Source organism: Conger conger, chromosome 1 (genome assembly GCF_963514075.1).
Source record: "Conger conger chromosome 1, fConCon1.1, whole genome shotgun sequence".
In the NCBI taxonomy this organism is placed as follows: domain Eukaryota; kingdom Metazoa; phylum Chordata; class Actinopteri; order Anguilliformes; family Congridae; genus Conger; species Conger conger.
This window is the reverse complement of record NC_083760.1, coordinates 86,823,488-86,967,666: the sequence shown is the minus strand read 5'-3', so window position 1 is coordinate 86,967,666 and position 144,179 is coordinate 86,823,488. Positions and strand designations below refer to the sequence as shown.

General features: G+C 45.6%; 4 protein-coding genes across 6 annotated transcripts in view; 1 reads left to right on the top strand and 3 right to left on the bottom strand.

Annotated features, from left to right (window-relative positions):
* Positions 1-15,776, bottom strand: part of LOC133129301 (hippocalcin-like protein 1) — a 58,788-nt gene extending 43,012 nt beyond the window's left edge. Inside the window, exon 1 of one of the 3 annotated variants that reach the window (XM_061243283.1) lies at positions 15,256-15,776. The gene's annotated coding sequence lies outside the window, so the exon portion shown is untranslated. Of the gene's footprint in view, positions 1-14,635; positions 14,656-15,255 lie in introns of those variants that run through there. The other 2 variants (XM_061243291.1, XM_061243300.1) reach the window with 2 other exon arrangements.
* Positions 15,777-29,842: 14,066 nt separating this feature from the next.
* Positions 29,843-36,855, bottom strand: LOC133138869 (G-protein coupled receptor family C group 6 member A-like). The gene is made up of 7 exons (XM_061257987.1): positions 36,635-36,855; positions 36,242-36,542; positions 34,363-35,175; positions 33,740-33,949; positions 33,070-33,187; positions 32,562-32,860; positions 29,843-31,818 (listed from the first exon to the last, which is right to left on the bottom strand). Exons 1-7 carry the CDS (start codon positions 36,811-36,813, stop codon positions 31,186-31,188), a joined length of 2,553 nt encoding a protein of 850 aa, XP_061113971.1. The 5' UTR covers positions 36,814-36,855; the 3' UTR covers positions 29,843-31,185.
* A 2,649-nt stretch (positions 36,856-39,504) lies between these two features.
* Positions 39,505-45,939, bottom strand: LOC133142109 (G-protein coupled receptor family C group 6 member A-like). The gene is made up of 7 exons (XM_061263098.1): positions 45,723-45,939; positions 45,330-45,636; positions 44,347-45,165; positions 43,759-43,968; positions 42,351-42,468; positions 41,843-42,141; positions 39,505-40,718 (listed from the first exon to the last, which is right to left on the bottom strand). Exons 1-7 carry the CDS (start codon positions 45,908-45,910, stop codon positions 40,086-40,088), a joined length of 2,574 nt encoding a protein of 857 aa, XP_061119082.1. The 5' UTR covers positions 45,911-45,939; the 3' UTR covers positions 39,505-40,085.
* A 15,174-nt stretch (positions 45,940-61,113) lies between these two features.
* apoba (apolipoprotein Ba) lies at positions 61,114-88,690 on the top strand. Its single transcript, XM_061242932.1, has 29 exons — positions 61,114-61,168; positions 62,566-62,610; positions 63,810-63,922; positions 64,179-64,324; positions 64,551-64,692; positions 65,558-65,710; positions 66,176-66,300; positions 66,867-66,952; positions 67,681-68,131; positions 68,363-68,480; positions 69,362-69,508; positions 69,803-70,029; positions 70,124-70,340; positions 70,580-70,759; positions 71,227-71,430; positions 72,194-72,361; positions 72,684-72,889; positions 73,390-73,572; positions 74,181-74,314; positions 74,744-74,954; positions 75,370-75,542; positions 76,164-76,324; positions 76,809-76,915; positions 77,134-77,507; positions 77,749-85,239; positions 85,338-85,449; positions 85,599-85,628; positions 86,172-86,355; positions 87,172-88,690. Exons 1-29 carry the CDS (start codon positions 61,114-61,116, stop codon positions 88,387-88,389), a joined length of 13,161 nt encoding a protein of 4,386 aa, XP_061098916.1. The 3' UTR covers positions 88,390-88,690.
* Positions 88,691-144,179: the final 55,489 nt, after the last annotated feature.

The following is a 144,179-nucleotide window of genomic DNA, read 5'->3' as shown; positions in this document are numbered from 1 at the left end:
CCTCAAAGAACACTATTGTACCTTTCAGGGTACTTTTGGGGAATTTGCTCACAGAAATATACCCCCGCTGTACCTTTTTTCTGAGAGTGAAGGCCCCAAGTTATGCCATACGGAATACACACACACACACACACACACACACACACACACACACACACACACACACACACACACACACACACACACACACACACACACACACACACACACACACACACACACACACACACACACACACACACACACACACACACACACACACCCTGAGACCCAACCTCAACCGAGCATACAGAGTCTTCCAGAGACCCAACCTCAACCGAGCATACAGAGTCTTCCATGGCCCTTATATACACTGTTCTCAGACCAGTCCTGGGATTCTCAATGAACTCTGCTCGACAAGCTAAAGGATCTGACACTGTTCTCAGACCAGTCCTGGGATTCTCAATGAACTCTGCTCGACAAGCTAAAGGATCTGACACTGTTCTCAGACCAGTCCTGGGATTCTCAATGAACTCTGCTCGACAGGCTAAAGGATCTGACACTGTTCTCAGACCAGTCCTGGGATTCTCAATGAACTCTACTCGACAAGCTAAAGGATCGGACACTGTTCTCAGACCAGTCCTGGGATTCTCAATGAACTCTACTCGACAAGCTAAAGGATCGGACACTGTTCTCAGACCAGTCCTGGGATTCTCAATGAACTCTGCTCGACAAGCTAAAGGATCTGTCTGGCTGGACCGCACCGCCCTGTTCCCCTCACATAAACTCTCCAGTTTCTGATTAACATCACTTTCCAATCCCAAGAGAATAATTACAAATAGGATTACTTTTTAAAAAAACTTTTGATGGGTGGCAGCGTAGCATAAAAGTATATGGGGGCAGCCTGTGGTCTTGTGGCTAAGGTACCTGACTGGGCCCCAGAAAGTGTTAAGATCTGCAGAGTTGTTGAGCCCTTAACCCTGCTTTTCTCCAGGAGGGGATTGTCCCCTGCTTAGTCTAATCAACTGTAAGTCGCTTTGGATAATAGCGTCACAAAAATTCTGAAATTATATCATGATGAAACAAGTGGACTAAACAGCAGGACTCGTTGATCCGGTTCTTGCCCTGGGCGAAGAGGAGTCGGCAGTCACGCGACTCCTAGTCTCACCATTTTCCACACTGCACCGATCCACACACAGCCCACGTCACCGGAGGAGAACGAGGCCAGCGCACTCTTAAGTCCGCGTGTCCGGAGGCACCTGGTCTGACCGGGAGTGGAGACGAGTGGTCGGCTAAACCCCCTATCGTTCCCCGCCGAGGTTGAGCGAAATGCCGCCTCGCCGACATGGACCTCCATCCGTAGCCGGCGATGACGCGACCAAGACTCACACACCTGGTCACGAGCCACCCAGAGCCCCCCCCAGCTATCCCTGGGGAAAGCACTTAACCTGATTTGCTCCAGTGAAATACACGGGCTGCAGGTAAATGAGTCAAAGAGTTTCTTCGGAAAAACGGTGTGTACATTTGAATGAGCTCCTCGAGCTGGACTCTGTCCCTGTTCGCTTTTGGGTTGCTGAAATGCCCCGTGTAAATGCAATGAATTATTACCATGTATCATATTCCGGTGAGCCTGAGAAAGGGGGGTTTAATGAAAAGCTGTAAGCGTTTTTAACGGGGTGCTGTGTAGCACCCAGGTCTTGGAGCCACACACACACACATAGATGCATACAAGAGCATACATACACTCAGTGAGCACTTTATTAGCTATTTATTAGACATATTCTTTAGGCTTATTGGTCTTCTGCTGCTGTAGGAGCATGCATACACACACACGAGAGCAGACATGCACACACACACACACACACATAGATGCATACAAGAGCATACATACACACACACAGGCTCAAACAAGCATGAACAAAGTACAGTATCCACATATTCACACACGACTGCACACACACACTCATTAGGGATTTCATTAGAATTTCACGACTGTCTTATCTTCCTGTCAGTTCCCCTCCAACAGTGTGGAGGGTGAGCCAAAGCCACCATATGAATCTTTTACCTCCCATACTGCACCATCTATAGTCACAGCAGAAAGATTAATATCTAATAAAAACACTCTTAAATTGTTAAAAATGTTAGTCCCTTTTGATCTCTCTCTGGGGCATCCTGGTGACACGTTGGCTTGCAACTAATCTTTCGTAGATTTTCATTTTTATTTCGTCAATATCGTATTTTTCAACACGATATTTCGCCACAGACCACGTCGCGTTCAGAGTAACAATAATTGCATCAATAAATATAACCGCACTCCCCCGAAAAAAAAACCAGGCCCGCCCAGGAACAGGGGAAAGAGATTCATCCTGGCCCTGACAGCGGCTGACCTTCCGGCTAAAAATAATCAAGGTTGCACCCGACCCCCCAGCCCCCACAAACCCCCCCCCCCCCTCCGGCTTCGCGTTCTCACCCCCCGCCGCGAGCAAATGAGCGGATATTCTGCCGCGCGGCGTCTTCCAGAGAGAGGCTGAGAACGGCGGGAAAGGTCACATGACGCGCGGCGGCTCCTTCTGCCTTCTCCCGCCGTTACGCCTGAGAGCGTGCCGGGTCGCGCCGGGCTATCGCAGGGCATTGTACTGGCCGTGCTCCTCACGCCGTTCTGTCTGCGCTTCTACGCCTCTCTCTCCTGCTTCCCTTCATCTGTCCTCCCCCAACCCCCAACCCCCACCTCCCCCCCGGTTTCGTTGTGTTCATCTGTTCCCCCCCGTGCCCCGCACCCACCCCCCCTCCACCGCCACTTTCATCTCTATATTCCCGTTTCTTTCGCACTTTCATCGCTCTGCCGACCCTCCCTTTCGTTCCTCAGTCATCGTCTTCTCCTCTCTCCCGACGCTGCCTCTTTCTGTCCGATTCTGCTTTGTTCCGTTCATCCCTTTGTTCTCTCTTCTATCCCTGCGTCTGTCTGTTCGGCGGCGCTGCCCAACGCTGTTCCTGGAGATCTATCGTCCTGGAGGCTTTCACTCCAACTCTTACAAAGCACACCTCATTCAACAGCTAGAGCAGGGCTGCTCAACCCTGTTCCTTAAGATCTATTATCCTGGAGGTTTTCACTCCAACTTTTACAAAGCACACCTCATTCAACAGCTAGAGCAGGGCTGCTCAACCCTGTTCCTGAAGATCTATCGTCCTGGAGGCTTTCACTCCATCCCTCACAAAGCACACCTCATTCAACAGCTGGAGCAGGGCTGCTCAACCCTGTTCCTGAAGATCTATTATCCTGGAGGTTTTCACTCCAACTCGTACAAAGCACACCTCATTCAATAGCTAGAACAGGGCTGCCCAACCCTGTTCCCGGAGATGTACCATCCTGTAGGTTTTCACTCCAATTTGTACAAAGCACACCTCATCCAACAGCTAGATCTATCGTTCTGGAGGTTCATGCCAACCCTATTTTGGCACACCTGATTCTACCAATTAGCAGCTCAATGAGATCAAAGAGAAAACCTACGTCCTGATAGATCTCCTGGAACAGGGTTGAGCAGCCCTGCTGCAGCTGCTGAATGAGGTGTGCTTTGTAAGAGTTGGAGTGAAAGCCTCCAGGTTGATAGATCTTCAGGAACAGGGTTGGGAGGCTTCTCTGGCAAAAAGCCTTTTTTCCTGTTTCCTGTCCCTAAAATTCCAATTTTACCTCACCCCCCCCCCCCCCCCCCCCAAGAAGTGTAAACAAAGGGGAAACGCTGGTGTACGTGGGAACTACATTTCCCAGAGGCCTGTGACCGTACACGGAAAGACAAACAGCACTTTGTGTGTGGAAACTTCGAGGCCCTGAGAGAGAGAGAGAGAGAGGGTGGGGGGTGGTGGGGGTGGCCATTGGGCAGTTGGTACAGTGGGAGAGGGGGTGTAGGCTGGAAGATATCATTAAGTTTCCACGTTATACTGCCAAAAAAAAAGAAGTCAAATAAAATCCAACGCAACAACATAGCCGCGTACGGCTCAGCGCAGGGGCCTGGCAGCGACACGGCCGTCCCCGCTTCCGGGCGGGGGCGCGGGCGCGGGCTGTGAGCGTTGGAGCGGAGTTTGGCCTGGCAGAGGCGTTCGGCTGCCGGAGGGGTGCTCGGGGGACCTCGTTAAGGCTTGGCAGGGTGTGCCTGCGAGCTTTAAACCCCGCCGGTGCCCTGCGTACGACGCCCTGAGAGCCGGCCGCTCTGCCCTGGCAGGCCCCGCCCGCACTCCCACGGATAAGATCTCGTGAGCACTTCTGCTTCCGAAAAGCCGCCATCTGATCTGATCTGATCTGATCTCCGCGCCGAGGTTTGAGGAAGCGGCCGATGCGCCCCGACTCGCTCTCCTGAGCGGCTGGGGGGGGGGGGGGGGGGGGGGGTGTTGCCGTGCAACGCGGCCAAACGCAGCGCTTCACGCCCGGCCTGCGATTGGGGTTTCTCCGGGGAATTATCGGCCAATCGCCACGCCAGAGCCATGATCAGACAACTGGGCCCCTCCCACCCTGCCCACCCCCCCCGTTCTCAGTTCTCATGAGTCTGAGAGTAATGAGAGAGTGAGAGAGGGAGAGAGAGAAGGAGTAAAAGGGGAAAGGAGAGAGTAAGAGAGAGGGACGAGGTGAAGGGAGAGAGAGGGAAAGGGACGGTGAGAAAGAAAGGAAAATAAAAACTGCAAGTGGAGCAAGTTCAACTCTCCCTTTTTTTTGTTGCCCTTACGGAAAAAAATCTGGCATTTCGTTCCTCGTGCCAAGTATGTCGCGGTTATAACCGAGAAGCTCCTGCCAAAAAAGGCTCCCGTAACACCGCTCGCCTTCAAAACGACAGTCAGGGCTCTGAAAGTGTTCGATTTCAATTCAATTTGTTCCTCTCCCTTTGTGTTGTTCTCCGTGTTTTGTTGAGTCTTCATCGTGGCGGAATGCCTGAGAATGAGCAAGGAGGTGCGGGGAGTGTGGTGCCATGGTGCGCCCACGCCAGCGGGCGCGTACTGTGCACGCCACCGCACAAACACGTCCCCAAACACACGCCCGGGCACCCCAGTGAACCCGCCCCCACCCCTCTACCCCCCTCTAGACAACCCCTCCGCCCCCCACCCCTCTACCCACTCCCCCCCTCTAAACAACTCCCCCCACCCTCACCACCACCCCTCTACCTTCCTCTAGACAAACCCCCCCACCCCCACCCCTCTACCCCCCTCTAGACAAACCCCCCCGCCCCCACCCCTCTACCCCCCTCCAGACAACCCCTCCGCCCCCCACCCCTCTACCCACTCCCCCCCTCTAAACAACTCCCCCCACCCTCACCACCACCCCTCTACCTTCCTCTAGACAAACCCCCCCACCCCCACCCCTCTACCCCCCTCTAGACAAACCCCCCCCGCCCCCCGCCCCTCTAGACAAACCCCCCACGCCTCTACCCACTCCCCCCCTCTAAACAACCCCCCCCACCCTCACCACCACCCCTCTACCCTCCTCTAGACAAACCCCCCACCCCTCTACCCTCCTCTAGACAAACCCCCCCTCCGCCCACCCCTCTACCTTCCTCTAGACAAACCCCCCCGCCCCCACCCCTCTACCCACTCCCCCCTCTAAACAACCCCCCCCCACCCTCACCACCACCCCTCTACCCCCCTCTAGACAAACCCCCCCACCCCTCTACCCACTGCCCCCTCCCCCTAAATAACCCCCCCACCCCTCTACCCACTGCCGCCCCCCCTAGACAAACCCCCCACCCCTTTCGTCTTCCACGGTCTATCTTTGCCCCATTGCGGTTATTAGCCTCCCGCCACATTAAAAATGCCATTGCAAATACCCCATGCATAAAACATCAGGACTATTAGCTTTTGTTTCTCAGCTAAAGCCTCATTAGAGGACCCAGCGTGTAAGAGCCAGGTGCTTGAAGCTGTCTGGGACCGGTAAAAAGAAGCGCCGGGCACATAAAACGGCGAGAATAATTTTTTAAATATTTATTTATCCGGGGCTGACAGGGATCAAGAACAGTCTAATGTGCGGCCTAATTAGCCATTTGGAGGATTGTGTGCATGTTCCCATGGCAGCTCCCTGCTCTGCGTAGTGGTCAAAGGGTACGCACATGAATTCCCCCTGCGCCAGCCTGCTCCGGGAATAGATCAGACAAAGAAATAATATTTTTAAGTACTCTGCGCTTAATCATAATCTCTTGTTTCGGAATGCAGATGGAATCTGGACATTCTTTCCCTCCCTGGGATAGAGGAGAGATGAAGGGGTCGGGGGGGGAACGGAAATACGGCCAAAAAAATGAAATGATTTTTGGGGGAGCGATGGGTTCAGTCCTTACAGACGGATGCGACGGTCACAGCCCACGTCATGTGACCTGTGACACGCCAAAACCACGGCCACTCGCCTGTTCCCGTTCTCCGCGGCCCCCGGGTTCCAGGAAAGGCCCCCCTGCGACAGGAACCAGAAGGATGGGAACCCTCAGGACGGCGGAATGACTGACGACACGGCGCGTGAGCACACACACTCATACACGCACACACATAGCCGTGCGGGCCCACACACGCAACGCCGCGTACGTCGACGCACTGAACACGGCTCGGCTTAGCACACGCACGCAGACATGCGCACAAACGCATTTAGACGGGACGCATCCATAACCACAAACACACACACACACACACACGCACGCACGCACGCACGCACACGCACTCGCACACACAAACGTTCGCTCTCGCACACATCCTCAGAAAACAGGAAATTGCCGGGCTTCCTCCTTCTCGCCCCGAGGCCACAGAAATAGCCTGGGACTGTTGAAACTTCACCGCGTCTTCAGACAGCGTGACAGGGACGGGGGGCCCCCGAGCCGAAAAGCCCGCAGGCCTGCCCTCCGCCCCCTGGCCTCCGGCACAGCCTGACCCTGCCACTGCTCCAGCGTCGTAATGCCGCCCCGCAGCCGTCTGTCCCAGCCCGACGGCACACTGCCCCAAACATCCTCCCACAGTCACCTCTCCCACGCACTCTCGGAAATAAAGGCACAAGAAGTGCCTAAAAAGGGACAGATGCTTGTCGCCGGGGCGGTACCATACGCGTGCATAAAATCGTACCCCTAGCCAGAAATATATAATTAATTTGTACCTTTTTGGCCTGGAAAACATACTCATTTGCACCCAAGGTGCCGAAAAAGGTACAAATGCTTGTCGCCCAATTAGGTACATATAAGCGTTCCGCAGCGATATATAATTAATTAATTTGTACCTTTTTTGCTTGGAAAACATACTCACTTGTACCCAAAGAGAACATTACTTCACCTTCAGGGTAGATTTTGGAAATTTGATCCCTGAAGAGCCAAAATGTACCTCCACTGTCACGGTATTTCTGAGTGCGTGTGCCCGTCACATCACTCGTACTTTGATAAAACGAGAAGATATGTCACTAGGAGGAGACGCAATGAACGATGGCGTAAGAGAAGCGCTAGCTTAGCATTTTTAAACATCTGTTACAGTTCACAACTCGGGCCTGAACTCGCCGATACTTCATAAAACGAGATGCCGTACACTGTGGTCGTCTGTTGTGAAAATGTTCCAGTGCACTCAAAACTGCTTTTTTTTTAGCTCGATAAATATTAGCTATCATGACTCATGAGTCAGCCTGCATTGTGGCAGTCAGGTTCTTCATGCATAATGAAGAGGAAAAGATTTCTAATCATTGTAATCAGGGTTCAAGTGGTGCCCGTAATGAAGTTCCCAAATGACTCCCATTCACTGTTTTTGTCCTGTAACACCCTGAACACTCCTTTATGAAATTACCCACAATCCACAGCGTGTCCATTAGCAGCGAAGGGAATGGATCTGCCAACTGCCGCTAACACTCGTTTCTATGAGCATTACAGCTAATGCTACCACCTGGCCGGTCTGTGCTAAAAACGGTCTCTGATGACACTCGACTCTCTCTTGTTTCCCAGGCTCTGATAGACAGGTTTAGACACATATCTCCCGCTGGATGTCTGCCCACCTGTCAAGGCCGCCAGGAATCTCGGCATGACTCTCGACCGCCAACTGCGATACACGGCCGACATCGCTACTGGAGAGCAACCCTGCAGGTTTCCACTTTGTGTCCTCCGGATCGGACCTTTCCTCACCGCGGATGCTGCCCAGCTCCTGGTTCCAGCTCATCTCTCGACTAACGTAAACCAGAAGTTAACATCCCCTCAGTGGAAGTTTTTTTCCCTGAGGAATGCGGTTTATGATTATGGTTACTTGACTATATCAGAGACTAAACTAACTAAACTAACACTTGAAACTGAATTGATGTGAATTGGACCAATAACTATAGAGAAAACAACAAATAACTGCACAACGTCCCTGTGTTCGGAAGACCGTGTTAGCTCAAGATGGGCCAAACACCGCCGTATAAGCCTGCCCAGTTGGAAGTCTCTCATTAGCAACAGCTTCCCCACCACAATGTCACAGTGGAGCACTATCACCATGTCACTGCATGCTGAAAACGGCTCGCGTATGTGACTCGTATGGAAGGAATGTACTTTTGCACACACACAAAAAACCACAGTTGATCTGGAAGTAATTTTTTTTTTGCTATTTGTCATGAAAGTTGCACTGTTGGGAACATGGCGAGCTAACTCGGTGTTCGGAACACGGGGAGTTTACGTTACTGCAAGTCCCTCCTGGCCAAGTTTCCACAGCACTCCACAGGCCCTCCGGCGCATCAAGGACACCGCAACCCGCCGGGTTTTCAACCCCGCCGAAAGTTTCCTACTTCACCCCCCCTCCCGCGTTCCCTCCGCTGGCTCCCGGCGGCTGCCCACATCGAGTCCCAAACTCTGGGGTTGGCTACTGAAGGAGCTGCTCCTCCAGACCTTCAGGCCATGGTCCGACCCCACACCCAAACCCTCGGTCTACGCTCTGCTACCACCGGGCAGAACCTGGTCATCACTCCTCCCTGGCCCGACTCTTCTGCCTACTGGCTCCCTACCTGCCCCCCCGCCAGTCAGGACAGCAGAGGGCCTCCCTAACCTCTGGCATAACCTAAGTACCCATCTTTTCAGGAAATACCCCACCCCCCTTCTCCACTCTGACCCCCATGCCCCTCTTCCACATCTTCCCCCCCACCTACCCTGTATTTCACCATCCCTAAACTCTTTTCTCTAGCTTCTCTTAATTCTAGTAACAACAGATTACTTATCGTCCGTCATATGGCCCGACCATTGCACTTCTCATTGATCGCTACTTGGGGATATTGATGATTCACGAATCCAGACCTTTTCTTTGCTTGCACCCATTGTATTAGGGTGGTTAAGGTAAATGACTGGGACCCGCAAGGTCGGCGGCTCGATCCCCGGTGTAGCCACAATAACATCCACACAGCCGTTGGGCCCTTGAGCAAGGCCCTTGGGGGGGGATTGTCTCCTGCTTAGTCTAATCAACTGTATGTCACTCTGGATAAGAGTGTCTGCCAAATGCCATTTATGTAATGTATTAGCACTGGATAAGAGCATCAGCTAAATTCCTAAAACATAAATGTAACATGTAAAGGTCTTTTAAGTCAAATCCTTTCAAGAATCCAGTACCGCAAATTCAAAGACCCATTAACACTGTACGAGGGATGTTACATCTCAAGAGCTGCTGACCACAAAACGGGAACGGAAACGGTTTCGACATCCGTTTTTTTCGATATTTCTCAGCGGGGGGAGCACAGATGATCAGTTGCGGACAGCGGGGGAGGTGCAGTGGCCCTCACTTGAAGTGACCGCTCGTGAGACACGCAACGGACGTGTACAGCGCTCGTACAGACGCTGGCACTCCGCCGGGCCGTCAATCCCAATCAGACATTTACATTAGCATTTAAATGAAGACCGGAGCCTGATATAGCATGCCGTGAATGTGGGAGCTGGTTCTACAGGAGCTCACAGTAAGTTCATTTAGTGAGAAATCATACAAGAACACATTTCACATCGCTGCTAAATGTAATACGTAATGCTTACGGATGCTTCGTTTAAACTTGTTTTGCACATTCAAAACAGCTGAACAACAGAAATAAAAATATGCATGTTGCATGGAAATAGTTTCCATAAATAAGTGGATATGGCAAACCCAGTGTTGATAGCCTACAAGAGGTGAGTCACGATACACCGCTATATTGATATTTCGAGCACAGTCCTGCAACCGGCTGAGAGCGAAGACTCAAATTGTTGTTACTATGGAAACCTTTTAAAGAATTCTGAACAATAAGTAATTGTCTGCGCCGTCCGTCCCGTTCGAAACAAAACCCACGTCATCCAGCGCTGACCGAGTCTCCGACACGGAGACCACACCCACACCCAGGCCCCTGGCACCGCAGTGAGTCAGCCCTTTTTTCTGTCAGTTAGAGCGGTGGAATGAAACGTCATTCAAATGCCGTTTTTCAAAAAAAAAAAAAAAAACAGTGAGTGAGTCAGTTCAAACGATGTTACCGCGGGGAACAGAGCCCCAGCTGCACCTGGCGCAGCATCCCAGATACTAAATATTCAAAATACCAAAAACACAAAGCAGAGACAATAACGTCTCGCTCATTCGTAATCATCATTACACATTCGTATCCCCGACTAATCCCGTGCCCATTTTATCCACAGCACACAAAAATCTACGGGCGAGGGCAACAGCAGGCTTTGATTCCAAAATACCCATTTTGTCCGTTTGTGACAACGCCAAAACTCCCCTCGAGTGTTCTGCCCGGGTTCTCGGGAGTTAGCGGAGAGCCAGCGCGGTTACCAAAAAAAGGGGGGCAAAAGGAGAAGGAAAAAGAGAGAGAGAGAGAAAAAATGAGTGGAAATCCTCTTGATCTCTTGACTGGTGAATCAGGATTCCAATGTGGTGCGACAGAGACGTTTCTCGCTCTGGTGCCATGTGCGTTCCAAGGAAAACTGCAAGAAAGCACTAGATTTTGCCCAGTTGCCACTGGCAGGATAGTTCACTAGAACTGGCCTGACCTGCAGTACACCGGAAAAAGGCAATTTCTGAATGACTCAATCTTCCTGTGCTGGAAAATACGACAGCTGTAAGAGAGAGAGAGAGAGAGAGAGAGAGAGAGAGAGAAAGGGGGGGAGAGAGATAGGAGAGAGATAGAGGGAGAAGGAGTGAGAGAGAGAGAGAAAGAAGGGGAGAGAAAGAGAGGAGAGAGGGAGGGAGGGAGAAAGAGGGTGAGAGCAAGAGAGAGAAAGAGGCAGAGAGAGAGGGAGAAAGAGGGAGAGAGAGAGGGAGAGAAGAGAGAGAAAAAGAGGGAGAGCAAGGGAGGGAGAAAGAGGGAGAGAGCAAGAGAGAAAGGGAGAGAAGAAGAGAGAGAAAGAGACAGGGAGAGAGAAAGGGAGGGAGAAAGAGGGAGAGAGCAAGAGAGAAAGAGGGAGAGGGAGAGAGAGAGGGAGAAAGAGGGAAAGGGAGAGAGAGCGAGAGAAAGAGGGAGAGGGAGAGTGAGAGGGAGAAAGAGGGAAAGGGAGAGAGAGCGAGAGCTAAACAACTAAAACAAACACATTTGACACTGACTTAAAAATGCGTCACGCACAAACCTGTTTTCACGTAACTTTGTAAAAACTTGTCTTCACTGGCTTGCACTGTGCAAACCTTAGTGTGACAACTGAGTGTACAATTATTCTTGATAGAAGTGACTTCTGGCATTAAAAATAAAGCTGCCATATGCTGGTTATAAGGGATGTCCACACACATTAGAAACTGAGTGTTGGGGGTTCCCACAAACCCATTAAACGTCTTGTTTGGTTTTTTCCCTTCCACCCAGAACAATTTGAGTGAAACATCCAGGGAGTCTACGCCACAGCGCTCTGGTTAAGAGTCCAAGGATCCAGCCAACTGCTCAACACTGACGTGCTCCTCAATAGTTGAAATTGGGCAGCAGGGTAATCTAGTGGCACGGCGGTCAGGTGTTTGACTGGCAACCGTAGGGTTGCTGGATTGAGACCCCAGTCGGCATAACAGGGATGCTGACCTGCCTCTGGAGAGATGAACACGGGTCCCTAAATTAAAAAAAATAACCCTGCCGTTCGGCCCCTGAGCAAGGCCCTCAACCCCAAAAACTGGCCGGTGGCTTTACCCCGGTCCTCTCTCTCGCTCTCTTGCCCCACATCCCCTTTTTGCAAGGATGCCCTCGGATCGTCTCTGGCATTTCTCCGAGGGCATCCTTGCAGAAAGGGAACAAGTTCTCGGTGGATCTCCGCCGGTTAATAAAGGCTTCGAAAAAATAAATAAGACACAAAATACACACTGTCCATTACGTTAGCACGGCAGAGAATCAAGAGGACTGTGTCGGCGGGTGAACGTCCTCCTCGGCTTGCGATGTCATCCCTGGAGAAGCGGTAAGAGCCTGACGAGCTCCCCTTGGCTGTAGCTCAGCAGGCTAATGGCGTCTCGCGGAGAACAGGGCTGCTGTGGGTGGCCAAGGCCGACGGCGGTGGACCTGCCCCGATCGCATCAGCTGACAAGGGGGATCTCAGCTGTTAGGCCTCGAGCGGCTGAACTAGCACAAGGGTCCACTTACGAGGAGTGTGAGTAGGTATGAGATCTCTCGGCCCCCGGGGCGAGGTTTTTTTTTTTTGACCCTGTTCTGGCACCCGAGCGCGCTTGACAGAGGCACTGATATAGACGGAGAAGACACTTCCACCGCACGCCATTCTGGCTCTTGCTGGAGGTGGCAATAGCACTCCCAGCGCATCGAGCATTGCGCCAGACCAGCTCTTGAGCGATGGAAATAACACTCCCTAAGCTCTGCAGCTGGAGCCATTCCGGCTCCTACCTGCGGGGAAAAGCGCAAACCTATGAATAACGCCGAGAGCCATTTCGGCTTAGAGTGGAGGTGGAAATACTACTCCCTGCGCGGAACAACTGGAGCCGTTCTGGATGTAACGATGAGATCTAGTAGATGAGAATAAAAAACTGAGGCCACCCACAGGGAAGCCACACAGTACAATCATGCTAATAAAATAATAATGCTTCTATTAAGAAATCAGAAATAAAGGTACGAAAAGAGCCGAAAAAGGTACAAATGCCTGTCCCTGGAGCGGTACCCTATTGTACCCCTAGCCAGCAATATATTATTAATTTCCCCTTTCTTTTTTGCTGGGGGACCGTACTCATTTGTATCCAAAGAGAACAATACTGTACGTTACTACGTACATAATACATCTGGGAAATTTGATCTTTCACGAACAATAAATGTACCTCCACTGTCACTCTATTTCTGAGAGCGCAGCAGCTGTGCACGTGTCCCCTCTCTGGAAGAAGCCAGATTGGCGACTATACACTGGGAGTTATTTACCTCTCTGTAAGGGCAATGGCTCCAGTACGAGGCGGACGGAGAGTTATTTATTTATTCCGGATTGAACTGTGGAAGGGTGTCAACATCCTTCCCTCAGCTATCTGGGTGGGGGCTCCATCTTCCACGCCGTTGCTCAGCACATACTGACACCCAGCCAGCCAGCACCTTCCTGCTTTCTCTCCCAGCACTGGGTGTTATGTCGTGGTTAGGAAACTAGACTTGCAACGCAAAAATGTTGTCAGTTTTATTCCAAGCTGGGTGCTGCTGCTATCATGTACCCTTGAGAAATGTGGCTATCCTTATCCTCATTACTTCAGTTGAAAAAAAAAAACATATGAATGGATAAATCCATGCAAACGTGATAAAAGAATATTCTAAATCCTGAAATGTAATGCGATTTACCCCTGTTGAGCATTTCAACAACAGAACATTGCCATGGCCATAAGATACAGCACTTTAACGCCGAGACACACAGTACACACAGAAAGAATATGAATAATATAAAGAACCGACTAGCAACTAGAGTATCACTTACTGAAATATTTTGCTGCGTAAAGGGTGCTCTGCCCTGTGACAATGCTTTGAATTGACTATGTTTCAGACCTTAATATCCTTAATATTTTCGGTTAAAAAAAAAAAAAAAAACAGGAACGCCCCACTCATTTGGATAGTAATTAGATTGGAAAAACTCACTCCGTGGGTAAGAAGACTATTGACGGACACAGTACTCAGAATGATACTTTATCGCTGTCGGCAATATATATATATATATCCTGGAGGCAAAGGGAGTGCCCAAACGTCCAGGAAATGGAAAGGAACCTTGTGCCAACAGCGTGCGCATGCATGGGGAAAAAAATACTACCCTGTGTAAGATCAGCAACTGCGCAAACCATAAACAACACGCATACACATTAAGGAAGCTTGTTAGTTATCTACAGACGTTACTCACCCACGCTGTCATAACCTGCCATGTGATGTCTCACCTACAGTATTGTACGCCAGCTATATCCTAAAATGAATCGACATGGGAACGGGCGAGATAATAAAACACTACTATAACCTAGCTAGCTATTGAAAAAAACCCATCTCGACTGGCCTGTTTTTGAAAAGATATAGAATGAAGTATTTTCAAACATGACCTCCTAACCTGATACCGCAAACTCTTAAAACACCTTCGTTGAGTTTACTTAATGCAACATTAGCTATACTACTAACTTTACCTAGCTGTACATCAAGTTTAGCCTATTCACCGCCCGACTCGCCGTCTCTGTTGTTCCAACACAGTCGCATCCAACGGATGCAACCGTTGCGACGAGACGTGGAACTCTCCTTGGGAAAACAGTGGAATATGCCAGAAGTTAAACTAACCTGTTCGTTGAAGAAGGAAAATAATGTCAAAGAAAAGCAATCGCCCTGCTAATTCACATGAATTTAGTCGTGGTTGCTGAAACCGCAGAAAAAACAATACTGAAAGTGCTTACTTCGACACAAAAAAACACACTGTTGCTTGTTGCTGTAACCAGCTAAGGTACGCTAACGTTAAGTTACTTCTGCTCTGTTCTCGATTGTCACAACCCTATTTATCCTAAACGAAAGCAGCAAACTACGGGCAATAAGTCAATCGTCCCGACTTTTCTCACGACCTATCAACGTTCAATTTCCATTCATCCGTCACGCAGTTTCGGGACCTGGCTAATACGTTAGTATAACGACGGACAACATCTTGGCACAGTTGCCACTTTCGACCAAGTCGAACACTAACAACTGCGTACAGAACCAAGCCAATCAATTGTTCTAAAGTGTTTTGCATCAACACATCCACTCCATACTGTATTAAAAATATAACACAATATAGAAACGAAGCAACGCAGTCATAGCTTACACATGACATGCGTAACGTTAGCCTAAGTTACACATTTCAAAGTTGTGGCATTACACGTTGTGGTTTATCAGCAACTGAGAAAAAGAAAAACTAAGGAAAAACTCACAATGTGATCCTCACTTCTGTTCGTCCGTAGCTAACGTTACTTCCCCCGTCTACGTTTTGGACGAGTGTTGCTCCTGTGAAGCGAGGCGTCCGTAGTTCTTCTTTGAAATTCTACTTTTCTATTATTTTCTTATTTCTAAGCGAAGGCTAGTATGCTACCTTAAGGTCTCGCATCTCTTCCAAAACGCAAAGGAAAGAATATCAGAAAAAGTGGATGACTAATCTGGTGTGTAACGTGGCTGGCTGAACGTGAAAGCGCAACAGTTAGCTAGCTAGCGAAATAGGAAAATGTACGCTCTCTCATTGCCAAGCTTGTAGCTAGCCAGCTCACCAGGCTATTCGTTTTTCAACTGAGGAGTGGCGCACTAGTTTGACTATGAGACAAAAACAGCATTTAAGCAAAATTTCATTTATTCCTATTGAAATGCTGTTTTAGCAACTTAACTCCACATTTGACAGTCCACCCGAAGACTTATCAGTTCCATCTCCATACAGACTTCGGCAAAGCAGCGCTCACTAAGCAATTCAATATAACTTGTTAATGGCCTATTCCAATCCAAATATAGGGGTCGAACTTATGGTTAAAATCGATTTACCCGCAAAGAATTCAGGCGTATTAAAAATTACTGTAAAAATAGTCGTTTATAATTATTCTCCATTCATCTAATTCATTAAGTCGGCTTACAAATATTTTCTATGAAGGTACAATGGGGCTACCATCTCCTATATACCCCTCGGTCGTAAACATAGATCTTTCCACACATGAATTCTACTCAGTACAGCTCTTAGGTACGGCAAACTGATCCAGTAGCCAATCGCAGTTTACCCTCGAGGTATAACGGGGCAGAACCATGGGTAGGTTCAGAGAGACGGTAAGAGAATTGATAGCGTTGATTTGAAATTCGTCTGGAACCTTGCACGTAGCTCGATATTTAGATACAGTCGCCTAGCTACTTGGCACTACACTAGGCTAATTCAATTTAGTCTACATCGAATACAAACACGCACCACTGGCCACTTCACGGTCATATCTAATGCCGACTCAAACAAGCTGCGTTACACTGTGCACGCACAGAAGAAAAGTTAGTGGAAATTAGCGGTAGGCTGATATAATTATGCTATGGGGTGTTATGAAGCAATATGAATTAAATTAATTTCGCCACGAGTTCAGTGTAGGCTAATCACTTTTCAGAATTGAACATGTTGTGCATTGTTCCCGTCAGTTTGCTGATAATTTTAGATGTTTTAAATCCGGATGTAGAGTAGCTACCAGTACCCTAGCAGTCACGATACATTCAAAAACCGTTTGATATCAGATTTGTTCTAAAAGGCAATCCTTTCTTCTCTAATGCACATGTAATTGAGGCGTAATAAACCTAAATAGGCTAAAATATCACCCGTAATAAATTCACAAATCATACAATGTCGAACGCAATTTATTTAATTTCGTCTTAAGAAAAAAAAAAAACCATTCCCTACAGACATGCATATAAGAGTATAGGGGTTTACTGTACCACCGTAGTGTTTTTGCTCCGTGAAAGACGCAACCCTGTGCTTATTTCTGCCAGGTAGTCTTAAAAGCTGTTGGCTTTTCAAAAAAGTCGTTGATAACTGTCAAATATCAGGTCAAAAAGAAGCATGGAGATTAAAACTAACAAAGAAGTGAGGTTTATCGTCGAATACTTTTTAGCGACTTCTTTGCCCCCTTCCATACCTATCCCTATGCTCACTAATCAAACACGCGCCGAAGAAAAAGACAGTCATTTTTCACACCGCATTGTCGTTGGACAATGCCTCTCGTAATTAACGAGCCGTTTACACGGCTCAAGGTTACAATCTCGCAGTAGTACAGAGTAATTTATTACCATGCCAACCCGTGGCCTACCACCACGTTGCAATACCACAAAATCCCGCAAAAGAAGAAGCCAGGACAACAACAAAAAAAATAAAATAATGATAATAATACTGTATATATAAACAGCTACAATAATTCCTACTCCTGCTACAATAGCATTCGAATCCAGAGGGCCGGGTATCAAATCAAATAGGTTATCTGTTTGCATGTCGTGTGTAGTTCTACGCAGCAGTAGCCCAGACAGAAGGAAATGAGAATAAGCGCTGAATTGATTGCCAGGTCCAGAGCGTTTATTAAAATCCTGCTGCTTGCTCACAGAAGATGGCGTTAAAAATAGGAATGACTAAGTCAAAAGCAAATAAACCCGCGCTGGTCTCTAGGGGGCCTAAATGCATGCTTATTCATAAACTCAGTTGGCCCGTATGTCAGACCTGTTACTGGATCTATTATGATGCAGGTTTCCATGCTATATTTATCAAGCTAATTCACTTCAACATTTCACAGAAGGAGAAATAAATCACTGCTGATGCTTACTATTTAATTACTATTTGCCACAGTGACTTCCAGCAAGAAAGTAAACTTGTCAAAACTTTACTTATTTGTTGAACGGATACATGTAAGTTAACACAACTTTTTCGAATGTGTATCTTGATAACACACACGTGCACGTGCACACACACACACACACTCTTCTTTGTTAGTTTTAATCTCCATGCTTCTTCTTGACAGGATTTTTGACAGTTATCAATGACTTTTTTGAAAAGCCAACTGTCAAATCACTTCATTTGGACCACATCTGTTCACAGTAGCTTGCAGATTTGTAGCTTGGTCTTTAAACTAAGCAGGAGGAGGGAGCTGAGGATAATAAGAATTGTCTGAATTCAAGCCAAGATTAACTATCATTGATGAAAAGGAACAGCAGTGAGAGGTCAGAGTTGTAATAATCTGTTACTGAGCCAGCAGGGTGGCCATAAATATTAATATTTGTTATTTAGCTGATGCTTTTATCCAAAGTTTCCAAAGTTATACAGTTGATTAGACTGAGCAGGGGACCATCCTCCCTGGAGCAATACTGGGTTAGGGAGCTTGTACAAGGGCCCAACAGCTGCGCAGATCTTATCACGGCTATACCTGGGTTTGAACCACCAACCTTCCGGGTCCCAGTCATGTACCTCAGCCACCAGGCTACAGGCTGCCTCCTGCCCCTGTCTTTTTGGACCTGCGTGGAACTAGATAGGTTGAAACTACCTAATGTGCTGATCAAAAGTATTGGCCCCCTTCCTCATTTCCTCTATTATTGTATATTTGTCAAACTGAATGGTTTCAGATCTTCAGACAAATGGGGATAATCGACAAAGGGGATATATCTCCGAAATCGGAAATCAGGATGTGGGGACTTTTTTCACGGCACTGTAGGCGGCTAATTACATAATTAGCCCTAACATTAGCCATTAGCGTAATTAGCCATCTGGCATTTAAGCTACATTTTCTCAATATGCACATGAAATATAGCTGAATGCTGGTCTTTTGTCTCTGTGTGATAAATAAATCACATTTTACTGTGGTTGAATCTACGAGTGAACCAGTTTTGGTGTGTACAGCTATTTTGCTAATTTAGCCGGGGTAATCGGTAGAAATAAATACCTGCACACATGCTCTCCAGGACCGGTATTGCCCACCCCTGCTCTTGGCTAAAGATAAGAAACCTCATGCCTTGGCATAGTGACGAGGGCGCTGTGATTTAGAAGGCGCAATCCTGCGGATCACATTTTAAATCGGAAGTCCTGACTCACCGGAGTCATTAAAGAGTAGCGGTCTTAACCCTGGTCTCCAGGCGAAAACCTGCCTCTCTACACCCGGTGACTCGATCATCCCCATATATCTGAGTGGCTACATAATCTCTTGCATGCGGTTTTGACTCCCCAGGTAGTTAGCGTGGCGAGATAACTTCTCAGATGACCTTCCTGCTTATAGAAGGGAGAATCATATGTGCAGTACATGCGATGCGCCCGCTGAGAAGTCCGGCCACAAATGCAGCTTGTAAGCAAGGGCTTGGTTGCCCTCCACTGATTATGAGTTTCCCTGCTTCCATCCGGTCAGTGTTTACTGAGGTATGTCACTGGCATACATTCAATTTCCAGCTCCTGGGGGCCGTATCATAAAGCAGGATTACTGATATCGCTGGACAACTGCACTGAGTAAAACCCAGAACCCCACCCAGAACCCACCCCTCCCCGACCCAAACGTGGAGCATGGACTGAGCACAACGTTTTACTCAGTGCAGTTATCAATCCACAGTACCTCGGGGGGCACTGTGCACTTGGTAAAGTGTGTCCTGACACCAAACTCTTCTTCTCAAAGACAGATTGAGGATAGTGTATTCCTTCAAACGTAACTTTCCATTCCTGCTGCTTGAGCCACGGTTGGGTTAAAGTCGAGAGGAAAATGTACGTCTCCGTCATTTGGCAGATGCTTTTATTCCGGAGCCATTTCCAAAGGGGCTTTCAATTACAGCACAAGACGGCTTCACATCTGCGTATTTAGCAAGCGATCCTCTTAGGATAAATAAGTACTGTCCAAATAGAAAGATTTGTTAAGGGCAAGAGCAGTGGTAAGGATGTTTTAATCTAAAAACAGCATTTACATAATTTGCCTAATTCCTTTGGAGAGGATTTACCTCACTCTGCCTTTTCAGTCATACTCCTTGCTCTGCATGTTGTATGGAACACATTGGACTCTTAAAGTTTGTGCTACATTAGAATGAACTAACACTGGATTTTTGTTACTGTGAGCTACAAATGTTTTGGAAGGCCCAATACGATTAAATGGTAAATGGTTGGCATTTATATAGCGCCTTTATCCAAAGCGCTGTACAATTGATGCTTCTCATTCACCCATTCATACACACACTCACACACCAACGGCAGTTGGCTGCCATGCAAGGCACCGACCAGCTTGTCAGGAGCATTTGGGGGTTGGGTGTTTTGCTCAGGGACACTTCGACACAGCCCGGGCAGGGGATCGAACCGGCAACCCTCCGACTGCCTGCCGGCCTGAGCCATGTCGCCTCTATTAGCTTCTATTAGATTAGCTCCTACAGGTTCGCCAAAAAGGGACAGTGAGTCCGTGCAGCTCAATTTCTTCTTCTCTGTATATGTCCAGTACCTCATCTAATGATGGAGTGTGAAAGCTTGCATGGGAAATGGTCCAGGAGTGATTATTACTGCATTCCAGAAGGATAACGGGAAGCGGAAGGTGCACATCCTTTAAAAGAACATCCCTGCGCAAGGACTTTCAGTTGATGACACTTGATGAGGATGGTGTGAGCAGGAAATTGTCTTCAAAGCTCTCTTTGGCCTGGCCCCTCCATGCATGTTATTGGAAACATGCCTCCCTTCCTAATTTTAGACTGAAGCCGCGGCAGCCTCAGGTGTTGCAACGCGGCGTCCAGTCATTTTTAATGATTCACAACCGGACCCCGGATCCCCAATCTTCATGCAATCGAGGGTTGAAATGGCACACTGTACACTTTATTACTAGTTATCTTTTCTCCCGGCTTCCTAGCATGAACATCTTGCAGTCCAAGGACAAGCACGGCGGGGATTTAATATGACCCAAACAAATCCTGCAGGCTCACTACATCCCAGCAGGCATTGCTATAGAATGCGACTGGGGCAGCACCATCATCGAGAAATGTTTTCATACAGCGTTAAACTGTGTTGCAGTCCACAGTGTAGTGGCTGTTATTTTGCCCATTTGACAAAAGAAGGGTCAGATTTTCTTTTTGTTAGAAAGAATATTTTAAATGGGAGCTAAATTACTGTGACGTGGATTTTCCAGGGAGCCCTAAAAGTCTGTCACAAGAAACATTAACACAAGTAGAGAGCCACGCAAATATGCACACATACACACGCAAACTTGAACACACGTACACACACACACACACACACACATTCATGCACATACACTGATATGTATACCTGCACAGACACACAAATGTTCATACTTTTATAAGCAGTACATGTGTATACATGCGTACACATGCACAAACACACACACACACACACATTCATGCGCATACATTGTCATGTATACCTGCACAGACACACAAATGTGCATGCGTTTATATACAGTACATCTACTCACACACACACAGAAACACAGAAACACACACACACAGAAACACACGCACAGAAACACACACACAGAGAAACACAGAAACACACACACACACAGAAACACACACACACATTCATGCGCATACATTGTCATGTATACCTGCACAGACACACAAATGTGCATGCGTTTATATACAGTACATCTACTCACACACACACACACACAGAAACACACACAGAAACACACGCACAGAAACACACACACAGCGAAACACAGAAACACACACACACACAGAAACACACACACACACACAAACAGAATAAGCGAATAGTTCCTTTTCTTCCATCTCGGCCCCATTTCCTGATTTTTCACAAATATATATATATATTTTTTTGTTGTTGCAAATGAAAGAAACCACCTCAGTCTTTTGGCTCGAGATTCATCCGCATCTTTTCAATACCCCTGGGACTGAAATTACCTGAGATTTGACTGGACACAGCAGTAGGCTTGTCAGCTGGCTGGAGCGAGATGTATTGCATTTGAGAGTGTGTGTACAGTACGTGTGTGTGTGAGAAAGGTGGGGGGATTCCTGTAATGTTCATGTAATGTTTATGAACCAATCTCACTTTGTCCTTCAAGCAGATACATCATTTGTTTAATCAGGGAGCTGATTTGTTTTTAGTTACGGTCTTTTTATTTGGTGTGAGATGTGAGATGTGTTTGGGGACTGTGAGAGCGTGAGACATAGCAACAGAGAGAGAGAGAGAGAGAGAAATACACAAAAGTGTGAGAGTTGGCAACCCAGTGACAGCTCTGCTGCTTACAGTAGGACCGTGGAGAACAGCGTCAGTTTAAAATAGGCCAGCTGCTTTTTAAATTATTATTCAAATTCAAATTCACCCGCTTGTCTCGTTCGCCTTGTCCCACGAAAAAACCAAAACATTATTCACGGACATCACGTTTCATTTGGAGCTACAGAGGATGACAGTGTACTTACTGTAGGTGCACTTACTTTGGATTTCCAACTTTATACAAACGCCTGTTTACATTTTTCCCCCATCGGTATGTTTCGTTTACTAATAATTAAAATGAACAATTCCTTTCCGACAACCAAGAATGACATGATTCTTTTTCGATATAGTCGTATGCGACTGTGTTTTCGCCCTCTCCTTCAGAAATGTAAGAAACACCAAAAACAGCAGTGATTCTGAGAGCAGTCAAGGCTAAGCTATCTTCCCGTCTGAGCGGCCAAGTCCAGCCAGTGTGACACTGCATAAGACACAGTGCCTTAGCGTCACCTACTCTTCCCATTCCCATTAAAGGTGGATATTGCTTCAGAACGCCGGGAACAATTCCCTCTCCTTTCGTCTTTTCACCCAGTGCATGCTGGGTACTCCCCCGGGAACAGTGTCGAGTGCTGGGATATGATTATGTTTTGTGATACCTCACTGTAGGCCAGGCGTGAGGGTCAGAATGAGCAGGTCTCCGTGGACAGACCAGAGTCTGCAGAAAATGAAATTGTATTTTTCTGCACCTCGGGGCATGAACACACACACACACACACACACACACACACACACACACATACAATAATTGTTACATTTTAATAGTCTGAGAGGACAGTTAAACATTCCGCAAAAAGGCCCCAAATTATTTAAACTGAGGGATGTCTTAGACTGCTGAACTACATACACACACGCAAGGAAACTAAATAACCGGTTTGCAGTGGGCCAACACAGATCTTAGAACTTAGCCAAGGACAAAAATCACGCTTAAAAAATCTCTGCCTTCTCTGCCGTTGTTAGTTTCAGTTTTGGGTCACTGAGAGCAAACAGGGCGGGGACATTAAGGGTGCTGTGTGAGTAAATATTTCACTTGCAGCACTGTGATTTGCCGCTATGCACACAACAGGGTTCATAGGCACGGGTGATGGGAACAAATGCTGTAATATTTGGAAATGTCACTTTTTGTTCCCCAGCCGTACTCATGCCATATTTTGACACTGAAGGCACAACTGCCAGGCTGCAGTGGTAACTCACAGAGGGTAAATGGTAAATGGTTGGCATTTATATAGCGCCTTTATCCAAAGCGCTGTACAATTGATGCTTCTCATTCACCCATTCATACACACGATTGGATGCCATGCAAGGCACCGACCAGCTCGTCAGGAGCATTTGGGAGTTAGGTGTCTTGCTCGGGGACACTTCGACCCAGCCCGGGCGGGGGATCGAACCGGCAACCCTCAGACTGCCAGACGACTGCTCTTACTGCCTGAGCCATGTCGCCCCTAGAGGGGGAGAATTAAGGCACATCAACTACATTTCGGCAATGTCCTCTAGAGACTGTGTGATGCACCTTCTATGCAACTGTAAAGGAGTTTGGTTTAAGAGTTATAAACCACCTGTGGGTACTGTGGTATGGTTTAACCCTCTAAGGTGTGAGATCACAACCATGTTACAGAGTCTTCTTCACTGAACATTCTAATTCTGATGTAACAATCACAGCTGGTAACTGAACGCAGTGGAGTTCTAGAGCACTGACATGACTGTGTTCTGAAAAAACATTCCAAAAAAACCTACTTCAAAAAGTTTCATTACGGCCAATCAGATTGGCCTCTTTGTTTAGCCCTGATGGAATTTTCATCTTGACACATCAACTGCGCCTCATGCAAATAACGTTGGTAAGATAGCTCTTTAATTGTTGTGTGTATACACCATCTTAGCACAATATATGTAAAATATTGTATTTTTCCTTATTATAATATGTATAATTTGTAGTATTAAAACTTGCTCATAGACTGCAATGTTGTTTAAGCTTACCAGACCAGAATCAGTATCTGCAATTGAAGAACTTACATCTTTGCCTGCTTAATGCTGTGCTTTATTTATCTCTTTTTTGCATTGGGTTACACAGCTCCACAGAGCTTTTCTGTGTGGTATATAAATATGAACTTGCCCTGTGTAACTAGGCAACTAATCAAGTTGTTTGTCGTAGCTTCTTTCATAAAGATGGGGACCATAACTCTAGTAAATCCTTTGATGACTTGTTGTGCCTTTTCTGACTTGACTAAATAAAGAGAAGTAATTTATTTCTCAGGGCTAAGACGCAACCATGATTATACAAAATGTCCTCAAAAACAAATCTCCCCAGGGTAAACTGGCAATCTTATTTTATCCTTTACTAAAATTGCTTTGATGCTATGCATAAACGTTCCTGTGGCTATTCTAGAAAGTATAAACTCAAAGCACTGATTTAATGCAATGATGAACAATAATGTTGTTTCAGCCGAGTTTTAAACAACTGCCCCTCTCTAACCTATTTATTTCAGGAATAATTTACATTTGATAGACATGCTTATTAATGGTGCATAAATGAACTCTTTGTGTTGTGTTCTGTATTGTTCATTTTATTGTACTGTACCAGAAAGGACGTAATGGTATCTATAATAATAATAATAATAATAATAATAATAATAATAATATTTATTTGTGAAGTGCTTTTTTCACAGTCATAGCCCTTCACAAATAAAATGTATGTTATTATTTCCATAGATATCATCAACAAGTTTTAGCGTTGCATTGTCTGTTGTACTCTATGTATTGGATTGTTGTGAAATGTTTTTATGTGCTGTGTATCAGATGTCTTCTTAAAAAGCTTTAAATGGACTAGAATACAATAAAAAGACATTCCTCCAATATTTTAAATTAAATATTTAATGAATATTTTCATTCCTTATCATGTCATATTTATTGTGCATTAAATGATGACATATCTGCAGCATTTTCTCTGATGAAGCTTGGATATGCAATAACTTTACAGCTAAAAGCAACATTAATTTTCAACGTTGCAACAGAATCTTCATGTCATCTGGTGACATACTGAGATATCTGCTCTGCTCTGATGCTGAGGAAATGTGCTTACAATTTCTTTTGCATCATGGGGAATTTGCATCCCAAAGAGCCTTGCGGTTACCCGTAGTTCCGGAAAACACATTTTGCAAAACACCAATATGCAAACCTTTCTCTTTTTTTTTTTAGATAGACGTCTTTGACACGCTCCTCTTTAGTCTTGAAGTCCTCAGTAAGGCTTCATCTCCTGTATTCACCATGTAAACTAGCCTCTGTTTTGAGGCCTTTGATGCGTAAGATCACAAAAACGTGATTGGAATGGTCTTGGCCGAACATTCCAATGGGGATGTCACAGTCACTATTGGTAATTGAAAGCCATGGAGCTGTAGAACACTGGGGAAAAAAAACCTTCTGAAAAACCCGCTCTTCAAAGGGCAGAGATAACTACGAGATGAAAAGGACCAAGCCTTACACTGACATCGCTGACAGTCCTTCACTTTCCCCCTCTGTCCTGTTTAATCTTTCAAATTGTAAGTAGCCAATCTTGCAGAGTGAACATGGTGCACCACAGACTAGATAGCTAAATCTCACTAACTCTGGCCTCATATGGATTGATTTTTATTTTTTTGCGTGGGTGTGGGAGTTAAGAGTGGGAGGGTGGGGTATGAAATGTGCAGTAATTCTTACAGGGCGAAACCAAAATGTGTAGAAATGAAGCTGGCAGAAGATGATCTTTTCTCTAACCTTTAAAACATCACACTGTAATAGTGGAGACGCACTACAAAGAGAACTGATAAATACGACCAAGCATCGCAGATTGAAGGTGAGACAGTGGGAAAAGGCTTTTCTTGAAAACCGGAAATAAGTAACGTGAACAGGTATAATAGATATTGTAACATTTTTAAAGAAACACATTTTTAAAACATCTCCCGTTTAGTGGAAACATGGTGGAAACAGTTGTAAGCATTTTTATTTATTTTTTTAAACTCTGAGGAAGACGTCATTTGACATGGAAACATCATTCTCACAATAAACACGGTGTGCTCCACCGTCTCTCATTTCAGGTTAGTCCCTGTGAAGCTGCCCGGGTAAGGAGTCTCGTGTGAGCTGTCCTGGCTGGTGAGCACCTATTGGATCCTCCCCTCTCTCGCTGGTTTGTCGCGCGTTTCCCGTTCTGCAGCTGTGCACGCGGCAGGCGGGAGCCCCGGGATTCGTCGTTCGTCGTTCGTCGTTCCCGCTCCGAGAGCGGGAAGCTTTGCGAGCCGGCTCGTCTCACTGGGAGGATTTGGGTGCCGCGCTCTACCAGATGTCACTCTCCCATGATTCTCGGGGGCGGGGTATTTTTCGGAGCTCGGCGCTGTCAGAACAGCGGAAGCCGCATAAACGTGACGTTTCCGCATAATCCCCAGATCTACTTTGATTGGCAGTTCACTCTTGCTCTTTCGGAGCAAGCGCAGACATATGGGCACACACACAGACACATACATACATACACACACACACACACACACATACATACACACATACACACCTGCACTCACACACAAACACACTTGTACTCACACCCAAACACACACACGCATGCACTCACACACACACACATATGCCCTCACACACACATGCACTCACACACAAACACACATGCTCTCACACACTAATCCACACACACATGCCCTCACACACACACACACACACATACACACAGTCACAAACACACTCACACACACATGCACTCACACACAGAAACACACACACACATGCCATCACACACAAACACACACACAAATAGACACGCACATACACAAACACACACATGCACTGCCTCACACACAAACACACACAAATAGACTCACACACGCATGCCCTCACACACACACAAACAGGTACCCTTTCTAACATATCAGAACTGCATTTCGCAACCCTTGAATGAAAGTTTGACAGACAGGTTTGTGTGGTTTTAGATCTAATCTCTGGAGAGGCATAAAGTGTGGGAGCTTATCTTTCCCCATTCACTGGCAAGGTCAGCAGTTTTTCATTTGTTAAAATACAGGAAATAGGCTTTAGGATTATCTACTGATTTCAGTCCATGATGGCAGCTCCGCCCCAACTACCCCCAACAAAGTTTACGCAAGTCCAGTTGGAGCCACACATACTACATTAGAGTTAAACGTACCCCGTGGTTTTTTCAGCTGAGCAGTTTGCTGTGTACACTAAGAAGTGTTGGGGCCTGAGGAACAGCTGTTGCAATGCCCAAAAGCCATTTGTTCCAGTGCAAACACAAGGGTAAGAAAAGGCCACCGTATTGATCCCACGACTGCCCTGGGTTTCATTTTTATAATGCTCCCAGGAAATTGCCCCTGGGAAGTGCATAATGATGCAGTGCAATGCTCCTGTAAATGTGCACAGGAAAGAAAATGTGCAACTTAACTTGCACTTGCCCAAATTCATCCTAAACTGGTTTAAGCTGTGTTTTTGCTGTTAGCTGTTCACCTGTTTAGCCAGCTTACTCTATCAGTTTAACCAGGCACTAGCCACAGACCAGCTCACAATCGGTCTTAGGTGGAATTTTCAGCCAGGTTGTGACTAATTGTCCCGACAACCGTTTGTTTATTAACTGGCGAGCTTCCTGGCCGTAGCAGCTGTGCCAAAATTCCTTTGTGCACGTACTAATTGCCCCGACCGTTGATAAGCAAACATGAGGCTCTTCGCTGTAGCGGTTTTTACATTTCGAAACATCGCGGCTGACGTTTGGGACCCAGACTATGCAATCTGTGCGAAATTAGCTTTCTGGTTTTATGTGCTCCGGGGAGGAACTGGTTGTTTGCCTTTCCAATCCCACTCGCGTGTTCTTAAGACCGTCTCCGCAGTGAGTGTAAATAACTTCAATAACTCCGCTACCTTGAACCTGGCAATGAATTCACCAGTTATTCTCACACTTCATCTTGGGTGCCCATCTATCGTCACTGCTAACACAATACCGTACAGCAGGGCTCAAATAGTCCCGATTTTGTGTAGCTAGAGTAGCCCATATGCCCACACGGGCCCAAGATTCAAATTTTGTTTGTTTGCGCTTGAATTGCTCCGGACTGAAGGAGGGTGCTTGTCTAATGTTGCTAACAGGAACGCCACCAGGGAATTCGGTCCCCATGAAAGGACCTCACATTGGAACCCACCACCGCAGGTCAAACCATCCCTGCACAATTACCACGTCATATTTTTCAAAGCCCCTGCCACTCATTGCCACTGGAATTATATAATTCAGTGCAGGCCCTACTGTGAGCAACCAAGGAGTTTTTCAAAAAGTAGAATGTTTTTGAATGGGCAATGAAGTTAATTATCCGGTGATGTCGTAGCAGAATTCGGGCAGTTATTGAATACAAACGATTCATTCATTTGTCCAATTACATTTGATCCTCTAAAATTGGGTGTCTATGTATGTAAAGGGCCGTAACTCATACACCAATAATTGTATATATGGATGTAAATACAGTATATACTTAAAGCTGAGAGTCTGTAGTTTAAACTCACATTATTATTATTATTTTTTTTCATTTTAAATCCAGTTTGCTGGAGTATAAAACCAGCAAAATTGTGTCACTGTCCAAATACTTACTCAGTGCACTCTAATAGATTTTTGTATGCTTTTGTGAAACAGTGTTAGTGCCTGGCTGCTGATAATTCAACGAGAAATTTAACTGAAATAACTTTCAATTAGTATTTCTGTTTGCTTTTCTTCCACGAAAAAATCTTTTGAGGTATTATTCAGAACAATATGAGAGAGAAGGTCTGTAATTGTTGCTAGGAAACCAAAGGGACAGTTAAGAATGAGGATGTATTGTCTTGTGTGTGTGTGTGCGTGTGTGTGTGCAGAAAAGAAAGGGCACTCTTGGGCACTCTGGTGTAGCGAGGAATGCGCATACTCCGAAAACGGGTTGGCAGGCAAATCCAATAGCGACCGAGCTACATCCCGGATGGTTTGACACTGCCATCTACTGGCGGCACAGCACAATACAATGCAATTTGCAGCAAAGAGAAACAGGAGAACCTATCGCGATGCAAAACACAAAACAATATCTACAAAAATGTTAAAATAAGAAGACATCCACAGTCAAGCGAATATCTCATTGAGTTTTAAGAGAGGAAATCCAGAATTAGCGGAATTAATTGGGGCGACATGTGGTGAGGTGGAAAGAGCAGTCGTCTGGCAGTCAGGGGGTTGCCGGTTTGATTCCGCCCTGGGTGTGTCGAAGTGCCCCTGAGCAAGACACTTAGCACTCAAATGCTCCTGACGAGCTGGTTGGTGCCTTGCATGGGAGCCAATCGCCGTTGATGTGTGACTGTGTGTGTGAATGGGTGAACGAGAAGCATCAATTGTACTGCGCTTTGGATAAAGGCGCTATATAAATGCCAACCATTTACCATTTTCCATTTAATTGACTATGCCTGCGTTTGAGTGGAATTTGTGCACATGGTAATGAAGGCGAGTAGAAATTATTCTATTATTCTTATTATTCTAGCATGAAAACCACGAGGCTGCTGACTGCATAATGGAGAGAATTAAAGCTCTGGATTGCATCCAGCAGTGTATGTATGAAAAATGGCCTTTAATTATATGATGTGAATTTTTATTGGATAGGTCAACTCGTTTCACAAACCTTACAAAAACCATCTACTTTCATTAACATACATTTAGAGATTTAACCTATGTAATAGAAGAAAGATATTATTAAATGCAATTAAAACAATTTAAAAAAAAAACCCTTTAAGCTTAACAGTTAAACTTTTTTGGAACATAAAATGGGTTTTGCTGCATCAATGGATTGAAATATTAAATGCTAATATTTTATTCTGGGATACTGTGAACAGATTGTGTGGTGCTTCATTTAAAGATCAAGTGCTATCCCTTTTTTTTTTGCCATTTCTTTTTATTAATTCATCCAACCCATCATATCATAAATATACATATGTAAATAGACACAGGAGGACATAAAAACACGATTTCAAAGCAAAATAAAATAACAAACACAAAGAAAGACCAAATTATGCAAGTAAGATAAGTACCAAGCACTGAAAATGAAATATGTATACAAACATGAGTGGATTCAGCTGTTATACACTCAGTGAGTACTTTACCAGGTATTTATTAGGCTTATTTTTTAGACTCATTAAGTCTTCTGCTGCTGTAGCCTATCCACTTAGAGGTTTGACGCGTTGTGTGTTCAGAGATGCTCTTCTGCGTACCACTGTTGTAATGTGTGGCTATTTGCATTACTGTCACCTCCCTGTCAGCTTTGACCAGTGTGGCCTTTCTCCTCTAATCTCATTCATTTTTTGTTTTTCGCACCACTCCCTGCAAATTCTATTGTGGGTGAAAAAAATCCTAGGAGATCAGGAGTTTCTGGGATACTCAAACCACCCTGTCAAGCACCAACAATCATTTCACGGTCAATGATCAAATTTCTTCCCCATTCTGACATTTGGTCTTGAAAAGAGCTGAACCTCTTGACCACGTCTGCATGCTTTTACGCTTTTAGTTGCTGCCACATGATTGGCTGATTCAGGATTTGCATTAAAAAGCTGGTATACAGGCCTACCTAATAAAGCGTTCACTGAGTGTATATCTGCTGAACTACACATAGCCAACATGTTTCACATTAATGAATGAGAAAATTAGTGAAGAATGAATTGTAAAACATGTAGATTCAAATACAGATATGTATTGGAGATCTGACAGTGTTTCCCTGTATAGATGTTAATTTAAATTTAACTTATGATTGGCAGCCCACTGGACAGTTCCACTCCTGATTGGTTCAAATGTAAAATGGCATGAAAGTGACCAATGACAAGTCCTCCTGTAGATGGCAGCATAAGAACTTTGTTGCGTTCAAGGTAAAATAAATAAAAATCAAGTGAACACAACAGGCTTTTATATAGTATTTGTTAGTATCTTAAGATAATTTGTATTAGGAGAGAACAATAATAACACATTCAAATAAAAACTTAATTGAATAACGTACGCATTATGTTATATGTCTATAATATAACCATCGAACTGTGCACAGGGTTTCTAAGTAAGAAAAAAAAGGAAAATAAAGGGTTTGCTTGTGGTTCACTTGTCAGTGGTGACAGGCGACACGCCCTTCTTCTCGTAATGCTTCCGGATGTACTCCAGGATGGCCTTCTCGTTGTTGAGCTCCTTCCTGAACAGGATGATGTAGCACTTGGGGCAGAAGTGGCAGCCCAGGATGCTGTAGTTGGACACCAAAATGGCTGACGCCTGCACTGCTTGCACATACTTCCCGGACGTATAGATGTAAACGGGGATGAAGAGCATCCAGACCACCAGGTCGATGAGCATGCTGATGGTGATGAAGCTGGCGTTCTTGTACAGGTCCGGCAGCCGCCTTCCCTTGAAGCCGAACAGGAAGCAGACGACGGCCAGGAAGGCGATGTAGCCAAACGACACGGCGAACATCACGTTGGAGCCGTTGTGGCACTGAATGAGGATGTGGTGCTCGGAGTGGACCGTCGTTTGGTGGGGCGGGAACAAAGTCAGCCACGCGGTGCACAGAGCCACCTGGACGGCCATGCAGCCCGTCACTATGGCCACGGGGTTGTTGAGTCTCTTCAGCCTGTCGCGGACCTTGGCCTCGAAGGCGAAGCCGACGCAGATCTGGAAGAGGTTGGCCAGGATGCAGGAGATGCAGAGGGAGAAGCTGAGGATGAAGAGTGGCAGGCCCGCCTGCAAATAGATAAAAAGATGGATGAATTATTGTATTTATATAGTGCTATAGAAGCCCCCTACTCTATACAATGACTGTCTTCTACTACAACGACCCTCAGCCTGTTTCAGACGCCTCTCCTGGATCACCCTTCTGCACTCCGCTCCGCTGATTGTTTCTCCCGGCTTTCGACCCACGCCCGGCTCTCGACTACGACTCAGCCCTGCCCTACTGTGCCAAGCCTTCGCGGATTGCTTACTCCACTGTTTGACCCTTGCATGGACTTGATTTTCGTACATGCTTTGTGTTTTGGCTGTTATTAAAATCTCCCGTGGGGAGTTTATTCTATATACTGGTCCGTGTCTGCATTGGGTCCACCTGCCAGACCTGGGGACGTCACACGATCAAGCACAATCAAAACAAGTTTTGCACATATAATTGCACAAAATTCATTCATTGCAATAAAATAGTTTAGGGAGGGATTGAGTAACTGTGAACATCACATTTATAGAAATGGTAGGGTTATAATTCCTGGAGATAACGATATTTTCAGATTCTCACTGAAACAGAGACATTGAGTAGACTGAATAGGAGACATAACAACTGTGGGAAATATAACCGATTTGAGAGAAGTGTCTTCTCACACAAACAATACAAGCTGTGCTGTTTTCCGTAGAATTGATGAGCAAGAGGAGGGAGACAAAGACATAATATGCTGAATTCAGAAGCAGAGGATTGGAGAAGCGTTTTGAGGATGAACTACCTTACAGGTGCGGTCCGAGAGCCTTCCAAAGAATGTGCACACGCTACTGAAGCTTGTGGCGAGGGAGATGAGGATGAGGAAGCACAGGTTGCCCCCGGTACCCTTGATGATGGGCGAGTCCCGATACTTGATGAACAGGGCGGCCACCAGCAGGGTGAAAATCAGCCCCGCCAAGCCAAACACCACCAGGACGATGGGGAATCCATCCGTCAATTTCAGGAACGTCATGGTTTTCGGCACGCAGCAGTCATGATCAGAAGACACAAACTCGTTGTCCTTACATGATCTACATGTCTTATCTGTGAGTTCAAACGGAGAAACCACAGGAAACAGACAGAGACAGTGCATTGTGTTAACCCTGCATTTAAAACAGCTCTATGCAATCAGAGCAGCTCTGATTCAAAGTTAAACCAGCGCACATTTGGCCCACCAGAGCTAGAGTTAAATCTGCTAGACTGACTCCTGCATTGTAGGTCAACACAACAGGCGGAAGAGTTGTCTTACTTACTCCCGCCCTCGGAATACTGATTGTCCGCACAGAAGTTGCAGATCTTGCAGCAGGTGTTATTATGAAAGCTCAGCTCCTGTCCATAAGGGCAGGCTTTGGAACAATTGTAGACGGTCACCTGTTGTGAAACAAATAAAGACCAAGAAAAAGAGGAACAGAAAATGGAAGGCATGTTGGACTGTGCTGTTTGTGCCATTTGCTTTTCACAGCCAGGTACTGTTCCAAGCAGTTGATTTTGCCCAAAGTTTGGCCTATGTCTTGGACTGTTGTTTTCTTATTTCTCAACTTAGTAATGGCCTCCTTGTTTTTCAGTGGTACAACTCTGGTCCTCATGCTGTCAAACACAACAGCCCAAAGGCAATCAAAAGCCTAATATCAAGACTAGATACTGAAAGCCCTACGGAAGCAAGTGAACACACCTGACCAATCAGAGATACCTGCAAAGCCAGTCATTTCAATTCTCATTTGCACTGACAATCTGCTGGTTGTGGAATCAAAGTGTTCAGGACGGTATGAGCATATTATAAGAATCAGTCCTGTGAAACCAACAGGAATTAAACCAGAAAAGGAGAATTACACCCCAACTCCTTCAAAAAAGAAGCCATGGAAACTTTGGTGCCCACCTTGGTGACCCCCAAAAAGAGCTTGCCCACTCATAAAAAGTACTCACCGTGATGTTGTTGCATTCACTGATAAGGTGCTGAGGCAACACAATGTCACCAGAGGGTGCATATTCTCCAATCGTCTTGACGATAACCTTACCATCCTCCATGTCCCAAGCCAGAATATCGTACCCTAAACTGGGGTCTCCATGCTGATCGAATGAAATGTTAGTAATGTTGTCCACGGTGAAATTAACTTGTTTGATTTCTTCTAGAAGCTGTTGAAATGAGCAGAGGCAGTAAAGGTGTTGTTTTAAGAAAAGTGGCACCTTGTTAACATAAAATCAAAGTTTTTTTTTTGGTACTTTTGTAAATATATTAGATATTCTAAGCCCTGCATTCCAGTTGGGGCACTGCTGTTATACCCTTGAGCGAGGATACAACCCATCTTGCTACATTACATTACATTACGTGGCATTTAGCAGACGCTCTTATCCAGAGCGACGTACAACAAAGTGCAAAGCTAGTGATATGCGCATAATTGTTTTCCATGGTATAGATATGCTATGTCTCGAAATGTGAACATAGGCCTAGTAATGCAAAATAAAATACTTTGCTTAATAACCACAAAGAGGTTTAACCGTTGTTAAGCCATAGTTAATATTAAAGGGAAAAGTATCAAGCATCTTACCTCCCAGGCAGTAAACGTTGCGGTCCTGTTACACTTCATATCGTCACATTTCAGCAGGCTATGCAAAGCTTGCGCTATGACTTTCACTGCTAGATAGATTCCGTATGATTCATCCCGGTCAATGTGCTGCACTAGAATATTCGTACAGTGAGCCATAGAGCTCTCCTCGTCAGCATTGTGGAAGGAACCGTTCTGAGGATCTTTGCCGGGGTCCAGTGAGCCGGTACAGGCTGGATTTCGAGTCAGGTACTCACTGAAGAAGCTGTCCTCCTCTGCAAGTTGTGCTGTGAAGCCACGCACATGCTCCTCAAACCCTGGGACCGTGTTTTGCTTCATTATAAACCCGTAGACTCTCCCAATCTGCTCAATGCCTTTCAGGCCCCGTATTGTAATGGAGGTGGACCAGCTGTCGCCTCCAATCCAGGTCTTGTTGATGCCAAGTCTGATGGCCTCTTCCAGGACAATTCTCACATTCGACGTCTTGGTGAAAATCACGATCACATCAGCTGTGGACTCTTTCACTGTCTGCATGAGGCGGTTCAGCAGATTCTGATGCTCTTTGCGAGAAACGACCGATGGTAGGAGTTCCTTAAAGTCTAGACACACGTTGGAGCTCATATGATCGATTAAGCTTTCAACGCCATATCTTCCATATTCATCCTCACTGCCGATGACTCCCACAATCTCCCAGTTAAGTGTCTCAATCAGCTTGGCCATCGCTTTGGTTTGATGAGCATCACTTGGGACTGTGCGCAGAAAGGAAGGAAACTTGGTCTTCCTGCTGAGAACTTCGCTTGTGGAACCATAACTGATCTGAAAGCACATGAAAGTGCAACAGATAGTTTGTTATCTGGGATCTTTTGATATTTCAAATTTGTTGATGATTCAACTTGGCCCAGACATAAAAAATGTAATTCAAAAGTAAATTTTACGGTAAAATACTGGAAACTGATTTGTCAGAACTTTACCTTACATTGTACAAAAAGAAAATCTTAATTTTACAGAAAAGATCTGTAAAATAACAAAGGTATGAAAATGTAAACGGTGCAATTGTTTTTTGTTTTTTTTACCTTAGGGATACGGCCTGTTAACATATGCTTTACATTTTTTTACCATGATATATATTGCTACACAAGGGTTAAACATACCACTTAGTACTTCAAAGGCAATAATAAAATAATGTAAACATGGAATGGTTGCAGACTTGCCCTGAAGGGGAGGCAAGTACAGCCGAAGAAGAAGACGAGGGAGGCCACAAAGAACCCAAGGACCACAATTTAAGAATGGCAGAGATTGGTTGCATCGTGGGGTGACCAGGTCTTGGAAAGGCTCCATAAAACACCACCTCCATACGAGCAAACTCTTTGCAAGGGAAGCATGAAGAAAGCCCTTATTGAGCACTTTACTGAGAACAAAACCAAGCATCTGCAATTTGCCAAATATGGAGGTGGGTCCAGGGGCAATATTTAATATCAAGATGAATTCAACAATATACCAGGACATCTTGGCAGAAAATCTGATTGTCTCAGCTTGGAAACTGAGACTAGGTCGTATAGTGGATTTTACAGAAGGACAATGACTCCAGAAGTAATTCACACAGAGCTGGTTAAGTGAAAACAATATCCATGTTCTGCAATAGCCAGTCTCTAGACTTAAATCTCACAAAATACCTGTCATCTGAACTGAAGAGGGCAGTCCAGAAGTGCAAATCCAATGATATCAATGAGCCAAAAATATCCCCAAAATGTGTTCTCTAACTAAATTATAGGAAAATGTATTTAGAAAATGTGTTGATGCCAGCCATTAACACAGACAGCATAAAAAACTAAAAACTGTGAGATAAAAGAATGAATAAAGAGCTCACTTAAGCTATCATTACCTGTGGGATTAGCGGAAGAGCAAGGAAGCGCGCAACGACGGTAGAGATTTCAGAATATCGTTCCCCGACCACCACCTTTGCGCCTGTTGAGGACGCATTTTGCTTATTCTGTAGAGACAAGCACTCGGGATTGATTCTGTCCTCCATCAGCCTTAACGCAGCTTTTATCGCCATGGTAACATCTCCGCACGTGTCATACATTTCATACCCCAGCGTCAGGTTGGGCAGCATCGGAGACTGGTTGATCACTCCAATTGAGTATATCATCACTCGGGTTCGGAGGAACGACTGTATGTTAAAGCTAAAGAGACAAAAATGAGTGTTACTTATGGCTACAGCTGACAGTGTTTGAAAACGCACACAACATTTGCTCAATATCTTCCTGTGACTTACCCCGCACAGTCCCCAGAAGTGCCATTGATCACTGACGTAGGTCGTTCGTGCAGCGGAAAAAGCCCACCAATAATGATGTCGCCAGTCCTGGAAACTCCACAAGGACCACCAGTAACCGAACAGGGGTATGCAGAGATGCGGGGAAGGTGAATGATCAACAGTAGTATAAAGGACCGCATATTTCTTATTTGAGCACAGAGCTCAACTTCATGTACCGTTTATAACTGAGTCAAATATCTCAAGCTAACCTGTCTTTACCAACAAGGAAGTTCAAATAGTTCACTTATTTGCATGCCTAAGAGTGTCACGGAATGCTTTGCATTTTCATAGAAAGCTTTGCTGAGTAGTTCAAGAATCAGCAGCACAAGAACTGAGAATACTTTTATTACCAAACTAACTTATTTCCTTTGCCTTCTTATTAATGGTACCATTGCTTGAAATGAACACAACAGTATGTTATGTAGTATGATACATTTTAGAGGCCATGAATGAAGGTTAATTTTGAACATTTCCACTGTGATATTGTTTTTTTTTTTTTCTCAATTCTGACTGGTTACACCCCAACTCCTGACTGGTTTTCATAATCATGTCTGGTGTTCTGTTTATATTCATTAGTCTTTGCACTCGTCTTCCCCTGTGATGTCTGAGTCTGAATGTTTATGAGCCCAGTCACTCCCCTGTCTGCGTGCCCACTATTCTGGTGTTCCTTACTTCCTGCTTTCTCTCCATTTCATGTTTGTACATAGCACTAATATACTAATCCCAACTAACATAGAATTTGTACAGTACTAATTATACTAACACACTAATTTTGGGTATTTGTAATTTAAATCACTTAACTAACTTACTAACGCATCTCCAGTTTCAATTCTGGTCTGTAACTCCGCCTCCCTATTCTATCTCTGATTACTTGCTTAGTTTCAGTGAAGTATTCGCACCTGTCTCTCCGTATCTCTGCATCTCCTGATTCTCTGCAATTGGCTACTCCCTAGTCCGGAGCCATTTGTATTACATGTGTCTTTGTGAATCCAGTCTGCGTTTTCATTTCCCCTTCGTTATTGTGCTATTACCCTTTCATGTGTCTCACCTGATGTTCAGTAGTTAGACCGCCCTCACTCCCATGCCCCGCCTAATTTGTCTCATTCCCCTATGTATTTATACCTGTCCTTTTCAGTTGCACCTGGCTAGTTTGTCTTGCCCTGTTTTTGAGTCCCAAGCCCTTTATTCCTTCCCCCTGTTCTAGCCCTTTGTTTTCCTGAGCCTTGTTTGTTTGCCCAAGCCTTATTTGTTTGCCCTTGCCCTGTTTCTTTTTGGATTTCCTGCCTGCCTGCTTTTTGGACTCTTCTATTGGATCAACCTCTGTACTTTTGCCCCGTGGAGTGACCCCCTGGTTTTTAGATTTTTTGGCCTGTTTGTGACTACGCTCTGCCTGCCCCTTCACCTGCTAGTAAACCTGCCATTTTCCACACCCCTGTGTCCTCTGTCCTCCCCGGCGTAACACCGACCAAGTATTGAGTGCACAAATCAACATACTTTTCAGAAGGTTGACATTTCTGCATTAAAATTCCCTTTTTGATTGGGAATGTGTAATATTCTAATACTTTGAGATACTGGATCTTTTCATGAGCTGTAAGCTTTAATCATCAAGATTAAAACAAAAAAAAAGGCTTGAAATATTTCACTTCATGTGTAATGAATCTAGAATATATGAAAGTTTCACTTTTTGAATTGAATTACGGAAAAAAATGAACTTTTCCACAATAACTTCTTTAGATGCACCTGTAGTACGGAAAGTTTACGAGCCTAAACTAATTTTGCATATCCATTGTAAACAGTTATCCAATGCTTGTTTGCTTTAAAGGATTTTCCAGTACTATTGTTTCAGAAAAAGAAAATCCAAAAATTGTGCAGATACTATTTTTCTTTTTTGGTAATGTTCGAACAGCATTGCAGTCATAAGAAGACGAAATTACAATGTGATGAAAATATGATCAGGATGTTACTTTCTTGACGGTGTGAATACAGAAACACCATAAGCAATATGTTAGAGATTTGCAGACATTTCATCGTCTCAGCTATTATGACAGATCTGGAAATGACTGCCCCAAGGTGTCACTAGGATAAGAACAGTCAGAGTCCAGGGTCTTCAGCCATTTTGTTGTGTTCTGTTTGACAAGTCTAGGGTCAATATGATATTAAATAGAGTAATCCCTTTGTGATTGTGGTTTGTGCACAAACAAGGAAATTGGGAGTGTTTGGAATAGAATACTTCCTGTAGAAGGAGAACTCACAAAGAACAATAGCTACCGTATTTGACAATCAAAGAGTGTGGTTTGACGCTACCATTGCTTGCTGTTTGATGTTATTGGGAGTTTTCTGTGTGAACACATATGTGTCTGCTCGACAGCTCTCAATACTGCAGGAATAAGAAACAAAGCCCCACCAACCAACAGTCGTAACTGCACAGGGTACACATTCAAATTTAGAAACTTGATTAAATTTTTTTTAATTGAAAATATTAATAAAATGTTATTTCAAATATAATTAGGTGCCAGGAATTTGTTATAACCATTTTAAGAGAATAATGATATCATAATAGAACCTTTAGATGAAAAAAAACTTAAAAGGTACAATTGGTAAGATTTTTGTATTAAAACATTGTTACACGACCATTCATTGAAAAAGGCTCACTGACATGTTGACTCACCCTCTGCCTGTGTTTATAGTCCATAAATTTGGGTTTAAAAGTGTACATTTGTCGGGCCGTCACTCTGTATCAAAACATTGTACAGCTGTACAACATTCAAGCTCATTGGTTGAAAATTGGTTCTAACAGCCACAGCCAATTGGTGGGGGTTTATTCTAACTAGTAATTTGCTTGTTGTCACTGATAGCGAACTGGTCTTGTTTTCTAACGAGATAAGCAATAGTATACAGAGTTTCAGTGATCGCTTGTATGGTGTGCAATTCGGGCAGCTACGCATTCCTTTTATCTTTTTGCATGTCCAATCATGCGTGTTTAGCGAAACCTTTATTTGTCTCAAACTGTAAGATGCAGTTGCATCATTTGTATGACACTATCATATCTTCGTTATATATCCAGTTACTTCCATAGCCACATATGTTGCTTGCTCATAATATGGTTGGTTAGCTAATGTGAAAACTTCAAAAAGACAAAACATATACATAGTGTTGTACAGCACACTAAAGTGAACATTCCATCAATTCACCTGTTCGGTGAACATTTTCTTCCTAGAACACAACGAAAAAGACGGTAGGCTCTGTCACTGTTAACTTTCCAAAACATGCATGCATGTTGTGGTTTGAGGGTGTTTGTTGCTGCAATTCCTCGCTTGACTGTTCGGAGTCCACAATTACCAATTGGACCTTTAATAGAAAAAACATAAATAAAAAGAAATAAAGGAAAAGAACTTTGTGGTTTGCTTGTGGTTCACTTGTCAGTGGTGACAGGCGACACGCCCTTCTTCTCGTAATGCTTCCGGATGTACTCCAGGATGGCCTTCTCGTTGTTGAGCTCCTTCCTGAACAGGATGATGTAGCACTTGGGGCAGAAGTGGCATCCCAGGATGCTGTAGTTGGACACCAAAATGGCTGACGCCTGCACTGCTTGCACGTACTTCCCGGACGTTTTGATGTAGACGGGGATGAAGAGCATCCAGGCCACCAGGTAGATGAGCATGCTGATGGTGATGAAGCTGGCGTTCTTGTACAGGTCCGGCAGCCGCTTTCCCTTGAAGCCGAACAGGAAGCAGACGACGGCCAGGAAGGAGATGTAGCCCAACGACACGGCGAACATCACGTTGGAGCCGTTGTCGCACCGAATGAGGATGTGGTGCTCGGAGGGGACCGTCTTTCGGAAGGGCGGGAACAAAGTCAGCCACATGGTGCACAGAGCCACCTGGACGGCCATGCAGCCCGTCACTATGGCCACGGGGTTGTTGAGTCTCTTCAGCCTGTCGCGGACCTTGGCCTCGAAGGCGAAGCCGACGCAGATCTGGAAGAGGTTGGCCAGGATGCAGGAGACGCAGAGGGAGAAGCTGAGGATGAAGAGCGGCAGGCCCGCCTGCAAATAGATAAAAAGATGGATAAATTATTGTATTTATATAGTGCTTTTCACACACTCAAAGCACAGTGACGAGGGGGAAACTCCCCTCAACTACCACTAATGCACAGCACACACATCAATGCATAGCCGCCATTTTACGCCAAGGTGGAGAGGGAGAGAAAACATTTTTAGGCAATTCAATCAGGGAATGATTAGGTGGCAGGTTGAAGGAGCCAGGTTGGAAATTTAGCCAGGACTCTGGGAAGCCCCCTACTCTATACAATGACTGTCTTCTACTACAACAAGCTTCAGCCTGTTTCAGACGCCTCTCCTGGATCACCCTTCTGCACTCCGCTCCGCTGATTGTTTCTCCCGGCTTTCGACCCACGCCTGGCTCTCGACTACGACTCAGCCCTGCCCTACTGTGCCAAGCCTTCGCGGATTGCTTACTCCACTGTTTGACCCTTGCATGGACTTGATTTTCATACTTGCTTTGTGTTTTGGCTGTTATTAAAATCTCCCGTGGGGAGTTTATTCTATATACTGGTCCGTGTCTGCATTGGGTCCACCTGCCAGACCTGGGGACGTCACACGATCAAGTTTTTTGCACACATAATCACACAAAATTCATTAATTGCAATAAAATAATTTAGGGAGGGAATGAGTAACTGTGAACATCACATTTATAGAAATGATAGGGTTATAATTCCTGGAGATTTTTCTCACTGAACCAGAGACATTGAGTAAACTGAATAGGAGACATAACAACTGTGGGAAATATAACTGATTTGTGTCTTCTCACACAAACAATACAAGCTGTGCTGTTTTCTGTAGAATTGATGAGCAAGAGGAGGGAGACAAAGACATAATATGCTGAATTCAGAAGCAGAGGATTGGAGAAGCATGCTGAATTTGTTGTGACTGAAGAAACTACTTATACTGTGTAAAGTAGCAAACTACTGTTTCTGTTTTGTGTTTTATCTTGTCTTGCATATTTTATTGCTTTTCTCAGCATGCCTGTGGTGTAACATGCACTGACGCATTTGTCCTACAGTTTCCATAAGGAAAATAAACCTGTATTATTTAGAAATAATAATGTTGAAATTGCCTCCAGTTTGGGAGGGATTTTGAGGATGACCTACCTTACAGGTGCGGTCCGAGAGCCTTCCAAAGAATGTGCACACGCTACTGAAGCTTGTGGCGAGGGAGATGAGGATGAGGAAGCACAGGTTGCCCCCGGTACCCTTGATGATGGGCGAGTCCCGATACTTGATGAACAGGACGGCCACCAGCAGGGTGAAAATCAGCCCCGCCAAGCCAAACACCGCCAGGACGATGGCGAATCCATCCGTCAATTTCAGGAACGTCATGGTTTTCGGCACGCAGCAGTCATGATCAGGAGACACAAACTCGTTGTCCTTACATGATCTACACGTGTTATCTGTGAGTTCAAACGGAGAAACCACAGGAAACAGACAGAGACAGTGTATTGTGTTAACCCTGCATTTAAAACAGCTCTATGCAATCAGAGCAGCTCTGATTCAAAGTTAAACCAGCGCACATTTGGCCCACCAGAGCTAGAGTTAAATCTGCTAGACTGACTCCTGCATTGTAGGCCAACACAACAGGCGGAAGAGTTGTCTTACTTACTCCCGCCCTCGGAATACTGATTGTCCGCACAGAAGTTGCAGATCTTGCAGCAGGTGTTATTATGAAAGCTCAGCTCCTGTCCATAAGGGCAGGCTTTGGAACAATTGTAGACAGTCACCTGTTGTGAAACAAATAAAGACCAAGAAAAAGAGGAACAGAAAATGGAAGGCATGTTGGACTGTGCTGTTTGTGCCAAAATATAATTATTGATGTGCATTTGCTATTCTCAGCCAGGGACCTTTCAGTCCAATGTGTCAGTCACGTCTGAGCACTGACGACTTCACAAACAGAACCAAGTCAAAGTGTGCAAGAACTCCCTTACAGAGCCTGTCGGGTCCTCGAAAATGGTCCTGTAGACACATGCACCTTTTTCCCATCGAACTTGGCCATCGGTAACCCGGCCATCCTGCAGTGTAGCCTCTGTAGTTCTGATTGTGAAGTCTTCAGTGGACAGAGGTCACTGATACAACCACACCTGCCTCCTGAACAGCAATTTTATCTCTAGGGATACATTTAGGTTTCTTTCTTCATTATGGTGAGAATTCTGCGGTCATCAACCATAGAGGTCTTTGTGATTACTGAGCTCACCAGGGCTCTCTATCGTCTTAATGATGTTCCAAACTGTTGCTAAGCCTAAGGTTTGGCCTGTCACGTTTCGTGCTTGTCACGTCATCTTTCAAGTTTGGTTACTATCTTTGTTATTTTATTGTCATGTCACGTATTATGTTAGTCTAGTCTCGCCATGTTTTTATGTTTTATTTCTTGTTACGTTTCATTGTCATGTCATGTTACATTTCATATTTGGTTCTTGTTACGATGTATCTTCTAGTCTTGTCATGTCACGTTATATAGTTTATTCATGGCACAGTTCACAAACTTATGTCACAATTTATGTTTGTTTCATGTTATGTTGTTCCGTTCCTTGATTAGCATACACTTTATCACATCTCTGTTGTCTGAGTCGTGCATTTTGGGTCCACATGCACCTGTCTCATGGCCTATGTCTTGGGCTGTTGTTTTCTTATGCCTCAGGTTAGTAATTGCTTCCTTGTCTTTCAGTGGAGAAACTTTGGTTCTCATCAATCAAACGCCTAATATCAAGACTAGATACTGAAAGCTCTCTGCCCTAAGGAAGCAACTGAACACACCTGACCAATCAGAGATGCCTGTAAAGCCATTTTTCCCAAATGCTATGGTGCCCTGAAATGGGGGGATTACTTTACAGAAATGGAATTCATACATGGTTCAGCTGATGTGGGTGTAACGTTAAAGCTAATACACAGTCAAGCTGATTTCAAATCGTACATGCAGGGGTCCGTAGCCAAACTGCAAATGTTTTGTCACTCTCCAAATACTTATGGACAGATTTGTAGATGTTCCCCCCCCCCCCCCCCCCGAGAAGGCTCACCGTGATGTTGTTGCATTCACTGATAAGGTGCTGAGGCAACACAATGTCACCAGAGGGTGCATATTCTCCAATCTCCTTCAAGATCACGCCACCATCCTCCATGTCCCAAGCCAGAATATCATACCCTAGACTGGGGTCTCCATGCTGATCGAATGAAATGTTAGTAATGTTGTCCACGGTGAAATTAACTTGTTTGATTTCTTCTAGAAGCTGTTGAAATGAGCAGAGGTAGTGAAGATGTTGTTTTAAAAAAGTGGCTCAAAGCTTCAAAGCTTTTTTTGGTACTTTTGTAAATATATTAGACATTCTAAGCCCTGCATTCCAGTTAGGGCATTGCTGTTATACCCTTGAGCGAGGAAACATGCACAATTCATAAATACAACAGCCCATCTTGCTAGTGATATGCATATCATTGTTTTCCATGGCATAGATATGCTACGTCTTGAAATGCGAACATAGGCCTAGTAATGCAAAATAAAATACTTTGCTTAATAACCACAAAGAGGTTTAAGGTAGCCTAATTGCGTGAATGCTGTGGCCATAGTTAACATTTACGGATATTTATAGACAAAGTATGAAGCGTCTTACCTCCCGGGCAGTAAACGTTGCGGTCCTGTTACACTTCATATCGTCACATTTCAGCAGGCTATGCAAAGCTTGCGCTATGACTTTCACTGCTAGATAGATTCCGTATGATTCATCCCGGTCAATGTGCTGCACAAGACACTGAATATTCGTACAGTGAGCAGTAGAGCTCTCCTCGTCAGCATTGTGGAAGGAACAGTTCTGAGGATCTTTGCCGGGGTCCAGTGAGCCGGTACAGGCTGGATTTCGAGTCAGGTACTCACTGAAGAAGCTGTCCTCCTCTGCAAGTTGTGCTGTGAAGCCACGCACATGCTCCTCAAACCCTGGGACCGTGTTTTGCTTCATTATAAACCCGTAGACTCTCCCAATCTGCTCAATGCCTTTCAGGTCACGTATTTCAGTCGCTGTGGACCAGCTGTCGCCTGCAATCCAGGTCTTGTTGATGCCAAGTCTGATGGCCTCTTCCAGGACAATTCTCACATTCGACGTCTTGGTGAAAATCACGATCACCTCAGCTGTCGACTCTTTGACTGTCTGCATGAGGCGGTTCAGCAGATTCTGATGCTCTTTGCGAGAAACGACCGATGGTAGGATTTCCTTAAAGTCTAGACACACGTTGGAGCTCATATGATCGATTAACCTTTCAACGCCATATTTTCCATATTCATCCTCACTGCCGATGACTCCAACAATCTCCCAGTTAAGTGTCTCAATCAGCTTGGCCATCGCTTTGGTTTGATGAGCATCACTTGGGACTGTGCGCAGAAAGGAAGGAAACTTGGCCTTCCTGCTGAGAAGTTCGCTTGTGGAAGCAAAACTGATCTGAAAACACATGTCAATTTAATGGATGATTCACGATATGCGATCTTTTGATATATCAATTTGTTGACGATTATATATACATTTGATGTACCTTGTCGCACACCACAAAGCAAATGTACATTTTCAGGTAAAATACTGGCAACTGTACAACTGCACAACCTTACCTGTGGGATTAGTGGAAGAGCAAGGAGACGAGCAACGGCTATAGAGATTTCAGAATGTCGTTCCCCTACCACAACCTTCACACTGCTTTCAGATGCGTTCTGCTCGTTCCCCAGTGACAAGCACACCTCACCGGGATTGATTCTGTCCGCCATCAGGCTTAACGCCGCTTTTAGTGCCATGGTAACATCTCCGCACGTGTCATACATTTCATACCCCAGCGTCAGGTTGGGCAGCAACGGAGACTGGTTGATCACTCCTATTGAGTATATCATCACTCGGGTTTGGAGGAACGACTGTATGTCGAAGCTGAACAGGCAAAAAATAAGCACATATTATATTATTGCCACAGGTGACAGTGTTTGGAAATGCACGCAACTTTTCCAATGACTTACCCCTCACACACGTCAGTAGTGCCATTGATCTCTGTAACTCGATGATGCAGTGAAAACAGCCCACCAACAATGACGTTGCCAGTCCTGCAAACTCCACGAGGACCGCCCAGAACCGAACAGGGGTACGCAGAAGAGATGCGGGGAAGGTGAATGATCAACAGTAGTATAAAGGACCACATGTTTTTCATTTGAGCACGGAGGCTGGCCGTGGTCTTTTGAAAACTTCTTCATGTAGGACTGCCAAGTAAGACGTGTAACGAGCTAACCTGTCTACCAACAGGGAAGTTCGCATCTTATTTGCATACCAGAGAGCGAAACGAAATGCATTGTATTTCTGTAGACGTCATTGCAGATCGTTCCAACGATCATCAGCACAATAACTGTGTTAGAATGCTTTTCTACCATACTACTTTCAAGTATTGTTTCTTTCAATTGTTTCTTTTACCTCAATTTCTCAACATTTTTAGAGGCTCAGAATTAAGATTAATTTGAAAATGTACTGTACAATATTAGTTTTCTTAATTATGACTGGTTCCAGCATTATGGCTGAGTTCACTTGACCTCAGCCACATAGTACAGAAATGTGTACAGAAATGTTGACATCCCTTTTGCAAGTGTGCCTAGGAGCATGTCTTGGGACTGTGGGAGGAAACCAGAGTACCTGATAGAAATCTACATGAACACGGGAATAAAATGCAAAGCCCATACAGAGAGGATCTGGCTGGTCTGGACTTCAACTCGGTACCTCCTTCTTGTGAGGCAACTGTAGTAACCGCTGTTTGGTTGGTTTTGGGGCAGCCTGTAGCCTAGTGGTTAAGGTACATGACTGGGACCTGGAAGGTTGCTGGTTCAAGCCCCGGTGTAGCCCCGATAATATCTGCACAACTATTCGACCCTTAGCCCCACATTGATCCATGGGGGATTGTCCCCTGCTCAGTCTAATCAACTGTAAGTCACTGTGGATGACTTACAGTTGTAAGTCCATCGAGTCTAACCCCCCAAAAAAAGTTTTAAAAAAATAGCACGTATGATGACTGTATTTTTTGTTTAGAATAGCACTTCATGTGTATTTTATTGTTATGGATGTGATGCATTAACTTGTGGAAGAACCTATGCACTTCTAAGTCGCTTTGGATTAAAAGCGTCTGCCAAATGACTAAAATGTAAATGTAAATGGATAAAAGCGTCAGCTAAATAAATTATTTACTTGTGGATTCTGAAGTCATGACTTTCATACCGTGAGATGGTGAGATAGCTTTTGCTTTCAGCAGGTACGAGAGCTGCATCTCCAAACCCTTATCAGCCGTGCCTTCAGCTCTGTGAGCACAATGGTTTTTGCTGTCATCACCATCTCCCTTTCCGAAAATATGAGATAAAACCAGAAGTACACTGAATGGTACAGTACTTTGCAGCAGAATACCAACTTCCCCATACATATGATTTGACATTGTTCAGGAGGAAGTGACAGAGACTTCGTTTTTGTGCATGTGGGCCTGCACCATGTAACACATTTTCCAGCTTTGGACAGTGTTTAAATTGTTTGACAGTGGCCACAAGTTTTGGGAAATTGGTTGAAAAAATATTACTGGCGAGTGGCACAATAACTACATTCACATGCACACAATATTCTGGTTATTTTCATTATTCTTAATAAGACAATATTCTGAATAGGCTGCTCAATAATGTTGGTCTTGTAATCAAATAAACATTTTTTTATTATATTCGCATAATTCAAGTAATTCAATAAGTTAGATACACTGTGTCGGCAAGGAAAATGTTCAGATCGGTTGTGATGGACAACAAATAAAACACAAAACATAGTTATCCTTACCATCTGGTGACCATGACCACCGATATGCTGTCAGTTGTCTCAATCAGTTCCAGAATTTTTATTTTATGCATAGTAGCTGTCTACGGCACATACAATACATTCAATTATTTAGCTGATACTTTTATTCAAAGCAACTTAGAGTTGATTTGACTAAGCAGGGGCCAATCTCCCCTGGAGCAATATTGGGCTAACGGCCTTGCTCAAGGACCCAACAGCGGCAGTGATGTTATTGTGGCTACACCGGGGCTTGGACTGCCAAACTTCCAGGTCGCAGTTAAGCAAGTTGGCAACTAGGCTATAGTCTGTAGCTGAAGGAAGGTCCCACTAGAGGTCATTAAACACTAACATTTATCTTGTATATATTTTCTTGCTTGCTGGAAAAGATCCACAAAAAAATAAGCCTAATTTTGCATAGGTCCCGCCTGCGAGCATCGATTGGTTTGCAAATCTGATTTTTCTTTTTGTCAGTAAATGGAGGGACATTGACAGCTGTTCCAAAGGCACCACTGATTTACAGGTCAAGTGGGGGATTTTGATCCCAAAAAGCCAAAAGCAGACCTATTTCCTGTCTCTCAGACCTATTGGGTTTGAAAGTAGTTATCTCCATTTTTGGTTCAGATTGGTTTTAAGATGATGGGATTACACCTGATTTCAAGTAACTAAATCCAATCCAATTTGCAGTTTACTTAGTAGTCAAACCACAGCACAGCACATAAATACTGAACTAACAAAAAAAGCTAATATTAATTCTGTATTACCCCTTCAATTACACGAGAAACACAATACTGCATTCATTTTATTATAGTCCCTTTTTTAATTGAGCAGAGCCAAACAGGAAAAACAAAATCAACGCAATCACATTTCTTTTTTGTAGTCTAAGTTCAGGTTAAATAAATACAGCTCACCCAATATTTTGAAAATAATTTACAAGGTCTCTGTTGACTTCCAAGAAATCCAGCAACAACAAATACTGCGTGGAATCCAGTGGTTCAACAAACTGATACCTTGCATGTCTTTTGTTGTGTATATAATTGCATGCAAATTGAAATAATGCATTAGATAAGCTTATACATGGATGGACTGTCTGGATTAGCAGGCAGGGAGGAGGGGTATATTTAACTCTCAGAAATAAAAAGGTATGAAAAGTCCTTAAAAAAGGTACAAATGCTTGTCGCTGGGACAGTAACATATAGGTACATATAACTGTACACCTAGCCAGAAATATATCATTAATTTGTAGCTTTTTTTGCTTGGAAAACACATATTTGTACCCAAATAGGACAAATAGTTTCTGGGTACATTTGAGATCATTGCAGAACAAAAATGTACCTCCATGGTCACTTTATTTCTGAGAGTGTACTTATAAGCTAGAATGGCATTGTTTTTTTTTGGTTTGTTTTTTTATCTATAGGAAAAACTACATTGAAAAGGTTGATTGCAGAAACAAACCGATATGTGGCATCTTATGCTAATTTCAAATATGTGTGTCTCCCAACAGGTATTACACATGCATTCCACTGACACAGTAGTTTGTTGAGTTCAAGTAATTAAAAATCAAGGCACATCCAATCAGACTGGTATCAGCAGTGATGTGGATACAGTAGGCAGTGGTATACGACTGCACTGCTAGAACAGGAACACAAATATTGCAATAAGCCAATATGATATGCTGACAACATAACTAGACTGAAGACCCCCAGCACATGAACTGTTAATGTTTTTACCTGGGTTAGACCGGGGGGAGTGAGGCTGTGCTGTATCGGATCACCCCATGTCATGTCATGTACTGTTCAAACACTGAAGTGTGGTGCCAACAGGAACTCATTATTTATTTATGAGGCCATCTCCCCATTATGAGGAATCTTTTTTTAACTGATTTCAAGCTATTTTAAACAATAGTGTGTGTGTGTGTGTGTGTGTGTGTGTGTGTAAGATTGTGTGTGTCTGTACATGTGTATGTGTGTGTGTGTGTGTGTGAGTCATTGGATCATTAAAGAGTAAAAAAAAAAAGATTTTGTCTCACTACCGTTTGAGTGTTTTTCTTCCCACTGGGTAGCATTCTGTATTATTTATTATTTTGTTATTCTTTTTTCGTACTGCTTTTTTTTTTTTTGGGTTCAAGTCTGGTTTTTCTTTTGGAAGTGCCTCGTGGCTAATTCTTCTCTGAAGGCATTAAACAACCTGAATACTCTCAATACTAAAGTCAAGAGAAAATAGGCAAAGACAACGTTTACAGTGTTTACAGTAGAGTTCAAACAATGCCAGGCAGACCTATCTCCATTCATTGTCCTAGCGGATACCCCAGACAGAGGAGAAGGCTTGTTGCTGAGATACAGGATGTCGTGGTAAGATTGGGGGGTGTTAATGCTTATCTGTCCTGATAAACTAGCTTTTGTTTTTCCTTTTGGGGCATTCTGCTCAACTGGATAACAGATTTGCCAAGAAGTGGGAATGCTGTGAGGACCAGATTGGGGTCAGTTAAGGTCCAACTTGGATATAGCTCTGTGTATTACATGACGTTCACACAACATGCCTTTGCTTCTGCGTGCTTTTTATCAGATTGCCCTGAATAATCTCCTTTGAATTGAAAGCCAGTCAAGGAGACAATGATTATGGTGGTACTTTGGACCCACGCTCTGAAAGATCTACTTTATATTTACTTTGCCCGCTGTTGATTCTGAAGAAGTTATGGCAACAAGAATCGGCATCCACAGAGGGGGGGGGGGGGGTCATGCAGGTTTTTGTTTCCACCAATTACTGAATGAGCAAACTGGCTACATATGCCAGTTTACAGATTAGCTCACAGTAAAACATTTCATGTAAGCACACAAGAACAGTGTTCAGTCATCATTCATGTGCTCGACCAATGTTTCTAAAATGTCAGTTGGCACAAATGTTAGGGCTGATTCAGTATGTAAAGCGGGAGAGCAGAAAACTGGTATGGCCCAACTTTGACTTTAACCATGGATACTCTACTCTGGCCCTCGAATAACGAAATCCAGCCCTTGTTTTCCCAATTAGGAAATTAATGTCTCCTGAAGGATAGTTTATCCTCTTAAATTCATAGTTCAGAGATCCCCACATTTATCCAAGAAAGTCTGGTGTTTGTCCAGATTGTTCTCCTAAAATATTTTAGCAAAGTCTTGACCAAGTATTAGCTGATTAGTGTTTTACTATTGGGCTGAAATCTATGTAAATCAAACACCCCAGGTAAAGTCCATCTCTGATGAAGGCATACAAGACTCAGTAATCTGCTCCCCTAGACCCAGGACTTTCAAATGGTGACCCAACCAATCCATCTTGGGGGGGACTTCCAAAAAGCTCTCAGCTGTGAGACTGAATGGAGCACACTTTTATGACCAAGCAAAGGTCAAATCCAACGTAGAAGGAAACTGTTCAAAGTCTGAAAGTGTGTGTGTGCGCGTGCGTGCGTGCGTGCGCGTTGGGGGATGAATGTGTGCATCTGTGTGCATGTATGTGTGCGAGTGTGTATGTATGTGTGTGCGTGCGTGTTTGTGTTAGTGTATGTGTGCGAGCATATGTGCACGTGTACGTGTACGTGTGTGCATGTACGTGTATGTGTGTGCATGCGTCCGTGTGCATATGTGTTTCCAACACAGAGGGAGAGCATGACACCGAGTGTGTCACTTCAGAACACGCTGATGCGTTAATGCGAAGCTCTTTATCAGACAGTCACCCAATTGCCTGCAGTCTACAGCTGTCCTGATAACAACGCTGAGTGACTGTTCCCCCACTCTGGCAGAGACTCATTTTATTTGCTGATTTTATGGTGGCTGACTGCGTTGTGTGATAAGTATGCGGTAATCCAGTGTACTATGCAAGCCTCGCACAAACCTCAGGTGCAGGTGAAAACAGCCAGGTTGGCTAAAGGTGTCACGTCTGCACAATATCCCCCGTGCATGAGTCCACTGCATGATGGGAACACAGCCGTTATTAGGCAATAAAGTAAATCCCCGATTAACGTTTCTCCCTATTTCACCTTGTATGACAGTCGTGGAAAACCCTGAGGCGCGTTCAAGATCGCGAACGTTAGATAACGTTAGCTAACGTTCGCGAACATATTCAAACTTTTTTCTGTTTGCCACAAACGATAACTAAAGTTAGCTAACAGAAATGGCTGTCGACGGGGAAGACGCAGAGAGAACACACGTTGACAATTATCTGACTGTTATAATATACGTTAATTAATGTACTATGTGTTCTTACCTTAGAAAATAAATCACAGATGAGCAACGAATCAGCTAGCTGGCATTGTTAAATCTAAGTCGCATCCATTTGTATTCAAAATGCGTTGGTGGTGAACTAAATGGAATGTTCATTAAAATCGTTGCTGAAAACATAGTTCGTTGTGAACTGTCGCTGTCTTGAGCGCAAGTCTGGTCTTTCTGAACCTCAAGGGCGGTATATCACGAAGCAAGACTACTGAGTTAGTTAGCTGCATATGTTCACTGAGTAAAACAGCTGTTTCTATTTCAGTCCATGTTCCAGTTTTGGGAGAGTTCTGGGTTTTACTCATCCAGCTATCCACGTATCCAGCTAACTCAGCAACCCTGCACTCTCAGAAATAAGGGTACACTGGAGGTACATTTTTGTTCTTTTAGGAACACATTTCTCAAATGTACCCTGAAAGGTACCATACTGTTCATTTGTGCACAAATAAATACCCTTTACAAACCAAAAAGTTAGAAATGAATTATTAATCCAGTGGCAATTAATGAAATCTTATGTACCTAAAGCCAAGGGTACCACCCCAGTGACAACCTATTTTGGCACTTTCCATTCCTTTTTTTTCCGAGAGTGTGCCTTGTGATGTACCCCCAGGGTCTTCACCCTAAAATCAGTTACGGATACAGACCCAAGAAACCAGGTGAGGCGAGTTAATTGTGAAATCGACTGCTTTCATTTATCAGATGGGGAGAGCTGAGTAATAAGAAAAGCCAGCCGGCCCGGGACTTCTTGGGTCGAGGGTCTTCCTCCCAGATTAATGAGTGAACTTGTGACAGATCTCATAGCTCATGCAGAAAACAAAGAGTGAAATTTAGGACTTGCGTGAGAGACTGGGGATATAACCTAGCCCAAGATCTGCATCAGAACCAGCCTTCCTCAGCACCTCTGTGTGGAACTGGAACTAAAAGTGTTTGTATAACACAAGCAGGGGTAATGAGTTATGTTTTTAAGCTCATAAATACTATATATATGTATTGTTTTATGAGGTGCTTCACAACACACTACAGAAGACGGCTCAGTCGTGTTATCATTGTGAACGGAGGGACCAAGAGTACTGGAAATACGTGTGGCAATAATTATGGGAAATGGATTTACCGATTTAAAAAAAAACGTTTTCTCTGTGCCATTATACTACAATGAAAGAAGATAGTTTCCCATGTAAATGAGCCTAAAATATACCTAGACCTAAGTCATTGATTTTATATAGCCATTTTATATAGCCATGGGTGCAAATATATTCTGGAGGTGAGATATGTAAGTGCAGAATGTTATGCAATAACTTCGCAGATGTGTGGAGATGGGTTATCCGCGTGCTGTGTCAGGGAACGCAGTGAGTGAATAACCCCAGACCTGAAGCACACTGTGACCTCTGACCCACTGTTCACTAGGGCAGTTTCGTCTTGACTTTCATGGCTTTTCACTGCTTTTTTTTTTTTCTGTGTCCAGTCGGAATCATTTTCTGTGGATTTCACTGGGACTACTGTCACTTTTTTTCCCCTCCCTCTCCTTTTGGACATTTGGGCCTAGATTTAATCAGTATTTGTCTCATTAAAATCACTCACTCACTCATAATCAAATTCAAACTCTTGGCATATTTTCCCTTTTCCTTGTTTTGAGTGAAATTCAGCATCAAAACCATGGTTGTCTTTTCCCCCCAATCCGAATATTTATTTACCTATTAGTTCTATTAATTTCTTTCTTTATTTACCCATTTACTTTTGAAAGTATGTCTATGAAAATAACACTCATACTGAATGATATGGCTTTAATTTCGACATGAATTCGACAAAGGCACAGGGCCACACTGCAGTAAGAGGTCGTTGACCTGAGGTTTAGTCATTTTAAGGACAGGTGTCAAGATTTGCATGAACAGCAGAACAATGCTGGGGAAGCAGTTTGTTCCCTGGAATGAAATCGAACTTCATATCTAACGTCAGTGTGTCAGCTACAGTCTCTTACATTTACTGCCCTCAGTCATTATCTTGGCACAATCACACAGTCTCATCAATAAATGAGCATTAGATTAGGTTTTTATTGTGCACAATATTTCACAAGATGAGCAAGGATTCATTTACTTTCTCAGCTCTTGGAAGTCTTTGGAAGCATATTGTCTGACCTCAGTTGAATCAGACGCTTGCTTGTAGAACAGTTTTGCTTGTCAGAGCACTAAAGCCATAGTTTCTCTGCAATTTATATACATTCGATTAACGACAATATAATCTCAGAGATTTTATAAAAAAGACACTAACAACGACAACATTTTTGTTATTATTAGTTGTTGCATATGGGTGTGTTCTTCACATTTTTTTATTAAATCCTGGGAAGAATGAACAATGAAGGGGTTCTTTCCAGGAATTAGAGAAGAGGAGAGATACGATCACACATATTCGCCCACATTCACCTGTATTCACCAATATTTACCTGTATTAACAACAATAACAAGTATGACAACATAACATCAGTGGCTGTACTGTGATATGTAGCCACTTGTTCTAACACACTCAGCTTAGAATCAGTGGATACATTTGCCTGGGATGCTTCACCAGTATTAGAAGACGGTAAATATTGAAATAACAGAATGTGCCCATGAGCACAAACAGTGCTTGCCTCGAGGTAGACAGTATTCTGTTCGAAATCAAAGCAGGTGACCTGCTATTTTGTCCTCCTGACTCCAAACAACAAACAAAGTGGAGTTTTTTTTCCTTCAATCCGCAGTAAAAGCTTATATTTCGCATGCTGAAGTTTCTGAGCGTGTGAGGTTGGGGGAGGGATCTGATTGGGATGTGCCAATTCCCCTGTCCATCATATGAGGATGCACTCATCACCATGCAAAAAACATGTCCACTGACCTGCAGATACAATAATTGTTATTAAATCTTTGTTTGACTAGGAAGTCACATTGAGATTAAAACCTCTTTTACAAGTGAGACCTAGAGAATGTGTTTTGTATCCAGAAATCATCGGCATCACCACATAAACACCTTCAAATGTTTATTATTATTATTATTATTATTATTATTAGTAGTAGTAGTAGTAGTAGTAGTAGTAGTAGTAGTAGTAGTAGTAGTAGTGTTTGGGGATATCTCTCAGATTACATGGTCCTAAAAAGCCATAGCCATGAAAATACTCAACCTACACAGTCAGGGAACAAAACAAAAAACATGCATATTTCTTCCTTTCTTGTGCTATCGTGCTACTTACTATGAAGTCTTGAACTATCAGTGTGCTGATAATGCTACTGTAACTTATCTGCATACAGCATACAGATTCAACTTCTAAAAGTCACTGGAGTGTAAACCTTTCACTAACACAAAAGAGCAATGTGCCTGAATGTTACTCGACCACAAATAAACAAAGTGTGTTATCTGAACACCACACTGATCTTAAAGTTAGAGAGTAGTGGTCATGCTTCTTTAATCCTGCTGGGGAAACATGCTGGTCACTGACCTTTAGTTGATAGTTATTAGAGGTTATTAGACTAAAATAAGGGTTGCAGGTTCAAATCAGAGGTGGGACATTGGTCCTGGGCTTAGCCCAAAGTTCTTCCACAAGCTCAGTGAACATCTTTGTGGTGAAAAGTTGGTGAAATTCCATCTAAGTACTTTTGTTTGAAAAGTGAACAATTTCTAGTTGACTAGGATATAACCAGGCTATATCCGGGTAAAACCTGCGCTATATTGGGGTTAACCTAGTCCATTTATGTAGAAACATCTCTCAAAGTAGACTTCCTAGATATCTAGATCCTGGCTTGTGTTCACTGGGAGTTTGCAGTTGTCTTATAAATGATGCACAGGCAGCTGTGTAAATATCAGGGAAAGGCAAAAGTCTCTCAAGAAATGCATGTATAAATGATCAAAATGTGATCAAAATGGTGGAAGTGAATTTGAATTTGGTTGCTTTGCTAATAGCACAGAAGTATAAACAGCACTGGTCTACATTTATTTTAACCCTTGTAATGTGTACAAAATATGTTATTAAAATGTCTGTAAATGAAAATTTTATTGCTGATGTAACAATCACTACTGGTGATTGAAAGTAATGGAGCTCTAGAACTCTGACTAGAACCTTCCAAAAAACTCTTATACACTGGTTTTATACTGCCCATTCTTGCTAGATGTTCTTGGTAGTAAATTAATTAATTGCGTCATGTTTTCAAGTATAATTTTATTTTGAGGAATTATATCCAAAACAGCCAGAAAGTGTGCCTTGCAATATAGAGAAGTGCTAAACATTTACAGTCGCTGTAAGCCGTGCAGGGTTACATAACGGCAGTCAGTGTTACACAGATGGAGAGGGTACTGTTCCCTCGGTAAGAATTCGAACCACGCGTCTTTATCGTGGCTACGATAACCCGGTGAACTTTTTCCACAATGCCAGGGGGACTAGATAAGATCAGAGCAGAATACGGTCGTTCAGCACTGCGGAGGGTACAGTAGGTTGAGATGTACACGGGACCTTCTTTATGAATATGGGGCAACGGTTGCGACACAGGGTCATGGCTGGAACTGAGCCAACTGAAGTGGAAGAACGCGATAGCTTCGCGTAATGCTTTTTGAGAACTGGGCTCGTAACTCAAAGGTTGTGCCTTGCAATTGCTTCGCAAAAATATTATATTACATTAATGGAATTTGGCAGACGCTCTCATCCAGAGCGACATAAAGTTGATTTGACTAAGCAGGAGACAATCCTCCCCTGGAGCAATGCAGGGTTAAGGGCCTTGCTCAAGGGCCCAACGGCTGTGCGGGTCTTAATACGGCTACACCGGGATTCAAAGCTCCGACCTTGCGGGTCCAAGTCATGTACCTTAACCACTACGCTACAGATACAGTGTTGATCCTTGGCTGATTATTGGTGGACAGGAGTCATGCTACAGTAGAACTGGGCCTTTATGCACAGCCCACCAACTATAAGCTCTAGATTAACATCATATCCTGTATAATGTAAAATGTCAGCTGTATAAATGGATTGTACGTGAAGAACAAAATCTGTGTATATTGCTTGGGATAACAGTGTCTGTTATATACAGCCATGCACAGTAATGTACAGTAAGGATGGAGAAGTGGTGTTGTGGGTACTGGTCCTGGTTGACGTTGAAATTTAATCGGTTTAATCTCCTATACATGGGTTTGCTATGAAGAGAAGGTGTTTTATCAACGCCTGAAACTTTGTCAGGTGGTTAAAACCGAGCATTGATATGTACATTTTTGTGAATGTGTCTTTGATTAGATCGGTGATCTGAAGTCCTTATCAATTCACCACTTTCGGGATGGTACCATAACTTTCAATTTGATTTTGTTTTGTTGAAATTCAACATTTGAATTACTTTTTTTCCCTCCCCAGATAATCCCTTTTCATTTAGTTGTTCTGTGTGCTTACGTCTGGATGAAACATTCCCATATCTTGCCTTGAAATTGATTGCTCAATGCAACAGAAAAATGGAGGAAATGTCGAATGGATTTACTTTGGATCTTTTGATAGTGGGCTGAACATTGCACTTTGACAGTGGACAGGCAATGATGGAGAATGGAGGCTGATGTCCAAATGTCTTTAACCCAATGTATGGATCCACAAACTTCAGCGCATACCGCCCCAATTAACCTTCTGAAGAGTGGGTTTTTTTGCAATGTTTTTTGTCTTCAAAATTCTATGTAACTGTTCTCAAACTCCATTGCTTTCAATTAAAAGCAGTGATTGTTACACCAGCATTGGAATTGGAATGTGATCATGTTGAGTAAAAATTACCATTTATTTGCCTGTATTGTAAATATCTAATACAAAATGTATTTATTTATTTAATGTTTATTTAAGTAGGGACAATTAAGCATCATTACCGCCAGGTTACACCAGGTTCATGTAGCTGATGTTCTGCATACAGAGATTATAGCGATTGTTAGTTTACAACACCCGTCCCTACATTAATTACATTAATGGCATTTGGCAGAAGCTTTTATCCAGAGCGACGTACAGTTGATTAGACTAAGCAGGAGACAATCCTCCCCTGGAGCAATGCAGGGTTAAGGGCCTTGCTCAAGGGCCCAACGGCTGTGCGGATTGTGGCTACACCGGGATTGAACCAACAACCTTGCGGGTCCCAGTCATTTACCTTAACCACTACGCTACAGGCCATCCCTAGTTAGGCTTTTTTCTGAAAAGTATTGCTACGGCCCAACTTCTACTCCTACATATGATGGGGAACCACAATGGACCGTAGCCTAAAACAAAATGCCACCAAACAGAAGTAAAAAAGAATCACAATACAAATAAACATTTTTCAATGACTCAGTGGCACAACAATATTACCCTGGCTAAGTTGACAGAATGGGCAGCCTGTAGCGTAGTGGCTAAGGTAATTGACTGGGACAAGCAAGGTCGGTGGTTCTAATCCCGGTGTAGCCACAATAAGATCTGCACAGCCGTTGGGCCCTTAACCCTGCATTGCTCCAGGGGAGGATTGTCTCCTGCTTAATCTAATCAACTGTATGTCGCTCTGGATAAGAGAGTCTGCCAAATGCCAATAATGTAATGTAATGTAATGAATGGCACAAACACAGGCCATCTTAACTCTACTCCTAACCTAAAACACACAAAAAGACCTATCCCTAACTTCCTGAGAAACGATTAAAGTGAGTCTTCCTTTGGTACACTTCCCTACTGCCCTAAAAAGGTGCACAAACAAAAAGAGAAGCTGCCTGACTGTCTGCCAACAAAACAAACAAACGAATCGAAACTCATAACAGGAAATGCCACAATACAATTCGCTAAAAGTATAAAACACACTGTACTCTGAAAAGGGAGTCTCAAAGCCACAGGTCTTCAAGCGGTGAATCAAAAGGTGTCTCCTAAAATGGCCAAGGCTTCTGCCGTTATTTTCTTGGCCAGGTGAACTCTTCTGCACATCTTTGTTAATCAAGTAAATTGGTTAATTAGCTGCATGTATGAGCCAGCCCCAGGTAGAAACTCAGAAACTCCAATTCAAGGGAGTGTAGGAGTATATTCTGATTGTATAGGGAACTAACCGACAGGTTACAGGCCAGTAACTTTGAGGAAGATAATTAATAATTAACATTAGAAAAGGAAAAGGTACAGTAGCAACTAAAAATGTGGGTATCAGTGCCATTCTCATGATGAGGCTCACATTCTGGCCAAAAAACCCAAATAACAGAGTTTAAAAATAAATCCTACCCTTTGTATGCAAAACCTAGACACAGAGCATAAATTCGGTCATCGGTTACGTCATTAGCTTCCCGTGTTCGGCGTACGCACACGCAAAGATACGGAGGCGTTGTTTGTTTTCTTTTTTTTTTTTTAGCTGAGTAATAGCTTTTAAAACTCCTGGAACATGACACACTGGCCCTGATTAATAGAGTGATCTAAGGACAGCTTTCTTTCAGGATGTTACGGATGTTTTTTTCCCCCCAGGATTATCCTAATGAAACTGTTATGTATTATTGAATAAATGGGCATTAATTTATGATTGTGCTTATACAGGGACTTCAGACCCCTTCACTTTCTTGTGTTGAAGATTTAATTTAAAAAAGGGACAATATCCCATCAATCTACACTCAATAACCCATAACGACCCAACGTGAAAATATATTTTTAGAAATCTTTATGAAAAAAATCAAACTGAAATCTCTCATTTATACAAGTATTCAGACCCTTAATTCAGTCCTGGGTAGAAGCCCCTTTGGCAGCAATTAGAGCATTGAGTCTTCTTGAGTAAGTCTCTACAACAGTGGTCTCCAACCCTGGTCCTGGAGAGCTACTGGGTCTGCTGGTTTTCGTTCTTACCCTGCAATTAACTATAATCAACTGCTCTAATTTAATTAATTAACTCACCTCACCTGGTTACCTGGGTCTCAACAGGTGCTGATGTTAAGGTGAAAACAAAAACCAGCAGACCCAGTAGCTCTCCAGGACCAGGGTTGGAGACCCCTGCTCTACAAGCTTTGCAAACCTGGGTTGAGGAAGTTCATCCCATTCTTCCTGGTAGATCCTCTCAAGCTCCATCAGATTGGGTGGGAAACATCTGTGAATGGCACTTGTCCCAAGGCCACACCAGCCTCCTCTTGCCTGCATGCTTCGGCTCATTGTCGCGCTGAAAGGTGAACCGTCACCCCAGTCTGAGGTAGCATGCACTCTGGAGCAGGTTTTCTTCAAGGACCTCTCTGTATTCAGCTGCATTCATCCTTCCTTCCATTCTGACCAGTCTCCCTGTCCCTGCCGCTGAGAAGCACCCCCACAGCCACCACCATGCTTCACCGTAGGGGTGGCCTTAGCCAGGTGATGAGCAGTGCCTACTTGACCAAGGCAATAATTGTGGGACCTTATATACACAGGAGTGCGCCTTTATGAACTATATTCAATCAATTAAATTTGCCACAGGTGGACTCCAAGTTCTAGACACATCTCAAGGACAATTAAATCAAACAGGATGCACCTGACCACAATTTTGTCTGAATACTTATGTACTTATTTTATACTTTTATAATACTTTCATGCATTATGCACTGCATGCACTATAAGAAAGAATCAGACATTGACATCTCACTGTGCTTGCCCGAAGGCACTTCATTTGAACACTTTTTCATTTTTTAATCAGGGGAATGGAACTATTTTTATTCTGACCATATATTTTCAAGTATTCCTGAATGTGTGTTGTCACTACTGAGAAATTCACCAGTGAATGCCTCAGTAGTGATAAGCAAAATGTGAAATCAATGTGTTGTAGTTATGAGACAATTTAGAAATGTTTTAGGAAAATATCTAGCACGATGTTTAACACCCTAGTAGGTCGCAATGTGTAGCTTTTAAGGTCATTCTAATTCTGTATTAATGACATGAAATTAGTATTCATACTACTGAAGTGGAGATACAACTGTGGACTCTTGAATAAAAAATAAAACATATGACAGCATAGGATCTGACACGCTGTGGTCTTGAAGTATGTCTCTCTTTAAAGCTGTAAAATGGCTTTAATGTCCTGACATTCATATGATACATTTACTGACTTTACAAAACTTTTGCGAGGAAAAATAAAAACCTCAACAAAAAGGGTTGCAACTTGTTTGCATTATGTTTTTGTGAAACTGGTCGCCTTTGTCCCGCCACAGTATACGCGCTGAACTTTGGAGCGCACGGCAGCAAATGTGTTTTTTTGTCAACTGCCAATTGATCTGCCTTCGTCCCATGGTTGGGCCCTGGTGGGGCCGGCCCCGGGGGTATAAAAGCCCGCACTGGGAGGGACGCAGTCAGTTTGGGTAGAAAGGATAGCTCCCTGAGCCCAAGGAACCGAGCTTTCCAGAACCCGTCATGGGTCAATCAAAGCTCTGCTTGCTGCTGCTCCTGAGCACCTACGCCTTCGCCCGTAAGTAACTCTTTACTCAAGTTCCTTGACCCAGTTACTGCAGCTCAGGTTAATGCTGTTCACTGGCTCGCTCCCGTCGACCGCGCAATCTTAACCTTTTTTTTTTTACGGTCCGGTCAACCGAGTGCTAGACCGTAATTTCCGTCTTATGTTATCTTGTTGAAATGCCTGTGTATCTCTGACTGAGTCTGCTCTTCAGCCTGATTGATGTGTGTATGTGTGGTTAGGGGGAACAGTTAACCCTTAGTGCTGTCTTAAGGGTCAAAAAATATCCGCCAATATGTTAAACAACCCAACCTAAATTATCTTTTTTCAACAAACAAAAATAGATTTGGGGTTTAAAATTCAATTAAGCTGCTTTATTTTAGGGGTTTAGTGAAAGCCCTTAGGACAAGAGGAGTATACAAAATCTTAAGACTAGGGTTAAAGGATGTCAGAGACATAAGTAATAAGCATTTATTTTGTCTTGATGTTAGCATTTCATTTAAAAGAAAGGTTTGCATTTCCTGTCGTTCTCATGCAAATTGTACACTGCGCATGAAACATGAGTTTGCATCCTGAAGAGTGCGATAACTAAAATATGTGTCAACATATCTATGCTAGAATCAAGGGTGGAAAGCAATTATTCTGCTTTCTTTGTCCGTGTGGTAATATGCAAAAAGTAAATAAATATCAAGATAAAAAATGGACAGAAATTATATTTATCTATGTACATGAAGATACAAATGTTTGAAGACAGGCTATTCGCCCCATTTAGCTCAAAGCCCGTTAAGGTGTAGACCAACAATCACCGGTGGGAATTGAAAGCAATGGAGTTCTAGAACACAACATTGGAATTTTGAGTAAACATTCAAAAAAATAATTTTAGCTGTGGTCAAGAGCAAGGGTGGAAAAGGGCTATGTCTGTCTATATCTGACTTCACCTATCCTCCTGCGACCCGGCAAAGTAATTACATTTTTTGACTTAATACAAATGTCTTGAATGACAGTGAAGTGAAAATGTTGCATTGAAAATATTTTCTAAAATATTCTTTATTTCATTTTTATTGAACATTCCTTCTGGTGTAGGTTTCAGCACAGTAGAATATATGGTTATTGAGATTAAGACCAGAGACTCTTATAGATTGGGTTTTAGGAGGATTTCATGTGTGATATTTAATCGAATATAGACCCTCTATTGTATATACACTTTTTGCTGTGGATTTCAGAGTGAGCAGAAGGATTGGTATATGCAGTTAATTGTCAGCGGTAAATGGTGGAAGCTAAATCCTGCCTAGATAAATCGGTTCTCCGGCAAAGATGTTGCCAACACTAGGGCTAGATGGGGAATCTTTGTGCCTTGTAAGTAATGTTGGAGACAATTCACAGAAATGGATTGCTTCTTGTTTTCTCTGCAGAGCAAGGGAATGAGGGCGGTGAAGAACAGACCCCAACGTGTTTGTGTAAGTCCTCGCACCTCCTGGACAGCAGCCATAAATCTGAGTGACAGGTCTCAGTAATCTTGGTAGCCTCCTTTAATCAGATAATAACACAATAACATAATTTAATGACAAAAACGTGCCATTCAGCCCAGCAATGCTCACCTCTTCCTACCCCAGAAAGTGTACCTAATGCTTAGTTTGCCTAGAGGCTACATAGTGTCTAGTTTCTGCCTCGACTACATGACCTGGCAAGCTATTCCACACAGTGACCACTCTCCAAAATACTTCCTAATGAATTTATCATTTGCTCATTTATATTTATGTCTCCTCATTCTGCTAACACAACTCCACCTGAAGAATATCCTGTAGTTAACTTTGATAATCCCTTTTATGAATGTATAAGGCTCAATCAAATTGCCCCTAAATCTCCTTTTACAAACAGCAGCAACTGGTCACCCTGACTCATTAGGAAAAGAGGCAAGTGGAATGTCACGACCATAATCTGTAATCTGGGGTTGATAAAATTTGCCAAGATAACATATTTGGACCCTGGTACGGGCGTTCATGGGGTTGTTTTCGCTATTTCAGTGGAGCTGACAATTTGTCATCAGACAAATGGGGGGGCGGGGGGGGGGGGGGAGTGCGGTCCAAAGTTCTCTTGTGCAAGTGATGATTTGGAAGACGACTCATGGACTGTGGGTGTTTTTCATGAATGATCAACCCCTGCTGATCCCAACTGACAACAGCGCCCCCGTGTGGGCTGAGAGTGCACATAGCACTGATCAGAAATACACAGTGAATCAGGGCAGCCCAACCCTGCTCCTGGAGATCTACTGTCCTGTAGGTTTTCACTCCAACTCTAACAAAGTACACCTCACTCAACAGCTGCAGATCTCATTCAGCTGCTAAGTAGTAGAATCAAATGTGCCAAATCAGTGTAGGAGTGGAAACCTACAGAAGATGGTTGGGGAGCCCTGCACACAATAATATACACTAAATGCAGAACAGAACATCTCTTAATTTGTCAGTCAAAGTTAAAGACAAATAGGGATCCAGTGCCAGCCGGTTTCTTCAGTACACAATATTTGATCGTAATGCAGTAATGTCAAGCATTCTTCCAGATGTAGGAGATTATCATCAGTTGATTATGAGGTCTGCTGGAAGCTGTACCCCAGAGTGAATTTGTGTGGTGTTTTTGTTTCTCTGTTATCTCTGTGCAGTGGCGACAAAGTACAGGAACTTCAAAAAGTATGTGTACCAGTACGAGGCAGAGGCCCAGAATGGGGTCAGTGGAACGGCCAATGGGAAGAACGGTCCCAAGGTCACCTGCAAGGTGAGGCGTGGCCTTCAGCGTTTCAACCGTTAATGTCAGTTACGTTCAAACTCTGTTCTTAAACTGTAAATCAGGTATCACCTGCAAGGTGAGGCGTGGCCTTCAGCGTTTAAACGTTTAACGTCGGTTATGTTCAAACTCTGTTCTTAAACTGTAAATCAGGTATCACCTGCAAGGTGAGGCGTGGCCTTCAGCGTTTAAACGGTGTTCAAACTCGTGAATGTGAAGGTGAATGTGAACCTGTTTCCTCGCTCAGGTGGAGATGGAGGTCCCTCAGGCATGCAGCTTCATCCTGCGCACGGAGGAGTGTTCCCTGAGTGAAGTGTCCGTCACCGACGCCGATGGGCTGCCCGTATACCAGCCCTCCACCGGCTCCGACGCCTTCAAAGCCGCCATGGAGAAGTGGGTACCGCCGTCCGCCCTGGGCCTAGCATGGCCCTAGCATAGGCCTACACCCCACCACCTTCCCTGGGCCTAGCAGGGGCCTAGAATCCACCACCCACCCTGGGCCTAGACCCCATCACCCACCTTGGGCCTAGACCCCATCACCCACCTTGGGCCTAGACCCCACCACCCACCCTGGGCCTAGGGTCAGTCGCCCCTAACACCCTGTTCCCTTTGCCCCCAGGAACCTCCTGAGGTTTGTGGTGGGAAAGAACTTCCAGGTGAGCCTGTATCCAGAGCCAGACGAGCCCTCCAACATCCTGAATGTGAAGAGGGGCATCATCTCAGGCCTCCTGGTGCCCGTGTCCGAGGAAAGCGGGAACATGGTACGGTCACACCAACACCCCTGTCACCACTCAAGTCAAGTCAAGTCATATTTATTTATCGAGCACATTTAAAAGGACAACCATCAACCAAAGTGCTGTACAATTTCTAATTACTATATACATAAAAAAAGAAAAACCATGAAAAACAAAATCCACAGTACTGTAGTACTAATAACAATACCTAAAGATACAAGAAAAAACAACAACAAAGACAGTTCTCATGTTGAATTAAAAGCAAGGGAAAAGAAGTGAGATTTGAGCTGGGAGTTGAAGGTTTATATAGGTATATGGATGGTGCATTGCTGATAGAGAGAGGCAGTTTGTTCCAGGCTCAGTGCGGCCACAGCAAAAGCACACTGGACCTACACCTCAGACTCTCCACTTTGAGAGATGAATTGTTAACCCTCTAAAAGTGTAAGGTCACACATAGGTGGCTAGAATGTTCTTACCTGGACATTCTAATTCTGATGTAATGGTCACTACTGGTAATGGAAGGCAACAAAGTTTTAAAACTCTGACTTTTGAATTTTTTTTAAAACCTGCTCTTCAAAGGGTTAATGTTTGACCCTCGGCTACCGGTCACATGTCAACAGATTAGTACTTACTCTGCTTAGCTTGTACACCTGGTGATGGCATACAACACCAATTCACCTCGCAGGCAATGTGTTTGAAATGTTTGAATCTTTTACCGTCGTCCTCAGCAAAACATTAAGTGCGGATTGTTTGTGATTGTAGCTTGCATCATGTGTAAAGCAATCACATCAACATCATTGTAAACCAAATCAGGTTAACAATGACTGCTAGCTAGGCTGTAGAGGGCTTCGTGTCTCATTATGTCTTTCAATAACTGCCCCGCCCCACACAGCCCACCATCCACGGACAGTGCAGGACTGAGGTCACTGTTAACGAGAGGGTGGACATCCCCATCGACGTCACCATCACCAGGGACCTGAACACCTGCAAGGGCTTCCAGCCCATGGGCGACTATGTCAGCCCTCTGGCCCTCATCTCCAGAATGGTGAGTGCTTCGGCCACAAGGGGGCACTGCTGTACAACTGTTGGGACTGATTAGTCCACCTGCCCAAATAGCACAGCAAAGCCAATGTCAATGTTATTGTTAATTTGGGCAATAATAATATTTTCTTAAAACTGTGCAAATGTCGTTTTGTATTACTGGACATTGTTCTCAAAAACATTTCTATAATATGTTTGTATCATTCTCATATTTCATAACAATATGAAATAAAGCGTGACTGACAGTGTTTAGCGGCAGCATGGATGGTGCAGTGGGTAGCACTGCCGCCTCACAGCAAGGACTCCAGCCCCCCTGCAACCCTGTTCAGGATAAGCGGGTTAGGATATTGAATGAATGAATGAATGACAGTGTTTAACACAGACGATGGAGAAAATTACCCTCTCAGTGTTCCACTGAATTGAGGGATCACGCGGTGCTCACTGACAGTTTCTGTCTCCGATTCTCCAGAACACGCCGCTGTCCAAACTGATCAGCAGCGATCAGTCCTGCGACTACAAGTTCGATAACAGGAGGAAGCACATGATCAAGGCCATCTGCACGGAGAAGCACCTGTTCCTGCCTTTCTCTCACCAGTAAGTTCCGCGGTGCCCTGATTGGCTGTCTCGTCTCCAGGTATTCTCAGGTCATTCGCGGGGTAATGTCTGACACTCCTGCGATAAGATAATGAACTCACTGTGGTAATTTAAAGATCCCATGGCCCTATTTACCACAACACCCTGTTAACTTACCATAAAGCTGCCCCTGGCCACTGAATCCTTCCTCACTCCTGATTGGCTACCTGAATCATTCCCCACTCCTGATTGGCTACCTGAATCACTTCACACTCCTGATTGGCTACCTGAATCCTTCCCCACTCCTGATTGGCTACCTGAATCATTTCACACTCCTGATTGGCTACCTGAATCCTTCCCCACTCCTGATTGGCTACCTGAATCATTTCACACTCCTAATTGGCTATGCAGTCCCTCCTTTCTCTTCACCTGGTCCTCACGCTTCACAGTAAGATTACTTTGTTTGGAATTACCGAATATCGTTGTTAATATTGGCTAATGATGTATTTTTTTTTAAATGAATACTGTATTGTTATAATAATCTCTCTCTCTCTCTCTCTCTCTCTCTCTCTCTATCTTTGAAACAGGGATACCTATGGCATCACATCACATGTTAAACAGACCCTGACTTTGCTGGACTCCGGCAAGATCAATAACAGATACTTCGACTTTGGTAAGTTCCATAATAATTGCTTACTTGGCAGATTTGTGAATTTGCCAATACAAACTCATTTAACATTCGCAACCATATGAGTTATGCTGAAATAATCCATATTTATTTGTCACATCTACAGTTCGGGCAACATCCTACGTTGCAATTAATGAGAAGTGCAATGGTTGGGCCATAAGATCCCAGAGATACATTGTCACTATAATTAACATGTGAAGGGATGGTAGAAATTGGGTAGGGGTACATAGGGTAGATAGAGTGGAAACGGGGAATGGGTATAAGGGTGGCGTAACAGGCTAAAGACGCAGCAGACTTGCGGTTGCAGTTCGCTGCAGTTGCACACTGGGGACCGGGGTTCGATTCTCGGTCCTGCCAAAAGCCATGTTTGGACGGCTCACGTGGAGCAGCATAATTGGCTCGCTGCTCCATGGGGAGGGACTTGGCAGGGTTAGTAGATCGCCGCACAAAAAGCGCCTCGGGCGCCTTGGAATCACGGTTACCAGAATGTGGCGAGACGGCTTGAAGAAGGCGAGTCGCTCTCCGTAGGGCCGCCGAGGGACGGGATGTATCTATACTGGCTCTAATTGAATTAGACGGGGTACAATTGGCTACCAAATTGGGAGAAAAAAAAAATAATAATTCGAGATTACCTATTGCGGTTCTCCCTTCACTCTCCATGAGCCTGAATTGGCTTCTAACCGGCCACCGCTCCAAATGTCCCCGTTCCCCAGACCCGGCGAACATGAAGCTCCTGACCATGGACTACGCGGAGAGCAAAGCCCCCGCCCAGAGCAAAGACGCCATGCTGGCCACCCTGCGGCAGCTGAAGGACCTGGCCCAGACCGACCAGGGCTCCCAGAGGGCCGCTCTCTTCCACAAGCTGGTGACGCAACTCCGCGGGCTGAACAACGAGACGCTGAGCCAGGCGGTCGGCGAGATGACGCAGGTGTCCAACGTCCTGACCTGGCAGGCCCTGCCGCAGTGCGGGACGCCCGAGTGTGTCAGCGCCATCCTGCAGGCCCTGCTTAGTTTCGGCGACAACGCCATGGAGGCGGACGCCATGGTTTACGGCATCAGCCTCATGCCCCAGCCCACCGCCGCCAGGGTCCGGGACCTGCTGAGCCTGGCCCAGAACAGGCAGAACAAGGCCATGATGTATGGACTCAGCAACAGCGTCAAGAAGTACGTCTGCGGCGTCCGCACGCGTTCACACAGAGTTTTATGTGATGTGATGGGAGTATTAGAGTTCACAATAATCACAGCCACTGAGCCAGAGTGACTTACAGTAAAAAAATATACAGTCCATTTGCTGTGTAAAAAAAAGGCAATGCACATGCATGGAATCAAACCCACTATTTTTTATTTTGACGCAATTGTTTGATAATGAACGTTGCCTTTTGTGCTCAACCTCAGGTTCTATGAGGGGAACAGAGAGATCACCCCTGAGGTTATGGATGTGTCAGACTTCATGACCTTTCTGCTGGGCGACAAATGCTCCGGTGATGAGGACCGGACCTTCCTCACCCTGAGGGTAAGCGTCCCATTTCCCGAGCCCATGTTCTCACACACTGTAGGTGAAACATAAGTGCATTCACCTGATTCATTTGAGCAACAGGGCCTGATCTAGCTGACAGCATTGCCAGCGTCAGTGCCAGTGTGACTGCTTCATCAATAATCTCTCAACGTAAGCTAACACATCCTATACTCGAACCAGAGTAATGCACCATAGTGAAATGCATAAGGAAGCACAGCATTCAAATGGTATTATATAGGCCCTCTACAGAGGGACTCCTGTAGACAGAGCCCTTTGTCATGGACATGGATGATGCTACTACTAACACTGCCCTTCAGATGCCTGAAATAACACTGCTGACCTGTACATACACCCACTGAGCACTTTATTACACCTATTTATTCATGCGATTATCTAATCAGCCAATTGTGTGGCAGCAGTGTAATGCATTCAATCATGTAGAAACGGGTCATCAGCTTCAGATAATGTTCACATCAACCGTCAGTCTGGGGAAAAAAGACACAGATGCTCTTATCCAGACCGACTCACAGTTGATTAGACTAAGGAGGAGACAATCCTCCCCCGGAGCAATGCAGGGTTAAGGGCCTTGCTCGAGGGCCCAAAGGCTGTGCGGATCCTATTGTGGCAACACCGGGATTAGAACCACCGACCTTGCGGGTCCCAGTGATTTATCTTAACCACTACGCTACAGGCCGCCCTTTAGTGTAGCGTGGCGTAGTTGACACCCATGCAGATAGAGAGGTTCAGCGTTGTGTCGGGCATATGACGACGGGTTCAAGTGAAGTGTTTCCTAATTGAGGAATATCTGAGGACTGTCTTTAAACAGTAATGCAATCCCAAAAGACTGAACTTGCCGTCGTACCTCGCCTCCTCCCCAGGTCATCGGCAACATGGGAGCCGCCATGGAGGCTGCCAGCCCCACCCTGAAGTCCACAATCCTGCAGTGCGTGCGAAATGAAGCCGCCACGCACCAGGTCCAAAAGGCTGCCATCCAGGCCTTGAGAAAGATGAACATTGATAAAGAGGTGAATTCATTAATCCTTTAGAAACCACAAATAATAATAATCATAATCATCATAATCATAACAAATCATAAAATTGAACTTGAGTAAATTATCCGCCAAAGGTCTTTCGCTGTACATAACTTTTAAAGCCACTTTCATGGAGCCACTTTAGTTGCCCTTGTTTCAGAACAAAACAAAATCATCTGCACTGGGCTTCAATAATTCCTCTTAAGCAAGTCTGCATTAAAAAGTGATCCAACAACCACAGAAAAACAAAACTATTTTTATTAAGCATTTTCTTTCAAACTCCCTCAGGTCGTCGACGTCCTTGCCGAGGTGTTCCGAGAAGACGAGAGCATCCCAAAACGCATTGCTGCTTATCTGCTGCTCATGAAGAACGTGCCATTGGCCATTCCCCACGTGGTCGACAGCCTGAGGAATGTATTCCTGGATGACCAGATCAGATCCTTTGTGGTCTCCCACATCGCCAACATCCTGGAGAGCAGAGACAGCAAATCCGAAGAGTATGTGCCTTTTCAGGAGTCTGAAGTCAGGCGTTCTGTCTGACGCCACGCTCCGCCTCCCGCCCACGATGCCTTGTCTTCACCTTCTCTTTTTATCCATCACTCCTTACAGCCTGAAGATGAAGCTCCAAGAGGCCCTGGAGAACGAGGTGAGGCCCGGGTTTCTGGACATGTTCTCGTTGTCGCAGAACTACAAGGTGGAGACGCCATCGCAGATCCCCATTCAGACCTTGGCGGAGAGCAACGTGATCTTTGACGGCTCCATGCCCAGAGAGGTCATGCTGGCCACGACCCTGAATGCCTTTGGATACAACTTTGACATGTTTGAGGTATGGATAAACATGGACAAAACATTTTTTTTTGTCACAACCTCCATGCTAGTGAGCACATTACGAGTTATATTCAAATTCCATTACATTGGAAGTATGTAAACCATTGGACAGTTAATCAATATTTTGTTAACTACTTGTTATAATGTCTGTTCATCAATAACGTGTGTAGTGATGAATAATTTGTCACAAGCTACGCTTGTAGTGTAAATGCGTTCAATTCTGCTTGTCGCTTGAAGGTTGGTCTGGAGGGGAAAGAATTGGGACCAACAATCGAATCCCTATTTGGGGACGATGGATTCTTCCCTGACACAGCGTCAAAGGCCATGTACTGGGTTGGAGATAAAATGCCGGACAGCATGCACAATGTTCTGAAAAACTGGATGGGACCCCTGAGGAATGAGAGAATGAAAAGACAGGTGCTATTCTCTATATTGTCTAGGAATCATTTATAGGAACATATGCTTTCTTGTTTCTTTTTTAAACCTGCATTTCTGCCTTCCGTCACTTAGAGGACAATATAGGATTTTATGAGGACACTTTTTGAGCAATCAACACTCTACCTTCTGACCCTTTGTGACAGCCCAGCTCTTCCATACATTCCATAAATTTGTTTTGACTCATTTAAAAAAAACTACACCCTGTTTATTTAAGAAACTGAGTTTTGAGAAAGGTTGAAAATACCTAAAGAATTAAATTGACAGTATACTCAAACAGTTTTTATACTTTTACACATTAGCAACTAATTATATTTAAGATGTGTGACTGTTTCCAGAATCTGGAAAGGACTCTATCTATGTTCTCTCCCCCCCCCCACTCCCTCCACAGAATTGGCAAATGTCTTTATTTTTAAATTTGTATTATTATTATTGTTTCCCCTCTTTAGGTTTCGGACGACCTTGTGAGGGAAATCAGCCGAAACTTCCACCAGCTGTTGACGAACCTTGAGTCCCAGGCTACCCCTGAGAACTTGGCCTACCTGAGGTTCATGGGAAATGAACTCGGGTACATGAAGGCTAGCGAGCTTAAGCAAATGGCCTCCAGTGTTCAAATGTATAGCCACATCCTGTTCTGGCTCCTGCCTGCCAACGTAAGCACTACCTGTTTTACTTAATGATCTGTCCGTGCCTCAGAACGGCTGGAGGGCATGTTTAAACATGAGCGTAGACCAAGGTCAAGAACCACTCAACGTGGAAGTGGAGTGGGTTAGGGCAATTTGCCCTCAAAATATACACTTTTTTGCTTGCACTAAGCACTTGCAAAGTTGTTTAATATGCTTGCTACTTTTTAGCATCTGGCTAGGCAGCATTTGAATTCATAATGTTGATTAAACTTGAACTGAACTACCTGTACATTAAACTGTTCCAGCCAATCAGAATTGAGTATCCACCCAGACCATAGTATAATGAGATATAATATGACACTGTTAGTGATCCTGAATGTGAGCTAGCAAGCAGAGCGTAGCTTAGTCTGAAGTTGCACCTGTATATATTTCATGCAAGATTGGTGCTTACATACTGGGAAATTGGTCATTCTGAAATAAGGGAAAGACAGACCACTGTAATTTATGGGGATTTACATCCATATGGAGCGAGCCATGTTGGAAATTGAGTCCTTTAGATTTGTGTCACGGTCCAAATAATTATGAACCGCACTGTACACTATGTACACTAATTTAATGTGATGTGAACACTTGGCCCTTTTTTTGATAGATCTTTTTTAAAAAGGATTAATCTTCCGCCTCCCCCAAAATGTTCTATTCACAAATGGTGACAACACCTTAAAAAGCCCACTTGACTTGTCCTGAGGGCAAACTCAATCCAACTGCCACTTTTTCCTCTTCCTCATCGCAGAACATGGTGGAACTGCTGTCCAGCACTGACAATAACGCCTTCGCCCACTACATGTTCATGGACAACAAGTTTGCCCTGCCGACCGCTGCAGGACTCCCGCTGGAGTTCTCCCTGTCTGGCATCTTCTCCGGTGGAGCCAAGGGAGGCATACAATTCTCCCCCAGCATGGTGAGCTGTGCCACTCGCAGGCCAAAACTTAATAACCAATTCAATAATTCCTTACTCTAGCATTCTGGTTAAGGAACTGGGTTCGCATTTCTAAGGATTCATATTCAATTCTCGGGTGGAAACGCTGCTATTGTGTCCTGGAGTGAAGAACTCTGCCTAAATTTCTTCCGAAAACTATCTGGCTGTGGATTGTAGATAACACCACAACCTGTGAAAGTTCCAGTGGATCACATTTTCTTATGCTTAATGCAACAGTTTTTTTTTTGTTTGGACAGGAACAGTTTAAACTGAAACAGTTTTTTTCCCCCAAAAAAACTTGCAGAAGGCCCTATCATTCATGCCCTCCTTGGGAGTGGAGTTTGTGACGAAAATGGGCGTTAACCTCCCGGACTTAGTCACGGCCGGCATTGAGATGCACACCACTGCGTACCATGAGAGTGCCCTGAATGCCAAGGTCACCATGCAGGGCAACACTCTCAAGCTCTCAATCCCAGCGCCCCAGGACAATATCCAGCTCATCAGCATAAGGTAGGCTGCACCTTCAAGCGCAGACTGAAGACGCACCTCTTCAAGCTGCACCTCTCCCCGTCCCTCCCTACCTCCCTGTAAACCTTAACTGTTGTGTTCACCTGTGTTATTTACTTGTGTCACTAGGATGATACCGTTGCTAGGTTTGTTTGGCTAGGTAAGCAGTTTATTCATACATTTGCGTGTTGCTGTATTAAATATTAAAAATTAGATCATCAAGTAGGCCCTAGTCCTTATCTTTTTTGTACAGGTAGCAGTTGAAATTGTACTTCCGTCTTGGGGGGACTTATCTCTGGTTATGAGAATGCACTTTGCACATGTAATGTAATGTAATGGTTGGGAGTGGTGGGCTGTGTTGGGTTGGGGGATGACCTCCTTCTGCCCTCTTGCCATGTTAACTCCTTCTGAGGAATCTGAGGGTTTTTTCCTTGATTTTGAATAATTTTTCCTCCTTCTTCTTCTTCTTCTTCTTCTTCTCCTCTCTCACCCTGCAACTGCAGCAACAGACTGCTGTCTGTGTCCTCCACCCAGACTGAGATAGTGCCCCCTCTGGTAGAGGGCAGGACCGACTCTGTTGCTTGCGATCCATTTTTTGCCGGTCTGAAGCTCTGCACCATAACTCGCTACTCCAATGCCAGTTCCATTGATGCCGCTCCATACTACCCCTTAACTGGAGATTCCAGGTAAGTTGGACACACTGGGGCATGCATGCATTCATGTTGCGTTCATGCCCTTGTATAAAAAGAAATAAGAAAAATAATTTTTTTAAATAAAAAATAATCTCAGGTCCCTTAGTTAAATAAAGGTATTAAAGAAACAGGGTATTACTAAAAGTCTGAAGTGGAAGTTAAGGAATGTGGGTGTAATGTAGCTGGCTGTTCATAGGAGCTAATGATGTTTATCTTAAAACCAATGTTAAAGAAAGGTCAATAAAACCATGTGTTCAAGAACATCATTGTTAATGAAAGCAGGTGTCAATGAAAGGGAGAGTTCATGGAAGCAGACAATAACGAGAATGCGTTTAAAAGGAAGTAGATGCTAATGAAAGTGGATGTTAAGTGGTAAATATAAAAACGTCCGTCAATAAAGCTAGGTGCCAATTAAATTTGCTGTGGTTTTTTTTTTTTTTACTGAAAGTGGTTGTAAATAAAACAAGGCATTAAAGAAGGGTGTTATCGAAGCTTGTTGCCGACAAAATCGAGTAAAAGAAACAGGGAGTTAGTGAATGTGGATGTTCATGAAAGCAATTATTACTGAATGCGAGTGTTAACCAAAGGGGGTGTTCCTCTAGGTTTGCACTGGAGATTCAGCCCACTGGAGATGTTGACGAGTATACGGCCACCGTCTCCTACGCTCTGGCCCGGGAGGGGAAAGAGTCACCACGGCAGAAGGTCGATACCGTGAAGATTGTACTGAAGGCAGAGGGTACGTCTGTCTCCAGGAAAATATGCATTCTTTATGTATTAAATATCAATATTAACATTACACATAATATAAAACCTGTTGCCTGTACTGTTTTTTATGATCATAATCATATCCAAAGACCTTGCAGTGTGTTTTCCCTGTAGGAAACATGAGTCTCTGGTCTTCATTTCAACAACCACATATTTTATTATGCTAAAAACTACACTAGAAGGGACATTCAATTAAAAAAATTAAGAAAAAGAAAAAACATTTTGCTCTGTCTGGGCTGGGGGGGATATGTGTCACTCCGCACAGTACAGTACAGTACCGTCTACAGAATACTACTGGTAAACTAGAAACCTCTATCATTCACAGCATCACACCCTTTCAGAATGTGTACTTTTAAAATGTACCCATCAAATTGACTGATCAAACAAATTGACCATCCAGGTAATAATCCCAGTGAGGCCACTGCCACCCTGAAGTACCACAGGAACAAGAGCGTCTTCTCTGCTGACGTCCAAATCCCCGATCATGATGTGGAGGTCGGTATCCAGCTTGCCGCCACTGACAGCACATTGAAAGGGAAGAGAACGCGGGCCCTCACCTTCGACGTTACCAACAAGAACATTCCTCAGTTGACACTGGTCGGCCGGGCTAGGTAAACAAATGCTTTTTTTTTTAATGAATCATTACTTCTTATTTTTAATTCAGCATTTTTTTATATTCCTATCTTGGAATTCACGTTTATTGTGTACAGTTGTTTATTTTCCTTTCTACAAAGCATTTAATACCTACCTTTTATTTATCCATGCATGCACTGTATGTCTTGTAATGCACCGTCGCCCTTCTCAATCTAAACTGGGATTAAAGCAGCACAAAGAGAACGTTTTATCATTTATATATTATCTATATATGTTTATATATATATTTATATATGTTTCGAATGTATTCCAGCCATCATTTGGATCATCATCTCCTCTATGACAGAGGACCACACTGACACGACCTCTCATACTTCCTCTCCCTCCTCCTCCTCCTCCTCCTCCTCCTCCTCCACTTTCTCTTATCAATAGAATGGAAGCGATGAAGGAGGGTATGCTACAGATCCAGCTGACCATTCCCTCTCTGAATGTTGATGCCGCCACCACTGCCACGGTGAAGAATGCCAACGGCCTGACTCTGCAGCTGGAGACATCCGTCAATATCCCCGAGACCTCCTCTGTGCAGACAGCCATCCTCAGATACGGTATGCAGGGGCGCGACGCTGCAATTGCAATTACCTGTTCGCTGACATGATTTCCACCAAATGGAACGTTAACCCATTGTGTGATTAGAATGTTCTTAACCGGAGCCCCGGTGGCGCAACAGGCTAAGACGCAGCAGACTTGCGGTTGCAGTTTGCTGCAGTTGCACACCGGGGACCGGGGTTCGATTCTCGGTCCTGCCAAAAAGCCAAGTTTGGCCGGCTCATGTGGAGCAGCAATAATTGGCTCGCTGCTCCAGAGGGAGGGACTTGGCAGGGTTAGTAGATCGCCGCACAAACAAGCACCTCGAGCGCCTCGAGCGCCTCGGAATCACGGTCACGAGAAGCCGTGTTGCTCTCCTGCCGGCCGCCGAGGGACGCGGTGTGGGCGGTCTATCTAATACTAGCTCTCTTTGAATCAGACAGGGTCCAATTGGCTACCAAATTGGGAGAAAAAGGGAAAAAAAATCTGATAATAAAAAATGTTCTTAACTGAACAGTCTAATGTCAGCATAACAATGTCTACTGGAAACTGCCAATGGTGGAGTCCTGGAACACCAGTGGACTTCTGAAAACCTGCTCTTTGAAGGGCTAAATAAGAACAACAATGGTCTTCCTTTGCAGATGAGAACAGGATTGAATTAGAAGTGAAGTCTGATCTGACATCTGAGATTACCAAACACTTCCCTGAAACACGGTTGCAGGAAGTCATTGATGAACTTCTGGACCAAAGGGTGGCGAAGACTGACATGAAAGTGCGTCACATTGTCTCCAAAGCCATTGAGGTAAGAGCATAAATGTGTACAGGGGGAATTATCGGACAGTAGTAAGGATACAGAACTATCTGTGTCTTATGTCTCAGGGGGTGGAAATTTTGGCTCCATAGCACATAATGTATGTACATTCATAAGATTGAAATCTTAAAATTAAATTAAATTATTGTTGTACTCTGGGTATTCTAGCTGCCAACTGTGGTATGCTAGTTTGGAAGTTGATGTATTCTTTTAGGGTTCCGATTGTATCTGTATGGTTACACTAGGACTCAGAACTGTACTGTCCTCTCAGGTCCTCTTCGCACTTGTACTTGTGTTTGATCTGCTCTTCCTTGTACGTCGTTCTGGATGAGCGCATCTGCTAAATGCCTTGTAATGTAATGTATAATGAAAAAAAAATGTTGTTAAGCTATTTAGTATGTGTTTGAGGACTTGTTTTGTGTTTCCTCTAAAAACTGCATTGCAATTCCTCTCTGATTCCTTTATCTGTCTATAGGCAGTCAATATCTGGCTGGACAAAGCTTCAGGGGAGAACCTCCAAAGCAAGAGAAGTATCCCAGAACTTACCCTGCCTTCCCTGCCCGAGAAACTATTCCTGAATTAGTGAGTGATTTATTATTTGCATGAGGGCTACTTTCATTATAAGTGCCACCACTTTATTAGCCATCAATTTGATCATTTATTTAATAGTAATAGAATATTGTGTTGTAACGGAAGTCCATCAAACTGTTTATGGTGTATTTTGCTTTGTTGATAAATGTGCCTCCTGACTTACTGAAATGCATGATCACTGATTCTTTGTTTCTTCCTTTGTTCAATAGTGACGGCTTGTTCCGCTACCAGTTCAACAAAAACAAGCTCAGCCTGACCATCCCCTTACCTCTGGGTGGAAAGACCTCAGAAGACCTGAACATACCCACCACAATAACTGTTCCTGAATACAAGATTCTTGACATTGGGTTGGATGTTCCCAGCACCACCTACAGAATCCCCTCTTTTACCGTTCCTCGTGATTTACAGCTCTCGCTGCCCTTGATTGGAGTAGCTGAGGTGTCCGCCAAGGTGAACAGCAACTTCTACAACTGGGAGGGCTCAGTGTCAGGCGGAAACGACACTGTGGATGTCCCAAGCTTCATCGGAAAATTCAAAGTTGAGGCCGAGTCACCCATCAACATCTTGTCTTACAAAGTCGAAGGTACCAAAAGTTGATCTGAAGCCCTTAAAATACTCAATAATTACATCCAAGCCAATGTTGACAAAAACTATTGATCAAAAGTGATGGAATATTTGTGTAATTCATTTTCTGGATCTCTGAAAAATTGGCTAGTTTGGCAGAAAAAATATTTATCTGAAGGTAAATACTTATTATATACAGTTTCAAAAGTGTCAACAAAGCCTCAGTGTAACACATCTGTGTCTGTCTTTTGTTCACACAGGGGCTGGAATGATCAGAGTTGATGCACTGAAGTATACACAGATTGTGAATGGATCGCTCAGCCATAGTCTCATTGATAGCAGCTTCAGCATCATGGACACAATAAGCTGGGAAGACCAGATGTCTGTAAAAAGTAGTCGGAAAATCGAGGTTTCCAGCCCTGTGGGACTGCATATGTCCCTGTATTCCTCAGCCCAGTCCAAGGGCAACTCCGAGCAAGGCACAGGAGAATACAGCTTGGATGGGGCCTTCAAGGCACGCTCCCTGTATGCCAATTTTAACTACGCCTATTCAAACTTCATTAGTAGAACAGAGCCATGGCAATGCGAATCGACGCTGACGGTCGACTCCTCACTTCTCCAGGCACAGAACAGCATAAACGGGGTCTACAGAGATGGTGACATTTCGGTGATTTCCAACTCTAACCTGAACGACGATGCCCTAAAACACGTGGCAGAGCTCGCATTCAAGGACGGCAAGCTCGCCCTGTCGTGCAACACCATCACCAAGATCTTTCGCAGCAAAGTCGACCTTGCCATCACCGGTGAATCGGCCACCTTCAGAGTGACGTCTGACGCTGAGATCGGAGAGAGCCTTGGCACATCCCTCCTCTCCGGTGCCCTGGATGCTAATGGCCTAGAGATCAACTCGCATGGATCCATCGTGCTTGAGGCTGGCTCGGGTTCCCACAAAGGCACCCTGCATGTCAACAAGGACGGCGTGGCCACCAGTGGAACCACCACCCTGCAGTGCACCCCTCTGACCTTTGAGAACATCTTTGATGGTAGCATCGATTTTACTGGAGCTCTTCTCTCCCTGACCACCAAAGGAACCTTACTTGAGAACAGTGCTGATCTAAAGGTAGATGCAAAAATCGGGCACGAGGAGGCCTACCTGAACACTGTGTACAAAGGAAACCTCCTTGACCTGAGCTCCAGGGGCACAACAAACCTGAAGGCTAACAAACAAGGCCTAAGCTTCTCAAACAATCTCATTGGCTCAATGAAGAATATGAAGTCTGAGCATACTCACACTCTCACAGTCACTCCCCGGACGCTGGAATTCCTGGCCCAGACAGACAACTATATCTGCGATCACACGTCCTACAAACACGACATCAAGGTCGACTTGATTCCCTTCATTGCAAGTGTGAGCGCCAGCAATAATCTCAAGCTTCTGGATGTTGAATTTAAAAATGAGGGAGTGCTCAGACTTGAACCTTACAAGCTGAATTTGAAAGGAAGCCTGCAGGGGGGCTATGGAGACGATAAGGAACTCAGACATACATACGAAATGAGCTATGCTGACTTGGCTGGCAGTGTGAAAGGCAGCACGTCCGGAAAACTCTTGGGAGCCCAGATGAACCACAACAGTGACTTTGAATTCGCCGGACTTTCCTCCAAATACGAAGGCGAGGCTCGACTCAACTCCAAATCACTCCGCCTCGACGGCTCCCTTCGTACGCTTGCCGAGCCATTCAGCCTCAGCGTGGATGGCGTCTTGAACAGCGACGGTGAGCTGGACCTGTATGGGAAGCTCACGGGACAGCTGTACAGCAAGTTCCTCCTCAAGGCACAGCCATTAGCCGTCGCTTACTCCCACAACTGCAGAGCCTCCACCACTCACAGGTTGGACAGCGGCGCGTCTGCTGAGACCAACATTGATAACAACATCGAAGGTGTGCTGTCTCCACAAGAGCAGTCCACGAAGTGGACACTGAAGTCTAAGCTGAACAATCATGCTTACAGCCAAGAAGCCAGTGCTTTCAACGAACCAAAGATGATTGGCCTGGAGTTCTCTGGAACACTGGCCACAGACCTTCTGAACAAAGCTGGGATGTCTTGTGGTGCTTCAGACCAGAACCAAGAATTTAGCCTTTCTGGATTTCTTAAGTATGACAAGAATGGTGACTCGCTTATCATTCAGCTGCCGTTTATTGAGAGCTTTCCTGCCCTTTTTGAAAAGGTGAAAGGCACATTTTTGAGCATTCTCGAGTCCCTGCAGGAGTACATGAACAGTGTGGACATCAACCAGCTCGTTGGAGAATTTAGGGTTAATTTGGACAAACTACCAAGGCGAGTCGGTGAGTACATGAACGACGTGAATCTGGAGAGTAAGTTGAAGGAGGCTAAAGAAAGGCTGATTGCCTTCACACAGGATTATGCTGTGACGCTGGACGGCTTGGAGATCGCTGTGGAGAACATGAAGGTGGCCTTTGAAGAAGCCTTGAATGACCTGCTAACCACAATCAGAGACCTAGCAGTTTTGATCAAGGGAAAGATTGAAAGTGGAGCCTGGACAGATGCCATCACAGATTTTCTCAACAAGATTGGGAATGACCTGCAGGCCTTTGATGACAGATATGAGATATCAAAGACGATTGTCAGTGCTATTAATGCCATTGAAGACATCGTCACACAGGTTGATTTGCAGAAACTGACAGACAACAGCATGGCCTGGTTACAGAAACTTGATGCTACATTCAAACTCAAAGAGAAGCTGCAAGAGAAAATAAGAGAACTGAGACAAGTAATTGAGAATTTTGACATTGTGTTGTTCCTTCAGGATCTCAGGGACTACATCACATCTATTAATGTGGTTGAGCACCTGGACAAACTAGCTAACATTCCCACTGATGAAATAGCCAGAGTCATTGACTCAGTGAAGGATGTAATACTTAATTGGATCGAGGAATATGAAATTGCTGACAAGATAAACGTGATAATTTCCAAACTGAAGGAGCTGATTACCAGGTACAACATGGACAAGAAAATCGGGGCCCTCATGGACCAGGCTTCAGAGCTCATTAAACAGTACAAACTCCAAGAGACAGTGCAGTCTGTTGTCAACATTATAAAATCCATTGACTTTCAATTGCTGTCAGACAAATTCATGCAAACGCTAGGTGATGCTATTAATCACCTAAACGCCCTGGACTTCAAACAAATGTTGGATGATCTGAATGAGTACATTGCCAAGATGTCACAGAAGATTCAGGAGTTTGATTACAATGCATATCTTGACGAGGCAAACCAGAAAATCAGTGAAATGATCCAGTATGTGAATGACCAGATTGAGGTAAATGAGATCCCTCAAAAAATTGAGGCCTCAAGAGAATTTCTTAGAGGAATCCAGGCAACCCTTACTAACTACTTGGAACAACTTAAAAATACTAAGGTTGCAGAGATGGTCAAACTAATGAAGGATGTAATTGACACAACTTTCTTAAATGACGTTAAAACCAAACTCCTGGAAAGCCTTGAAGATATGAGACAAAGAATCAGAGACATGGACATTACAAATGAAATTAGCCGTCACTTGGAACGGGCTAGGTATTCCTACATCAACATGATCAGTTACATTGCATCTCAGATTAATAACTTCATTCAGGAAATTCATCGTTTACTTGAGGACCAGGAAATCCTGAAAAATATTGGGGAAGTTGTTGACAGTGTTCTAAATGCACTGAAGACGGTAGAGTTTACAATTCCTTCATTCACTGTTCCATTCACAGACCTTGTTGTTCCAAGCATTCTGATACAAATGGATACATCTAATGAGATTACAATCCCACCACAGGTTACTATCCCAGAATTCACCATTCTGAACAAATACCTGGTCCCGTCCATCACTATTGACTTTGACGAGCTCAAACAGAGAGTCATTGAAATTATTGAAAGGATCAAAGACTTTGAAATGCCCATGCCTGACCCGGAGGACATTTTTGGAGACCTCAGAGTGCTGTATCTGTCTGATCTGCCAGACCTGACATTACCAGAGTTCACTCTTGAAGAGATCAAGTTTCCAGAAATTCACATTCCAAAGCTCAATCTGGAAAACTTCAAAATCAGCATGCTTCAGCTCCCTGAGCTCAAACTGCCAGAAATTCCCAGTGAATTTATGGTACCTGCTTTCGGCAAGCTGTACGGTGAGTTCAGGATTAACTCTCCCTGTTATAACGTCTTGACTAAGGCGAAGCTGGAAAACTCGACAATCGATCCCAGAACCCCACAGTTCACAGCTTCCCTCACCTCTGAGGGGAAGTCTGACTACTTTGATTACCTTGAATACAATTTAGATGCCTCTGCCCAACTTGCAGCAACAAACATGAGAAGCTTAGTCCTCAGTGAGACTATAAAATTCAATAACATGCCATTTTCACTTGACCATCAAGGGACAGTGACACTCAATGGCCCGTCAGCTCAGGTGATGGCAAAGACAATTGCCAAGGCCACCACTGAAATGTACACTGCGGACATTTTAAACAATGTGCAAATAACCATGGAAAGTGGGATCATTGCAACCATGGAAACTACTTACAATCACAACCTAAACATTCCATCTATTGATGTCTCATGCCAGGCCAAAACGACCCAGAAAACTGTCACACGTTTGGAATCAGGCACCATCTCTATGACTGTTGGAACAACAGGAAGCGGGAAGTGGTCAATCCAGGACTACTCTGATGATGGCACCTACAAAAGTGAGCTTGAGTTCACAATAAACTTAAATACAGCTAAGCTCACTTTTGCAGGAGAGGCAGACAGTAAGACTGTGAAAATGAAGCATAACATGAGAGCTCAATCTGTTGTCTTCAGCTACATCACCTTTGAAGCACACGCTGAGACTGAGACTCCATTTATTAGGAGTAGTGTTATGGATTTGAATGGCAAGGGGATTTTTGAAGACCTTAAACTTGAGCTAACGGCTTCCCATGACACTGAGCTTGCTGGAAGAGTCAGTGGCTCTCTGTCAAACTCAATTAACTTCTTGGTACATCCATTTGAGCTTGTACTTGACTGCAAAAACAAAGAGAACCTGAGGGTTATGTTCCCCTTGAAACTGACTGGAAAGATTGACCTACAGAATGACTTTGGAGTGACTCTCAGTTGTGAAGTACAGAATGCAAACTCGGTGGTCCTCGCCAGATTCAATCAGTACAAGTACTTCCACAACCTTAAAGTAGATAACAACAAGCATGACATGGGAATATATGCTGCAATTAATGGTGAGGCAAATCTTGACTTTTTGACTGTCCCTCTCAGCATACCTGAGGTGGACGTGCCTTACACCGACATGAAAACCCCGACTATCAGAGAGTTCTCTCTGTGGGAAGACACTGGCTTGAAGAACCTCCTGAGCACCACACGGCAATCATTTGATATGGATTTCAAGCTTGTGTATCAGAAGAACCCTGATTCGCATACCATTGGCCTTGACCTGGAGCCAATTTACAGCACCATAAATGAGAATGCTAAGGTACTGAGTGCAAACTTTGAGCTGGCAAGAGACAAGGCATTTGATCTGCTGACAGATTCTTACAACCAGGCTAAGGTGCAATTTGAGAAATTCAGAATTGAAACTATCCGCCAGTCCCCAAGGATCTTCACTGTCCCTGGTTACACTGTCCCCATCTTGAATATCGAGGTCTCTCCTTTCACTGCGGAAATGCCCTCGTTTAGCTTCCTCATCCCTAAGGAGGTCAGCACACCCAGCTTCAGAGTGCCAATGATTGGATTCTCTGTTCCGTCTTACACCCTTGTGCTACCTGCGCTGACGCTTCCAGTGCTGCATGTTCCTGAAACTCTCAGGGATCTGGCCCTGCCCACATTCACCCTACCCACAACACAGAACACTATCATGATCCCTGCCATGGGAAACGTGACTTATGATTTTTCACTCAAATGCTCTGTGATCGCTTTGAACATCAACGCTGGCCTGTACAACCAGTCCGATATCGTGGCCAGGCTTGCGGCCTCCTCAACCTCTGTGTTTGACATTCTTCAAGGTAAGCTTGGTGCCACCACAAGCCTTACTAAGAAGAGAGGACTGAAGTTGGCGACTGCCATCTCTGTTGATCACAAGAACATTAAGGGAAGCCATGATAGTACAATCAGTCTTTCAAATCCTACCATAGAGGCCTCCGTGGCAACCAATGCCAAACTCATGCTACCCATTCTACAGTTGGACTTCAATCAAGAGCTCATGGGGAACACCAAAACCAAGCCAAATGTGGCATCCAAGATGAAGCTGAAGTACAGCTTTCACCTGCCCACGATTGATGTCAATGGGAAGGGAAGCATTGAACAGAATTTAGCTCTCGAAGCACTATCATCCTACATTTCTGTTGAGACTTCTACCAAGGGAGAAATTGAGGGAAAATTAAAGAGACATGTTAATTTTGCTGGCACCCTAGTAAATGAGGCAAATGTTTATCTGAATGCTAATGGCTTGCGCTCCACTTCAAAGACAGATGGAAACTCCAAACTTGACTACAAGAAGACCAATGTTTGGGATGTGGACATGAAAACAAACCTGGCAACGGAAGCATCCTTACGTCGTGTTTACATGATGTTGACTTGCAGCAGCAACAATATGGCTGCTTTCGGATCCTTTGACACTAAGGGAACACACACTGCTAAGGCAACTCTTGAATTTATTCCCCTGCATACACTGACAGCTAAGGTGGAGATTGCTCTGTCCCAGCCAAGCAGCATTGGTGATGCAAGCATGGATCAGACAATTGACCTAGAAATTGCCGCAGACAAGCAAAAGTTCACCTGGACTGGAAAAGAGCAGGTGATATCTGTTATACACACTTGTAACCTGATGCTGTCCAATGATGAGACTGAGGTGCGTGCGGAATTGACTGATACAGTGGAAGGTAATGTAGCATTCCTGAAGACTGTGAAGCTACCTGTTTACCAGAAGACTGTTTGGGATGTGCTGAAGTTTGACGAGGTAACTGCCGAAGATCAGCTGCAGGCACTGACCCTCTCCACCAATGTGGTATACACAAAGAACATGGATGGACTGAACTTCGCTTTGCCCACCAAAATATTTGAGAATGGGGTCACGTTCAACATTCCAGAAATCACTTTGTCGGTGCCCAGTTGGGTAAAAGATATCCCTCTAAGTATCAGGGAGATCGACATGCGGTTTGAAAACATCAAATTTCCAGATGAAGTCTCTGTGCCTCCTGAAATTACCATTCCATCATTTGAAGTTCCTTTCACAAGTCTGCAGTTGCCATCTTACACCCTCGACCTCAAGAACCTGAATGTCCCCAGTGTCATCAGCACGCCCGCTTTTGACGTCCAACTGCCGGGTCTTCCCAAAGTGGAAGTTCCCAGCATCGACATTGACACAGAGTACCTCGCCAAAAAAATGTCCTTCCTACTGTTGAAGGTTCCTCAGCATGAAATCACCGTCCCGTCCTTCAGCATTGACGTTGCAAACCACATCTCTAACTTTAAGATGCCGACAGTCACCATTCCTGAGCAGAAAATAGAGGTTCCGGAGGTATCGCTGTACTTGCCTACTGGCCTGTTCATCCCATACTTCGGTGCCCTGTCTTCCACGGTCAAGGTCGAATCTCCAATTTACAGCAACTCTTGGAATGTGAAGCTTGAGAACAAAGACTCCTCCTTAGTCTCTTCCCTCAAGTCCTCCTGCACGTCCACCATAAAACTACTGGAATATTCTTGGGATGGTAAGCTTAACCTAAACCCACAAATTCATATTTGTCTTGTTATCAGTGGCTGAAGTTTTGAGTATAACATCTTCACATCTTTCCCCCCTATTTTTTAGCCACTGCCACGACTCGCATTGAAGATGGAGCTCTGAGCCTCAAGGGCGACTCTGAGTTCACTCACAGTGACCTGAATGTGGATTGGAAACACGTCTATGCACACAATACGAGGTAAAGACTACTGTGCACATAATAACATAACTGTTTTCTGTAGCGTAAGAAAAATATTTATGCATTATACTTTCATTTACATTTTGTTCAATGTACTATCCAATAAGCTTATCTCTATGGTACTTACTTTTGTCCTCTGCCTCTTATAGAGCGAAGCGCCAAGCTTCTTCCGATGACAGGTGAATATACAAATTCCAAACAGATAACTTTTTCCACTGAACAGAGCTGTTTTGATTTTCTACCGAATCAAAACTATGATTTCAACTGGCTGAAAGAATTAACAAACCGAACAAACTCCAGATTTGGAAAACAAGTATGCAAACGTGTATACAAGTATACACAAACTATGATTAATCCTTGTGTATATAGTCTTAACATTCTGTATACTCCCCTTGTACTAAGGGTCAGAAACCCGCCTTCACTAAAATGAAGCAGCTTAATTGAATTTAAAACCCCAAATCTATTTTTCATGAAGAAACAACCTGTCACTCATCGCAAACTTTGTCATCAAATTTCAAGTTGAAAGAATATAATTTGGGGGGTTTTCTCTGATGTTTAACAGCGCCGGGTAATTTTTTACCCTAAAGACAACACAAGGGTTAAGTACATTTTTCTCTGGAAGTGCTCCCTTATTAACTCACATCATCGATGTTAACATTGAAATAACATTGTCCTGTGTATTATTTAACCACAAATGGACTGACATTCATCTCTTTCCACAGCTCTCACCACACTCTGAATGTTGACATCACCAGCCCGACATTCATCGATGCGAACTTCCGCTATACCTCCCGCAAAGATGGCCTCAGTGCATCTGTCTCTTCTCCATCATCTGGTTTTCTTGGACTTCTCCTACAGCGGAAGACCCCTTCCCAGGTGTACGCAAAGCTGTTTGCCCGTTATGCGGTAAGTCTCTGATCAAGCCTTTGAAGTTCCTCAATGGATTAACATTATCCAAGGAATCTCACTGATATGCAATTTTAGTAAGTTCAAAAAGTTATTATTGTCATCAGTTGACTACATATCTGTACCTCTCTCAAAACTGTTATTGAAATTAGATGTTGACCTGCAGTGCAACTGGTAAGTATTTGGACAGTGACACATTTTTTGTTGCTTTGGGTCAGTGTACCTTCCGTTCATTCAATTTCCCATAAATCTCCCACAAATAAGTAATTCCTACCGTAGTTAAAAGTGAAGCTGTAACCCCTGTCGTGTTGGTTCAGTTCATCGCAAACTGCAGGAAGTGTGGTGGAATCCCCTATTGCTATAAATGCCATTTATGGGTACAATGAACAAATATTTCAAAATACACAAACATATGAAAATGGTGAATAAAACACTGAAATTCAAGTTGTTTTCCTGACAAAACTTCATTTTGTGTTAGACAATGATTTCATGTTACCTTATTTGTGATACAAGACGTGAATGAACTGACTGTTTTGGCTCGGCACTCCAGCACATTGGATTCAAAATGAAACAATGAATATAAAAAGGACAGCAATTCCGACATGGCTTACACAATATCGATGCAAATACTTGAAAGTTAAAGCTGACAGTCTGTGCTTTAACCTTGAATTCACATTTCAAATCCAATGTGCTGGAGTACGGAGCCAAAACAACAAAAGTTGTGTCACTGTCCAAATACTTACAGACTGAACTAAACTGTATGTGTTCAAGGTCAAGATTGATGGAAACCATTTTGTTTATTTTCTTTTTGTGCAGTCTGCTCCCGAGAAAGATGTGGATCTCCTGAGCTTCAAGGCAACACTGAAAAACTCTGAGAAGCTGGCCCTCCAAACTGGCTGGAACCTCAATGCACATGGGGAGATGTTCTTACAGCTGAAGGAGAGGGTTCCAGCCATCACTAGTGCGGTCCTTAACTTCGCCAACAAACACCACACCGCCCAGTTTGGCATGGACCTGAACCGAGCCTCACTGAAGTTGAAAAACACCCTTTCCAACACCATCGAGAGGGTATACCACGAGATCCCCAGAAGCCTGGACGCACTGCAAACCAGCCTGGACAAGCTCAAAGACCAGGGCAAGGCGATGTACAAGAGGGCCGCCGACGACCTTTTTGTCGATCTGAGAGATCTGCTCGGCAATCTGGCCAACAACATCAGGAGCCTGCTCAGGCAGTACCAGAAGGACGTCAAAGTCAGGCTGGATGCCGTCATCAGGTTCCTGAGCGAGACCAAGTTCCAGCTGCCCGGCTTCCAGGACAAGCTCACCGGACAGGAACTATACCAGAGGGCTAGCGGTCCCATCACCATGGCAATCGACCAGACCGTCCAGATAATTGCCGACATCCTTGAGTCCTACCCAGAATCTCTGCTTAAAGTCATTGAAAAGATCGAGTTCACAGTGCCTGGATTGGACGTGGACGTCAGAGGAACTGATATCTTGGACTGGGTGAAGAATGTCATGAGGGATGCCCAGAACTGGATTGTGGACCTGATACAGAAAGCAAGGAATGTCCGGCTAGAGCAGGTCCTTCGGAAGCTGAGCAACTTTTTGCAGTCGCTCATCAAAAATGTGGAGGGGCTGATCGCCTCTCTGAAGCTGCCGGACCTCGATGAACTCTCAGCCCGTTTCAACGACATCTACGCGGGTCTACGCAGACCCCTGCAGGGAATCATTGCACGGCTCGACGACATCAGACTGGCCAGCGGGGAGTACAAAGACCGCGCCAAAATCAAGATCCAGGAGATCTACAACGAGCTGACCACCGACAGTGTCAACTCCTCCCTGCAGGACCTGGTCTTAACGGCGAAAGACTTGTCGGACTCGATCAGCAGTGGGCTCTTTGAATTCCTTCGGCAGGTCTCCCAGAGCGTTTACCCTTATGTGAGAGTGAGCAACACAAAGCTGGACATTGACATTCCTCTTCCTTTCTTTTGGAAATCTTTCAGTGAGTGGCCCGCCCAGACCCGATATTAAGGTCTCATAAACACTACCATGTCAATGGGGAAAAAAATGAATGGCTTTAATGAATGAATGCCTACAAAAGGACACTTTTTATTAACTCATAAAATGTTTTGAAAAAAATAATGTATTTAAAGCTGTTGTAGTAACATATATACATCTTGTCAACGCTGTTGTTACCTTGTGTGTCATTTAACAAACCATAACAAGTTATGCTAATTCTGTTTCTTATGTTTGAAGGAATACCAGCTACTTTATGTCTTTTACTATTTAAGATTCAGTTAATGGTTCTCAATAAAGACAATTTTTACTGCAATAGTATGAAGAATTTTTTCCATAAACACAGTGTAGCCTTTTGTAATATGCAGAGCATCATGTCGGTTGTGGAGCAGAGTGGTTAGGGAACTGGGTTTGAAAATGGTTACATGCTTAATACAAAGCTGGGATGCTGGCATTGTGTGCTTGAGCATTAAGTTAATTAAACTGAATTGCCACCACTGATATAATTTATTGACCTATAGTACTGGCATTCCAACACTGATTCAAATGTACATGGTTAGATATTAGAAGTAATTTTATAAATTCTACTGATGTTCTGTATTACCAAGCAATACCTACATTTTGGCATGTAGCATACACTGCCATCCAGATGGGCCATACACAGATCACAGACTGGATGTGGATATTACTATTGATATATTGATATTGATACGATATTGATGAACTGATGTATTGTTGCCATTCATATTTTCGGAAGGGGGAAAAAAGTAGACTGTTGAATAGATCTCAATGATTGCCATTCTGCAATTTGTTTTTTTCTACTCACTATATGATTATTATTATTATTATTATTATTATTATTATTATTATTGAAGAAGATGTTCTCTCTATGGTAAGCACACAGTTGCAAGTTTCCCCCTTTTCTATTATTTTTTTTTAAGTAAAAAATATGCGATTTAACCATATGGTGGCGCTGTCGACAAGCTCATGAATGCTGACTGCCTCAGCAGTCCTTCTGGAGTCCCCCCCCCCCTCCCCCCCATACACCCCCTCCATCCCCCCTCCCCCAGCTGTGTGAATGGCCTCGTGGCCTTCCCATTATTAACGTGCTAAATTCCCCCCGCCTGTTCCCCCTGGTTACCTGGCTGGAAACTGTACCCCCCCACTGATGTTTCATATACTCTCCTGAAGTGGTCCCATAACGAGTGTTGCTAAGCGAGGGGGCAGCCACCTGTCAGGAATTTGTGGTCCTGGGAGCCTGGCTGGAGCGTGTTGCTGTTCCCACAGTAGTCTGTTAAAAGGTTATAGATCATCAGCGCAGTCTGGCCTGGCCAGGTCTGGTGTGGTGTCATGGGGAGGGGCAGGGACCTCGTCCAACGCCACCCCTTGGACCCATGGGTCCTGGTGGGTGCAAACCCCCCCCCCCCCCCCCCCCCCGTCTCATCCACGCCACCGCCCCCCCCCCCCAAACTCAGAATTTCACCTCATCCCCACCCCCCAATTTCACCCCTCACAACCCCCAGCCCCCACCCCACACACACACACACACACACACACACACACAGACAGTAGTACACGGTTGAAGGAAATTACTATGGTTGTTTGTATTGGGGTCGATAAAGAGGTCCTCCGCAACACGCAAACTTGGTCATGAGGTTCAGTTGCTGTTCAGACCAAAACATCAGAATTGGGGGAGAAATGTGATCTAATGAATGATATTGGGGCCAGACTGGGTGGTGAAACTGCTCATTTCCTGCTATTTTCACACAGAGAATGGTGTTGGGCCCTTAAGCAAGGTCCTTAATCCTGCATTTCTCCAGGGGGATTGTTGCCTGCTCAGTCTAATCAACTGTAAGATAAAAGCGTCAGATAAATAACAAATTATTATTATTATTATTATAACTCAAATCGCAATAGAGGTATGCTCATATACATAAGTCGAACCTTGAAGTGGATGGGCTACAGCAGCAGAAGACCAAAAACTCAACAACAAAAAAAGTCTAATAAGCACCTAATAAAGTGGTCACTGAGTGTACATATATACAGTACATATATATATTATTTTCCCCGTATTCATTTTGAGAAGGCGTTGAGAAGAAGCAGCTGTCGGACTCCGGAGTCCATCGGGAACGCTCAGACGAAATTCCGCCGCAGAATTCCCGGCATTAGAGTGCCCCTCAGGTGACGGGGAGGAACTGCCGGAGCGGAATGCCGGAATGCATTTTCCAGACCGACGCGCAGAATGCGCGGGCCGGCCGATCGGACGGAGAGAAACCCCCTCCCCCGCGGCACGGACGCTCCGCACATCTGCAGCCGGTGAAGGCGGAGCGGTGGGAGTGCTTCGCTCCTGTCATTTCCTGCGAGAGAGAGAGAGAGAGAGAGAGAGGGGGCAGAGGGGTCTCCGCTCAGGACCTCAGACACAGCAGGGACAGGATTACCGCTTCCTGGAGGGCAAGGCGAGGGACTTCAGACACAGCAGGGACGGGATTACCGCATCCCGGAGGGCAAGGCGAGGGACCTCAGACACGGCAGGGACGGGATTACCGCATCCCGGAGGGCAAGGCGAGGGACCTCAGACACGGCAGGGACGGGATTACCGCATGCCGGAGGGCAAGGCGAGGGACTTCAGACACAGCAGGGACGGGATTACCGCATCCCGGAGGGCAAGGCGAGGGACTTCGGACACAGCAGGGACGGGATTACCGCATCCCGGAGGGCAAGGCGAGGGACTTCAGACACAGCAGGGACGGGATTACCGCATCCCGGAGGGCAAGGCGAGGGACTTCAGACCATAGCAGCCCTTGAGCATCGAGGTGCCGCCTTTACCTGAAATGCTCCGGTAAAGGTCCAAATTACATGTGACCCACACACCTCCCCTTCTCCACGGTCCCCTCCATGACTCATGCTAGCCTGTGTCAACATAGCCATGTGTAACTAGCCTGTGCCAGTTTAAAAGTAATGGGAATAGGGAACCCAGCCTGTGGCATAGCGGGGCAGAATTGATCATCGGGGCATGAATAATCGCCGGAGCGCTCACCGCGGTACGATCAAGTTCCGCGCGGGCGACCCGCCTGCGACCGGGGACAGAGCCCGCCCCCTCGGGCGTGGGGTTGACGCCGTGGCTCACGGGGACTGGGCGATGCCAGCTTCAGGAGAGCGCCCCCCCAGAGAAGCTGAGCGGACCCCCTCTCCCCGCTCTCCCCTGCCCATTCACAGAATCCCTCTGTGCACAGCTGACTGAGTCAGACACCGCTCCCGCATCCCAGAATTCATAGCATTCCAGGCCTGATTGAAAACAGCTTCACGTGTTCTTTTTTTTTTTTTTCTACTTTTTAAACTGGGTGTGATCAAAGATCAAAATATAACAAAATATAACACCCAATAAACGGCAAAAATACATTTAGATATTATTCGTTAATAATAATACAAAAGAAAACAAAATAATCTTTTGGTATAATAATTATTAACTGTTAATATTATTAACTATGCTAATGCAGTAGTCCACCACAACTGCATGACGGCTTAGATGTCATCATTGCAAGGATGCACACCCACGCCCAGACATTAAAGACATTTATTTACTGTATTGAAAATGACTTTTTTATTGTCTCACCTCACCCTGGCCTGTATATAAAATGATAAAAACTGACAAAATAATTTATACCATCTTAAAACTGTCAGAAGTAGCCCTGGAATGAAAAACAACGGCATGTTCTATTAAGGTAACTGGGCCCTGATCCTTAACATCACATAAACTCACCGGGTCCCAAGCACATTTAAAAAGTTGGACTTCGAAGGCGAACTGGCAATAATTTCCTCTATAAAAAGATACTTTCCACAATACACCCAGTTAGCAGAATGAGCGATATTTTCACTCTTTGGGGAGGGGTGGAGCAGGCCCTCTGTGGTGGAGAGGTTCACACAGTTCTTATGTCACTGTGGACTCCGGGGCAATGCCTCCTCAGTGTGACGGCTGTTCTTCGCACGCGTGCAGAAACGTCCCCGACAGAAGGCTTTGATTGCCGTTTGATTTGTTTTCCTCTTTGAAATTCTCCGTTTTCCCTCTCAATGCCTCCGTTCATCGTCTAACGCCTGAAAGACAGGGGAGCCGTGTGGATGAAAGTGTAACGCCTGAAAGACAGGGGAGCAGTGTGGATGACAGTGTAACGCCTGAAAGACAGGGGAGCAGTGTGGATGAAAGTGTAACGCCTGAAAGACAGGAGAGCCGTGTGAATGAAAGTGTAACGCCTGAAAGACAGGGGAGCCGTGTGGATGAAAGTGTAACGCCTGAAAGACAGGGGAGCCGTGTGGATGAAAGTGTAACGCCTGAAAGACAGGGGAGCCGTGTGGATGAAAGTGTAATGCCTGAAAGACAGGGGAGCAGTGTGGATGACAGTGTAACGCCTGAAAGACAGGGGAGCCGTGTGGATGAAAGTGTAACGCCTGAAAGACAGGGGAGCCGTGTGGATGAAAGTGTAATGCCTGAAAGACAGGGGAGCCGTGTGGATGAAAGTGTAACGCCTGAAAGACAGGGGAGCCGTGTGGATGAAAGTGTAACGCCTGAAAGACAGGGGAGCAGTGCGCTTGGCCTTGCCTTGTTTTAAAACAACAAACCGCTTCTGTGCTCGAGGAAACTCCATGCCCAGAGTTTATCAAAATATTGTCATAACAGCATAATGCATGGTTGCTGGGCTACCTTCCACTTCCTTGTGTATCTCACGGAGACAAATACACAAAGACACACTCATATGCACCCGCACATGCATTGTATGCACTCTCGCACGCACAAGCATGTATGCTCACACAACAAGCAAACCAAACCTATCTGTGCACACACACACACACACACACACACACAAACCCACACACACACACAACCAAGCACATATGCACACACAACACGTAAAAAAAAAAGACCAATCCGTGCACAAACACACACAGACATACCCACAAGCGTGAACCACGGAACAAACCGTGAAACGGCATCACTCCCCTTTCGGTATCCAGCATTGTTTTGATAACATTAGGCCACAAACTTGTAACAACCTGCCCAGGGACTACAGATGAAAATGAACTCATTAGCCAACGCTGGCACATTTACATTGATGTGGAAAGAGAAAATGTTGATTAATGTGCGCTGTCCCTGGTAAATAAATAAAATAAATAAATGAATGAATCGTTTAATGCCATGGAAAGCCTTGCGTGTAAGTGGTAAAGTGGATGTTGATAATAAGGCACACAGAAGGCCTTGGGCTGCTGACACTAACAGATTTCAGTTTGAAATCGAATATCTGAGCTGTGGAAAAGGCCTCATGTAACCCTGACGACAGCCATTACAGGACGGAGGCCAGTGGCTGTGGTAATGTCTCAGTAAAGCCTCTTGCCTTTGTCACTTTTTGGCCCTCGACACAATGAAGGTTTTACCCTTTGTTTACAGTGCACTTGTACCCAAACCTCCAGAAATGTTGACACAGGGATATGCACGATACATCGCTTTTTCTTTCTTTCTTTGGAAAGGTCATGCTCCCTTAACTGTCACTTAAAAGCAGGCTGGTGCCAGTTTTGTGTGAATATTCTAAATACAGACACCTGTCAGGAATGGAGGACAGAGGAACCATGCGCAGACTCAGGGATGCTGTGAATTTGCGGGTTTTAATGAAGGCAGATCAAGGAGCGTAATCCGAAACACAGGCAAAGTAAAAAAAAACGGGTGGTCGTTATCCGAAGAGACGGCAGGGGTCATAAACAAGAAATCCAAAAACAGAAACAGAAAACCATCGGACTAACAGGACAGGAAGACTGAACAGAGGCAAGACTGAACAGAGAACAACCATACACCAAGGCAACAGAAACTGACAAACTAGTGACAAAAGAAGAAAACAGGCAGGCTTATAAGTACTAACAAATTGACTAAACAATAAACAGGTGTGGGAGCTGGGGGAAAGAAAATGAGGAACGGGTGAGAGGAATTGATGAATGAAAGGAAGGAAGTCCAAATAGGGAGTGAAGGGCAGAGACATGTAATATAGAGAGGGAAAAGAAGGACTGGTGAGAGAATACCGAGACCGTAGAAAAGGGAAAAATGGAAGGGCATCTCTTTGAAGATATATATTTTTAATAAATATTTGTACTGTAGGTGTTCCAAGGAATGCCCATTATTACTTCATTACTGGCCTTGACATGTGCATTATTATACATTGGCATGCTTGAGAAAGGCAGGTTTTCTTAAAATGCATCTTTACAATACTGTTGACACTGTATACCTTCTCTTGATATTTTGCCTAACCTTTCCAGGATGATGCTCAAGCTCTTGGAAAACAATTTCCCAGTGTTTTTATTGATGTGTTTTAGTTAGTTTATTTATTTATTTTTCATGCATGTATCATTTTATATGATGATCTCAACATTCTTGACAATCTGCCTAACCTTTCCAGGGGGAAATCCCACACTCACAGTAAATAATAGTTTATTTCTTTCTTCTTCTTTTTTTATGTTGTTTGTTGCCTTTTTATTCTCTTTTTTGTGCATTTGTCATGATGATATCTGCCCCCACATTTGAATGGGCTTCACTGTGTTATAGAAACGTATATGCCTTCTGTTGACACTGACATTTTGCTTAACCTTCTCCAGCTCACTCCCAGACTCACGTAAAACAATACTTCATTTCTCAGCGTCCTTATACATTCTATTTGTTTCTTGTGTCTTTTGATATGATGATATGCCATATGACTACACGTTTTCAGCCCGTGTTTACACACGGCGAATCCGCCGGCAGCTTGGAGGATCAGAAGTACGGAAATGCCACAGGGGAGATAAAAGTGTCTGGCGTTGGCGGTAAGGGCGGTTTCATAAATAAATAATTACTCCGGACGCGATAATGAGTCGCGCGCGTGAAGGGGATGTTTTCTCTCGCGCCGTTGCGAGAGGAACCGACACGTCGACTCTGTTCTCCGTCAGTCGCCGCGGCAAGTTGCGGCAGGACAACCGTCGACGGCCACCTCAGGCAACCCCAGCGGGAAGCACCGAAAACCCGCGGGACAGGAAGGTCCCATTCATAACTCCCCCCCTCCCTTCCCCTCTCCCCTAAAATAATAAACCGACTTGTTATATTTTGAAAACAGTACGCCTTGTTTACAAATTCGTTTTGGAGTGATTTATTTGTGTTTCTCAGCATCCTGGCACAGGCACTGACATTTAATACAATCATTATGTTTATTGAATATTTCAGTTCAGACAGTTTGATTGCATGTAACTTATTTTTCTTCTAAAGACAGTTTTCCCTTGTACACGCCGTGCCAAATGCAGTTTAAATACTGAGAGCTGGGTATTAGGTATTTGGTTTTTACCTAAATTGTGATTTTTGTTCAGACCGTGAGATGTTTGGTTTATTTTTTTTTCCACATAGGAAAAAATAAAACAGTATATAATGTGGGTGCACAAATTGTGTTTTAGGTGGTTGAAACAACAATGTTAGCCTCAGCACTCTGCTTGTTAAATAGTTTTTTGCTGAATAGCAAACAAAGATGGCACATTGTGGCAACAATAATAATTAGTGACTATAATTGGGCCTGAGCCCCCCCCCCCCGCCCAAAAAAAGCAAGCGATTGAGGTTAAAAAAACAACTCCCCAGTGGGAAGAAAAACACTGAAATGGTGGCAAGAAAAAACTTGAAAGAAATCTTGGGAGGAACCTGGCGAGAGAGGGGGGCGCCCATCCTCCGCTGGCCGTCCTGGTGTAATGGTCAAGATGGATGGTGACAGAAACAGAGGGGTATGACAGGGGGACCTATCAGAGCATGATAAAATGGGTTTGGCGGGTTGCAGTCAGCAGTAGTGAAACGTATCTTGTGAAATAGCCGGTCCAAGCAGACAGATGGGGAGTGGGTTTGCAGTTCTGATGGACGGGGTGATCCATCTGGGCCTCCAGGTTGTGTCAGGCCGGACCCGGGAGAGGGGTGAGTCTGTGGATCCCGGGCGGGGGAAGGGGCAGGAAATCAATAAGTGAAGAAGACTGGAGATTAACTGCATTTCATTTTACATTTCAAAAACTTTAGGTGTTTCCAAGGTTTTTGAAATGTAAAATGAATTGCATTTAATCTAAAAAAAAATTATGCACCCGCATAATAAACAGGCCCTGAAAATAACCCGCCCTGATCTGAACTTCAGAGAAGCGCAGAGAGGTTACTGTCCTCAGCTGACACGCAGCTCACATGTTGTGACGACCTGTTCGCTGTCAGAAATCCCTCACGGAAAGGGGGCCGGCGAAGATCGATTCCAGTTATAACAAAGGCAAAGGTGAAGAGCGCCTCCCCTCTCCTCCCGAACATCTGGACTCTGCGGCAGTTATTGAGCTGCGAGTCATGAGCGCATTCGTCTTGACAGGGCGAGCCACGCCCGGGCTGTGCGAAGGCCTCTCCGTCTTTCCGCGTGCCACGCTTGTGACACATCCGTCAGATCGTTGCTCTTGGTAAATCTGACATTTCGCTGGATAAAATTAATCTCTTACATATATATATTTTTTTTTTTCAAAAAAAGTTTCCACTTTTGCCTGAACCTCAGGCTTTGAAGGAAGGAACTCATGGTGTCTACTGAGCACGCCTAGTCTTTGGTTGGACTAATTGTTTTTTAATTATGGAACAAAAGAGATTCCTTTATTACCTGCACCTTTATGTACAGAACGCAAATGAACAGTGTTTATGGTGTTATATCTCTTGCCTCGCACGTTTCAGGAAGTGAAACTTGAAATAAAACGTCATGAAATGGCCTCTGGTTGGTTCTGACTGGCCAGTGCAACTCAGATCTGACCTTTGACCCCAATGCATTTTGATGTAGTGTAGGGAACATGGCCTCCGTCCGCCTCCACATTCCGTTTAAAGTGTGACATCACAAATATGCAATCATGTTTAAAAAAAATACTGATCAATTAAAAGCACAGAAGCCCTCTCTCTGGAAGATTTCTTTAGCTTTCTTGGTTTATAGAATTAATTTATGCTGCTTTTGTGAATGACTTGCCCATTTATTCACCAAGTTGGAGTTATATCTGTGGGTCTCCATGCTGTGCTTTTCAATATATTTTGGTTGCAATGCTTTCTGTATTCCTAGCCAAGTTATAACTGCAATTTCTTAACCAGTTGAAGAAAATAAACCGGTTAACGGATACTCACTGCTCGACAATTCGACGTCTATTCATTTTAAGATATTATTTTAAATATTACTGGATATAGGAGTCTACCAGAGGTAGATTAGTATAGTTCATAGCTGTTTTTTGCTTAGTAGTGTGAAGACTATATGTATCTGTCCTGTATCAAAAACAACATAATTTTCAGTTTCCTGGAACAACACTTGTTCTATCTGTCTTGTCTTTCAGACCAAAGGTTTGTTTTTCTCCATGGTAATACCTACGACCAGATTAATCATCGCCAACAAAGATACTTTTGTCTCTTGTGGGCATGAAGCAAGAAGAGGGCATATTGTTCTGCAGGTAGGGGGACCACTTTGAGGTTTGCCATGGGACTTTCAGGTAAAAGTCAAGACGTTCATTGTGTATCGTTTTTGCATAATTATAACCGGGCAGCAATATGAGATGACTGCGCACATAAATTAATGTTTTGTTTTTTTCCCTGATGTGGGCTGAGACCCACTGGGGGTGGCTTGCTATGACCTCTCTACCCCTTAACCCTTTAAAGAGTAGGCTTCTTCGGAATGTGTCTTTCAATATTATTAATCAGCGTTCTAGAACTCCTCATTGCATTCAAAGAACACTCGTGATTGTTGCATCATTAGAATGTTCACTTAAGAACATTCAGTACAGAACATTCCAATCACATCTTAAAAGGTTAAACCAACAGGAAGTTCTGCCGCAGTCTGTTCAGAAACACCTTGAGTCTCGGTGTCAGAGGGACAGCCTGTCTCCTGGTCTTTCACTCTGGTAATACTAACCCTTTGATAACATCGCAGAGGCTATGGTGCACTTTCACGCCTCGTTCTTTTGACTGTTTGACCCACGTGTGAGGGTGGTTTACGTTCCTACAGAGCCACATGAGTGGCGGTGACATGGTTACAACACGCAGATTAAAAGCGTAGGATCAAAACAACTCCCAAAGATAGGCCCTTTGAAAATAGATTCTGTCTGCTTGTAATATTATTGTGCCAAAACAGTGAAACAAAGGGCCGGAGTCACAGAAACAGATTAAGCTCAGTCCTGAACTAAAATGAGTTTTGTATGGAGGACCTCCATTCAAAATGTAACGTAGTCTAGGACTAGACTAGTCTATGTCTGTGAAACCGGCCCAAAGTGTATTAAAGCACTAGAAGGACTTACAGTAAACCTTGCAAGATAGAGACCGAAATGTGAGGGTGATGTCTGAAGAAGTGAAGATTTCTGCCTGTGCTCAATCCCTGTGGCTTTTGGATTGCGCCCAAGAGTACTATCTTCCATTAACAGATGTGACATTTTTCTCACTTCATATTGCAGCGAGAGCAGCAATATCGCACGGGAGAAGTGTATATGGTGTCTGTATTCTCCATCATTGTCACAACTATTCTAGAACATGCTAAGGAAACTTGGTCCACATCCAGCCTAAGGTTATTTGAAAATTAATTCACATGATGAATGAATGAAGTAATTAAGGTGATTGATTAATGAAGTTATTGGATTTTCAGAGATCCAAACTTCTTATTTTAAAAAAATGTAAAAAACCTCATTCAAATCCTTCCCTTTTGTGTTGAGTCTGAAGATATTAAATGTCTTATCCTGGAACCAATTTAGTTGCCTTTCTTTGTACTTTGCAAGACTGCTGCTGGCCAGGCTGGGTCAGCTACTCAAACGGGCAGTTAGCTGAACAGCTCTGTGGGTTTTGGCCGGGGTCCTGCCAACACGGCGGGATATGACCGCTCCTGCAGGAGGCGAGGGGTGAGGGTCAAAGGTCATGCTCATCCGTCTGAACCCAGGTGGGTTTAACGAGTGCAAGCGGTTTGGAATATCCCCGGAAAAGTCCCCGGGAGACACTGGATACAAAATGGAAAACTTGTGGTTTACCTGGTCCCTGGAAAACCCTGCGCATCCACAACCAGGGAAATGCCATCGCTAAGACACACACACACGCACACACACACACACACGTATACACGCTCATACGCTCTCGCACATGCACACTCACACAAACACACACACAAACACACTCACACTAACAAAAACACACACACAGACACATAAACACACTCACACACACGAACAAACACACACACAAACACACAAGCACGCACAGACACGCACACACACACGCATACATGCTCATATGCTCTCGCACATGCACACACACACAAACACACACATACACACACACAAACACACACACAGTCACATAAACACACACAAACACACACACACAAAAACACACACACACACAAATGCACTCACACACACAAAAACACACACAAAAAACACACACACAAAAACACAGACGCACACAAACACACACACACTTAGTCAATGCAGAAGCCAGTGCAGAGAGAACACCTGCACAAACAATCTGGATATGATAGTCAATGACTTTGTACAGCGTGTACCTGATGACCAAAGGGTTCATGTATAAAGAAAGTTTGTGAAAAATGAACCTGTTTTGAATTTGTTCAGATCGAGATTGAGATGTTGAACGTTGGGGAACCGTGGAAGCAGGAAAAGGCACAGCGCAACTCGCAGCGTGGAAACACGGAGGCACATTAGTCACGGCTGCCCCTTGTTTGTGTATCTAAGCCTGGCAGGGCACAGATGGCAAGCACGGTGACCTCAGTCGGAGCAGCGGCCGGGTCTGATTGGTCCAGAGCTCCGGCTCAACGCTCATATTCATCACGGCGGCTCTGAGGGAAGCCGCGAGCCCTTTGTTTCGCGGCGGGAGTGTATATCTCCCGTCTCTCAACGGCGCCCAATTTAGTCGCCGTGACATCACCGCGCCGAGGAGGAAATGCGAACGCGGTGACAGGGCGGTGACATTTCGGGGGCCTGAGGCTCTCCAGACGCACTGGCTAACTCAGCCCCCGTACCTCCCGACCCCACCCTGACGCGCTCAGTCCCGCAGCGTTACTCAAAAATCCCGCCAAACTACCGGTACTCTGTGCTCAACGGTGACAGAGTATCCCAGAGGTATTAGGTACTCAGATCTGAAACTTATATAGGGGATCTAATGCGACTAAATCATACTTTTTTTGGTGAATACATTTCATGTAGTGAGTACAACATTTAATGGAATAAACATTATTTTTATAAAGCTTGTGTGTGTGTATGAGTGAGTTAGATGTGCATATGTCTATTTGTGTGTATATCTGCATTTGCATTGTGTGTGTGTGTGTGTGTGTGAGTGAATGAGGTGTGCATATGTCTATTTGGCTGTGTGTGTGTCCGCATTTGTATTGTGTGTGTGTGTGTGTGTGTTTTGGCAGCTGTCTGTCAACCACATGAGTGTAAGTTGATTACACCCGGCAGGCAGAATGTTTTTATTAAGGATGCATCAACATAACCATGCATGTTCATGAGCAGGTGTTCTGAAGCCCGAGAAACCAGCAGTGACTGCTGCAAGGCCCAGGAATTGCTTTGTGTAATTATGGTTACGCTGCGGTGAAACAAACAGTTCAACGACATTCGACACGGAAAAATTGCAAATGTTCCGAAAGTTTCTTTTATTAGTTTTGTTAGCAGTCAAGACACAAGCAACACATGTCTTGGGCCAAGACCAAGCCATTAACAACTGGTCGCATGCGTCACTTCATCCACCGGCACTGGTTAGCCCTCCATTTTGCGCATGTTATTGGATGTTTACATTAGTGTACTACGCTATTTAGAGCTTGAAAAAAAGCCTTTTTAAACTGGAGCTGATCCACTGCTGCACACATTCTGCTTTCCTTTTAACAGCCTGTTTCAAGTAGAACCAGATGTCTTCTTAGAGCGAAAGTCAATCATTTATTTTAATTATGTTGGCTGGTTAGGCCACCAGGAACACCCATGCGCACACACAATGATCTGATTAAAAATCAAAAGACATCATCACCATGAGGATGCCAAGGACCAGCAGGGGGAGAGGCTTTCGCTGACCCGGGGGTCCTACCAGCTTTTTCTTGTTCTTTCTCCTTTTCTTTAACTTTTGTTTTTGTTTTGTTTTTTTTAAGAAAAAAACCCAGACATCCAGCGCAAGCTCCTTGTCAGAAATCGCCAGCGTTTACATTAGCATTTTTTCTACATTTTTGTCATTTGGCAGACGCTTTTAATCCAAAGCGATTTGCAAGTGGATAGGTTCTTCAACAAGTTAAACACGTCAAATCCGAAAAAATGCACATGAAGAGAGCGTTGACTTCCGCAACATAGAAGAACCTTTTTTTTTTGGGAATTGGAATTCCTTCCCAGTTCCGGAATCTCTGCTGTAGGTCCTGAGGCGGCCTCGCCTTTAAAAAAAAAAAAGATTCAATTCCAAATCAGTGTTCGAGAACACCATTGCTTTTGGGACAGGGTTCGATCCCCGTTGTAGCCACAATAATATCTGCACAGCTGTTGGGCCCTTGAGCAAGGCCCTTAATCCTGCATTGCTCCAGGGGAGGATTGTCTCCTGCTTAGTCTAATCAACTGTACATCGCTCTGTATAAGAGCGTCTGCCAAATGCCATTACTGTAATTAATCTAATTCATACTGATGGGTTTCATGTAGTGCAGTTATCCAGCTAACCCAATAATCCTGCTCCATGAAACAGGGTTGGGATTGTGGCAGGCATTTATTTATATAGCGCCTTTATCCAAAGCGATTGTCTATTAGGGATTGTCTATTAGTACTCATAACTGGATTTGTGAGAGCAGGGACTCTCTCCTCAGAAGGACCACGTCAAGCCCCACTCAACCAACGTCAAGCACCAGTCAGGCCCCCACTGAGACAAGTTGGAGGGAGACTTCACGTTGCAGTCCTCCTGTTTGACCAGCAGGGGTCGCTGGAGAACAGTGAGCCGTGGATACCTGCCGACTGAACTCTACCTAACCCTGGATGACACAACCAGTGACTATGATTCACCTTGTGGGACAGCCAGGAGGTAGAACGTTATCTCAGGAGGTAAGAGTGGTCGTTTGGCAGTCACAGGATTGCTGGTTCCATCCCCCGCCCTGGTTTTTCCCTGGCAAGACACCTCACCACCAATCGCTCCTGACAAGCTGGTTGGTCCCTTGCCTGTTTGTTTGTGAGTGTGTGTGCGAATGGGTGACTGAGAGGCTTTGGACAAAGGCACTACATAAATGAGGTCATTTATCATTACCAACCACTGTCTGCATGGGCAAAGCTGGGTTTCCATCTCTGCAGAAGTTAAGAATATTCTAATCATATATTTTACACCTTACTGCAAAGGGTTCATAACAGGAATCTATTAGCCTCTGCTCTATGATACAATTTGTGTGTTTGTGTGTGTGTGTGTGTGTGTGTGTGTGTGTGTGTGTGTGTGTGAAACCAGCCTAGAGCTTTTTATGGTTACATTTCAAAAGTGTTTGAGAAATTGAGAACGTACAGGTACAAATATGCGGAGCATATATAGATCATTTGTGTCCCCCTGAGAATGTTCTGTTTTAAAAGGCAGAATATAAGTATTTAAAACATGACCCGCATGGTTATTTCAGAACTGTTGAAAACCTTGGGCAAAAAAGTGATGAGAACGTGTTTTGAGAACAGCTCTCTGAGCAAAAGAACACAGAGGGACCACGTCAGAAAGCCACTCAGGAATAGATTATATTTTATTTAAATATATTGCCTCTCTTCACAAGCAGGAAATACCATCTGGAACAGGAATTTCCCATAGCTTTTTTATTTAGGGTTATTTCTGCCATTTTTAAATGTGTCCCTCAATATTATTTGTTCAGATGTTCTTTCTCTCGATGAAAGTCAGCTACGGAGCTGTCTTTATTGATATGTTATTTTTTATTCAAACATGAAATGGCGGAGCGAGACAGAGGTGAGAAGGCTTGATGATGGGGTCGCGGTCATGCACCTGTTTTTCTGGGGGTAGGGGCGGGGGGGCAAGTGCGTAGATTGAAAAGCAGGCATCAGCTCTCAGAGTCCAGCAAATCTGTCCCAGGAATGGGGCCCATTTCTCTTTTGGACTGGCTTTATGAAAACACATTCAAAACTGCCAGAAGTGACAGCTGAAGAGACTTCATAACTGGAGAATATTTTAAAAATAAATGACAGTTGGAGCCCGGCGTTCCTGACTGGATTCAGTGGAGAGTTGACCGGGAAATTCTTTTTATTTTTTAAAAAATCTGTTCCTCCAAATGTGATAAAGGAGTGGAACAGGTGGGAGGTGCCTTTTCCCTGGGTCCCTGACCTCTGACCTCTCGCTGTCAGCAGGTATGCTACCTGTCTGTTCCCCCAGATTTACATGCAGCCGTTAGGATTTTACCATTTCTGGGTCACTGGTGTCCGATGTTTTCTCCTGAGCCTGTGCAGCTGGTTTGTGTGTGTGTGTGTGTGTATATGAGTACACACACATGTGTTTGTATGTATGTGTGTGTCTGTGTGTGTACTTGTGTGCATGTGCACACTTAGCTTTGTGTGTATGTTCTTGCTTGTGTGTTTGTCTGTGGGTGTGTGTTCTTACATGTATATTTATGTATGTGTGCATATGTTTATGCACAGTGTGTTGCGGTGTGTGTGTTTGCGTGTGCATGAGGTAGCCACGTGTGTGCACGTGTGTGCACGTGCATATGTGCATGTGTGTATATGTGTCTGTGTGTATGCCTGTGCTTGTGTGTATGTGCGTATGCACACAAGTCTTAACGTGTATGTTCCTGAACGTGTATGTGTCTAGAGGTAAGTATAGTATGTATATATTTGTCTGTCTGTGCATGTGTGTATTCATGTTTGGGTATGTGTGTGTGTGCATGTGAGTGAGTACGTGAGCGTGCGTACGCGTACATGTGTGAGCGTGTGTGGCAGTGTGTACTCACATTAGCATGAGTCTGCACGTGCGTATGCCGCCGTGTCACACCGAGTTCATTCAGTTAACTGACACAACGAGGCTCATTGTGCGAACATTACCGCATCAAAACACACACGAGTAACCGAGAGGGGCATTATGGGCCGTGAAGCCCACCGCACTGGCCACAGGGGACTTTCACACCGCACCTCCACCGCCTGACGCGTGAACGTCACCCAACCAGAGCGACAACGGGGAGAGACAGGAACGTGAGCCTCTCTGCGGAGTGACAACGCTAAGCTACTAAACCCAGCGTCGTGACCATATTATCCTCACTCACACACGTAAATCTCTAAATCACAGCGCACAAAGGTTATTAACTGTGATATCGTTAGGGATTTATTTTTTTCATTTCCATTCGTATGAATGAGGGGGGGAGCGCGAGATGAAAGTGTGAAATGCAGTCGGGCGGGACAGGCGATACTTCCTCTGCGGTCGGCGGTAATTACGGAGTGACTGCATGACTGTGCAGCGCGGACCCCGCCCCTCTGCCTCTCCCCCGTGCCGCGCGGAGTGATTGAATTACAGCGCGGCGTTATCGACCGTTGCGCTGACAGACAGGAACTCCGGGCGGCAGACGGTGACTCGCGGTGTCGTCTTGTCCTGCCGACGTAAGAACAATGCCGCCTTTCTCGCTGTTTGAGATCTCTGCGATACGAGCGCCTTTAACTCGGTTCCAGAAACACGTCTCCCCCCCCCCACCCCCCCCCCCCCGGGAGGTGACATGTTGCTGTCTGCTCGCGGTCCCGCACGGCTGAGGAGTCAACAACAAAGCGATTGTAACAGACTCGAACAAAGTTACTTTTTCCTGTCTTATTCCCTCGAAGCGAGTCGGCCGAATTTATGGACTGGATTCCGGATTAGTCCCGACAGTAGTTTTTCTTATCCTACACAAACGGACGTCTTTAAAAACCGGCAGTGCCGGAGGAAGGGGTCGCGTTTTAGATTTACGGCTTTCTGCGGCGCGTCCGTTTCCGCGGCCGAAGAGCCGTCTGTGGACTCTCGCCCTCCGGAGATCGGTCTGGACCTGTGATCTCACACCCCGAGCAGGCGGAGGCCATGTTCTCACATTGTTCCAGGGGGTCGTTTGGGAGGATGGGGGTAGTTTGGGCGGGAGGCGCGCGCGGGGGGGGGGGGGGGGGTGTTAGATGTGGACGGTGGTAACGACCTGCGGACTCGTTACCCACAATCCTCCGCGGTCCCGGGCCCATTGTAGCAGGTGTTTGAATGACCTCGAGGGCCCCGTCACAGCCGAGGAATGTGGGGCCCCCCCCCCCTTCCTCTTCCTCCCCCATCGGGTCCGAGCGGAGCGGCGCTAAATCTCGGGGCGGGGAATGAAAAGGTACGAGCGCTGGGCCCTTAAATCAACCTGCCCGAAAAGGAAATAATTAGCGTGCGGGATAAATCACCACGGAGCGGCCCCCGAAACCTTCCACCCAGGCACCTGGCCCTGCGGCGGAAAACCCGCTAACCAGAGGGAGTTTATTTCGGGAGAGAGGGGCTCAGGGAGGGAGGGGAGGGGTGCGGGGGTGGGCAGGCCGTAATTCGGAGCTTTGACCCGAATGCTAATCCACTGCCTACAAGTTCCACCTCGTTCTTCCTTGTTTTGTTTTTTGTTTTTTTTTGAGGGGGGGGGGTGGAGTTGAAAAGAGCACAGAGTTTGCATAGAGAGCATAGGCAAGTATATGGTTCTCTCTCTCTCACCCCTCCCCTCTAATTCTCTCAACCTGCTCTCTCTTCTCCCCTTCTCTCTCTCTCCCTCTGCCCTACACTCTCTCTCTCTCTCTCCCTCTGCCCTACACTCTCTCCCTCTCTCTCTCTCCCTCTGCCCTATACTCTCTCCCTCTCTCTCCCTCTCTCTGCCCTACACTCTCTCCCTCTCTCTCCCTCTCTCTGCCCTACACTCTCTCCCTCTCTCTCCCTCTGCCCTACACTCTCTCCCTCTCTCTCCCTCCCTCTGCCCTACACTCTCTCCCTCTCTCTCCCTCTCTCTGCCCTACACTCTCTCCCTCTCTCTCTCTCCCACTGCCCTACACTCTCTTCCTCTCTCTCCCTCCCTCTGCCCTACACTCTCTCCCTCTCTCTCTCCCTCTGCCCTACACTCTCTCCCTCTCTCTCCCTCTCTCTGCCCTACACTCTCTCCCTCTCTCTCTCTCTCTCTCTCTGGGGGCTGGGGGCTGGAGGCTGGGGGCTGGAGGCTGGAGGCTGGAGGCTGGGGGCTGGGGGCTGGGGGCTGGGGGCTGGAGGCTGGGGGCTGGAGGCTGGGGGCTGGAGGCTGGGGGCTGGAGGCTGGGGGCTGGGGGCTGGAGGCTGGAGGCTGGGGGCTGGAGGCTGGGGGCTGGAGGCTGGAGGCTGGGGGCTGGAGGCTGGAGGCTGGAGGCTGGAGGCTGGAGGCTGGAGGCTGGGGGCTGGGGGCTGGAGGCTGGAGGCTGGGGGCTGGAGGCTGGGGGCTGGGGGCTGGGGGCTGGAGGCTGGGGGCTGGGGGCTGGAGGCTGGAGGCTGGGGGCTGGAGGCTGGGGGCTGTGCTCTGGTGCTCCTGAGCGGGTCAGACAGGACCGGCGCTGAGTTACGGGGGTCACACACAGCCCCGTCCTCCTGGGCCACGTTTCAGGGGGAAACCGCCGACGGTCTCTGCTCAGCGGAGACAGGCCCTGGGAGGGGAGAGGGTGAACGTCAGGCCTGGGATTAAGGGGGGAGGTGGTGGTGGGGGGGTGTACTTTAAAAGAAGTTGAGCTGTTGCCGTGTTGTGTCGCTAGTCCGTAACTCATCCAGCGGAAACAGATACATGCTGGGTGGAAATGTGCAGGAGCCCAACGGGGGCGTCTTCAGGGCAGTCTGCCTCTTTCGCCGGAAACCGTCTCTGTGTCTCGGCCGCTAGGTGCTCCCGGGCGATACAGTACTGCATACGAGAGGCTCTGTACTATATACTCTGTACTACATAAGAGAGACTCTGTACTATATACTCTGTACTACATAAGAGAGGCTCTGTACTATATACTCTGTACTACATAAGAGAGACTCTGTACTATATACTCTGTACTACATAAGAGAGGCTCTGTACTATATACTCTGTGCTACATAAGAGAGGCTCTGTACTATATACTCTGTACTACCGAAGAGAGGCTCTGTACTACATACCATGTACTACATACTCTGCACTACATAAGAGAGACTCTGTACTACCTACCCTGTACTACACAAGAGAGACTCTGTACTACATACCCTGTACTACATAAGAGAGACTCTGTACTATGTAAGAGAATACTACACACTCTGTACTACATAAGAGAGTACTACACACTCTGTACTACACAAGAGAGACTCTGTACTACATAAGATAGACTCTGTACTGCATACTCTGTACTACATAAGAGAGACTCTGTACTACACAGCGCAGAGGATCAAACGCTGTTCTGCGGGCAGAGGAATGAAACGCTCCCCTCTCTTTTTTTCTGGAGCCCAGGACCTGGGGGCCCCAGGGGGACCCAGAGTCAACACAGTGGAGACATTTTCAATATCAGTCACGGGGGGCCCGATCCCCCCCCCCACCCCATCCTGCCCCACTCTCCCTCCGTCCCTGCGCTAATGTGCGAGGGTTTTGTTTTTTATCATAACAAATTTGTTACCCCCTTTTCTCGTGTCAAAGAACGCTGACCTAATTCTGTCTCTTGTAACCAAATTGCTTTCTTCAAATTTGGGTAGTCTTTTTTTTTGGTCCATATGGCTTGCTGGTTCCCAAGCCAATAGTTTTTAAGTGTGTGTGTGTGTGTGTGTGTGTGCGCGCGCATATGTGCATATGTGTGGTGTGTGTGTGTGTGTGCATATGTGCACATGTGTGGTGTGTGTGTGTGTATGCATATGTGCACATGTGTGGTGTGTGTGTGTGTGCATATGTGTGGTGTGTGTGTGTGTGCATATGTGCACATGTGTGGTGTGTGTGTGTGACGGTGGTCTGGCGAAACGTTTCACACAGTGAAAATAATTGACCCTTTCACATTACACTCTCCTTCACTGAAGTCCGTCAGAGTCAAGCTGGTTCATTACTGCCATTCCAGCCTTTTGATCTTCTCTGCTGAATCGGTCATTGACTGTGCGATATAACACTGCGTTTCCAGGACTTTCAAACATCTCTTCTCCCTGTGCAGTAATACAACCATTTGTTCAATATAATCATTTAATTGAATTCTATAGAACACAAGTTTATCAAAACATTTCAATTAAATTAATGTAATCTGAATGTATTATAATAATAATAATAATAATAATAAGAAGAAGAAGAAGAAGAAGAAGAAGAAGAAGAATAAAACTGACCTTTAATAAGTAATTACAATTCACCCAATTTTATTTGGATACCAATGCATTTACTCAGATGCCACTGTGCTGACAATCCAAAAACAAAAACAACCCATGTGACAACACATACAAATATATTTTTCTTAAATCTTGTCCACAATGTAGATATTATTGAGACTCAAACTGGCAACCTCCCCTGCACCAGGTGGCACAGTACGCTTTTCTGTCTGCTTCTACCTCATCATTCCATGGAGTGACATCACCATCAGTGACATCACCACCCAGCTAACACAAAATGCTCTCACAATGTCACTGGACAATGCAACAACATGGCAGCAACATTGTGAGAACTTTTTTTGTGTTAGTTGAGTGGTTTATAACCACATTACATTAGGGCAGTGGCCCTCACTCCTGGTTCTGGAGAGCCGCAGGGTGTGCTGGGGTCCTCACTCCTGGTCCTGGAGAGCCGCAGGGTGTGCTGGGGTCCTCACTCCTAGTCCTGGAGAGCTGCAGGGTGTGCTGGGGTCCTCACTCCTGGTGCTAGAGAGCCGCAGGGTGTGCTGGGGTCCTCACTCCTGGTGCTAGAGAGCCGCAGGGTGTGCTGGGGTCCTCACTCCTGGTCCTGGAGAGCTGCAGGGTGTGCTGGGGTCCTCACTCCTGGTCCTGGAGAGCCGCAGGGTGTGCTGGGGTCCTCACTCCTGGTCCTGGAGAGCTGCAGGGTGTGCTGAGGTCCTCACTCCTGGTGCTAGAGAGCCGCAGGGTGTGCTGAGGTCCTCACTCCTGGTCCTGGAGAGCCGCAGGGTGTGCTGGGGTCCTCACTCCTGGTCCTGGAGAGGCTCAGGGTGTGCTGGGGTCCTCACTCCTAGTCCTGGAGAGCCGCAGGGTGTGCTGGGGTCCTCACTCCTAGTCCTGGAGAGCTGCAGGGTGTGCTGAGGTCCTCACTCCTGGTGCTGGAGAGCCGCAGGGTGTGCTGGGGTCCTCACTCCTGGTCCTGGAGAGCCGCAGGGTGTGCTGGGGTCCTCACTCCTGGTCCTGGAGAGCCGCAGGGTGTGCTGGGGTCCTCGCTCCTGGTCCCGGAGAGCTGCAGGTTGTGCTGAGGTCCTCACTCCTGGTCCTGGAGAGCCGCAGGGTGTGCTGGGGTCCTCACTCCTAGTCCTGGAGAGCTGCAGGGTGTGCTGAGGTCCTCACTCCTGGTGCTGGAGAGCCGCAGGGTGTGCTGGGGTCCTCACTCCTGGTCCTGGAGAGCCGCAGGGTGTGCTGGGGTCCTCACTCCTGGTCCTGGAGAGCCGCAGGGTGTGCTGGGGTCCTCGCTCCTGGTCCCGGAGAGCCGCAGGTTGTGCTGAGGTCCTCACTCCTGGTCCTGGAGAGCCGCAGGGTGTGCTGGGGTCCTCACTCCTGGTCCTGGAGAGGCTCAGGGTGTGCTGGGGTCCTCACTCCTAGTCCTGGAGAGCCGCAGGGTGTGCTGGGGTCCTCACTCCTGGTCCTGGAGAGCTGCAGGGTGTGCTGGGGTCCTCACTCCTGGTCCTGGAGAGCCGCAGGGTGTGCTGGGGTCCTCACTCCTGGTCCTGGAGAGCCGCAGGGTGTGCTGGGGTCCTCACTCCTGGTCCTGGAGAGCTGCAGGGTGTGCTGAGGTCCTCGCTCCTAGTCCTGGAGAGCCGCAGGGTGTGCTGGGGTCCTCACTCCTGGTCCTGGAGAGCCGCAGGGTGTTCTGGCTTTCGTTGTCACTCAGCCCTTAGCTGATCAGGTAAAGCAGTTATTTACACAGTTAACTCACCTGACCTGGTTTGAGGACCACTGCATTAGGGACATTTAGCAGACAATGAAGTGATGCAGGTTAATTAAGCACCTTGTTCAATGGTATAATAGCAGTGTCCTATCTAGTAATCAAGCATGCAACCTTTAGATTACTAGGCCAGTGCCTTAACCATTAATTATGCAACAGCTCGTTCTAACCTCACTGAAGTTGGCTGAGAGACATATCTCACGATAAGTCACGCCTGCCTTAGCAAAAATAAATCCCTTTGGTTACATTTGATTGATTGTTGTATCAGAAATATCACAAACCTGCAGCCTAGCAACACTTCAGAAGCGCTCCGTTTCGTCATTAAAACAGCTCAATAAAAACAAGTTTGAACCAGAGTTACTGTACTGCTTGTTAAATTTTTTCATTCAGAAATATGTTGGTAAAACTGTTGCACAGTTGCAATAATACGCTCTAAGCCACTCCTTCTGGTGTATTACTGCTGTACTATACTACTTCGCCTCCTTAGCTGAGGCCATGAAAATAAAGTCTGGGAGCTGGGAAACGGATCCTAGCCAGCTCTCCGCTCAGCAATAACAAATGACAGAGCTCCTCGCCGCTAACAGGCATCCGTCAGAGCGGTGAGCCGGGGCGTCTGTCACAGGGAGGGGGGTGAGCGTGCCTGTCTGGGCCGCACCGCTAACGCACATTTACATTTTCGCTGTTATTACAAGCTTTTCTTGCATATTGCTTTTGGCCTTTCCCTCTAAATATGCGGGACTGGACAGGACGTGCATCCATTCAGCGGAGAGAGGCCGGTTTTGAAATAAAAATCAGGGGGCAGTAATGCGGATTAGCGGTTAGCCCGGGGGGGGGGGGGAGTTGGGCTTGAGTTCTGGAGGGCCACAGCAATGTCTGGTTTTTACATGCGTTTCAGCACCGCTGATTTGTTTAAGTCATTGATTGGCTGCACACCTTGTTTCCAAAGCCTACATTGGCTGCTGGTTGAAAGCAAACAACCAAAAAACCTGTAGACCTCCAGGACATGAGTTTGATACCCTTGGTCCATTGCCGTGGTCCATTGATTGTTTACACCTTGTTCTCGTTGCTTTATTTGGCTGCAGATTGAAAGGAAATTACAAGTACTCCCTCCAAGACTGACGTTTCACACCCTGGGCCTGGTGCGATCAGAGAGGCAATGCACAAAACTACAGGTTCCATACTCTCCAACAACAATCATTTTCAGGTAACTTCCATCAGAGCTATGACTTCTTCATAAGCATTCAAAAGCACTTATGTCAATAACTGACCCAAGGATCTTGCGTCAGTTCACTTGGTATGTCATTTTAAGGTCACTTGCTATATGCCTATTACCTATGCCTTTTTGCGGTTATTGACATAAGCACTTATGAACGCCTATGCAGTGCTTATGAACGTGCTATGTAGTGGTTATGAAGGTGTTATATAGCTCTTATTTTCAAGCCCTCAAATAAAGTTGCTTTCATTTTCTGAATGATAAAAAATAATGCTCTAGTTTAGGAGTTAAAAATAGAATTTTAGGAATGAGGCAAGAAAAGAAAAACAACAGGAGAGCCATCTTAAAGCAATCAATCTTTTTTTAAGTAAATATGAAAAAGAGAGAGCGATGTTGGTGTGTTGAGTCACGGTGAAACAGCTTTCCCGTGGCTTTCAGCAGAAATGTCACCCTGCGCCCGTCTCCGTGTTTACCAGGAAGTGGAAGAATTATCCCCGACGGTGATTTGCAGTCTTTTCCAACACGTGAAACGGGGAGAGCGTTTTCGTCGACTCGGAGCAGCAGAGCATCACGCGCAGCTCCAAAGAAAGCACTGATTAGCACCACGAAGGCACCTCTCCTGTCTACACGTGTCCCGCGAACAACACAACGCTGCCAAACCCCAGCAAAAAAATGGAAATTTAAACCCGGGGAAAAAGGGATGAGGTTTTGCAGGAGATTCTTTAGTGGTGGAACACGGCTTAATGCTTAAGCAGACCTCCGTGTAGTTGCCCCTCCCCTGAATTTGAGATACGTCTAGGTCCTTCTAAACAACAGGAATGCATAACCCTTCCCACAGTGCCCCACGGCACCAAAAACTGGACAAAAACACTCTATTCATGAGCATTCGCGATGTCTAAGAAGCAGGGTGTTGAATGTTTAGAGGAAGGGTTTGAGGTAAGGATGCACACCTGCACCAGGTGTGGCTTTCCTGTCACCCTAGGTGAGACTAAATTATGGATTGGGGGGGGGCAGTGATCGTAATTTCTGACCCATTTGCCCCTCCCCAGACAAATGGTGCGGTGATATCCATGCCGACAACAAACCCTGGTCCCAACCTTAGGCTGATATTATGGCCATATTTTATCACAAATAATTTATTTGAGCAAAACATGATTTCCCGAGGCAGTGACATAGGCTAAAGGTTATGGTAATCTCGTAGTTGTAGACTTCCCTGAAATCGATTTGGCTAACATTAGTGAGTCAATGTTGTTAGATGATGCAAAAGCAATAGGGAAATAAACTCACTTGTGTTTCTGTCCAAAAGCTGAGCTGATTTATGCTCTTTAGATTTCATCATTAGACCCCCACCCCCATAGACATGGTGTACAGCGTGACAGTCTAACGCTGCGACAAGATGTCTACTGAGGCAAGATCTATTCATCACAATATAAATGATGAATGGCTGACAATTATTTCACAAACTCGACTGGGACTTTCTCAGTGAGAAGACCCAATCAAGCAAGGTGTAATGCCAGTCTTGTTTCTTGCGAAGGGGCAACACATCTTTGAGTGAAAAAAAAAGACTTATGAAGACAATAAACACATAATCTCCTCCTCACCCTGACCCCCCCCCCCCCCCCCCCCCCGTTCCCTGTCCAGTCCCCCGCACACTCGCAGCTGTTAGCGTGATAGCGTGTTGTGATGTCATCGCTCCGGCGGTGATGTGCCGTGGCTCTGCCCTTCACGCCCCCCCCCCCCTCAGCTGGGCTCTGGCATTTAGGGATCTTCGCCGCCCCGCACCGGAGCTCATTAATCGTGAGGTCAGCCGTCAGTCCCGAGGCACGCCTAATCCCCTCAGATCCCCTTCAGACGCGAGGTGCTTTCAGCCGAGGAGGGAAACACCTGCAGGAGCGCACACTCCTGATCGGAGCTCAGAGCAGTCCTGTTCCTCATCTGTGCCCAGAGCAGTCCTGTTCCTCATCTGTGCCCAGAGCAGTCCTGTTCCTCGTCTGTGCCCAGAGCAGTCCTGTTCCTCATCTGTGCCCAGAGCAGTCCTGTTCCTCGTCTGTGCCCAGAGCAGTCCTGTTCCTCATCTGTACTCAGAGCAGTCCTGTTCCTCATCTGTGCCCAGAGCAGTCCTGTTCCTCATCTGTGCCCAGAGCAGTCCTGTTCCCCATCTGTGCCCAGAGCAGTCCTGTTCCTCATCTGTGCCCAGAGCAGTCCTGTTCCTGATCTGTACCCAGAGCAGTCCTGTTCCTCATCTGTGCCCAGAGCAGTCCTGTTCCTCATCTGTGCCCAGAGCAGTCCTGTTCCTCATCTGTGCCCAGAGCAGTCCTGTTCCTCAACTGTACCCAGAGCAGTCCTGTTCCTCATCTGTGCCCAGAGCAGTCCTGTTCCTCATCTGTGCCCAGAGCAGTCCTGTTCCTCATCTGTGCCATCCTGGTTCAAGTCTGCATGCAGAGAGGTGCTGCCTATACTTAAACAGAAAAGTACTTTTCCACACAAACCTTTTCTCTGACCTCATATTCCCGCACCTACACAGACATACAGTATGTGTGTGCAATGGCATAGGCACATGTGTACAGACTCACACACAGCACATGCACACACGCACAATTACACATATAAATGCACACATGCATAAGCGTACACACAAGCACACATGCACACATATATGCACACACAATAATTGCACAGGCTGACACACAGAGAGTATATACGGACACTCACATGCATTTGTGCATACACACTAAGTGATGTATATGCACAAACATTCATACAGGTACTTACACACGTCTGTTTTTGAAAAATGAACTGTAATCCACCCTTGAAATCGTATTGTGTTTTTTAGTTTTTTTACCGACATGTAGGTAAAAAATGAAAAAATAATGTTCTAGGATCTAGAAAACAATTAGGAAAGTCTTTGGCTTTTGGGATAAAAAGAGTTTGATTTAAAAAAAAAGACGTTCAAGGCTGACCGAGAGGTACAGCACGCAGTTCTTCAGGGGTGAAGCTGCAGAGGGTCCCTGAAACAGGCTCTTCTCCTGCCTCTCTGAGTTCTGCTCGGTCCTGCTGGATCCCTGACCCAGACCCGTCGTGGCCACCTCCCGTTTACAGGGTGAGAGCACCGCTTTCTCTGTTTAAGGTCGAGACCCCCCACCCTCACACACACGCCCACCCACCCACACACACACACACCCACACACTCACTCACACACACCCAGACACACACACCCACCGACACACGCACACAGCCACAGACACACACACACACACCCACCCACACACAGACACACACAGACACACACACACACACACACACACACACATACACAGACAGACACACACACACACTCACACACCCACACACACACACACACACACACATACACAGACACACACACACACACACATACGCACACACACACACACACACACACACACCAGCCCCCCATGGAGCAGGCCTGCGGATTCACCCACATTCCTCGCCGATAAAGCAAGCAGATGATGCGCGTGATGAACGCAGCGTCTCAAACGTTAGCGAGTCCGTTTCCACCCGGAGGAGGGGGGTTAAAAAAAGCAAACAGAATTAAAGTGCCTGTGGTCTGAACCTGCGGACATTATTCTGCAGGGTGAGTTATGCTGACATAACTGCGGGGGACTCAGCACTGTGTCTAACTGGCCAGCTCGCCACAATCTACTTCTGAGGGCTACTGGACGACCAACAGGGAGCAAAACATTACCAGCGCATTAGTCTGGCTTTCTCAGCATTTGGAAACATGTTTGTCTGTGTGTGTGTGTATGTGTGTGTGCATGCATGTACGGTGTGTGTGTGTGCGTGTCTATGTACATGTGTATGTCTCTTTTGTTTGTATATGTGTGTTTCTCTGGGTGTTTGTGTGTGTCTGCATGATTTGCGTGTGCATGCATTTGTGTGTGTGTGGTGAACACAGGTACATGCATGTGTGTGTGGTGTGTACAGGTACATGCATGTGAGTGTGTCTGTGTGTGTTTGTGAGTGTGTGGTGTGTTGAGGAACATGTGTGTGTGTGTGTGTGTGTGTGTGTGTGTACAGGTACATGTGTGTGTGAGTGTGTGAGTGTGTGTGAGTGAGTGTGTGTGTGAGTGTGTATGTGTGTGGTTGGTACAGGTGTGTGTGTGAGTGTGTGTGTGTGTGTACAGATGTGTGTGAGTGTGTGTGTGTGTGTATACAGGTTTGAGTGTGTGTGTGTGTGTGCATGTGTGTGTACAGGTGTGAGTGTGTGTGTGAGTGTGTGAGTGTGTCTGTGTGTGTGTGAGTGTGTGTGAGTGTTTGAGTGTGTGAGTGTGTCTGTGTGTGTGTGTTTGTATGTGTGTGTACAGGTACATGTGTGTGTGAGTGTGTGTGTGTGTGTGTGTGTGTGAGTGTGTATGTGTGTGGTGGGTACAGGTGTGTGTGTGAGTGTGTGTGTGTGTGTGTGTGTACAGATGTGAGTGTGTGTGTATACAGGTGTGAGTGTGTGTGTGTGCATGTGTGTGTACAGGTGTGAGTGTGTGTGTGAGTGTGTATGTGTGTGGTTGGTACAGGTGTGTGTGTGTGTGTGTGTGTACATATGTGAGTGTGTGTGTGTGTGTATACAGGTGTGAGTGTGTGTGTGTGCATGTGTGTGTACAGGTGTGAGTGTGTGTGTGAATGTGTGTGTGTGTGTGAGTGTGTGCTTGTGAGTGTGTGAGTGTATGTGACTGTGTGTGTGTGTGCGTGGCCTTGTTTAAGCACATGAATGGTAAGTGTGAAGTGTGAACACAAGCTCCTGAAGGTTCTTTCCCCCCGCGGACCCCTGTGAGATAGACATTGACACAGTCACAACACCTCCAGTGTTAACCGCACTCGGGAACCTCCGAACCTCCCGGGCAGCCAGGCTCCTGATCCGCGGAATGCGCTTCATATTTTCTCAGTTGCTGTGCAAACACCAGTTATGATATTCCCATCTGCCGAGACGGAATATTCAGAGCTACATTTTTTTTTACGCCTTAGATTGAACCTGCACAGAATACACACACACACAGACACAGATGCCTTAAATTAGAAATAATGTTTCTGTAAATTTCATAGATCTTTATCTACAAAAAAAGAATAGCCATATGACATCGCTCAGCTGTGGTTTAAATCACGGCCCATGTCTAAATGAAACAGCTGAACAAATAGCAGCATTCTTCATTATTTATCCACAGATAGAAGGTGCTCTGTTGTTTTTTATACTGTTTTCTTTGACATCCTTGAGATACTGTCCGGGGATAACATTTGGAAAAGCATTTAAATATGTGTATTAAAATATATTACTTTGAAACCCGTTGCATAAAATCCACATCTAGAGCTCAATTTAGTTTTAAAGGGCCCTCCTAAAATAATACGTTTTCTACGTACCTGTGTCTGAAAATTCATAAATTACGACCTTCCTCAGTTCCATGTACATATTTGAATCAACATGATCGCCATAAATGATGACATTTCAGTAAAGCAAAGCGCTTGATTAACAGCCCGTCTGTCATTTCTATGTGCCGCATTGTGTGTGTTTTTTGATAGATTTAGATTTGAACTATCGAAAAAATTAAACAGTAGCAGTTAATGCATTTGTTGGAACCTTTTGTACTGCATTGTGTAGTGATTTAAGAAGTCAAACTGTCTCTGTCGTCCTCATTCAGTCCCTTTTAGAGTTATGGAACTAAAGATGAAAAATATGTCATCTGAATTTACTGGTGAATATCAACCGCACAGTGCAGTGACACAGTGAAGCATTATTTATAATAAAAAAATACATCTATTTTGAGAAAAAGAAAATGCATGAGAAAAACAAAAAAATACTTTTTTTTAAAAGTCTATCTCCCCCTTCTTTTTCTCCCTCTTTAAATCGCTCTCTCTTTCTCTCTCTCTCTCACTCTCTCTCTCTCTCAACTTCTCTCCTTCTATTTCTCTATCTTTAGCTCACTCTCTCTTTCTCTCTCTCTCTCTCCCACTCTCCCTCTGTCTCTCAACTTCTCTCCTTCTATTTCTCCCTCTTTCTCTCTCTCTCGCTCTCTCTCCCACTCTCCCTCTGTCTCTCAACTTCTCTCCTTCTATTTCTCCCTCTTTCTCTCTCTCTCGCTCTCTCTCCCACTCTCCCTCTGTCTCTCAACTTCTCTCCTTCTATTTCTCCCTCTTTCTCTCTCTCGCTCTCTCTCCCACTCTCCCTCTGTCTCTCAACTTCTCTCCTTCTATTTCTCCCTCTCTCTCTCTCTCTCTCTCTCTCTCTCGCTTTCTCTCTCTGTGCTTGGGTTTCAGGGACAACACGGCCCCAACACAGCCCAACACCCGGCCCAAGGAGCCCACGAGCGCCCCCCTAGCGCCCCCTAGAGGGCAGTTGCCAGAGAAAACCCAGCAGAGTCCCTTTGACTCAACCGGAGAATGAAAAAGGAAATTGGCCGTGACACCCTACAGAGACCAGATCCATGTCGGGGGATGCGACGGAGAGCCCACGCCCTTCTGCCGCGACACCTTACCGCCTTGAAGCCGGTAAAACGACACCGCGGCGATGCTGGCGGGGCAGAGGGGCCGTTCTCGCCGTGAACATCACAACCGACGCGGAGAGGCTCGAGTGGAAAAAGAGAATGTGTTTTTCTTCTTCTTAACGTGTTCCGTAAAGACGAAAATTACGGGCAGTCTGCGGTCACAATTTATCAGCCTTTCCACGGTGAGCGTTTTTAATCAGCGCTAATGCTAACCGATCCTCCTGCCCCCGTCGCCGTCCAGATTCCCAGGGCTAAGCTGGCAGGCCGGACAATTGCAGTTGCTATTGGTTTCGATTTGAATGTCTGAGAGGTAATAAAGATCTGGCTGATTAAACTGTTCCAGACGGTGCGCGGGGCAGGAAATGGGTCAATTAAAGCAACCTAGGAGGACATCGTCAGCGCTGAAAGAGCAAAGCAATTTTGTCAGGAACTTAGAGAGCGAGTGAGAGAGCATGAGAGAGAGAGAAGGAGAGAGTGAGTGTGTGAGAGAGAGAGAGAGCGTGTGAGTGAGAGAGAGAGAGCGCATGAGTGAGAGAGAGAGTGTGTGAGAGGGAGAGAGAACATGAGAGAGAGAGCGTGAGAGTGTGTGTGAGTGAGGGAGAGAGAGCGTGTGTGAGAGAGAGAACATGAGAGAGAGAGCGTGTGAGAGAGAGAACATGAGAGAGAGAGCCTGTGAGTAAAAGAGAGAGAGAGAGAGAGACCAAAAAGACATTGCAAAAATAAAGAATGGGGGAAGAGACTTTCTACCAATTTACATCAGTTAGAAGAGGATGACATAGTATATGCCCTGTACTTGTTTATCATTAAATATTAAATTAAGACAAATGTCAGAATTTCTCTGGTCAATATCCACCACCCCCCAAACTAATTTTCATTAAACTTCCAGTGTGCACACACACACAAAGACAAGTACAAACAGACGCTCACACATGCACAGGCAACAGGGGTGAGTGCACGTGGAGCAGAGATGCATGATGGGATACCATGCGTGTGTTGTTCGTTTCGTTCCAACAGTCAGGTGCTCCGAGGGACTCGTTTGACTAACACCTCCAACTGCATCCCTCCAACAGTTCAACAAGCACCCGACGGTTGACTACGGCTTGGCAGAATGACGTTGCGCGACGGGTCAGGCTTAAAACACCAATTAGCGCACATATGGTCGACTTTACTGGTCGCTGGCGGAGAGATTGAGAGCAAAGTCTCCGGACCCTGGTGGACCGGGCCTCTTTCCGCTCCGTAGAGCCAGCGTCGAGGTGACCCAAACCCATTCCGCCGATCGTAAATCAAACGCTAAACATCATTAGCATTTACTGCCGGGCGAGGCCTCGGAGCGAATTCACTCCAACCTTTAAATATTTTCCCTCAAAGCCTCAATAATAAAGAATAAAATGGAAAAGTCTTAAATTTGACGTGACAAGCCTCGTACTGTGCTCAATAAAGTTTTACATGTGACAGGTAGCGCCTGAGACATCAGAAAACTAAAAGAACGTTTTGGCCAACTCCTCGACATTTTGACTCAAGGCTTCGATCATGCACTTATAAAACACGTTGGAATAAATTTCGGGTTTGTCAAAGTCCTAATGAGCCTTTACCCTGAAAGCATTACGAGCGGATATCTGCGTTAGGCGTGATTGGCTGCTCCCGCCCTTGTCAGGACATTCCCTCAGGAGTAAAATTAGGAAGAGAGGACTGAAAAAGAAAAAGAGCTGAAATTGCTGACAAATGTTCGACGTTGTGAGCGGAAAAGCGTTTCCGTACAGCGCGTAGTGTGTGGCGAAGTTTCGGTTGCATTTTAAACGCGCTTGTGAAAACATTACCGTGATAATACGTCAGCCATTACCAGTCCATTATCAACAGGGAGATGTGGAGGGATGAAAGGCCCTTTCGTAAATGGTGCTCGTTCGCCCTGCATCCAATGAGTGTCTTTACCCTTCTGAGGAGTTCCTGGACAGCCTGTCAGTCGGGTCACGTGACTCCCTACCGTAACCATAGAAACGGAGATCAGCCACAGCCACTGTCCTGAAAGCAGTCGGCCCAAGCTCTCCCTGAGATTCCAGATGTCTGTGTTCCTGTGGATTGCAATGGGGGGGGGGGGGGGGTTATAATCGCCCTTTTCATTTCCTTAAGAGGGAATGACAACAATTTGGGAAAACGTCCCGCGTCTATCCGTGCCGATATCCCGCAGCGGCGGCTGATGGGGAACGTGGAGAGCACTTGTGGCACTACTCTGGACTGCAGTCAAACAGCCTGACAGCGTCTGTGACCACGGCAACGCAACTGCTGCACACCGCGCGATTGGAAACAGCTGCCTGTGCAGGCTGGGGCCTTGTGCTGTACACACACGCAAAGGCGTGAACACACACATGCACACACACATACACCGTGCACATACACACATACATACACGAATACTGTACACACACACACAAACACATGCACTCAACATACACACACACACATACTGTATGCACATACACATATACATACACACACATACTGTATGCGCATACACATATACATACACACACATGCAAAGACATGAACACACACATGCACAGCAACATACAGCATGCACATACACACATGCATGCACACACATACTGTACACACACGCAAAGGCGTGAACACACACATGCACACACACATACAGCATGCACATACACACATGCATGCACACACATACTGTACACGCACGCAAAGGCGTGAACACACACATGCACACACACATACAGCATGCACATACACACATGCATGCACACACATACTGTACACACACGCGAAGGCGTGAACACACACATGCACACACACATACAGCATGCACATACACGCATACATACACACACACATGCATAAATGACATTAAATCCTGTAAGTGGTTGTGGATTAAATCTTAACCGGTCATCAGTAGTTGGGAATAGACAGTATTGCAGGACTGCTCGGTGGCTGGTAGGTGCCGTGCCTCCTCAACACTGCTCTGGGGCTTGGTTTCAGGTCCAGGGCCCAAACATCAAATCACAGCACAGTCAGCAGCAGGTGGGCAGAGGAGGGCGATGAGGAGGTAAGGAGTGGCGATGTTGGGAGTGTTTCAGGAGGTTGTAGACCAGGTGAGCAGCAGGGAATGTGAAGATACACAGGGCCTGATGCAGTTGCAGTAGCCCAGGTGAGAGAGGGTTGGAGTCTGAAGCAGAAGCTGGGTATTGTAGGTGAAGAGAAACAGGTAGATTCATCCTTGTGTTGTAGAGGAAGGATCTGCAAATGTCAAAGCCATATTTTCGCTAAGATAGACCAGTCATTACATGTAATTTGTTCCAATATCTGTCATTTATTTTATGATTCAAATAAAAATGTTTAAAACTGAATTTTTAACAGTTGTTCCCCCGTAAAAACATCCACCCCCCCCCCACCCCCTCTATGGAAATATTGCTTCTGGCCTTGTTTCCATATGAAAGGGAGGGCTACATTAGCTGTGACACTCTGCCCTGCACTGTCCTCCACTAGAGTCGGTTTCCGCTCTCCGCAGTGAAGTCTATGTAATGTACCAACATGAACGACAGCACACCAAGTGAACCTCCCGTCCCCCCAAAAAAAGGGACAAATCATTCACGGGTCTGACGCAGAAAAACATTTCGATGTTCGGGACGGCGTTGGCCCGGTTTGGGGTGTCTGGCAGGCGTGCGGCGGTCTGGCGCGGAAGGTGCTGGAAGCGCCCGGGCTTGCTGGGATGAGGTATCCGTTCTGCGGGCCCAGCGGAGGGCCTTTCCACGTGGGCTTTAGTAAATCTTTTTACAGCTCGTCTCTCACACGTAACACAGAGGGGCGGGGCTTCTGTGAGACTGAGGCCAACGGCCTCCAAAGCAACACTGAGACGACTCTCTCTCTATCCCTCTCTCTCTCAGTCTCTCTCTTTCCCTCTCTCTCAGTCTCTCTTTCCCTTTATCTCCCTTATTCTCTCTTTCCCCTCTCTCTCCCTCTCTCAGTCTTTCTCTCTCTCCTCTGTCTCTCCCTATCTTTCTCTCCCTTATTATCTCTCTTTCCCCTCTCTCTCAGTCTCTCTCTTTCCCCTCTCTCTCTCCCTCTCTCTGTCTCTCTCTTTCCCCTCTCTCCCTCCCTCTCTCTGTCTCTCTCTCCTCTCCCTCTCTCTCTCCCTTATTCTCTCTCTTTCCCCTCTCTCTTTCCCTACTCTCTCTCTCCCACCTTCTCTCTCACCCTTACTTCTTTTCTCTTCTCTCTTTCCCTCTACTCTCTCTCTCTCTCTCTCAGTTTAAAAAAAGTATTAGAAGAGCACCAATATACCCGATCCACCTGATCAACTGACCACCTGGGGCCTGTTCCACAAAGCAGGATCACTGAGTCAGCCAGTAAAAGTAGAAGGTAGAAGGTAAACAAGCTACCTGGTGTTTAAATTTGTCAGTCAAATGGTTAATTCAGAAGTGTGGTAGTTGTACTTTTTTTGGGCAAGAACAAAATACCCAGCACCAGGACTTGTGCTGTTAAGCAACCAGAAATTTCCCTGCGATTGCAATCAAGGGTAACAAAGCAAACGTTTGGGGTGCCCAAAACACACAGGCACGATTGACTGTGTGACCTTAAATTACTGCCCTTTAGGAGGAACATCCCTGATCCAAACACAACTGGAAAGATCAGGGGTGGAAGTGCAGTAACTCCCGAGAGGGGGCAGAGGGCAGTCCCAACAGAGACAGCAAATGCAAGAACTGCAGACTCAACTCATCAATAGCTCTACAGAACTAAGTATACGAAGGAGAACAAATGAGTTGAAGTCCCCTAATGAGCAGGAGACTGTCCTAGATGAAAAACAACAAAGACCACAGGCTCTGAAAACAGAAAAAGAAGCTCCGCCAAGTCTCAGAGCTGAGAAAGAATCCTAGAGAAGGACCTTGGATGTCCTGCACCAGGCTACCTGAGCCTTGATCTTAATTGGCTGCAGGAGAAACCTGGCATCATTCTCTCTAACGAGGGTCTCTCCATATATGGACCTCCTGACCTCGAGTGACCTCTGAGGGGGTGGGTCTGGGGGTGGGGTCCATTTTATGACTAGGAAGCGAAGCGACAGTCTTAAAGTTTCAATACCTAACCTGCCGCCCCCCCTTCCACCCCTCCACCCCCACTTCCTGTGGTGACAGACGGCACCACCCCCATAATCACCCCATTACCACAGAGGAAGAGTTTTATGGGCTATGTGCACACCCCCCCTACCCCACCGCGGAGCCATCTCCTCCCTCTCACCTCCACGGCCCCCGTTGTTTAATGTCTCGCGGCCTGCGGCTTCCAAAAAGGCATTTCGGGAATCTCCCTCCCCCACCCCCTTCCTCGAGAAAAAGAAAAACAGCAATACCTCCACTTGTTTCCCTTTCAATACATCACATCAGATCACATTCTACTGCCCTGTTACCCCCCCCCCCCCCACCAGCTCCTCTGTTCTCCACCCCCTGGTGCTGGCCCGGTTCCAGTCCGTTTCCAGGTCCGGTTCTGCTGCAGCTGGGGTGAAACGACTTGCAGGTGTCTCCACGGGTAGCACATCGCTGGGTCCGGGGCGAACAGCGCCTGTTCTCCTCAGTGACCACCGGGGGCGCCACATACAGTGGTCACAGGAGCGGCCAGGAAATGAAAGAGAGGGAGAGAGAGATACAGAGAGCAAGAGAGAGGGAGCGAGTGTCAGACAGAGAGGGAGAGGGAGAGGGAGCGAGAGAGAGAGGGAGTGATAGACAGAGAGAGAGGGAGAAGGAGAGAGAGAGAGAAAGAGAGAGAGGGAGAGAGATACAGAGAGCGAGAGAGGGGGAGCGAGTGTCAGACAGAGAGAGAGAGGGAGAGGGAGAGGGAGAGAGAGATACAGAGAGAGAGAGAGGGAGCGAGTGTCAGACAGAGAGAGAGAGGGAGAGGGAGAGGGAGAGGGAGACAGAGAGAGAGGGAGAGGGAGAGGGAGAGAGAGATACAGAGAGAGAGAGAGGGAGCGAGTGTCAGACAGAGAGAGAGAGGGAGAGGGAGAGGGAGAAAGAGAGATACAGAGAGAGAGGGAGTGAGTGTCAGACAGAGAGAGAGGGAGAGGGAGAGGGAGACAGAGAGAGAGGGAGTGATAGACAGAGAGAGAGGGAGAAGGAGAGAGAGAGAAAGAGAGAGAGAGGGAGAGTACCATATATATTTTCTGTAATATTTGCAAGAGAATGAAATGCCAATGAAGCATGTTTGTGCTTGTCTCTGTGTATGAGAGAAAGTGTGTGTGTGTGTGTGTGTGTTTGTGTGTGTATCTGTGTGAGAGAGAGAGAGATAGGTACAGAGAACATGTGTCTGCATGTGTAAGAAAGTGTGTTTTACAGATGTACAGAGGTAGAAGTAGTGCGAATGTGTGTGTGCGTGAACGTGTCTGTGTGTTTATGGGGGTGGGGGGCTCAGGACAGAGAGAGAGAGCGGGAGAGACATTTGAGAGTCACACTGGATGAATGTTATTAAACTGGCTTTAGAAAGGGCTGCTTTGTGCTGCAGTAATCCGTATCCAGATGTAAGGAGCTGTGAAGTTTAAATCTGGGTGGTGTCAACCAGACCAGGCTCAGGGCTGCTTTGTGTTAAACCCTCAGCCGTACCCTCCCACGTGTGCACCGCTCGGCAACGGTGCTCCGTAACTAAGGACACACGTTTACCCCGCACCCAAACTCACCACCCAGACCTCTGCAATGATCCTGCATAACTAAGGACACACGTTTGCCCCGCACCCAAATCCAAACTCACCACGCAGACCTCTGCAATGGTGCTCCGTAACTAAGGACAGATGTTTACCCCACATCTGCACCCAAGCTCACCACCCAGACCTCTGCAATGGTGCTCCGTAACCAAGGACACACGTTTACCCCACACCCAAATCCAAAGTCACCACCCAGACCTCTGCAATGATGCTGCATAACTAAGGACACACGTTTACCCCGCACCCAAACTCACCACCCAGACCTCTGCAATGGTGCTCCGTAACCAAGGACACACGTTTACCCCACACACAAATCCAAAGTCACCACCCAGACCTCGGCAATGGTGCTCCGTAACCAAGGACACACACACTTTACTGCTAAACCGCATCCACATTTAGTGCTCAGACCTTTTCAGCTGTTCTGTTCTCATAGCCTGGGGGGACCATGTATTATGTCCCTCAAACCCACCAACTTACAATAAATTGAACTGCATTTTTTTCAGTTTTAACACGGAATCATAAACTTGTCAAGTGTGTACCCTGGGAGATTTCATATTTTGTGGATGATATTTGGTTCTTTTAGTAAAAAGCCACACAAGTCGAGAGGAAATGTCAAATCTTGGCAAGGAAATTTCTGACCATTTCTAAACCTGTCTTACATCACAGATAAGCTTTGTGTTCTCCCTTGATTTTCAGTGATCAAAGTACTGCAGAGTGAAGGCTAATTTTCTCCATCTGCGGATAAATTATTCAGCACTTTACCAAAGGATTTCGTTCTTAGAATGCAGCAGAAATGGCTATATCAGTAGGATCAGTGCAATCCTTTCACAATGAATGAAGTATGCTCATGAGAAACTAAGAAAATACCATCTTCTATGGAAATTGAGACTTCCACAAGTCCTTGAATGTATTAATTACAATAATAATAATGTGCTCTTTTGAATGGGATTGTGAATCAATGGGAAAAAATACCCAGGAAGAGTATAGTCTGAGAGAATAATACTGTTTTCATACGAGATTTCTTTTATAATTTTTTTTTTTTTTTTCAGTCGAAGTGTAACGCAAACTTTGGTTGAGACGTTTTGTTTTGTGATAATTGACACCAGGTGCTGCATATTTTCAGAAAAGCCAGTATGTCTCACTCTCCAAACCTCAATCTGCAGGGGACAATTAATCAGCGGGGCTATAATATAACATAAGCAGGGCCGGTGCTGAGTGCAGCTCACTGTCTCCCTGCTGAGCGCCAGCCAACGCAAGCAGGGCCTCCACCACTGATGTGCGCATCCGATATCTATGGGAAGTGAATGTGAAGATCTATGGGCCAAGTTCTGACAGCTCTCAAACGACAGCACACACACGCATGCACGCACATACACACACACATAAGCACACACACATGCATGTACATACACACACACATAAGCACACACACATGCATGTACATACACACACACATAAGCACACACACATGCATGTACATACACACACACATAAGCACACACACATGCACGCACATACACACACACATAAGCACACACACATGCATGCACATACACACACACATAAGCACACACACATGCATGCACATACACACACACATAAGCACACACACACGCATGCACGCACATACACACACACACAAGCACACACACATGCATGCACATACACACGCACATAAGCGCACACACACACGCATACATGCGCATACACACACACACAAGCACACACACATGCATGCACATACACACACGCACATAAGCACACACACACACGCATACATGCGCATACACACACACACACACAAGCACACACACATGCATGCACATACACACGCACATAAGCACACACACACACGCATACACACAAGCATGCACATACACAAGCACACACTCACATGCATGTTCATGCTTACACACATACACACACAAACAAACATGCACACAAGCACAGACACTTTCGCATACACACTCACACATGCACACACACTGGCACATACAGGCATGCTCATATACACATGCACACACATAAGCACACAGACACATATACACATGCACACACATAAGCGCACAGACACATATACACATGCACACACATAAGCGCACAGACACATATACACATGCACACACATAAGCGCACAGACACATATACACATGCACACACATAAGCGCACAGACACATATACACATGCACACATATAAGCGCACAGACACATATACACATGCACACACATAAGCGCACAGACACATATACACATGCACACACATGCACACACAGACATATATACACATGCACACACATGCACACACAGACACATATACACATGCACACACATGCACACACAGACACATATACACATGCACACACATGCACACACAGACACATATACACATGCACACACATGCACACACAGACACATATACACATGCACACACAGACACATATACACATGCACACACAGACACATATACACATGCACACACATAAGCACACACAGACACATATACACATGCACACACGTATGCGCACAGACACATATACACATGCACACACGTAGGCACACAGACACACATACACATGCACACATGCACGTATACGTGCACACCCACATGCACACACATGCATGCACATACCCGCACACACATACTGTACTCACACATGCATGGACACACACACACACACAAACACAGATGCATACCCGTATGGAAACACGCATACACACACACCTGCACACACACACACAGATGCATACATGTATGCATACAAACACACAGATGCACACACCTGCACACGCACACACTGATGCTTAAATGTATGGACACACACACCCACACACACACACTCACACTGGGACATGGTACTCAGTAAAATACAGAGGTTTCTTGCTCTATTGATCCATCTGGATGTAAGTAAAGACCCCGTAAACACCTGTTCCCCCCCCCCTGCCCCTGCCCCAGAGTGCTGTAGTGAGGCAATGGACCCCTCACGTCCCAGGACCCCTTTTATGTTCCTCTTTTAAAACAAAAAAAAAGAAAAATTATGAAAGACATGTCGGTTTCCAGCCATCGTGTGAAACCGCGCAGTAAAACAGCCGAGCGCCTCCACAAAAGTTGCGCTGTTTTTATTAAATCTGGCAACCCCTAGCATGCTACATGGACCAGAACTTCCCCCTGTCAGGAACGAGGAAAAAAAAGGGAAAAATCAAAAAGAAACTCAGTAGGCGTCACCCAAAGAACCCCTTCCTCCTCCTCCTCCTCCTCCTCCATCCCAGAAAATCTGGACAAAATCTGTGGAGGAGGTTGTTTTTGGGGGGTTTTTTTACCTCCTTTTCAGATTTTTCAAAGAAGCCGAGCGGCAGGAGATCCCCCGCGGTGCGGAGCGCCAGGCCCGCTACTGTACGGTCACAGCTGGCGAAACCATAACCGTCACCGTTACTTTACCGTTTCATTTACTGCGCTGCTTTACTGCCGACAGGCAGGCGTGTCGTCCGCGCCCGCTGCAGAGCCAGGGGAAGGGGGGAGGCTTTTAACTTCGGAAAAAAAATAAAAAACGGGAAAAAAGGCATCATGCAACATGTGCAATGCTGAACGGCGCTAACAGGCTAAAGTACCTGGCTATCATGCAACATGTGCAATGCTGAACGGCGCTAACAGGCTAAAGTACCTGGCTATCATGCAACATGTGCAATGCTGAACGGTGCTAACAGGCTAAAGTACCTGGCTATCATGCAACATGTGCAGTGCTGAACGGCGCTAACAGGCTAAAGTACCTGGCTATCATGCAACATGTGCAGTGCTGAACGGCGCTAACAGGCTAAAGTACCTGGCTAGCAAGTGTAGCGTGACTCGCTAACCGCTGGTTTGTCATCGCCAGCTCGGCTGTCTGCTTTAAAAAAAAAATTGGTGCAAGGATGGAATTCGATGGACGTTACGCGTCATTTAGCCGACGCTTTTATCCGAAGCAACTCACAGTTGATTAGACTAAGCAGGAAGACAATCCTCCCTTGGAGCAATGCGGGGTTAAGGGCCTTGCCCGAGGGGCCCAACGGCTGTGCGGATCTTATTGTGGCTACACCGGGGATTAGAAGCACCGACCTCGCCTCGTCCCAGTCATTTACCTTAACCACCACACAGTGCGATCCCGAGCTGTAACAGAACGGAGCATCTGGCACCCTGAGACGATCCCGGGGAGCCAGAGCTCTGGGGGCAGTGAAAGGGAGGAGGGCTGGCGGAGGAGATGAAAGCCGCGGGACATCTGGACGGGTTTTGGGAGAGGAGCAGAGTGTACGAGGAGGGTTCAGGAGCGGAGCGACACCTGCACACCTGGACCAGAGGAGGAGCTGCCGCACAGGGTGCCGCACCGCCCCGCCGGAGGAACCAACGCTCCCGCCGGAGGAACCAACGCTCCCGCTGGAGGAACCAACGCCCCGGCGGAGGAACCAACGCCGACCGGAGGAACCAACGCTCCCGCTGGAGGAACCAACGCCCCGGCGGAGGAACCAACGCCGACTGGAGGAACCAACGCTCCCGCTGGAGGAACCAACGCTCCCGCCGGAGGAACCAACGCCCCGCCGGAGGAACCAAGGCCGACTGGAGGAACCAACGCCCCGCTGGAGGAACCAACGCTCCCGCCGGAGGAACCAACGCTCCCGCTGGAGGAACCAACGCTCCCGCTGGAGGAACCAACGCCCCACTGGAGGAACCAACGCTCCCGCTGGAGGAACCAACGCTCCCGCCAGAGGAACCAACGCCGACTGGAGGAACCAACGCTCCCGCTGGAGGAACCAACGCTCCCGCCAGAGGAACCAACGCTCCCGCCAGAGGAACCAACGCTCCCGCTGGAGGAACCAACGCCGACTGGAGGAACCAACGCTCCCGCCAGAGGAACCAACGCTCCCGCCAGAGGAACCAACGCCCCGCCGGAGGAACCAACGCTCCCGCTGGAGGAACCAACGCCGACTGGAGGAACCAACGCTCCCGCCAGAGGAACCAACGCTCGCACTGGAGGAACCAATGCTCCCACCGGAGGAACCAACGCTGCTGCCAGAGGAACCAACGCTCCCGCCGGAGGAACGAACGACACAGAACACAGCTCCGCAGCGCCCCCTTACTGAACGCCCACGGCGACAACCGACAGCCCTCTCCAGCCGTACGCGAGAAACCATTACAGCACCTGAGTCAAGTCATAAACAAAGCCAGTTGGTTTGTTGAATCGGTTGTTTTTACAAAAGGGCCATTTGGGGGCCCTTGCCATTAAATATGTCACATTGACTGAGAAACAGCTGCCTGCAATAGACGCTCATAGATGTAGATAAGAGTATGCACATACTGTACTGTACAGGACACCCATATGTTTTGAGAGTAAAGCGCTCTTAAAACACACACTGGCACACATGCACACACACACGCAGGCACATGCATGCACACACAGAGGCACAAGCATACGCACACAGGGACACACACAGAGACATACAAATGAAGACACACACACAAGCACACACATGCACACACACACACACGTACAAGCATAGACACAAACATCTACACACACACACACAGGCACAAGCATACGCACACAGGGACACACACAGAGACATACACATGAAGACACACACACAAGCACACACATGCACACATACACACACACGTACAAGCACAGACACACACCTACACACACACACAGGCACAAGCACACACACACACACACACAAGCACACACATGCACACACAGACACATGCAGGCACAAGCACAGACACACACAGGCACGCACACACACACACACACAGGCACGCACACACACACACACACAGACACACACAGGCACACACACACGCACACCTGCAGGACGTTTATTTGATCCGCGCACATTCCGTTTAAGTGCAGCAGCAGCCGCGCAGACAAACTGATAAAAAAGGCTCTGACTAAATGATTCTTTTTTGGGGAAAAGAGAATGATGACCTCTCTCCTCCTCTCTCAGCTGTCTCTTTCGCGGCCGCCTTTATGGCCTCTGTCATTAAGTTCCCTGGAAGAGGAACGTCAGCCCCTCTGTAAGGTATAGAGAGAGACAAAGGGCATTCGCTTGGCGCTTGGACACAGCGGTCCAGGTGTTAGCGGAGCAGTCGGGTAGCATGTGTGAGAGAGGAGGGGGTCAGGGGCCTGAGCTGGCCTCTGGAGTCCATAAATCACGCCCCTCCCACCCACAGGACCTCTTTTGTGACCGTCCATGGAGATCGCCCGGAAGAAAAAGGTGAAAAAAGTGTTCTTCTACATTGAATTCTCTCTCTCTCTCTCTCTTGCTCTGGGTGTGTGTGTGTGTGTGTGTGTGCATGCGTGTGAGTGTGTGTGTATGTGTGTGTGTGTGTGTATGTGTGTGAGTGTGTGTGTGTGTCTGTGTGTGTATGTGTGTATGTGAGTGTGTGTGTGTGTGTGTGTGTGTGTGCCTGTGAATGTGTGTGTGTGTGTGTATGTGTGTGAGTGTGTGTGTGTGTGTGTGTGTGTGTGCCTGTGAATGTGTGTGAGTGTGTGTATGTGTGTGAGTGTGTGTGTGTGTGTGTGTGTGTGTGTCTGGTTCTTTCATAATCGGCAGCTAAAAGAGGAGGGGGGGACAGCAGAACAGAAATCAGTCATCCTGCCGGCTCTCCGGTGACCGTACAGTAAATTATTTTGCCAAATCGGTGATAGTGGGAAGGATATAAACCAGCCTCCGCCTGAGAGACGCGGAGAGAAACCCGTGGAACGAGAGGTCATTTTTCAGCCTCAGAATCAGAGCTACGCTCTTAGAAACGGTTCTTTGGCGCGTCTCCATAGGGGAACCATTTTTAATTGCTTATGGAACCCTCTATGGTAGGTGTGAAATGTAGGGTTTTTGCCTGACAAAGTAGCCTTGGGGGTTTTTCAGGTTTTTCACCATTTTAATAACCTGACTTGTTAAGCCCGGTATAGATCTGCGACATGTTTCTTTTTGTACAGTACATATTTGAACTGAGGTCTTTACCTTTAAAATTCCCAAGTTAAAATGTATCGCTCATTTTGTGGGTAAAAATGTAACAGCGCTGACTTGGTTACGTACAGTGCATGATAACTATAGTTTGAACACCTTTAAAAGGCTACAGTGCGATTATCCACAGAGCTTAAACACCTCTTCTCCTGTTCTGCTCTGTTATGGGGAACACAGACCAGCTGACGGCGGTGATAAATTGTACACGAGACATCAGGATTTCACGCCCCGCGTCTATAAATCTGTCTGCCATGGGCGCTGTGTTCGGGTGCGTCGGCGTGCTGCGTGTGTGTGCGCACGCTTGTGTGAGCGTGTGTGTGTGTATGTGTGTCTCTGTGTGCGTGCTTTCTGTGTTCTTTCTGTGTGTGTGCACATGTGTATTTTTGTTTTTGTTTTCCCTGCTGAAAAACGAAACAGCTCAAGCTAGGTTTTGAAACAGCTGGTCGCTGGATTTTACACGGGGATTATGTGCTGTATGTGCTTGCGTGACTGTATGCCTGCGTGTGTGTTTTTTGTGTTCTGTGTTCCATGTGCTGTGTGTTTACTTTGTGCAGTCTCTCTCTCTCTCTCTCTCTCTCTCTCTCGGTCTCTCTTTCTGTAATATTTCTGTGTTCTGTGCACCATGTGTGTACTCTATACCATGTGTGTGTGTATGTGTGTGCTTGCATGTGTGTGTGTGCGTATGTGTGTGTGCGGGCATGTATGTGTGTGTGTGTGCGTGTATGTGTGTGTGTGTGTGTGCGTGTGTGCGTGCGCATGCGTGTGTGTGTGCGTATGTGTGTGTGTGCGTGTGTGTGTGCATGTGTGTGTGCGTGTGTGTGCTTGCATGTGTGTGTGTGTGCATGCGTATGTGTGTGCGTATGAGTGGGTGTGTGTGCTTGCATGTGTGTGTGTCGTGTGTGTGTGTGCATGCGTATGTGTGTGTGTATGCGTGTGTGTGCCTGTGTGTGTTCGTGTGTGCGTGCATATGTGTGGCTGGTGTTTTAACAGTACACACACATTACAGCAGGGGACACACCTGTCTGCGACATGCAGGTGCATCTGAGGTGGAGTCACAGGTCACAGGGTCACAGGTCATAGGTCATGCTGTCACAGGTTGAAAGGTCACTGCAGCAGAGGCATTATATGTGTTTTTACTCTTTGCTATATGCTGGGGAGAAATCTTTTTCTCCATTATTTATCTCTTTGTCAGTTTATTAAAGAGCTATAAGCAGTTATACACTGTGACATGTGAACTACTAATAATACTTTCAGATAATTCAATACATGGACACGTGAATATCAAATAAACACATCTCATTATATACATCACGGCGGGATCAATGATTCACTGTAAGAGTAAGATGTACACGTTCTGCATTGATCTAACAATGAGCCATTAACCGCCCCGAGATTTTGACACATACTTTGCAGGCGCCCCTCAGACTTGGGGTTTATTTCCCAGCATGCAGTGCAAGGGCAATATCAGGACAGCGCTCCGTGCGTTATTCTATCCGTCTGTCTGACTCCGCGCTCGTAGGAAGTGCCCCGCTCGGCTTCCAACCTCTTTCACAGCCCCGAGAACGTCAGGCGTAGCGCCGCGGGTCCTCCTCTGCGATACCCAGACAGTTGTCTATTGTGCCTTGGGTATGGAAAAGACATTGGATACATAAGAGGTTCTGTGCGATCAAAAAAAAAGAAAAAAAGAAAAATAAATCGGTCTTAAATCTTCGTGGCTCTCATTAAAACCGTTTTTTTTTTTTTTGTTTTTTTTTTCCGGTAGCTACTGCGAATAATAATCCTCCCGCTCATCTGCTCGCTTGTCAGATGTGTCAACACACTCTGACATACGATAACACGGACCTGAAACCCAGCTTCGTCTTAATTCAGAAAACAGTGGCTGCGGTATTATTATGCGAGAAGCGAATCTGTAGACATTGATACATTAAATCATGAAATGTAATTAAAATGATTCATGATGATAACAGAAGAAATATGTGTTCTCTCTCTTTTTTTTTCATAAAAGTTGGATCTCGTGCAAAAACTACCTCCACAACTTTAGGCTGGGATTTTCATCACCTATCCAGACGATATTTAGGTTGAGAGTAGTCGTAGCAAATTAGTTTATATAAACTATGGAATCCATTTTCACCAAATTAAAAAAGGAATATATGTTTAAGCGTTTAAACTAAACATTAATCAACTGATATAGCTATGTGGCTTTACTGCTACGTGTTTATTTTATTTTCTCAGGTTTAAAGCTAATTTCACCTCATCATACCTGTAGTTTCACCCTGAACGTTTTCTTAAAGTTATTTTTAAATATGCCTTTTCTTCCAGAGTACAGACGAGCTAATCTTCAGAACATTTTCAATTTGTCAAGAAAGTCAGTAAGCCTACCTCCACTCCTGTGGCAATTTTCATTTCCCAGAATGCACTGCTTTTCACCTGGCTCAACCATTGAAGGCCACTAATATAAACTCTGAGATCTACCTATTCTCTTCCCTGATGCTTTCATGGACCTGCCAATTATATATTTTTTACAAAAAAGGAATCATGAGATTTTTATTCTCTCCAAAACCCTGTGGTCTTATCAGAGGCCCCATAATGCATCTTTGGCGGGACGTCCCAGTTGAATTCGGGAGGGTCTCATCTACCTGGCGACAGGTCCCTTTTCGTCCCCTGTATCGCCGATGGAGCACGGACCGTCAGACCGTGTATAGCGGGAAATCGTCCTCAATCTGCAGTATGTCAGCCGGATTTCCGAGAAACATTTCTGCCTGTTTATTGTGCAATAGGAATCCTCTAATTATTCTGGCGTGCACACTCGTGGGCTACTTCCCTTCTTGTGTTTTAGAGTATTGTTCAGCTGTTCTAATCAAGGCAGATGCTGATACTACCCCCCCTTCCCCCCAACAAAAAAAACACTGCATAAAACAACGCTTTCGGGGGGGGAATCCATGCTACCAAAGGAATCCATGCTACCTGCCTTAATGAATTCAACTTGGTTATGAACACATTCAAAATAGATAGTCGAAATGTGAAGTTTGTGGTGTCAGAGTTTGGCAGACCAGGCTAGTCGAGTTAAGAGTTTAGCAGACCAGGCAAGTGGAGTTAAGAGTTTAGCAGACCAGGCTAGTCGAGTTAAGAGTTTAGCAGACCAGGCAAGTGGAGTCAAGAGTTTAGCAGACCAGGTGAGTAGAATGAGAGTTTAGCAGACCAGGCGAATGGAGTCAAGAGTTTAGCAGACCAGGTGAGTAGAATGAGAGTTTAGCAGACCAGGTGAGTGGAGTTAAGAGTTTAACAGACCAGGCAAGTGGAGTGAGAGTTTGCCGGACCAGGCAAGAAATGTGTCAGGATGAACACCCAGTGCTGCATTGTGGGATATCCCCCTGTATTCCTTTTCCAAAAAAAACGTTTCACAGTGGGAGTTCTGAGATTGAAGTTCTGCAAATCTGCCTAATAAACATTTCAAGGAGAGGGAAAAACACACACAGACACAAAGTGAAATGTATTTTCCAAATATTTTCCTCGTGCCTGTACGCCGGGTGGGCTGGGAGCTCACGGGTTCTGACAGATTTCTTTCCCGTTTCTCCAGAGAGATTGAGAGCTGGCCCCCCAGAAAAGAGCACATTTGGGTGTTGAAATCTTGAGAGGAATTCAGAAAATGGGAGGGATGGATAAAGAAGAGCTGTTTTTTGGGGAGGGGGGTTGGGGGGGGGGGGTGGTGTGGGAGTGGATGTGTCGGAAAAGGGCCTTCCCGTTAAAGTCTGGACAGGTTGGGGAAAATTCTGTTTGCTTACATTACAGTTATTTATCCAAAGCGACTTACAGTTCATTAGACTAAACAGGAGCCAATCTCCCCTGGAGCAATGTGGAGTTGAATAGACAGACTTGACCCTATACTAGAACATGTGGGGGACCTTTTGTGCAAGTTCCAAAATGACATTATCAAATCATTGTTACACCTGTCCTGTCCAAAGCCTTTCCCAAATTCCATAACCGTCAGCCTCACTTCTGGTCTGGTTCATTTTTAACTGAAAGGTCCTCCACATTTTGGGAAAAACAAAACACTCCAAAGTGCAATGCTGCTTCTCAAACTGGGTGTCAGCAATCCTGGGTGATCCCAGCAATTCTCTCTCATTCCACAAAATGTCAGAATCCAGCCTGGGGGATTTGCACTGGAGTTCCACTGAGGTGGGCTAAAAAGGTCCAGAGCACTCCGAAATTTAATTGGGGGGGGGGGGGGGGGGGGTTGTGGGAGAAGGGGAAGAAGGGGAAAAGAGAAACAGTTGAAAGCTAAATGGCCATTCTTCTAAATGATGCTAAGCTACTTATATATGAATGTCTGGAATATAAATGAGAGACTTCCTCATCTGCCCTACGCTGCTACCCTGCTAAACACACATCCCCCCCCCCCCCCCCCCCCCCAACCACATCATCTCCACGGTAACCGCACGCGGAGGGCATGGATCCAGACACCTGTATCAGGAGCAGTTAGCCCCTGTGAGCCTTTCGGCAGTAATTAGATCACTCCTCACTCGTCGCCATGGTAATGACAGACCGAGGAAGGAGGAAAAAAGACAAGCTAGGTCTCGGGAAGAAGGGAAGAAGGGAAGAGAGACGCACAGCGGTTACCTTAAGGAACCTCTCCGCCATTTTGATGCCTTTTCTGGAGCCACACGGGGAAGGGGGGGTGAGATGAGGGGGGGGAGAGGATGCCCTTGAAGAGAGACCAGAGTTGGGAGTGGCTTATGGGGCGGCCTGTAGCGTAGTGGTTAAGATACGTGACTGGGACACGCAAGGTCGGTGGTTTAATCCCGGTGTAGCCACAGTAAGATCCGCACTGCCGTTGGGCCCTTGAGCAAGGCCCTTAACCCTGCATTGCTCCAGGGGAGGATTGTCTCCTGCTTAGTCTAATCAACTGTATGTCGCTCTGGATAAGCCAATCTGCCAAATGCCATTAATGTAATGTAGTGTAATGGGAGGCGTCCGTCACCATGCCGACCTGTCAGTCGAACACTGGGGCTCTGACAGAATCTGCGTTAGAGACCAATTGTGTGTGATGTCATCCTCATAGCCCCTCCCCAACACCCCACTCATATTAGGTACTGCTCCCCATGGGAATAAGCTATATTTTACACCACCCCCCCAACCCAAACACTGTAGATAACTTTGTGTCTTGTTGAGGAAGTTTGGAAAGGCTCACTCCCCAAACCCCCACTAATCCTTGTTTCCTTCCTCGAGTCCACGTAGTGGTCAAACATGTTCTCTCTCAGTGTGTGGAAACACCGGGCGAAACCGCCGTACAGGAAGTGCAGTTGTCTCGAGGCCAGTTCATAATCCACCGAGGGTGCGTTGCTTCGACGGGCAACGTGCAGCGGACGCCTCGGGTCACAGAGGCGTTCGGTTTACTCCCCGGCAGACTCAAGGACAACAACCACAGTCTACTCTCTTGACTGACACTCGCAGGGCTGAGAACTGACTTCACACTGACCCCCCCTCCGCTTCAGGACTGACCGCTTGCTTTGTTGAGGGGCACAGAGGACCCAAACTGAGCGCACCCCACGTGTGTTTCAGCAGCGACGCAAGGGGGAGTCGACGCACACTCGAAATGTTCGGTAAATACTTCACAAATCCCAGGGCCAAATGCGATTAGTCATTGAACGACAAAGGAGGAAAGGGGTAATAAAAGCTTGTCAGCGCACAGTAACCGTTTGAAAAGGATTCACTGGGGAAAAGGTTCGGTGTATTTCATGTCATTAATCATTAACTACTTAATGAAACTTAAAACAAGAGGTTATAGCAATTTGTACTGTACATAAAACCATTATAACATAGCCAATTACTAGCCATAATTCAAAAAGGTTTCAAATTGAATAAATAAATAAATAAATAAATAAATAAATAAATAAATAAATAAATAAATTAAAAAAATTCTGTGGCCAATGATCAGCACCGTCCAATCATATGATTCATTTAAATTCCACCAACAGGCAAAGTTATTGATAAGAAATGCTTTTGCATGTCAGAGGGAGATAGACAGAAAGCACTCATCCGTACTACTGTGTGCCTAGACCTAAAATAAGATAAATCTTCTTTTAGTCATGGTAAAAAAAAACCTGCTGCGATAAGGTGATTACTGTCTACCTGTACTGCTACAGTTCTGAAGTGTGCACGGATAGAGATCATTGGTTAAAGGTGGATAAATATTGTAGGGAAGAATACATTGCCTGCTTCATTGTTCTTGGATGGTCACCTAACACCTAATTCGTACTGAATGATCAAGGGGGGTTAGGAAGCCCATATTGAATGATCAAGGGGGTTCTCTGTCTGCTTTGCTGACAATGACCATTTGGTTTCCTTGATCACATCATATGTATACAAAATAATGTGTATTTGTCTCACCCAATCAGGGTCAAGTACCTGTATTTTACATCAGGAGGTTTGGGGCATAAAAGCTCATTCCTTTCTAACATGAGTTTGTAATTGAACTGCCTTGCTTTTACCCGGTATGCTTCATACTGTAATTAAAGACTATTTTTGCTGTCTTAATACATTGTTGCTAACCTGAATATCGGACTACTTGTTTTACTTCACAAACCAAATTCCTACAATATGAAATTATTTGCATGGAACTTGGTGAGGGTGCGTGTGTGCGTCAGGTGCAGAGATATGGCTTGCATTTTGGAGGAGTGCTAATTGAACATTTCAAGACCCTCTCACTCAATAATGATTCATTTAGTGTAGGAGCCCCAACACGGACCTGGATTCAGGCTGACAGGACAGATTTTGGGCTGGTCCACAGACGTGGGCTGCTGCAGGAGCTCTGGTGCGAGGTCTGGGAGCAAGGCACTGACGGACAGTCACTGAAACATCAGTCGGTAGTGCGATTCCTCCAAGCACCTTGGACTCATCGCAAGCCGACTTGTATGTGGCCCATTCTGCGGAATAACATCCGTTGGGTATACATTATGCATTGACAGTTTGGAAAACATGGACCAATACTGAGGCAAAGGAATGTGGCAAAGTAATATCTTGACAAAATTTGTGCAGAATTATCATTCATTCACTCATTCATTGTCCGAACCCGCTTATCCTGAACAGGGTCGCAGGGGGGCTGGAGCCTATCCCAGCATACATTGGGCGAATGTGCAGAATTACTTCAATGCAATTTAGTAATTTTTTTACCCATTCTTTTCTTTTTCTGCACTGAAAAAAAATCCTTTGACTTTAATTAATTGAAGAGGGGACAGTGGTACCAAATTACTGAATTGCTTTAGATGTACCTGATACACTGTATTCATGTTTGGAGCATAAACATTGAGGGTCAGCTTCACAGACACAGTTTAAGTGTAGACCTCCATTAAATTAAATTCTGAATGGAGATTCTGCGTACAAAACGAAATGATATCAGCGAAAAAATATGATCTGGTTCGGCGCTTTGACTAGACGGTCTTTTCCTTTTTTCCCGGCGGATTAGGTCATTAATTCTATTCATTCTTAAGTTGTTACAGCGCTTTCATTTCTGCGCCTTTGTGTCATGACCGTGATAGAAAACGTCTGCACACTCACAAGTAGCTCCTCCATACGTAAAAAAACACCCCCCAAAAAAAAAAACAGTTCTTTAAAAAAAAAAACAAAGGAACCAGCTTGACGTGCGACATGACAGGGAGGGTTTCGCGTGACGGACGTGCTCTGGGGTCTCCCCGCTCTGGTGGCGTGACTGGCTCTTGAAGTGGCGGTGGGTTTTGCCGAGACTCTGCAGACGCGCTGCAGAGCGCAGGCCGTGTGGCGCGGTTTGCCGGAATGCTCCGGGGATGACCTCATGCGTTGTCTGCACGGAGCGCGGGTGAATCACACGTCCCTCGGCCCGGTAGGACGGGGTCTGCGGCCCGAATTAAAGCGAAACGCCCCCCCCCCCCCGCCCCCCCCGGTTACGTCTCGTCTGCAGCTGGGCCTGCTCTCACTCCCTGTCTCTCTCTGTCTCTGTCTCTCTCTGTCACTCTCTCTCTCTCTCTCTCTGTCTGTCTCTGTCTCTCTCTGTCACTCTCACTCTCTCTCTCTCTGTCTGTCTCTGTCTCTCTCTGTCACTCTCACTCTCTCTCTCTCTCTCTGTCTCTGTCTCTCTCTGTCACTCTCACTCTCTCTCTCTCTCTCACTCTCTCTCTCTCTCTCTCTCTCTCTGTCTCTGTCTCTGTCACTCTCACTCTCTCTCTCTGTCTCTGTCTCTCTCTCTCTCTCTCACTCTCTCTCTCTCTGTCTCTGTCTCTCTCTGTCACTCTCTCTGTGTCTCTGTCTCTCCCTCTCTCTCTCTGTCTCTCTCTGTCTCTGTCTCTGTCACTCTCACTCTCTCTCTCTGTCTCTGTCTCTGTCTCTCTCTCTCTCTCTCTCTCTCTCTCTGTCTCTCTCTGTCACTCTCACTCTCTCTCTCTCTGTCTCTGTCTCTCTCTGTCACTCTCTCTCTCTCTGTCTCTGTCTCTCCCTCTCTCTCTCTGTCTCTCTCTGTCACTCTCACTCTCACTCTCTCTGTCTCTGTCTCTCCCTCTCTCTCTCTGTCTCTCTCTGTCACTCTCACTCTCTCTCTCTCTGTCTCTGTCTCTCTCTGTCACTCTCACTCTCTCTCTGTCTCTGTCTCTCTCTCTCCCTCTCTCTCTCTGTCTCTCTCTGTCACTCTCACTCTCTCTCTGTCTCTCTCTGTCTCTCCCTCTCTCTCTCTGTCTCTCTCTGTCACTCTTACTCTCTCTGTCTCTCTCTCTCCCTCTCTCTCTGTCTCTCCCTCTCTTTCTCTCTCTCTGCTCTGCGTGAGCTGAGTGAGTTAACCAGGCCGACATCCTTACCATTTCACACACACCAACTATTCAAATAAATAACCATCCCACACACGCATGCACACACATACACATGCATGCACGCATTCACTTACCCATAGGCACACACACACACACACACACACACACATACACTTAAACACGCACACACACACACATAAACCGACATGTGCACATACACTCACTGAGCACTTTGTTATGTAGGCCTGTACACCAGCTTGTTAATGTGAATATTTAATCAGCCAATCATGTGGCAGCAACTAAATGCATAAAAGCACGTAGAGGTGGTCAAGAGTATCATTCCACGGTCAAAGTCACTTGATTGGTGGTTGATGTGAACATTAACTGAAGCTCCTGACCCATAGCTTCATGATTGTATGCATTGCACAGCTGCCACACAATTGGCTGATTAGATAATCACATGAATAAGGAGGCGTAATAAATGTTCCTAATAAAGCGCCCGGTGAGCGTATATATCATAAAAAGCTTGGGATGGGAACTTGAGCTCCACTACTGCCAATACTTTGAATATGTATGTATTTAGAAAACCTGAAGCAATACAACAGAGGCCATATGGTCCTACTCTGGACCAGACCATAGCCAAACTGCATGTAATCCATGAGAGTCGATTTAACATGGGACATTTTACAGTGTACACAGAAAAAAACAAAAAAAAGAATATATATATCCTGGAATATTTGAAAAATGTACTTGAAATGGCTTGTGAGCCATTTTTCCCTTTTTCAGAAGGTCTGGGTTTAGGGAGAGAAGAGGGGGAGAAGGTGAATTTTAGCAGAACTCTCTCTGCGCTGGCTGCCCGTGTAACAGGATATGACAGTTGAAACAGGAACTCTCTCAACACTTAGGCTGAAGGCGCTCGGGGGCTAAGCGATTCGACCTTCGACCCCATTGTCTGCGGCGCGAAGCCGTCCGTGGGTTTAGGGAGACCCGGAGACGGAGGGAGGGAGGGAGGGAGGGATTCTCACCAGAGAGAGAGAGAGGGAGGGAGAGAGAGCCAGGGAGAGAGAGAGAGGGAGAGAGGGAGAGAGACAGAAAGTGAGGGAGAGAGAGAGCAAGGGAAAGAGAGCAAGGGAGAGGGAGAGAGAGATAGGGAGGGAGAGACAGAAAGCAAGGGAGAGAGAGAAAGGGAGAGAGAAAGACAGACAGAGTGGGGCAAAGAGAGCAAGAGGAAGAGAGTTAGGCAGACATAAAGATAGACTGATTGAGTAAGGGAGACAGAAAGCAAGACAGACAAAGAGAAAGGCGGAGAGAGAGAGACAGAAAGAGTGATAGAGGAAGAGAGATTGAAAGAGAAAAGCACACTAACAAGCTGAATTGGCGCTTTTGTTGCCCTGTTTGAGGAGGTGTGCACTGACGAAAGAAAGGCTTGAAAAGGAAACGACATCAGGGGGTCCCGAAATATTTCATCTCAAGCCCCACTAAAGGGACCACCCTTGTTTTTACGAAGATCTGCACCTGGATATTTCACATTTGAAATATTGTGTCCAGGGTTGACACCTCTGTCTAACACCGACTGCACAGCAACACATGAGGGAATGTTTATATGATGATGTCATGATATCATGAACTGAAATAAGACAGTATCACTAAGAATGTATAAACCTGGCAAAAGATTTACTCGAAAACCAAAAGTATAGAGTATATTACATTCCCATCCATCCATTATATTAACCTTAGCTTATCCTGAAGAGGGTCGCAGGGGGGCTGGAGCCTATCCCAGCATACAATGGGGCGAAAGGCAGGAATACACCCTGGACAGGTTGCCAGTCCATCGCAGGGCACACACACCATTCACTCACACACTCATACCCACGGGCAATTTAGACTCTCCAATCAGCCTAACCTGCATGTCTTTGGACTGTGGGAGGAAACCCACTCAAACATGGGGAGAACATGCAAACTCCACACAGAGAGGCCCCGGCCGACCGGGACTCCCTATATTCCCCAAGGTTTATATTCGGCCTTTCCACAAAAGAGAACGTAAAGTCTAGAGCAAAACATAGAGAATAATGAGCCACACAATATATCGCCCTCACAAAGCATACATCTCACCATAACCATAACAAACACAGTGTTACCATATTATGGTTCAGATATATGCACTAGTTTCATTAGTCCATATATTGTCCTGCAAAGGAATTACAAATATTTAAAAGTAACGCATCTGAACCATCATAAAATGCAGGAGCTCATTTATGACGACGTTATAAAGTAGTAATGCGATGCTTATAGAGGTTTTACGCAGTCACACTGATTTATCTCCTCACATTGTTAAATGGATAACAAGAGATCAGGGGGCAATACAGACAATAAAGGCCTAAATTGCTTCACGATTCCTGTGCCATGACTTGCTTAATTCTGGCAGTCAGTGTTAGGGCGCAAAACATCTCTAACCCAATGTCAGACAGCAGAAAATCCACATTTTCCAAGTCTGGTTGCATCTATAATAAACTCTGTCAGCTCACAGAAGGACATGAGATGAAGATGTTCGACTTGTGAAATCACCGCCCTCCCCCCCCAACCCAACCCACTGTTTCTCAATGTTCACAAAGTGTTCTCTGCAAATTCCTGACGGTCTGATTCCCCAAGAACTGGGAGCCGAGTCTCAGGTCTGGTGTGTTCCTGTTTACAAATGAATAAACAAGTCAGCCGTCTTGATTACAAGGAGTAAATCAAAGCCACACAAGTGATACGGGATCCCACACTGTGATCTTTCACATGTGAAACTAATAAACCTCTGGCCTCGTGTCATGCCAATTTTCCATCCTTCTTTTTACAAGAAGCAAAAAAAAAAAAAAAGGTTGCAAAAGAATGTGATTAATGCAATTCCTTTCCCAAAAAACAGCGCGGAACATCTGGGTATTAAATTCATTTATTAAATTATATCAATATGCCCTTCAATGAGTGAAAGATACTTACTCCGTCATCCATCAAAATAAATTCAGGAAATACTTATCGTGATAAACATTTTTTTGTCGTTTAAAAAACGGGGTTGCGGATCCCACTAAGCGCACTGCGCTTGCCATTATGATCAAATGTGTTTTCACAGGTGCATTTCCCCCCCCCCCACACACACACACAGAACCGTTAAAAATGCGTTCCGACTCTGTGTGGCCAGATCGTTCCGCCGTTGCCGCGGGTGACCATTCCTGACGTACCTGTTTGCACCACAGAGGCCCAAGAGAGGCACGGTCCAGCACTGCAATATTTTTCAGGTTGTTGTGACAACAAAATTAAAAGCGAACACAACATATGGTACCAACTAAAGCCTCTGGTATTTCTTTTCAACGTGTTCCCTCGGCACTTCCCGCAGACGATAACACAGGATCGACTTGAACTGGCGAGCGAAAACATCGAGCCGGCGGTTCCTTTGGAGGCGCGGATTTACCTACCGCATGTCGCGGGCGGTCCGCTCCGCATTTCAGGCCTGATCTGATCTGTAACCCTACGCGTTCGCGGCACGCCCGTGCGATCGTGTGCCTCGGCGCTCGTTTGG

Bases quoted from the DNA above. Each gene is read 5' to 3' on its own strand.
- LOC133138869 (XM_061257987.1), bottom strand. From the start codon at position 36,813: ATGCGGTCCTTTATACTACTGTTGATCATTCACCTTCCCCGCATCTCT. The intron at 35,176-36,241 runs GTAATGATAGCT...ATGTGCTTTCAG, and splicing joins CTCTTCCGCTAATCCCACAG to ATCAGTTATGGTTCCACAAG. The intron at 31,819-32,561 runs GTAGTTCATCCT...ATCTATTTGCAG, and splicing joins TCTCGGACCGCACCTGTAAG to GCGGGCCTGCCACTCTTCAT.
- apoba (XM_061242932.1), top strand. From the start codon at position 61,114: ATGGGTCAATCAAAGCTCTGCTTGCTGCTGCTCCTGAGCACCTACGCC. The intron at 71,431-72,193 runs GTAAGCACTACC...TCCTCATCGCAG, and splicing joins TCTGGCTCCTGCCTGCCAAC to AACATGGTGGAACTGCTGTC. The intron at 85,450-85,598 runs GTAAAGACTACT...TGCCTCTTATAG, and splicing joins GTCTATGCACACAATACGAG to AGCGAAGCGCCAAGCTTCTT.
- LOC133142109 (XM_061263098.1), bottom strand. From the start codon at position 45,910: ATGAAAAACATGTGGTCCTTTATACTACTGTTGATCATTCACCTTCCC. The intron at 43,969-44,346 runs GTAAGACGCTTC...TCATTTCAACAG, and splicing joins CAACGTTTACTGCCCGGGAG to CTTCTAGAAGAAATCAAACA. The intron at 42,142-42,350 runs GTAAGTAAGACA...TTGAACTCACAG, and splicing joins TCAGTATTCCGAGGGCGGGA to ATAACACGTGTAGATCATGT.